At 33.3% G+C, this 144,179-nt stretch overlaps 1 protein-coding gene across 1 annotated transcript; it reads left to right on the top strand.

Annotated features, from left to right (window-relative positions):
- The first annotated feature begins 34,415 nt into the window (after positions 1 to 34,415).
- Positions 34,416 to 134,813, top strand: SI (sucrase-isomaltase). The gene is made up of 48 exons (XM_004283436.3): positions 34,416 to 34,537; positions 37,306 to 37,423; positions 38,280 to 38,416; positions 40,022 to 40,139; positions 40,433 to 40,542; positions 47,291 to 47,442; positions 48,635 to 48,806; positions 50,235 to 50,334; positions 51,277 to 51,389; positions 54,382 to 54,507; positions 55,379 to 55,510; positions 55,598 to 55,717; positions 61,824 to 61,937; positions 66,531 to 66,615; positions 67,519 to 67,636; positions 73,817 to 73,988; positions 77,176 to 77,292; positions 79,196 to 79,350; positions 80,204 to 80,288; positions 81,065 to 81,121; positions 82,246 to 82,370; positions 84,314 to 84,402; positions 86,826 to 86,875; positions 87,838 to 88,008; positions 89,748 to 89,903; positions 94,752 to 94,958; positions 96,296 to 96,450; positions 97,833 to 98,001; positions 99,635 to 99,731; positions 99,821 to 99,933; positions 100,020 to 100,145; positions 101,641 to 101,769; positions 102,882 to 102,992; positions 104,663 to 104,722; positions 108,160 to 108,276; positions 109,555 to 109,642; positions 110,546 to 110,684; positions 117,272 to 117,405; positions 118,715 to 118,749; positions 118,838 to 118,954; positions 121,427 to 121,575; positions 123,382 to 123,466; positions 123,550 to 123,606; positions 124,211 to 124,335; positions 127,027 to 127,115; positions 130,953 to 131,002; positions 131,240 to 131,404; positions 134,411 to 134,813. The coding sequence occupies exons 2-48, from the start codon at positions 37,306 to 37,308 to the stop codon at positions 134,477 to 134,479; spliced, it is 5,478 nt and encodes a 1,825-aa protein (XP_004283484.1). The 5' UTR covers positions 34,416 to 34,537; the 3' UTR covers positions 134,480 to 134,813.
- Positions 134,814 to 144,179: the final 9,366 nt, after the last annotated feature.

Below are 144,179 nucleotides of genomic sequence, written 5' to 3'. Positions count from 1 at the left end.
ACACACACACACACACACACATACATACACGCACCACCCTATAATCTTTATATGGCTACTATACATATATACATACCTATATAATTACTTTATCTAGTTACATATACCTGTATACCTATTACATATAACACACATACATACCTACTAATATTGTACATACGTATATATTTTCTGAAACTTAAGAGAATATCAAAATTAAAACTGGAGACTAAAACCATTGTGGATGAGAAAGTAATTTTATAATTTTAATAACAAATGAATAAACATGGAACTAAAAGTCATTATCTAAGATTTAAAAATAAATAAAATGAGCATAAGAAAAAGTTTGTAATTTTATGAAATGACATTGTCTAAGCAATAACAGCTTGTAAATTTGTTTTCAAAATTGTATCTTAGAAGCATTCATACTGGAATATGTGCTCAATTGTTAATTAGTGCTTTGTCATAATTTTAATTGCATCTCTTCAAGTTTTTTCTGTTATCTCTGAAGGATTCACCTTGCTAAAATGATTATTCAATTTTAAGAGCATTCTGTTTTTAAAATGTTGTTAAAGAAAAGCCATGTTAACCAATTATTTAGCCTATTTTAAAATGGCACTGCATAAATATTCTGCTAGACCCACTCCGTGCTTCCTGGAAACCTCTCTGTATAAGATGCATTGACTCAGGCAATCAAGGTGCTGTTTAGTAAATGGCTTCACAGAGCATCAATTTCTATGTAAACCAGTGCTAGTTGCTCTTCTTTATCAGCCATTGTCAAAAGTATTTATTTTTAAAAGACAAGAATAAATGAAATGAATGAAATATTTCTCTTTCCCTTGCTAAGTTTGACAGATAGATTTATAGGCCAAATGTAGTTTGTTTGTTTGTTTGTTTGTTTGTTTTTGTGGCATGCGGGCCTCCCACTGCCATGGCCCCTCCCGCCGCGGAGCACAGGCCCCGGACGCGCAGGCCCAGCGGCCACGGCCCACGGACCCAGCCGCTCCGCGGCACGCGGGACCCTCCCAGACCGGGGCACGAACCCGTGCCCCCCCGCATCGGCAGGCGTACTCCCAACCACCGCGCCACCAGGGAAGTCCCTGTGTTTGTATTCTGAGTTTTGTGTTTTAATTAACGCATGTGCCTCGTAAAATCACGTGTTTCCAGCCATGTGCAGAAAAGCTGACCCCTAATTATGTGTCTTATCTAATCATTTTTATGGCTGATTATCATAGGATTTGTGTACTGGAGAAAGATCAATTTAAAACAAGCAGAGGTAAATGCTGTTATAATATGGCTTGTTATTAAGTGGAATCAGTTTTATGTCAAATCTTGTCCTCCAAAATACTTAAAGTACCTACTGTAAAAATTTGATAAACTGTTCACCTGAAGATAAAATGATCATACTACATATGGATTAATAAATGCAAAAACGAGAAAAGTGTGTACAGTAGAATGAAAAGTCAGGATTCAGGAAGAGAGAAGAAAGAGAGCAATGGTAGGCAGGAAACAGAATATTATGTATAGACAGATAAAGAACAAAAAGATCTCAACAAAATGGTGTATTGTTACTTCTTACTTATCTGGTCCCTTTTTCCCAGTTTCCTCAATATTTGTGGTGATGTTAAAATTGAAAAACTTTGCATCACTGTTCTTACATATGTAAGACCCCTCCTCTTCCTTACTACCAACTCAGTTTTGCCAGCCAGGAAATACTTTTGAAAAACTGCTTCTGTGTGTGGACAGATGGAGAGGACGAAGGGAGAGAAGGAGGAATATATATATATACACACACAATATATATATATTTAACAGTTGACTAACAAGTGAGTGACGATGCCTTAGCAATTGTGTCATTCAAGGAAAAATTTATCGCTTCTTTCAGTTTGTGGTGTTAATGAGTAGCCACAAAGTTGTAGCCAAAAATCAATGTCAGATGGTGCTGAGGAAGGTTTTCTGATGATTCTCTTATTATTTGTTTACTTTGGAAGAAATGATTTTATAGAAAATCAACATAACACTCAGATCCATCTGTGCTTCTGTGTCATAACATAGTCGTTGTGACTTCAGTGATAGCAGAATAATCCTGTCTTGAACAGCTTTAGAGTTCTTAAAATGTAAAGAGATTCCCCAAACTGTTTCAGCATGTGAATTGCCTAGTTGAAATACAGATTCTTGGGCCACTGCCTTTAAGATTTGGATCCATTATTTCTGGGGCAGGTTCCAGGGGTCTGTTTTTTGTGGGTATTCCAAGTGATTCTTATGTGCCTTCTTTACCACTATTTTAGTAAAACATAAATAAGCCTTGCTGATAACAAACCAGGAGGCTGCTTCTCTGGTCATTCCTATTCTGAGTTCAGAAATTTCAGGCATTTGTCAGCATCTGTACTCAGTTTGGACAACTTTCTGTAACCATAATTGAAATGATTCAGTAATTTGGAATTAGGGAAGATGACAAAAATAGTTAAAATTAGTGAGGCCACATTATTCAATGAGAGCTGTATTCACTGTACATTTAACCTGAATAAGTGTTTATAACCAAAACAAGTGGGTATTATAATGCATTCCTTTGGACTCAACATCAGTAGTTGCTTGACATCCTACAGTTCCCTTTTTAAATTAGTAAATTAAATCGCTTTCAAAATGCTTGAAGCTTTTTCTTTGTTTTTGAGCAAAGTACGTAGCTTTATTGCTGTTATACTTAGGAAGGTGACATTGGGAGCCGATGCCATATTCTTCTTTTCTTTCACTTCATTACCTGATGTAATGAACCAAAGTAGGAGATCTTTAGTCTTTTATTGAATTTGTTCTTTTTTGAATTCCTGATTAGGATGTTGTCAGTGCATACCGTAATATCTGGAATTCTGGAAAGCAGAGGTCCATAAAACTTCGGACAGTTCACAGAGTAATAGAAATTTGAGCTGGAAGAATTTCACTTGAAAAACTGAGTAGAAAAATGATTATTAAGAAGGACTGGAGAAACAAAAGACCTGTTTCTCAAATGTGCAAATTCTAGGAATCATGTGGTATAGATGTTAAACATGCAGATTTGATAGGTCTTAAAATCTATGTGTGGACCCTGAAATCTATGTGTTTAACAATTACACAGGCCTTTTTATGACCACTCAAGTTTGGTATATACTGAAACAGAATTAATGATGGGTTAGCTTGATGAAGGCATGTTTGTGAAAGTCTTCACAGCTGAATTTGGGAGGAGTTCATGACCCTGGCCACCAAATATGGGTGAGTCTTAGATTCTTATTCACAGTGCTTCTCTAATCCCTATAAACCTTTTAAATGCAACTTTATTTTGAGGAAATTTATATACAATAAAAAGTACCCATTTTAAGTGAACCTTTGAATGAGTTTTGTCTCTATACAGTTATAGTGATGCAATACTTGGTACATATTAATGTTTTAAGGAAATATCTATTACTCTTTAAAAACTGAAAATAATTCTCCCTTTGATTTTTTTTTTAAACCTTGATAACAAGGTTATCAAGGATATAACAAGGCTATAACAGATAGCCTCAGAGAATGGCTTGGGACATCTGTTAATAGCTTCTGGTAGTTTGCCTATTGTGATAATATGAATGCCTTCAAATCTGATTGCTTAAGTCTTTGTGTAAACAAATTATTTTCCATGGGACTCTTACATGCCCTTCTTTAAGTCTTCATTTGAAGTTCCACATTTGAAGACATTATCCTGGAAGGCGTAACATCCAATAATTACATTTAAGTTTATTCTATTGATAATATTAAAAAACACATGACAGTGGCAACAATTTTGACAAAGGAAGTAAAGAATGCTGTGGAAAGCATCTTTATAAATCACAATCAAAATGCTTTTTATCTACTTTTGGAGAAATTTATGAGTATGTATGCTGAAACCACATAATGCCATGTATATTGCCTTGTTATTTCTTAAAATTATGTAACTCCTTCACTTCACAATCATTTAGGATATTCAAGACATGTTTATTCTAGGAGTTGTGAACTGAATAGGTGATAGAGGGTAAACAGTACCATCAAGCATCATCAAATTTGGATCTTTACCCAGCAAGCCTATTAAAAACCAAAACCACTGCTAACAACCCTTTAATGTGTGGCTTTATTTCATTTATATTTGCTTAACAAATAAAAGTAAACTTGATATGTCTTTGATTCAATAAATAGATATTCTTGATCTACATCTTATCATTAATTATTGCATAGGTTCAGTAGTTAAGAACATGTTGTAACTCAGTGACCCAAGAATGCTCACTAGATCTTGAAATGTTTTCTCAAATATAAGTTTCTAAATTCTGGGTAGAGCTTGGAAGTAAGGAATGTATTATGGTTATTTACTTGGGCCTTAAATAAATGTCTACGGTCCATCCTGTAGTGCTGTTTATTTCATTTTTTAGTCTTTTACTTAAAACATCTTTCACCTGAATGGAAAGAATTCCTTTTATAGTTCACTACATTGTACTAAGACATTTTTCTACTCTGATCTTTAATAATCCTATTGAATTATGTTTTTCTATCAATTAGGCTTTCAAAATTTATTTTTTAGTAATTATGGGCATATGGTACTGTCATCTATTCCCTTTAGTTTTCTGTCTTTGTTCAAAGGACTTTCCATAATCTAACTTTGATTTCTGACTGATGTTTATGTTTGTGAAAATGTATCTTTTAGATAGTAAGGATGAGGTGTAAGTTCATCCTGATAAAATAAACTTACTAAATGAATGTGATGGTAGTGGGACAAAGGGAAAATTTAAACAACAAAACTATTTGGTAGCCTTCAATTTGGGTTTGGCACTGGATGTATTTTACATTCATGCTCTAAATATGACTTCTTCAAGATAACCATTTGTATGAATTAGTGTACAGTTTCTTAGCCAGATTGACTGTGAATTGCTGATGTTCTCCAGCCACAGTCATGTTTATTATATAGTGTTTGTTGTACTGTTTTAATTTGAGGAAAGCAAATATTAGTTATTTCAAATATTCCAGAACAAATTGAAATTAAAGAATGCATGGAAAGGGATATATGCTCTTGACCAAAGCTAAAATATTTCAAGTTACTAATTTCCAGTCCATGTTGTGCTATTTATCTTTAGTTATCCTGAGGGTTATCTCCAAAACCCTATCTCCCACAAGAATCCAATACAAAATTAAATCCTATGTAAAGTATGTAAGATTCTTTTAAGTTATATAATTATAACTACAATATTCATGTTAATCAAGAGCAATTTAAGAAAATTTATGTGTGTGCTTATCTTATTATATTTCTATCAAGGAAATTCTGTTTGAAAATATACTCGTGAATAGGTTATTAAAATTAAGCAGACAACAGCTTTAGTCTTTTCTGTCTGTAACAATCTTATGTCTCTAAACAAATCATTTAAACTTTCTGAACCTCAGTGTCTTCATTGGCACTGCTAGGAGATAGACATTATCCTCATATTATAAATTATGAAAATTAAGTGTAAATGGCTTGTCACTTGTCAAGGACACAAAACCAAGAACTAACAGAGCCAAAACCTTAGACTTAGGTTTGTAGCCTCAAATCCCATGACTTGACTGACTAGGACACACTGTCTTTCATTAAAATAAGGTTTTATCTTTGTGAGGTAAACTGAGACAAAGAGAGGTTAGAGTACTTATCCAAGATTATATGGTCAATAAATGTCAAAGCTGAGACTTGCATACAGAGCTTCTAATTCTGATTCTAGTTCTTCTGCACCAAGCTGTGTACCACAGTGAATGTCTCATGAAGTTCAGCGGGAATTAGAAGCAAAAGACTCTAAAAACAATGCCTGGTGTGTGTGTGTGTGTGTGTGTGTGTGTGTGTGTGTGTGTGTGTGTGTGTGTGTGTGTGTGTGTGTGTGTGTATTGTACATATATGTACCATATATATATTATAAATGTACATCCAGTAGATCCAGCTTTTTTTCAAATTGTAATATATGTTCACGATGCATATTATACACACTATTTTGCTTCTTGCTTTTATTCTCTTGGAAGTCCTGACATAGAAGTCACTGTATATCTGTCTTTCTTTTAAATGGTTGTATAATATTCTGTTTCATATGTGTACCGTAAGTTATTTAACTAGCCCACAATTTTTTCCCATTCAAGAATGTCTGCAATATCAAAAAAAAAAAAAAAGAATGCCTGTGATAAAATGTTCTAGGCCAATATATTTCAGAATGCAGGACTGGTTCTAATTTAGAACAGACTACAGACCTGGAGTTAAGGGAAAGAAGTGCTGACAGTCATGCCCAAGGTTTTACTTGCCTTCTGCTATAACTATGCTTGGGAGAACACAAAAATCATTAATGAAAATGAATTATTAAGGCAAAAAGCTATTAAGGAAAAGAAAAATGGTAAGAATATGAGTAAGAAGAAAGGACTGGAAAAGATGCACAATTCTTTTAAAACAAAGATTGCTTGGAAGGAAAAGGGATAGAGGAATTAGATCATCAAAATGTTATAGGAAAGAAACATGCTTTGGGTTTTCCTGATGAATGGAATAAAATAATGAACTTAAAAATTCCAGTTTTTTGGTATTATAAACAAAACTGCAGGGAATATACATCATTTTAATGTATGCAATTATATATGTATTAATAAAAAGACCTATGGGTGTAATTGCTGGGTGAACAAACATATACATTAAAATTTTAATACATATTCCCAAAATTGCTGTTCACCAAGCTGGGACCAATTTCCTACCCAGCTGCACATATGAGAATGACTGTTTCCTACACATACTCCATCACAGTGTTTTCCAGTTATTTTATTGCTCAGGGGTGAAACATGATCTGGCAGCTTTAATTTTTATACCTCCTATCATGAGTGATTTTGAGCATGTTTATTTTCTAAGAGCCATTTTTTTTTCTTGGTAATGTCAATTCATATCTTTTGCCATTTTTCAATTTGTCCATTGGTCTATTTCTTATTTATTTATAGGAACTTTTCATTCCAGAAAGTAAACTTTGGCATTTTATATGAATTCCCCAAATTTTCTCAATCTGTCTTTTAATCTTTTCTTTGTTTAGGGTGTTTTGAGCAAAGAAGATTGTTTATATTTTTAAGTAGTTGATTTATCAATGTGTTTTCTTTATAGCTTCTGCGTTTTGAAATATACTTAGATGCATTTTCTACTCAGTTTCTATTTTTAAAAAGTAGAGGAGAATGATTAAGTAAACTTATTTTCTTCTAGTAATTTTATGTTTATGTTAAAAAATCAATTTATTTGAGACTTATTTTAGAGTAAAGGTGAGGTAAAAATCCCACATTTTGTTTTTCTCCAGGTTACTGCCCTCTTTTTCTAACACCATTTATGGAATAATCTTTTATTTCCCCACAGATCTGAAACAAAAATTTTAAGGTTCATAAATGCTTTTTTTTTTAAAATATTTTATAAACTATTTAAAGAGCTATCTGCCCTCTGTTAACCAAGTTTAGCACATGTCAGGAAGACATTGTAATACTTTCTAAGCCCTTGAGTTACCTTGGAAGCAGTAATGGACTGATTTGACCATATTCAGTTGTTGACTTAAATGTTTATCTAGTGCAACTTCTATAAACAAGATTTAGGTAATAATTCAGGGTAAAGAGAAAGGGTAGTCAGCAAAGGGAAGCGCTATCTATGAAAAATCTTGAATGTCACAGTCTTGAGTGTCACATGTTTTGCCAAAAGCCTTACTTTTGGTTTCAAGGTTCATAGGACTCACTGGCAAAATAACCACTCTACACTCAGTTAAATAAGAATTTAGAGAGAGTTTATTGAATTAACAAAGTTTGCAGTATACTAATTAAGAAAAGGGTAGTATAACTAACTAAGAAAGAATAGTAAAGGCAGGTTTATACATCACCAAATTGGGGAAGCAGCTACATCCAGATCCAAGCAGCGCTGGGAAGTCCCTTGAACAGCAATCTGGAGTCCCATTTGGGAAGGTCCCAGGCGGTGCATCCACCCCACACGTGAGACTTCATTTTGCCACTCGAAGGACCCCAGCTTTTAGCACCAGGCCACAGGCTGATGACAATCAACCTACGTGCAAGTTTGCAGCTCTGGTTATTGTCATAAATGGCTTGGTCTTAACTCATAAGTGGTGGCATTTTCTTGATCCCAGGGAGCTGGCCAAACCCTCAAGGTGCAAGAAGTCCCATGACTTACTCCCTGTCTTATCTAATGGTTTACAATGTGTGCTGGTGCCACCCTTGCTGGCCTGGGTGTAGCTCAGCAGTTTGGCATGCAGCCAGCTTTAGCATCATTGTCTGGTCAGAGAGAGGCCTAGTGCCACCTCTGAAGCCTGAACAAAACTACTTTACTAGCTTCCCCAACATCACAGTAGTACACATTTAGTAATTTATTTCCTGGCAAGAATCAATCATTAAAGTAAACATTATAGCTGGTATTTGGTATTTGTTATCACAGGCTTATCTAAATATGGATTAGTTTAGAATTTCTGGAGATGGTTGGGGAGTCTTAGATATATTTACAACTGTACAGACACTCCTGATCTGAAACAATATTTGTCTTTTTTTTTTTTTTTTTTTTGCGGTACGTGGGCCTCTCACTGTTGTGGCCTCTCCTGTTGCGGAGCACAGGCTCTGGATGCGCAGGCTCAGCGGCCATGGCTCATGGGCCCAGCCGCTCCGCGGCATGTGGGATCTTCCCAGACCGGGTTATGAACCCATGTTCCCTGCATCGGCAGGTGGACTCTCAACCACTGCGCCACCAGGGAAGCCCAATATTTGTCTTTTACATGCATTTTTAATTATCTACTTAATTCAGAAAATTGTAGTGCCCTGCCACATCTCCAGGCACCACAGTTGAGAGAGAAATAAAACATGCCTTAACAAAGTGCCTCATTGGAAACTAGTCCCTACTGTAACATGTGATTCCTGCATATACACTCTCTCTATCAAGCTGATATCCTTATAAATAAAAATGACCTGATGAACTCTGAGACTTTACCCAGGTAATTCAGATAGTTCTACGGAGCTTATTCGTGCCCATATTGTGCATGAACATATTATTTACTGCTTAAAATATATGATAGGCTAAATTCCAATTATTCATGCTTTCATGCTCTTCCACTGACTGTGTACATTGAACTGTGCCTTCCCCACCTTTAACTCTGGAGCAGTTGTTCATTTAATGTTCTTTTTTTTTTTTTGATAAATTAATAATAAAATAATAAAATAATGAGAAAGGAATAGCACAGTGTTTTACACAACTAGGGAGTATATGTGAACTCCCTTTCTTTTCTATCCTCTTCTAGAAACTTTTTATTTCATAATAACAGATGTTTTACCTTACTTCAACAATTTGCTGTAATAACTCTCCTAATATGTTATTATCATTTTAAAATATTTTTATTACTTGAAGTCATTTTTTGTGGAAACTAGTTTTTAAATACAAATTCCTTTTTCCTTAAGAGCAAGGTAACTATAACACGACCTGAAATATCCAAAATATTTCAAGTAATTAATTATATTTCAAACAATATATTAATTTTTAATAAAAAGCAACCTAGAATCTCATAACATTGTACATTTTGAGTGATTAAATGATGATTTATGATATTTCTTTATGTTTTGAATGGTATTTTGTCTATGTTACATGACTTTCAGTCCTTTTCCTGTGCAGGGTTACCTCCTTTTAATGGTTTTTCTTAAAATTCTTTTGCTGTTAGTGGCCTTGAAAGAGAAAATGTAGGCTCATGACATTTTTTTTTAACATCTTTATTGGAATATAATTGCTTTACAATAGTGTGTTAGTTTCTGCTTTATAACAAAGTGAATCAGTTATACATATACATATATCCCCATATCTCTTCCCTTTTGTATCTCCCTCCCTCCCACCCCCCCATCACACCTCTAGGTGGTCACAAAGCACCAGCTGATCACCCTGTGCTATGCGGCTGCTTCCCACTAGCTATCTATTTTACATTTGGTACTGTATATATGTCCATGCCACTCTCTCACTTTGTCCCAGCTTACCCTTCCCCCTCCCCGTATCCTCAAGTCCATTCTCTAGTAGGTCTGTGTCTTTATTCCTGTCTTGCCCCTAGGTTCTTCATGACCATTTTTTTGGTTTGTTTTTTAGATTCCATATACGTGTGTTAGCACACGGTATTTGTTTTTCTCTTTCTGACTTACTTCACTCTGTATGACAGACTCTAGGTCCATCCACCTCACCACAAATAAATCAATTTCGTTTCTTTTTATGGCTGAGTAATATTCCATTGTATATATGTGCCACATCTTCTTTATCTATTCATGTGTTGATGGACACTTAGGTTGCTTCCATGTCTTGGCTACTGAAAATAGAGCTGCAATGAACATTGTGGTACATGACTCTTTTTGAATTATGGTTTTCTCAGGGTATATGCCCAGTAGTCCAATTGTTTGGTCGTATGGTAGTTCTATCTTTAGTTTTTTAAGGAACCTCCATACTGTTCTCCATATTGGCTGTATCCCTTTTCTCCACACCCTCTCCAGCATTTATTGTTTGTAGATTATTTGATAATGGCCATTCTGACCAGTGTGAGATGATATCTCATTGTAGTTTTGATTTGCATTTCTCTAATGATAAGTGATGTTGAGCATCCTTTCATGTGTTTGTTGGCAATATGTATATCTTCTTTGGAGAAATGTCTATTTAGGTCTTCTGCCCATTTTTGGATTGGGTTGTTTGTTTTTTTGATATTGAGCTGCATGAGCTGCTTGTAAATTTTGGAGATTAATCCTTTGTCATTTGCTTCATTTGCAAATATTTTCTCCCATTCTGAGGGTTGTCTTTTCATCTTGTTTATGGTTTCCTTTGCTGTGCAAAAGCTTTTAAGTTTCATTAGGTCCCATTTGTTTACTTTTGTTTTTATTTCCATTTCTCTAGGAGGTGGGTCAAAAAGAATCTTGTTGTGATTTATGTCATAGAGTGTTCTGCCTATATTTTCCTCTAAGAGTTTGATAGTGTCTGGCCTTACATTTAGGTCTTTAGTCCATTTTGAGTTTATTTTGTGTATGGTGTTAGGGAGTGTTCTAATTTCATTCTTTTACATGTAGCTGTCCAGTTTTCCCAGCACCACTTATTGAAGAGGCTGTCTCTTCTTCACAGTATATTCTTGCCTCCTTTATCAAAGATAAGGTGACCATGTACGTGGGTTTATCTCTGGGCTTTCTATTCCATTGATCTATATTGCTGCTGTATGTGTCCTTAGATCTGAAGTGTGTCTCTTGTAGACAACATATATACGGGTCTTGTTTTTGTATCCATTCAGCAAGTCTATGTCTTTTGGTTGGAGCATTTAATCAATTTACATTTAAGATAATTATCAATATGTATTTTCCTATTACCATTTTCTTAATTGTTTTGGGTTTTTTATTGTAGGTCTTTTCCTTCTCCTGTTTTTCCTGTCTAGAGAAGTTCGTTTAGATTTGTTGTAAAGCTGGTTTGGTGGTGCTGAATTCTCTTACCTTTTGCTTGTCTGTAAAGGTTTTATTTTCTCTGTCGAATCTGAATGAGGTCCTTTCTGTGTAGAGCAATCTTAGTTGTAGGTTTTTCCCTTTCATCACTTTAAATATGTCCTGCCACTCCCTTCTGGCTTGCAGAGTTTCTGCTGAAAGATCAGCTCTTAACCTTATGGGGATTCCCTTGTGTGCTATTTTTTGTTTTTCCTTTGCTGCTTCTGATTTTTTTTCTTCGTATTTAATTTTGATAGTTTGATTAATATGTGTCTTGGCATGTTTTCTCCTTGGATTTATCCTGTATGGGACTCTCTGTGCTTCCTGGACATGATTAACTATTTCCTTTCCCATATTAGGGAAGTTTTCAACTATAATCTCTTCATATATTTTCTCAGTCCCTTTTGCTCTTCTTCTTCTGGGACCCCTATAATTCGAATGTTGGTGTGTTTAATGTTGTCCCAGAGGTCTCTGAGACTGTCCTCAATTCTTTTCATTCTGTTTTATTTATTCTGCTGTGCAGTAGTTATTTCTACTATTTTATCTTCCAGGTCACTTATTCGTTCTTTGCCTCAGTTAATCTGCTATTGATCCCTTCTAGAGAATTTTTAATTTCATTTATTGTGGTGTTCATCATTATTTGTTTGTTCTTTAGTTCTTCTAGGTCCTTGTTAAATGTTTCTTGTATTTTCTCCATTTTATTTCCAAGATTATGGATCGTCTTTACTATCATTATTCTGAATTCTTTTTCAGGTAGACTGCCTATTTCCTCTTCATTTGCTAGGTCTGGTGGGTCTTTACCTTGCTCCTTCACCTGCTGTATGTTTCTGTGTCTTCTCATTTTGCTTAACTTACTGTGTTTGGGGTCTCCTTTTCGCAGGCTGCTGGTTCGTAGTTCACATTGTTTTTGGTGTCTGCCTGCAGTGGCTCAGGTTGTTTCAGTGGGTTGTGTAGGCTTCCTCATGGAGGGGACTAGTGCCTGTGTTCTGGTGGATTAGGATGGATCTTGTCTTTCTAGTGGGCAGGTCCACGTCTGGTGGTGTGTTTTGGGGTGTCTGTGGCCCTATTATGATTTTAGGCAGCCTCTCTGCTAATGGGTGGGGTTGTGTTCCTGTCTTGCTAGTTGTTTGGCATAGGGTGTCCAGCACTGTTGCTTGCTGGTCATTGAGGAGCTGGGTCTTGGCATTGAGATGGAGATCTCTGGGAGACTTTTGCCGTTTGATATTATGTGGAGCTGGGAGGTCTCTTGTGGACCAATGTCCTGAACTTAGCTCTCCCACATCAGAGGCACAGCCCTGATGCCTGGCTGGAGCACCAAGAGCCTGTCATCCACTCGGCTCAGAATAAAAGGGAGGGAAAAAAAAGAAAGAGGAAGATAAATAAAATAAAATAAAATGAAGTTATTAAAATAAAAACTAAAAAAAAAAAATTATTAAATTTTTTTAAGTAAGAAATAAAAGAAGAGAGCAACCAACCAAAAAAACAAATCCACCAATGATAACAAACCCTAAAAACTATACTTAAAAACAAAAAAACAAAAAAAACGAACAGACGGAACCCTAGGACAAATGGTAAAAGCAAAGCTATACAGACAAATCCACACACAGAAGCATACACATACACACTCACAAAAAGAGAAAAAGGGGGAAATATATATATATCATTGCTCTCAAAGTCCACCTCCTCAATTTGGGATGATTCGTAGTCTATTCAGGTATTCCACAGATGCAGGGTACATCAAGATGATTGTGGAGCTTTAATCCGCTTCTTCTGAGGCTGCTGGGAGAGATTTCCCTTTCTCTTCTTTGATTGCACACCTCCCAGGGTTCAGCTTTGGATTTGGCCACGCCTCTGCGTGTAGGTTGCCTGAGGGCGTCTGTTCTTCGCTCAGACAGGACGGGGTTAAAGGAGCCGCTGATTCGGGGGCTCTGGCTCACCCAGGCCGGGGGAGAGGGAGGGGCACGGAGTGCGGGGCGAGCCTGTGACAGCAGAGGCCAGCATGACGTTGCACCAGTCTGGGGCGCGCTGTGCGTTCTCCCGGGGAAGTTGTCCTTGGATCACGTGACCCTGGCAGTGGCGGGCTGCACAGACTGCCGGGAGGGGGTGGATAGTGACCTGTGCTTGCACACAGGCCTCTTGGTGGCTGTAGCAGCAGCCTTAGCGTCTCATGCCCGTCTCTGGGGTCTGCGCTTTTAGCCGCGGCTCGTGCTCGTCTCTGGAACTCCTTTAAGCAGCGCTCTTAATCCCCTCTCCTCGCGCACCAGGAAACAAAGAGGGAAGAAAAAGTCTCTTGTCTCTTCGGCAGGTCCAGACTTTTCCCGGATTCCCTCCCGGCTAGCCGTGGTGCACTAACCCCTTCAGGCTGTATTCACGCCGCCAGTCCTCTCCCTGCGATCCGACCGAAGCCTGAGCCTCAGCTTCCAGCCGCGCCTGCCCCGGCAGGTGAATAGACAAGCCTCACGGGCTGGTGAGTGCCGGTCGGCACCAATCCTCTGTGCGGGAATCTCTCCGCTTTGCCCTCTGCACCCCTGCCCTACCCAGGTACGTGGGGACTTTCTTGACTTTCAGGAGGTCTGAGGTCTTCTGCCAGTGTTCAGTAGGTGTTCTGTAGGGGTTGTTCCACACGTAGATGTATTTCTGATGTATTTGTGGGGAGGAAGGTGATCTCCGTGTCTTACTCCTCCGCCATCTTGAAACTCCTCTGGCTCATGACATTTTAAAAGCAATTCATTTGGTCTTGTTGGCATTAACTTGAGTGTTGATGTTGTTGCAATAGTAGGACAGATTTTCTCCAAAGAAATAGCATGTACTCCCCCCCTTTATTGCACAAAGTGACCAACAGAATACTCAAAATGAATTTAATCTGATTTAATTGCACACTCTTATTTCTTGCTTAATGTAGGAAATAAATTTAGATGTTAGGTACCACAACAAAATGCATGTTGACTGAGGTTTATTTAAATTTATACCTCCCTACATCCAGCTTTATTGTTTTGCTTCTTTTCTTGCATTTATTTGTGTCCTACAGCTGATCTTGAAACCAAGAAAATGATGATTTAATAAATGAATATAGTATTTTTTGAAATAGGTTTCCATTCTTGATTTCTGGAGTTATACTTTAAGGACAAGAGGTTGTTCTGTATGATTACAATTCTCTTATTATTTGGTCCATATCAAGAGATTTGACTGTTGATGTCTCTACTCATTATAATCTGAATGTACAACCCTTGTTTCTGATATTATCCCAGTCACATCTGACTGATATCTGTGGTGTTTCTAATCTATAAAGTGCTCAAACAATAGTAATCATCTTATTCAATGTCTGCTCCCTTTTGTACACCCCAGTCACCATAACTGCAAAACTTAACATAATTGTTAGTAGACATCAGTGGGCATACTATCAGTGGGGTGATAGGATTGAGGGAAAGGAAAGGGGTTAGTGAGCCAGAACTGATATTAGCATCCTTATAAAGGACAGATATATAGAAACAAGAATCTAGGAAAACAGGAAGAGAAGTTCAAGTATCTGAAATTATTTTATCTACTTCAGACAGGTAGATGCAAAAACATTATTTTTATGACTATTCAAGAAATGTATGCAAATAGAAATACATACAAATAAGAATTTCCTAATTTTAGTCCTGGTATTTTATTCTGGAAGCAAGGACAGGAAGGGTTGAAAAACAGTTTGTCTGAGATGAAAAAATTAAATCTGATAGATCTTTAATTAAAATGAAACTTATTTTATAGATGAGAAAATTGAAGGGAATGTGAAATGACTTGCTTAGTCTCAAATTTAAGTATTCCATAGTTCAGCAAGAGATATCTCCCAGTCCAACATTCAGTCAGCTGTACAGGAGAGCAAGTTGCCATGAGTATGAGGTAGGGTGATATTAATTATCCCACCTTTATGCCAGTTTTAGAAGTAAACACGTGGAAAAGCAACAACAACAACAAAATGAACCTCACTATTCTTGAAATGTTATGACATGAAGAAAGCATTTAATATCCCGTTAATTAACCAATAATTTGTTCTCATTCAAGAGACATTTATTGAGTGCCTACTATGACAAAACTCTTACATAACCTGGAATAAATATCAAAGGCTTACAAAAACTTACATACTTTCTTCTATTGCCTGTCCTTTATCTTTGGCCAAAGATGAAAGTTATTTCCTCTTTTATAAATGTTTCTGTCTTAAACGTGTTTTTCAAAATCTACATTCACGGAAAGTTTGGAAATATAAGGAAAATAATTATTGTCTATGCTTTTTTCGTTGGTTTTTTTTTTCCTTTCTTCCAATTGATTGATCCTATTTCTAGGAAAGTTTGAGGGGTTTGATTTGTACTTCCCTATTTCAGTTGAACTATTAGATATTCTCATGGACACTACTAATCACTTACTTCCTAAAACTAAGTGGAAACTGGCAGAAGGACTCCTGTACAACCATAGCTGTAAGAAAGATACATACATAATCAGGTAAGAAGGGGAGAAAAATGATCGGGTCAGGATCTGTGCCCCTGGGAGGGGACTCAGAGGAAAAGGGAGATTACACAGGTTGACACCCACCTTGGGGAGTGAGCAGCTCGAGCCACAGATTGGGCACCCCAGTCCTGGGGTCCTAAGTGGAGGAGACAAGCACTCTTCTCTGGTTGGAGGACCATTGAGACTAACAGAAGGCCAGTGAGAATCCTGGACTCCACTCATGAAGAGCATATGCACACTCGCACCTGAGGCAGGGTGGAGAGAGGTCTGCACTAGCAGCTGTCTGGTTTCCCATGACTGCCCAATCACACACCTTAGCCAAAGCCAAGCGAATGCTCAGGCCCTGCTCACTCCACATCACAGCATAGCACTAGATATGGGATGGCCATGACTGGGGAAAAGACTCAACAGTGGGACGCAGAGATGACCCAGTCCTGGAACAAAGACTGGGTGGAGCAGCAGAGGTCATTGTTGATACTTACTCAAGCAACATATCAGAAGCAGCCCAGAGCTCTCACAGTGACCACTTCACCACAGCTTATCTCTGATACATGGCCAGAGGCCATGTGGGCCCCATCTGGCCTGTGGAAAAATTCCACAACAGGCTGAGGGAAGCAGAGGTTGGGGGCAGTGATTGACTGTGAGAAACAAAGGGGACTTGCACCCAAGACTGCGAGCAGAGCAATGGGTGGCTGCATAGGCAGCTCATTGGACCTCTGTGCCTACACAAGCAGAGAGCCCACACAGGTCTCACTTGTTTCTTCACTCACCCACTGTGGGGCAAAGTTCTGGTACAGGGAGAGTAAAAAACACATAGTTAAAGGGAACAGAACCAGCTTGGGTCCAATCCTCAGGGCTTCTGCTGCAGCAACTTGGGATAAGACCCCACCCCTGATAGAGTGGTAATGGCCACTGAGCAGAGGGGGAGTCCCACCTCATACCCAGCTCCAGCTCTATCCCTTTCATCTCCTGCTCCACCTCCTATCAAGTTGATAGCTGCCAGCACACCCTGAGGAAGGATTTTACTTGCATCCAAATCATACCCAGCTCCCCCAGCAAAGGCGTTGGGCACACTCAGTCTGCATAGGGAGGCCCCCACATAAAATCAACTTTTTAAGACCACAATAGGTAAGTGTTTCACCTAAATTCGTAGAGGCAGAGAAAGGTAAGCAAAATGGAAAAGCAGAAGAACTACTCTCAATTGAAGGAACAGAAGAAAAGCCCTGAAAAAATAAATCATGAAACAGAAGTAAACAATTTACCAGATAAAATATTGAAAGCATAGGTAATAAAAGTGTTAAATGAATTAAGGGGGGAAAATTGATTTACACAGTGAATACTTTAACAAGGAACTAGAGAATATAAAAAGACCCAATCAGAAATGAGGAATGCAATAGCCGAAATAAAAAAGCACACTAGAAGGAATGAATAGCAGACTAAATGATACAGAAAAATGCATAAGTGGCCTGGAAGATAGAATAATCAAAATGACCCAATCAGAACAGCAAAAAGAAACACAAATTTTAAAAAATGAAAACAATTTAAGAGGTCTCTGTGATAACATTAAGTGTACAAACACTTGCATATTTTCTGTAGAAGGAGAAGAGAGAGGTGATCAAAAATGTGTTCGAGGGGGCTTCCCTGGTGGCACAGTGTTTGAGAGTTCGCCTGCTGATGCAGGGGACATGGGTTCGTGCCCTGGTCCGGGAAGATCCCACATGCCACGGAGCGGCTAGGCCCATAAGCCATGGCCGCTGAGCCTGTGCATCTGGAACCTGTGCTCCACAACGGGAGAGGCCACAACAGTGAGAGGCCCACGTACCGCAAAAAAAAAAAAAAAAAAATGGGTTCGAGGAAATTATGGCTGAAAATTTCCCAAACCTGAAGAAAGAAACAAATATCAAGGTAAATGAAGCACAGAGGGTTCTGTGATGAACAGGATGAACCCAAATAGACCCCCACTCCAAGGCATATAATTAGAACAACAAAAGTTAAAGATAAAGAGATTATTCTAAAGGCAGCACAAGAAAAACAATTAATTACAAGGGAATCCCCATAAGGCTATCAGCTGATTTCTCTGCAGAAACGGTGAAGACCAGAAGGGAGTAGCATGACATAGTCAAAGGGCTGAAAGGGAAAAACCTGTAACCTAGAATAACCTATCCAGCAAGATTATCATTTAGAATAAAAGAGATAAAGACATTCTCTGACAAGCAAAAACTAAAAGAATTCATCAACTCTAAACCTATTCTAAAAGAAATGGTAAAATGTCCTAAGTGGAAAGAAGTAAGAATCTATAGGAAAGGGAAAATCCCACTTGGAAAGACAAATATATAGTAAGGACTGAAGATCAAACACCTAAGCCAGTACAAAGATTAAAAACACACACACACAAATTGTAAAAGCAACTATAACTAAAATAAGGGATAAGGGATAAGCATGAAGTTGTAAAATATGGCATGAAAAACACAAAATCTAGGGGAACAGAGTAAAAAATATAGAACGTTTAGAAAGTGTGTGACCTTAAATGACTACCAATTTAAAATAAGTAGATATATAGTTATAGGTCAACATGTATGAACCTCAAGGTAACCACAAGTGAAAACCTACAATAGTTACACAAAAACTAAAAAGAAAGGAACACAAGCATGCTACTAAAGAAAATCATCAAACCAAAAGGGAAGAGATAAAAAGCAAAAGTAATGATCAGAAAAGAACTACCAAAACAATAAGAAAACAAGTAACAAAATTGCAATAAGTACATATTATCAATAATTACTTTAGGGGAGGAATCAACATGGCAGAATAGAAGAATGTATAACTCACCTCTTCCCACAAATACATCAAAAATACATCTACATGTGGAACAATTCTCACAGGAGAACTTACTGAATGCTGGCAAAAGATATCAGACACTCAGAAGTGCAAGAAAGATCTCCACGTAACCAGGTAGGACAAAAGAAAAAAAGAAAACAAGAATTGGGCCAGGACCTGTACCCCTGGGAGGGGGCTGAAAAAGAGGAAAGGTTCCTGCACCCCGGGAAGCCTGTTCACTGGTGGGGAGATCAGCTGGGACAGAAAGGGAGCTTCAAAGGCTTGGAGGAGAGTGCAATGGCCAGTTGGTGTCAGGCAGAACAGAGAGAGACTGGCACAGAGGATTCTTGCTACCTTGCTGCAATCCCCAGACCAAGACACACATCTGCTGGTACATGCAGGGGCTGGGTGTGGAACCTTGGGCTTTAGAGGACAGACCTCAGGAGAAGACTGGGGTTGGCTACACAGAGACAGCCTGATGGGGCTGGAGTGTGGTACAGTCCACAACCAGGGGTGTACATGGAGGAAGCCTGGCCCTGCCATAGAAGTGAACCATCACTAAGGAGCACAAGATGGGAGGGTCAGGGCCTACCATAGCAGCCTCACTTTCGGAGTGCTTATGGCAGACGTGCATGGCCATTGAAATCCCACTGTTAATGCACAAGTGAGGGAAGGGCTGGACCTGCCATGGCAGCCTCTTTCTCAGTGCTGCCTCTGTGAGCTCTGGGAGTAGGAAAATACATACTCCCATGGCTGGGAGAGGTCCAGCCTTAGCATCTGTGGGCTTTGTGGGAGTGTACACACAGAGGAAGGGCAAGGGTCTAGGCTGCTTCCATAGCTCCCACAGCAGGTCCAGGTACTGTGCTCCTTTTACCTGACTTCTTCAGTGGATCAGTGCCTAAGGACCTCTGCTGGAAGCTTTGTGAACACAGCACCTGAGGGAAACCAGGGCAGATTACCTGCATTCCAACAGTGGAGGCGGAGACAGTGGCAGTGCCAACAGTAGTGTACTTTGTGAGCACACACAGGCAACACCATGGAGCACACTCCCCAGTGGACAACTCTGGCAAAGGAATACTCAGAGGCTCCTCTCCCAGTGGGAGCGATCAGTCCTACCTATCTCACACTGTAGCCCAGAAACAGATCTAAGGGCTTCTACTCTAACAACTAGGGAGCAGACCTTGCCCCTGACAGGGTAGTGACAACCACAGAACAAAGAAGAGACCCCACTCAATAGCCAGTGCAGGCTCTGGTCACCACGACACCAGTCACACCCCCTATCAAGGGGATAATAGCCAGCACACACTGAGGAAAGAGATGGTAGGCATCCATGCTAAAAACAGCCCTTGCACCAAAAATATTAAACCCACACAGGCCACACAAGGACATTCCCACATAAAAATAGCCCTCCAAGACTGCAGTAAATAACTGTTTATCCTAAACTCATGAAGTAAGACAAATATAAATCAAATGAAAAAGCAAAGGGACCACTCCCAATTAAAAGATCAAAATAATTCCCCTGAAAGAACAATGAAACAGACCTCTTTAGTCTAGTAGACACCGAGTTTGAAAAGGAGATAATGAAAATACTGAAGGAATTAAGAAGGGCTATTGATAGAAATGAAGGTTACTGTAAAAAGGAACTAGAAACTATAAAGAGGAACCAAGAAGTATTAAAAATCACATTTGCCAATGTGAAAGATGAGCTAAAGGCAATGAATAGCAGAATGAATAATGCAGAAGAACAAATAAGTCATCTGGAAGACAGAATAATGGAAATCACCCAATTGGGACAGCAGACAGAAAACCAAATTAAAAAAAAAAAGAAAGCAACATAAGAGACCTATGGTGTAATATAAAGTATGCTAATCTATACATAATAGGGATCCCAGAAGGAGAAGAAAGAGAAAAGGTGATTGAAAATGTATTTGAAGAAATTATGGATGAAAACTTCCTAAACCTAAAGAAAGAAACATATCCAGGTACAGGAAGCACAGAGGGTTCCAAATAAGATGAATCCAAACAGACCTACACCAAAACAAAATGGCAAAAGTTAAAGAGAGGATTCTAAAGGCAGCAGGAGAAAAACAAAGAGTTAATTAAAAGGGAACCCCCATAAGGCGATTTCTTTGCAGAAACATAGCAGGCCAGAAGGGAGTGGCAAGATTTATTAAAGTCCTGAAAGGGAAAATACTGCAACCTAGAATACTCTACCCAGCAAGATTATTATTTAGAATAGAAGGAGAGATAAAGAATTTCTCAGACAAGCAAAAACTAAAAAGATTACAGCAATACTAAATCTATCCTAAAGGAAATATTAAAGGTCTTCTCTAAATAAGAAAAAAGCAGGAATCTATAGGAAAGAGGAAATCACAATTGGAAAGTAAATCACTTAAATAAACCAGTACACAGATTAAAAAAGAATCAAAAAAATTTCTATGAAAGTGATGATAACCACAATGAACAGCAAAAGGATGAATGTGAAGATGTAAAAGAAGACATCAAAATCATAAAATATTGGAGATAAGAGTAACAAAATATAGATTTTTTTCCCACAATGTGTTTGAGTCTATATGATTACCAGTCTAAAGCAGATATAGATATAGGAAGGGGTTAACATAGTTGAAAAACAGGGTAACCACAAATCAAAAACATACAATAGATTCACAAAAACCAAAAAGAAGAGAACACAAGAATAATACAAAAGAAAATGATCGAACCACAAAAGGAAAAAGAAAAAGAAAGGGACAAATGAGAAATATAAAATCAATGGGAAAAAAAGGTTTAAAATGGCAACAAATACATATCCATCAATAATTACCTTAAATGTCAGTGGTCTAAATGCTCCAATCAAAAGACACGGAGTGGCATATTGGATTTAAGAAAAAAAAAAAATCCTACAATATGCTCCCTATAAGAGACTCACTTCAGGGCTAAAGACACACACAGACTGAAAGTAAGGGGATGTAAAAAGATATTTCATGCAAACAGAAAAAGCAAGAAAGCGGAGGTCAAAATACTCATATCAGACAAAATAGTCTTCAAAACAAAAGGTAGAAAGAAAGATAAAGAAGGACACAATGTAATGATAAAAGGATCAATACAAGAAGAGGATATTACATTTGTCAACATATATGCACCCAATATAGGAGCACCCAAATGCATAAAACAAATATTAACAGACAAAAAGGGAGAAAATTATGGGAATACAATAATAGCAGGAGACTTTAACACCCTACTCACATCAATGGGCATTGCTTCAAGACAGAAAATAAATAAGGCAACAGAGATCCTAAATGATACAATAGAATAATTAGACTTAATTGATATTTTCAGGACATTGCATCCAAAAAACAGAATACACATTCTTTTCAAGTGCACATGGAACATTCTCTAGGACTGACCACATACTAGGGCATTAAATAAGCCTCAACAAATGTAAGAGAATAGAAATTATTTCAAGCACCTTTTCTGACCATAATGGCATGAAACTAGAAAAAAAAAAAAAAGAAATGAGAGAAAAACAAATCCATGGAGACTAAACAACATGCTACTAAAAAATCCAATGGGTAAACAATGAACTCAAAGAAGAAATTAAAAAATATGTTGAAGCAAATGACAATGAAAACACACCATACAAAATCTATGAGATGCAGCAAAAGCAGTTCTTAGAGGGAAGTTCATAATGATACAGGCCTTCTTCAAGAAACAAGAAAAATCTCAAATAAGCAACCTAACCCACCACCAGAAGAATTAGAAAAAGAAGAATAAATAAAACCTAAAGTCAGCAGAAGGAAGGAAATAATAAAGATCAGAGAGGAAATAAATGAAATAGAGATTAAAAAAACAATAGAAAAAATCAATAAAACCAAGAGCCGGTTCTTTGAAAGGGTAAAAAAAACTGACAAATCTCTGGCCAGGCTCACCAAGGAGAAAAGAGAGGACCCAAGTAAACAAAATAAGAAATGAAAGGGAAGAAATCACAACTGATGCTACAGAAATACAAAAAACTGTAAGAGAATACTATGAACAATTATACATCAGCAATTCGACAACGTAGAAGAAATAGACAAGTTTCTAGAAATATACAGCTCAGCAAAACTGGATTAAGAAGAAATAGATAACTTGAACAGACTGATCACTAGAAGTGAAATAGAATCTGTAAAAAAAAAAAAAAAAAATTCCCTACAAACAAAAGTCCAGGACCAGATGGCTTCACAGGTGAATTCAACCAAACATACAAAGAAGAACTCATACCGATCCTTCTCAAATTCTTACAAAAGATTGAAGAGGAAGGAACACTTCCAAAGACATTTTATGAAGCCACCATCTCCCTGATACCAAACGAAAAAACAGAAAAGAAACTACCAAAAAAGAACATTACAATCCAAAACCTTTGATGAATATAGATGCAAAAATTCTCAATAAAATACTAGCAAACCGAATCCAACAACACATAAAAAACATACACCACGACCAAGTTGGATTCATCCCAGGATCACAAGGATGGTTCAACATATGCAAATCAATCAATGTGATACACCATGTCAACAAAAGAAAAGACAAAAACCACATGATCATCTCAAGAGATGCAGAAAAAGTGTTTGATGAAATTCAACCCTTATGATAGAAACCCTTATGAAAGTGTGTATAAAGAGAACGTATCTCAACATAAGAAAGTCCATTTATGACAAACCCACAGCTAACATCATACTCAATGGTGAAAAGCTGAAAGCCTTTCCTCTAAATTTAGGAACAGGGCAAGGATGCCCACTCTCACCACTTCTACTTAACATATTATTGGAAGTCCTAGCCACAGCAGTCAGATAAGAAAATGAATAAAAGTTCATTGGAAGGAAAGAAGTAAAACTGTCACTATTTTCAGGTGACATTATACTTTATATAGAAAACCCTAAAATCTCCACCCCCAAAATATTAGAACTAATAAATGAATTCAGCAAAGTAGCAGGATACAATATTAATATACAAAAATGTGTTGCTTTTCTGTACACTAATTGTAAACTATCAGAAAGAGAAACTAAAAAATAATCCGATTTGAAATTGCATCAAAAATAATTAAGTACTTAGGAATATAATTAACCAAGGAGGTGAAATACCTGTACTCTGAATACTATAAAACATTGATAAAGGAAATTGAAGATGATACAAAGAAATGGAATGATATCCCATGCTCTTGAATTGGAAGAATTAATATTGTTAAAATGTCCATACTACCCAAAGCAATCTACAGATTTAATGAAATCTCTGTAAAAATACCCATGACATTTCTCAAAGAACTAGAACAAATAATCCTAAAATTCATATGGAACCACAAAAGACCCCAAATTTACAAAGTAATCTTGAGAAAAATGAACAAAGCTTCAGGTATCACCCTCCCAGACTTCAGCCTACAAAGCTACAGTAATCAAAATAGCATAGTACTGGAACAAAAACAGACACATAGATCAATGGAACAGAATAGAGAGCCCAGAATTAAAACCGCATACTTATGGTCAATTAACATATGGCAAAGTAGGTAAGCATGTACAATGTAGAATAGACAGTTTCTTCATTAAGTGGTGTTGTGAAAACTGAACAGCTGCATGTTAAACAATGAGATTAGAACATTTCCTCACACCATACAAAAATAAACTCAAAATAGATTAAAGACCAAATGTAAGACCTGAACCCAGTAAAAACCCTAGAAGAGAACATAGGCAGAACACTCTTTGATATAAATTGTAGCAATAATCCTTGGATCTGTCTTCTAAGTTAAAAGAAACAAAAGCAAATATTTTAAAAGTTAAATACAGGCCAGTGTGTGGGGAAAAAAAGAAACAAAAGCAAAAATAAACAAATGGAACCTAATTAAACATAAAAAGCTTTTGCACAGCAAAGGAAATCATCAACAAAAGGAAAAAACAACTTACAGAAAGTACAAAAATGTTTGCAAATGATGTGACTTACAAGGGGTTAATATCCAAAATATATAAACAGCTCATACAACTAAATATCAAAAAGCAAGTAACTTAGTCATAAAATGGTCAGAAGACATGAATAGACATTTTTCCAAAGAAGACATACAGATAGCTAACAGACGCATGAAAAGAGATTAACATCACTAACTACTAGAGAAATGCAAATCAAAACAACGAGATATCACATCACACCTGTCAGAATGGCCATCATCAAAATACCTACAAATAATAAATGCTGGAGAGGGTGTGGAGAAAAGGGAACCCTCCTACACTGTCGGTGGGAATGTAAATTTGTTCAGCCACTATGGAAAACTGTATGGAAATTCCTTAAAAAAATAAAAATAGAGCTACCATGTGATCCAGTAATCCCACTCCTGGATATATCCAGAACAAAAACTCTATTTAGAAAAGATACATGCACTGCAATGTTCATAGCAGCAGTATTTACAATAGCCAAGTCATGGAAGCAATGTAAATGTCTACTGACAGATGAATGGATAAAAAACATGTGGAATATATATATATATATATATATATATATATATATATATATATATATTTGTGTATATAAACAAACACAATGGAATATACACAAGCACAATGGAATAATGCACAAACACAATGGAATAATACTCAGCCATAAAAAAAGAATGAAATAATGCCATTTGCTGCAACATGGGTGGACCTATGTTATATCAAATATTATATCAAATGAAGAAAGTTGTTTCTCAAGACAATTTGGCCTTATATAACCTGAATCCTGATAATAATTTAGGTTAAGTTCTTAATATCGTTGGGTGGGAATACTTATCCTTTTTCTTAATGTTTTAAAAAATGTTTTAGTCAGAAATTAGTCAAGACAAATATTAGGTCTCCACTGAAGGCAATCTTTATGATTGGCTCATGTTATATAAAGGTTTTATTTTTCCAACAGGCTTCTTATGAATCATATTGCTTCAGTTTTAATTTTTCTTTTAGATAAACGTTCACTTTTTCCTCATTATCTTGATTAAAAATAATTTATGCAAAATTTTAATTCCTTCAATACATATAGGCATGAGTTAACATTTTTCCTGTAAAATACATCTTGGAATTCAAACTTAGTAGAATGTACATATCTCTAATTGCATCACTAAAATTTTTTCTTCACTATAAAATTTTAATTAGTAAATATTTTATTAACAATAAATTTATTAAATAAGGTAATTAAAAGAGATAATGCACTATACATGATCTAACAGAAGTATATTATTAAGCATTATTTGGACAATTAAATGTAAATCTAATACTAAGGTAAACTGGGATATTTGTTGTATAGTAGAGACCAAGGTAAACAATATTTCAGCCTGAAAATGGGCATCTTGACCCTTGCTTGGCTTTTATTGTGGAATGTTGTGTCAATCAAGTCAGGAGCTAAAGTGAGTTTGGATTTTGTTGTTCTAAGGGCACCCTAATTGTATCACAAGCTTCACATTTCTTTAGAGTCACCTTACTTTTGAATTGTCCTTACTTCAAAAGAAGGGAGGGGAAGTATTGGATTACAGTGTATGTTCTCAGTGCTTGCTCCACCCTCAGCTTTAGGTCTTGCCTTTTCCTCTGTGCCTGAGAGAAGGTAAGCTGTCTCCATGCTCTTGATATCTTCAACTAACTGCAGAATTCTGTTTCCTGTATCTCAGTGGCCTTTAGCTAGGTTGGTGGCAGGGAATATTCTCTGTTGTTCTTGTTCACCCTCTATTTTGGGCAGTTACTGTGTCCCTGAGTCTCAGGCCTGGCTTTCTCAGTGATTCTGCCCCATTCTCAGATTTAGGAAGACATTTCTAATGGTCTGGGTCCAAGACATATTCTTGCCTCTTTCCCCAGATTCAACAGGTCTTCTTTACCTGTGCTCCAAAGATGTCAGGGTTTATTGCCTTTTTCTAGCATCTTAAGGCCTTTGCACTTAAGGGGAGTTATGGAAGAAGGTGGAATATTATGCCTTTCTTGCTGTGGCAGCCATCCCCTTCCACTATGCCTGCCTCACCAGGGAGGATTTCCCAAGACTCTCCATCTAGTCCCCAGTCCTATGTTCGAAAAGAGCCTGTGAATAGGTACAAATTTCCCTTGTGTCTTTGGCTCCCAGGGTTATTCTCATGATAGCCACATGCAGCATCTAGCAATTCATTACAAATTTTAGCTGAATTCTCCTTACTGGTTTGTATGGCATTGGTGTCCATGTAATCTAGGTAAGCAAAAGTTGGGTCCTGTGTCTCCTTGCATTCCTCTAACTTAGATTCAAGTTACTAAACTTACCTGTAACCAACAACTGTCCAGCGAATTCAAGAAAAGTTGTGGTTTTTCAGAGTAGTCAACTTTTTTGTTGTTTAAAAAGTGCTAGCATTATGATCTTTCCAGATTTCCTTATTCCAGGCAGAAGTAAGAATCTCCACATTTTGAAGTGTAAGCAAAACAAACTTCTTTTTAAGAAATTGTGTTGCTAAAATTGACCTATCATAAAGTAGAAATTCTTAGCAACTCAGTGTTAATGGACGAAGCTGATGAAATATGTCTTGGTGCAAGGAGTTTTCAGTTTCGTGCTAGCAAGCTTGTGGCTATCAAAAGCATTACATGTTTTCTGAGTTGTTTTCCTCTGTTACTTGGGAAAGGGCAGAGCAGTTAATTGGATATGTGTATTATAGGTGATATGCAACACATGGACTTTTCCTGGATTAGAATTTCTTTTAATGTAATTCAAATAATGTAGTCCAAACCTAAAATTAACCCCAACTATTAGTTTTACTTTATATTGTAGGTATAGAGTCTCAGACATTCTGGCAGAAATAATTACAATATTAGTATTGTAAACTTTGTTTTGTATATTCTGAAAACATCAGAGAAGTTTGCTAATAATATAAAATGTTATCTCTTTGGTCTGTTTTCTCATTTTAATTTGACAATTTTCCTATTGTGTCATAAAGAGTTTCATAACTTAAGCCTTTTGTACCCAGTGCAAAGTCTCACATACTTTATGAGGCAGTGATTGTAGAATGGGAGTACCATTCATCACTTTATCCTCCTTAATGCAAAGTTGGCATTTAGTAACATATCAATTGGTTAGAATGGTCATAGGGAGGGTGAGAGGGAGGGAGACACAAGAGGAAAGAGATATGGGGATATATGTATATGTATAGCTGATTCACTTTGTTATAAAGCAGAAACTAACACACTATTGTAAAGCAATTATACTCCAATAAAGATGTTTAAAAAAAAGAACGTCATAAAATTCTCAAAATGTAGTGAATATGAATATTAGAGTTGGGCAGAATTTCTTAGTTTAATGGTTGCTCATTAGCTTGGAAAACTTATGAGTTAAATGAGCTTTGAGTCTCTATTTTCCTCCTAAAAACTTATATTTCATGAAACTATTTCTGATAGGGGTGAAAAATAAAATGAATATTGGAAAATACCTGATATAATTTTAATTGAAAATTTAGAAAGATTACATCTTGGAGATGCTCACTCATTGGGGTACTTCATTACCTTCAAATAATTTGTATTTAAATTGATTTAAAATTCACTTTTAGTAATTGCCAACTAATAAATATTTTTTGAATTACATTATGAGTGAAGAAATGAGAAACTGAAATGCTTAGTCCATGTTTCACTGAGAAACTACTGTCATTGTAGAAGCCTTTATAGAATTAGAATTGGAAATTTGTTGAACACAGAGTTCTATGCAATTTTTACTAATTATTCTTAACAGTATAGTAATTACCTCAGAAGGATTTAGAAAGTTAAGTTTCTAATCTGGCTTCAGTGTTCTTATTTTATTTGCCAAAGAAAAATGGCTTTAATTCTCTAGTAAATATTTATTTAAAGTAGGTAAATCTCACAGTGCTAAGGGAATCAGATTAATTTTAGGGCATCCTCTAGTCACTTTAATTCTATTTTTCTTTATTGTTACTCATGGAACTACTATTGAAGGAATATATACTTTAAGTAGCCATTCAAAAGAAATCATGGTCTGTTTACTTTGAATTCATTACTTAGTCTTTTTTATTATTAGCTATTTCCAATATGTGAATGAATATTCCATCATCAAAAAGTGGTTTTTCCTACAATAAATTCCCTAGAATCAAAATATGGAAATAGGGTCAAGAAAATTGTTAATAAGTTGGAAATTTTAGGACTGTTTTCATAAACTAAATATCATTTTGATATTTATATCATTTCAATGATATTTGCAATACAAACAATAATAATCAGAAGGATTATTTTCAGGCATTCATTTTTATTGTTCCATTTTATGTGAACTGCATAGACTGATATTACACAGACAAAATATTTTTTTACTATCATATGATTGAAATTTAATAATAGCAGTCTATCTTGTTGACTTTTTCCAGTGATGATTAAATGACAGATTTTGAAAATTAACTTACTAGGAGTTCTTTGAGAACTTATATTTGAAATGAACCAGCCCTTCCCATCCAAGTCACTGTTCACATTTCAAGAATGCAAATTTGACAAAAACAAAACCTTTCCCCCCAAAATAGCAAAGCATGAATAATAAAGTAACAATGAATTTTATTTCCTTTGGCAATCAATTTATAGTGATTCTATTAGTCCTTTTAAGATTTTATTATTTTTATTAGTCCTAGATGTTTATGCAGGGTATGTATGCATATCGTTTCCTGATTTGTAAAAATACTTGGCAATCTACACAACTGAAAGCCAGAGGAGGTAATAGGTAATACATATAGTCCAACTAGCAACCTCTTGATTTATAGTGGACACTCCTAACATTTTATCATTAGAATTCATAATTCAATAGCCAATTTCTATTCTTACCATCTGTATTGGATGTGTATTAAGTGCTCTAATAAAGACGGTCAAACCTTCACTGGTTCAAAGCAGATAGATTACTTCTCTCTCATTTAACATTTCAGAGGAAAGTTAATGATAGGGTGGATAGGTTCCTCTGGTTCACAAGATGATCCAGGAATTTAAATCTCTTCTAACTTTGTACTCCACTGGGGATAGATGGTCAAAGCTGGCTTACAGAACCACATGCTCATAGAAAGAATTAAATAGAGGATGTGGAGGGCAAGCAGTTTCTTCTTGAAAATGTAAGGTGGAAGTTGCATGCATGAATTCTGGTTTCATCTCACTGACTAGAATTTACTTACATCATCAAAATCAACATCTGAGAGATTGGAAAATGTAGTCTGTAGATATGCATGTACCTTAATAAATTTAGGGGATTCTCTGCCACTAAAAGAAGAAAAGAGAGAACACAGAGAAAATGAAAAATTGGCTCTGTTGCTGGTGATACTGATAAACAATGTTTTTAAGTAAACCATATTGTTGTTGCAAAAACTGACTTTTGAGTGTATTACCAGTGATGTTCCCCAGCTCCATTTTGTTCTTCCCACCTCCTGAACAAGGATTAGGATATTTAATTGTTGAATTGCCCTCACTTCTGGACATTATCCAATCTAGACCTAGTCCCTCCCCTGTCTCTAATTTCTCTTTGTAGTCACTTAGCATAAGTCCAAATCCTATAATAAACCCCTCCCAACTTTGTCTGAGACACCTTTCCCTTCCTTGTTTGAATTCAGTCATGTTCCTGGTGGTCTTTGGCTGGTTGGCTTTGACAAGGGAGAATCGATATAGGTATACAATTGGTAATCACTGCTATATCTTGCTTCATAAAATGTTGTGTGTACTATTGTGAATTAAGTAAAGGGGAGGAAGACATTGTCCTTGCTCTCTAAATGTTCTCAGTCTCATGTGGGCAATATAAGCAAGCATGGATACCTGTAATATGAGATAAACTAAGACAGTACTGTAACACAAGTATAAAATACACTGTTATGGAGGGGAATGGGGAGATATTAATTAATGCTCTTAAGGGCAAGTAGAAAAATTTGAATAGTCCCTTTGGAAGAAGAGTGATGTCAACTGACACTAGAAAGATAGGTTAAATTTATATTGAAGAAGGGCAATCTAGCTTCTGGACCAAATAAGCACAGATGTGAGTAAGAAAATAGAAGAGCGTAGTAGATAGATATGGCAGGAGTGTGGGTTGATTGAGGATGTAAGATGAAATGGTAGACACCAAATTTAGAGTTTTAAATATAAGATTAAGAAGTTTAGATCTTTATCTCCAGGCAATATGTGATACTGGAATACTGCCTTGAGATTAAAACAAGTTGCATTATTTTGTTGGGAAGAGGTAGGTGGATACTTTAGGGAAAAGAGAGAGAATTAGAATATCTGGAGTCTGGAAGACAAGTTAAGAAAGAATTATAGTAATGTAGGTTTGAAGTTATAAATTACAGCAGCAGCAGTAAAGAAAGGATTGCATATAAGATGTTGAGAGAGAAGCACTTGCAGAATTAAATGTCTACATATGATGCCAAACAAAAAGGAGCTGAAATTTTGAGCTTTCATGACTTGGAGAAAAGTGGAGATATTAAGACAGAGAGATAAACAATGCTCTTGATGGAAACAGTAATGAGTTCTGATTTAGATCTGCTGAAGATGAGTTATCTGGAAACTTGGGTCTAAAAATTAGAGGAATAGCCATATCTAGAGCTAAAAAAACTGGAGAGTCAGCTGTACAATTTATCAGTGAGTGATTATACTGGGATACCAGCACTGATCATGGTCTCTCTAATGGTGCTGGCCTCTAGCTCCTTACATTGTCCTCTAAATTCCTTTGCATTCAATGTTTCATATGTGTCTTAAAGCAGGAACCTTGGCTTCTCTCTTTGTATTTGTATCTAGTCTACCTACTTCCGGCTTCTAGAGGTAACAACTCAAACAAATTTAACAGTTCCTAGAACCTGCTTACATTCCTTCTCCTCTCCCCATGTGGCCATTTTCCTTCTAGAGTTTTCATAGGCCTCTGAAAGAAATAGGACATTTTTGGTAATTCAGGTTTTTTTAGTACCTCTGCATCATCACTGTGAAAATCAGATTTTTCTCTTCTGTTGCATTCTGCTGGCCAGCAATACATGAAACTAGCATGTTAAATTATATAACTTTTAACCTAAAGTGTATGTTTGATATACATAAGTTATACGGAAATACATACAGCAAAGTCCATGAAGAGAGTACTTAAATGTTCTGATTACTAAAAGTGTCAATCACCAGGAATGGTTTAATTTCACTCTTGGTTTTTACAACTTTTTTTGCCTATTGCTTACCCAACTCAATTTTTCTGTTATTTTACTTCATTAAGTTTTAACTCTTTGTACAATTTGTATATTAAAAAGTAAAATTTTAAAACTTATAATTGCTTTTAAAGAAAAACAATATATTTTAAGTTAAAATGCCTTCTTTCATTGCTGTATATAATTTCCCTATATCTATAATTGAGTACCCTTATACTGGGGTTTTGTCTAAATTTTCCTTCTAAGCAATTATGAACACATTGCTTCCCTATTGGTGAGGCTAATGAATAGAACCAGATCTAGGGTGGGGGGATGTATGGAACAGAGGGAGTAAAAGGAACTAATCAAAGCAAAGCCCAGCTCATAGCACCAGAGAGGGAAATCTGGACACAAAATTGAAGATATAAAAATTTTAAATCACATGAAGCTTTTTAAATAGCACAAAAACTGTTACTTAAAATATGTCTACACATAAAAGAAAATCTAAAAGATGACTAATTAAAACTTGACACAGATTTAGTTTCAATTCAGAGATGTCGGAAACTGGAAAGAGTGTTTGCTCTTACTCCTAAAAAAGGGGAAAAAAGGTGGACAAACTGCTAATTAATTACTTTGTTTTGAAACAGTCAGAAAACTGAAATTGCAGGGAAAACAACTAACTTGAATTTTAAGGTTGATCCATGTTGTTGCATGACTCAATATTCATAACTCTTTACTGCTAATTAGTATGTCATTGTATACATATGCCAGGTGTTGACAGATACCTGAGGTATTTCCAGTTTGGGAAAATTATAAAGTTGCTATAAACACAGATGCCAAAAATTTACAGTCAACTTGTTTATATCTATTTGCTGGGATTTTTACTGAAATTATATTGAATATATAGATCTAATTGTTAAGAATAAGAACTTAACAATATTGAGTTTTCTAATCCATAAATATGGTTTATCTCTCCATTTATTTAGATCTTCGACTTCTTTCATCAACATTTTGCTGTTTTCAGAATAGAGATTCTACATATATTTTGTTAGATTTATACCCAAGTACTTATTTTTCATACTATCATAAATTATCTATTTACTTATATCTCTCTAAATATTGGGCTGGCCAAAAAGTTTGCTCTGGTTTTTCCATAACATGAAAAACCCGAACGCACTTTTTGGCCAACCAATATTTATAGCTATATCTATTCTTTCTATCTACCTATCTGTCTATCTATATTTTAGTTTCAGTTTCCAGTCATTCTTTGCTTTTATGTAGGAAGATGATTGACTCTTGTACATTGACTTTATATGCTGTGACTTGGCTACATTCACATCTTTGTTCTAGAAGATTTGGATAGATTTAATGAGATTTTCCACTTGTATAATTATGTGCTTTGTGAATAGAGAGGAAATCACTTAAAATTTCTATTACATTGGATTTAGTTCTGCCTGTTGAGACTATTCTAGAATGATTCTTATCTTATTTCCATATCACTGCTCTTTCTATACTGGAAGTTCTCCTTTATATCTCCCCAGCGCTTAACAGTACTCCATACATCTGCTTCTTTTACTGTTTGTCTTTAAACTCATATTCGGGATACCTCAAAAAACGAGTCAATCTACTCTATGTGACCACATTATTTTAATATATATTCCTTTGAAAAGGTAGTGCCCAGATTATATGCAGCATTCAAGTACTAACTGTTTCAGAGTCAAATTGTACTCTTTGTGGTAGCAGAGCTGTAATAATGGTAATAGACTATGTAAGCACATATAATTCTCACAGTGAACCTATGAATAAGTATTTTTATTTCTAGTTTGTAGATAAAGAGACTGAGGCTTGAAAAAATTAGCAAATGTGCGCAGAGTTTCTCAGGTATATGTGGTACAGCTGGCATTTGTACCCGTCTCTTATATCAAACCCTTTGCTCTTAAACATTATTCTAGCTTAAACCAGCAGTATAATTGATAGCACATTTTTTGTGTGTATGAAATTGTATTTACACTATAATTTTTGATAATAAAATTAGTGCTATAACTAATAAATAGATAAATAAAATGTTGATTTTATTTCTGTATTACTTATTTATATAGCTCTACTTTTACCTTTCATTCTTACGGATTTTGTCAGTTCTTCAGCCTTAAGATTAATAATAAGACACAGGAGATAACTTATTTAATAATTGCCTTTTATGAAATATTATCTGCTAATTGTTAGTTTCTGCAAATGTTTTTCAAACCCTAGCTTACAAATATGTTTCCACTTTCCAGTGAGAGTTTAAATTTCACACAATGAGATAAAATAGTAATTAAAGCAACATCCAAATAGTAGAAGAAATACAATTTTGAAAAGAGAAAAAAACAATATAAATAAGTACTTTTATGTTCTTAAGCTAGCTCATAGCTTCCAGAAATCAAAGAGCATCTGAGAGCACAATTATTAATTAACTAGATTCCCAGAGAGAGATATTTACACAAGCTGTTTTCAGGGTTAAGGTTTTTTTAGATTGCACGTTAGCAGAAGTTTATTAAATACTGATAGGCTGGTGAGAGTGCAATAAAACATTATGAGTAGCTCAATTTATAGCTGAGCAGTTTTCCCTGATCATTACTTTGGCAGCCTTGCCCAACTCTGGTACAGCAGAGCAAAAAGACCAGACTAGGAAATAAGGTAAGTTTACCAATCATATGTCTTCGTTACTTTCGTGTTTCCAAGTAATTGTGTGTTCCTTTAATTCATGTTAGCAATATTCCTATCTGCACTTGTTTAAAATAGCAACTATAACATATTTTCATTTGCCATTTTAAATATATAGCCCCTTGTACTAAAACAGGAAAAAACATTTCTAAATTTCTTTAAAGAGAATATTTTCTTTGCCCAGCTCTTCATTAAAATTTTTGTCAGACTCAAGTAGAATCATAGCAAGTTTAGTTGAATTGCTCTATATAGATGAAAATAAAGATCAAAAATATTTTGAAATGTAAAGAAATACTCTATGATTAAATATATTTTATTTAAGAAAAATATATATGCAGAATAGAATGCTACATTTATAAAGCATTTAATCTTTTGTATCTGATCTTTTTTTTTTTTTTTTTTTTTTGCGGTACGCGGGCCTCTCACTGTTGTGGCCTCTCCCATTGCGGAGCACAGGCTCCGGATGCGCAGGCCCAGGGGCCATGGCCCACGGGCCCAGCCACTCCGTGGCATGTGGGATCCTCCCAGACTGGGGCACGAACCCGTGTCCCCTGCATGGGCAGGCAGACTCTCAACCACTGCGCCACCAGGGAAGCCCTGTATCTGATCTTTTAAAGATCAGTCAAGTTAGCATCTAATAAAGTATTACTCATTTTGAAAATAAATACACAGAGAAAGGACATCAGTATATAATTTCCCCAAAAATATTTTGCTTAAAATTACTGTGATCCAAAATATGATCACTGTAATTACCACCTACAGCATATGAACAGCTTTAGTACTGATCATTTATAAGTACTCATATGAATAATTTAATTTTGGTACATTAATTTTATTCTGATTATTTTAGCTTAAAAAGGGTTAGCTTCAGGACAATGTGCACTTTTTCTTAGATTTCCCTTAAAAGAAATGCATAATCCTTTTTATTGGCTTTTTGATCTCAAAGTGAAATTACTTTGAGTGATAGTTAAACTTATTTAAAGTGAAACATTAAATGCAACTGTGTTCTTTCTCACATAACATTGAGCAACTGGGTTTCATTTTCTAAACAGCTGCTTAGATCATGTAGCTTTATTTAAATTTAGCTTACATTCATTCAGGTTCTCTGAAGATTCCTGATGTAATAAACAGTTTACATATCTATAACAGGAAATCATATGCTAAAATTGAATGCTAATCTTTAAACATTCAATCATAAGGTATATTTTAAAAATTGAGCTTGTACTTATTCGATGTCAGACTCTGAACTACTTTCATGATTCTTGCTATTAGGAATATAACAATCCAGTGGAGGAAATTAACACATGTTTAAATAATTGCAATAGATATACTATGTGCTATTGTAAAATGGGAAGAGGATAGATAAACTCTGCTTCTGAAAGTAGGAAAACATTCACAGATGACATGGCACTTGAACTGGGCATAAATTGGAACTAACCCAGAAGAGCAAATGTGGAAGAATTGAAGAAAGATTAAACAGTGTTTACTAAGAAGACATGTTATTCAAAAAAAAAGATATTTCATTGGTGGGGATAAGATAAGGGTATAATTCTGAAAATATTCTAGAGGTAGAATCAACAGGACTTGTTGAATAATTTAATGAGGTAGAAAGATATGAAAGAGGGAAAAGAAGTTTTTAGGTTGGAACAACTGAGTATGTGAGCTGACATAGATAGCTACAGGAGGAGGGACTGGTATGAGAGGGCAAAAAATTTTATTTTAAAACCAGCAATCCAATCTATAAGAGCAATTACTGTGAAAATTCTGAATTTCTATCTAGGTATATGCCATTGAATTAAAACATATAAAAACATAAAATACAGAAAAGCCATGGAAACTTAAAGACTAGGAGAGATAAGAGATGTATGGTCAAAACTAAGTTAAACAAATAAGTTTTAAGATAATTACTAGAGAATAGCTCTTCCCTACCTACATTTAGGCACCTCTGGATGCTAACTTAGATGCATAATGTTATCTGAAATGAATATATATTTTTGATATGAGAGTTTGGTATATTTTATTTGCTATTTAAGGGTGGAACTTGGAGAGCATGTAGTTTAATTTTTTTATTTTTTTAAGAAACAACTTCTAAATATATACCATATGTATGTGTGTATATATATATCTGTGTGTGTGGTGTATATATATTTTACAACATTTTGTATTGTATTCTTTTATATAATTATATTTATTTTCTTTACCACATATTTATATTTATATTCTTTTCCACAATATCCTTATAAGAAAGCACTGTTGGAATTGGAGCGCAATAGTTATAGTACGAAGAACTGGATTTCTTGACTTTGAAAAATATAATATTTTCTCTAAGCCTGAAGTTCCTAATGAGTAAAATATGAATAACAGCATCTCCTTCATACAATTGTTGTGGAATTAAGGAACATAAGGCAAGCATAAGCTTTCTTTGACTTGAAAAAATGTTCTAAAATGAGAGAGCAAGATGCACCTACCTGGAGACCTTTTTCCTTTTGTATTTTCATTTTAGTGTACTACTATAATGTGCATCACTAATTCATTCTTTTTACTTAAAACTGCATGTTTTGTTTACACTTTTGCCAATGTGTATTATTTTAGATTATAAACTGATAGAGCTGTCTGTGGCTCCGCTTGTGTTATGCTTAGTAGACAAAAAAGCCAAATATGTATAATTTTATATTAATAATGGTCACTTATTGTAGTTGTATATTCTACATTTCAAACATATATTCCTTTTCTTTCTTTAGATGGCAAGGAAGAAATTTACTGGATTAGAAATCTCTCTGATTGTCCTCTTTGCTATAGTTACAATAATAGCTATTGCCCTAATTGCTGTTTTAGCAACTAAGACACCTGCTGTTGAAGGTAAATAATATTGAAAATACTTATTATAGTGAGGTTGAGATAAAGTTTACTACATAATAATTATGGATTTTGAAAAGTAATCTATATGAGATGAAATGCATGAAGAAAGGTCTCAGGTACGTTACACAATTACTCCAACTTTTTCTATCCATTATATTGCAGGTTTTTCAATGAAGCATCATTTAATTAAGGAATCTATGTGCTTTGATATTAATGGCCTTCCCCATATTGTGTTCCTTAAGAAATAGCAAAGAGGCAAAAGGATCAGGATGTTAATGAACAGTGGAATAATCATCTATAGTTACCAGTGAGGTTCTTCTAACTAGTAGGAAATCTCATTAGTGGGGTTTTGCTCTGGGTTTCAGACACCTGCAGGGAGGCGGGGGGGGGGAAATTTAGGGGGATAATCTCTTTGTCATAGGCTTAATTTTTTTTTTAAGAAGAGAGACGTTGTATGAGAAAAACAGGTAGCAGGAATGAAACAGGCTTGAAACGTTTATCTTTTTTTTTCTGAATATTTCTATCCATGTTTCTCCACCTTCTTTCTTCATCTCTAAAACACAATTTTTAAGCACAGTGGGAATATACATTTTGTTTCCTTTTGAATCTACCTCAAGACCTCCTGTGAATGTATTTTGATTCTCTGAAGGAACAGTCAACAGGGCTTTGACAGTTTTAAATATCATTTGGATCTTTCCCTTTTGGTGACTAGGACTTGAATTTGTGGGGTTTATTTAAATGCAAAGTTTATGTTAATTTTCATTATATATACATTTATGAATACTTTCAATGGATTTGTTACTTGAAAAATTAATTTAAAATGATGTTTTCTTTTATTGACCTTTTTCTTTCCCAGAAGTCAGTGGTTCTACTTCAACCCCTGCTACCATTCACACAACCACGGTGTATCCTGGTTCAGGAAAATGTCCAAGTGTGCTAAATGATCTCATCAATGAGAGAATAAACTGCATTCCAGAACAATTTCCAACACAGGTCTGCAACAAAAGTCTTTAATATTTTTATGAATAGATGTATAGTATGATAATTATATCAAGATAATTATTTAATATTGGATCAATTCCATATTTTTAAAACTCTAGCCATTAATTAGGCTGCATTTCTTTTTATTGTATTTATGTATGAACAGATGAGAGATAATGGAAATTACTGAGCTTGCTTTTCTGTACTTCCTTTCAATTCAAATTAACAAGTTAATATTTTCCCATGCTTAACAAGCTATTGTTAAAATATAAATCTTCATGAAATTCTATCCTCTCCAATCTACTTCTTAAAAAAAATGTATAACCTTTGACAATATAGAACATTTGAGAAGGATATCTACATTCTATTAAAGTATTTGTGATGATAACATTAAGAATAGTCTGTGGAAAACAAAGTAACGTTGATTCTTCTAATTTTTAAAAATTATTTATTTTTATTATTTGGTAATTAGGGAGAAGGAGCTCAAATGGAGAAAATTAAGTGTAACTGAATGGATTCATATAACCTTGACTCTCCCTTGGTCTTCATAACTTGTGTGGGATTAAAATGTCAATGAGTGAATTTGTGTGTGTGTGTGTGTGTGTGTGTGTGTGTGTATTCCCATTTTGCAATGTCTATATCAAAAGTCACACATACTTTAGATTCTATTAGGTAATGACCCTCCAAAATGCTCAGCTCCTATTTGCTCTCATTTGCAATATACATATTTGCATGTGTATGGGTGAACGCATGTGTGTATGTGTACCTGATGCCATTTTAATTTGATGTTAAAAATAGGAGAGAAGTTAACATGTATACTGTCAGCTGGTGAAAGTGGAGGCTTTTAACATTTTTTTCAAGACAAATAGCCAAGAAGAAAAAGCTCACAAGCATTCAAATTATGAAAACATGTCACACTAATAAATTTAAATATTAAATAGATTTTTGATTATACCAATGTTAACACACAGCAGCACCATGTGACTCAACTTTTACTATAAACATATATAATTTTTCTTCCACTTCATATAAACTTTCCATATAGATCATAAAATTACTGAGAATTTAGTATTTTACTTTATTCATTGGATGTTGCAACAACTGGCACAAACTAGTTTAAATCATATTGAACTACTAATTTTCTGGAAATAACTACCTTAAACATTTTATGTAGACTTAAGTTTAGGGCCATATCTTCATCTTTATAGCCTCACTTGCAACTTGATACATCATTGGTACACAATAAATATTTTAGTTCTTCTGCATTGACTACATGACAACAGAATAGACTGTAATTATCCAGAGGGCAGGAACCTTTAAAATAACATGAGCTTACAATAATGTGTATTGCTATGTAAATTTGATAAATCACAACTCAGAACATCAGTCTCTGATAGGGGGTAATTAATTCAATTCATCAAATATTTATATTTCTTCCAAGTGAAAGGAACAAAAGGATAAATGATATTTTAGCACATTATATATTTGAAGAAATAAGATTTTTTTTTAAACATTCACTCAGACATTTATTGGAATGAGTGTATGTTTAAAAAGTAGAGATTGACCCATATGATATCAATACTAACCCCATGATTCCTTTAATAAATGTTTTATCAGACACTTTGTGCAGCTCGAGGTTGCTGCTGGAGGCCATGGAATAATTCTGTTATTCCTTGGTGCTTCTTCGTAGATAACCATGGCTATAATGCTGAAGGAACAACATCAACAAATACTGGTGAGAAGTGTTCTATCATGATGATCCAACATATTTTAAGTTGAATGAAAAAAGTACATTTAAAAATTTTCTTTGGAGAGATATCTTAAATAAAATCAAATGGGAAATACGTATACAAAAATGTTCAATTTGTTATATTAAGGACATTTTTTGCATGATTGTATCTTCCAAATGAAAAAACAAAGTCATTATATGTGACAGGAAAGAAAATTAGAAAATGTGAAAATATTTAATACTTCTTAATCTTTGTAAATAAAGTCATAATTCATGCAAACATTTTTTCTTTCTTTAAGGACTTGAAGCCAAATTAAACAGGATACCTTCACCAACCCTATATGGAAATGACATTAACAATGTTCTTCTCACAACTCAAAGTCAGACACCCAAGCGTTTCCGGTTCAAGGTTTGGTCTTTGAGATTTCTAAAGAAAAGTTATTAATAAAACACATTATGAATAGACTTTTCACCCCAACAAGACATTTCCCTCTTAATAAATATTTATTCCAAAGCAAAGAACTAGTTTAGGCTCTTTACTCCACTTCTCTGAGACTGTCTACTCATATATAACATAAGAAATTTTTCTCTGGAAGTAGTTTTTGGAGAATTTAAAAATATAGTCAATGTAAAATATTTGGTACAGTGTCCTGAGAATAAACACTCAAAAAACTTTAGTAATTTTTGTTATTCAACTAAACACTGTGATAAAACATTAGTTTAAAATTTAATTTGAGAAAGATGTTAATTGTTCTATATCAATGTGACACACTCTCTAGTTCTTTTTACTGATATCACTTCTAGTCATGATTTCTTTTTGAATTTTATTTTTTTTATACATCAGGTTCTTATTAGTTATCTATTTTATACATATTAGGGCATATATGTCAATCCAAATCTCCCAATTCATCCCACCACAACAACCCTCCACCCCCACTTTCCCCCCTTGGTGTCCATACATTTGTTCTCTACATCTGTGTCTCTATTTCTGACTTGCACACCGGTTCATCTGTACCGTTTTGCTAGATTACACATATATGCGTTCATATACAGTATTTCTTTTTCTCTTTCTGACTTATTTTACTCTGTATGACAGTCTCTAGGTCCATCCACATCTCTACAAATGACCCTATTTCATTCCTTTTTATGAGAGTAATATTCCATTGTATATATGTACCACATCTTCTTTATCCATTTGTCTGTCGATGGGCATTTAGGTTACTTCCATGACCTGGCTATTGTAAATAGTGCTTCAATGAATATTGGGGTGCATGTGTCTTTTTGAATTATGGTTTTCTCTGGGTATATGCCCAGTAATGGGATTGCTGCGTCATATGGTAGTTCTATTTTTAGTTCTTTAAGGAACCTCCATACTGTTCTTCATAGTGGCTGTATCAATTTACATTCCCACCAACAGTGCAAGAGGGTTCCCCTTTCTCCACACTCTCTCCAGCATTTGTTGTTTGTAGATTTTCTGATGATGCCCATTCTAACTGGTGAGAGGTGATACCTCATTGTAGTTTTGATTTGCATTTCTCTAATAATTGGTGATGTTGAGCAGCTTTCATGTGCCTCTTGGCCGTCTGTATGTCTTCTGTGGAGAAATGTCTGTTTAGATCTTCTGCCCATTTTTTGATTAGATTGTTTTTTATTTTTATTGAGCTGAATGAGCTGTCTATGTATTTTGGAGATTAATCCTTTTTTTGTTGATTCGTTTGCAAAAGTTATCTCCCATTCTGAGGGTTGTTATTATATTTTGTTTATAGTTTCCTTTGCTGTGCAATAGCTTTTAAGTTTCATGAGGTCCCATTTGTTTATTTTTGTTTTTTTTATTTCCACTACTCTAAGAGTTGGGTCGAAAAGGATCTTGCTGTGATTTATGTCAAAGAGTGTTCTTCCTATGTTTCCCTCTAAGAGTTTTATAGTGTCCGGTGTTATATTTAGGTCTTTAATCCATTAGGAGTTTATTTTTGTGTATGGTGTTAGGGAGTGTTCTAATTTCATTATTTTACATGTAGCTGTCCAGTCTTCTCAGCACCACTTATTGAAGAGACTGTCTTTTTGCCATTGTATATCCTTGCCTCCGTTGTCATAGATTAGTTGACAATAGGTGTGTGGGTTTATCTCTGGGCTTTCTATCCTTTTCCATTGATCTGTTTTTGTGCCAGTACCATATTGTCTTGATTACCATAGATTTGTGGTATAGTCTGAAGTCAGCAAGTCTGATTCCTCTAGGTCTGTTTTTCCCCTCAAGATTGCTTTGGCTATTCAGGGTCTTTTGTGTCCATACAAATTTTAAAATTTTCTTTTTCTAGATCTGTAAAAAATGCTTTTGGTAATTTGATAGGGATTGCACTGAATCTGTAGATTGCTTTAGGTAGAATAGTCATTTTCACAATATTGATTCTTCCTATCCAAGAACATGGTATATCGCTCCATCTGTTTGTGTCATCTTTGATTTCTTTCATCAGTGTCTAATAGTTTTCTGAGTTCAGGTCTTTTACTTCCTTAGGTAGGTTTATTCCTAGGTATTTTACTCATTTTGTTGCAATGATAAATGGAAGTGTTTCCTTAATTTCTCTTTCAGATTTTGCATCATTAGTGTAGAGGAATGCAAGAGATTTCTGTGAATTAATTTTGTATCTTGCAACTTTATAAAATTCATTGATTAGCTCTAGCAGTTTTCTGGTGGCATCTTTAGGATTATCTATGTATAGTATCATGTCATCTGCAAACAGTGACAGTTTTACTTCTTTTCCAATTTTTATTCCTTTTGTTTCTTTTTCTTCTCTGATTGCCATGGCTAGGACTTCCAAAACTATGTTGAATAATAGTGGTGAAAATGGACATCCTTGTCTTGTTCCTGATCTTAGGGGAAATGCTTTCAGTTTTTCACCATTGAGAATGATGTTTGCTGTGGGTTTGTCGTATATGGCCTTTATTATGTTGAGTTAGATTCCCTCTATGCCCACTTTCTGGAGGGTTTTTATCATAAATGGGTATTGAATTTTGTCGAAAGCTTTTTCTGCATCTACTGAGATGATCATATGTTTTTTATTCTTCAGTTTGTTAATATGGTGTATCACATTGATTGATTTGTGTATATTAAAGAATCCTTTCATCCTTGGGAAAAATCCCACTTGATGTGGTGTATGACACTTTTAAGGAGTTGTATTCTGTTTGCTAGTATTTTGCTGAGTATTTTTGCATTTATATTCATCAGTGATATTGGCGTGTCATTTTCTTTCTGTGTAGTATCTTTGTCTGGTTTTGGTATCAGGGTGATGATGGCCTCGTAGAATGAGTTTGGGAGTGTTCCTTCCTCTGCAATTTTTTGGAAGAGCTTGAGAAAGATGGGTGTTAGCTCTTCTCTAAATGTTTGATAGAATTCACTTTAACCATCTGGTTCTGGACTTTTGTTTGTTGGAAGATTTTAATCACAGTTCAAATTTCAGTGCTTGTGATTGGTCTGCTCGTATTTTCTATTTCTTCATGGTTCAGTCTTGGAAGCTTATAGCTGTCTAAGAATTTGTCCTTTTCTTCCAGGTTGTCCATTTTATTGGCATAAATTTGCTTGTAGTCGTCTCTTATGATGTTTGTATTTCTGTGGTGTCCATTGTAACTTTTCCTTTTCATTTCTAATTTTATTGATTTGGGTCCTCTCCCTGTTTTTCTTGATGAGTCTGGCTAAAGGTTTATCAATTTCGTTTATCATCTCAAAGAACAAGCTTTTAGTTGTATTGATTTTTGCTATTGTTTTCTTTGTTTCTATTTCATTTATTTCTGCTCTGATATTTATGATTTCTTTCCTTCTACTAACTTTGGGTATTGTTTGGTCTTCCTTCTCTAGTCCCTTTAGGTTTAGGTTAGACTGTTTGAGATTTTTCTTGTTTTTTGAGGTAGGATTGTATTGCTATATACTTCCCTCTTAGAACTGCTTTTGCTGCATCCCATGGGTTTTGGATCATCGTTTTTTCATTGTCATTTGTCTCTAGATATATTTTGATTTCCTCTTTGGTTTCTCCAGTGATCTCTTGGTTATTTGGCCACATGTTGTTTAGCCTCCATGTGTTTGTGTTTTTTACGTTTTAGTCCCTGTAATTGATTTCTAATCCCATAGTGTTGTTGTCAGAAAACATGCTTGATATAATTTCAATTTTCTTAAATTTACTGAGGCTTGATTTGTGACCCAAGATGTGATCTATCCTGGAGAATGTTCCATGTGCACTTGAGAAGAAAGTGCAATCTTCTGATTTTGGATGGAATGTCCTATAAATATCAATTAAATCTATCTGGTCTATTGTGTCATTTAAAGCTTGTGTTTCCTTATTAATTTTCTGTCTGGATGATCTGTCCATTGGTGTAAGTGAGGTGTTAAAGTCCCCCACTATTTTTGTGTTACTGCCAATTCCCTCTTTTATAGCTGTTATTTATTGAGGTGCTGCTATGTTGGGTGCATATGTATTTATAATTGTTACGTCTTCTTCTTGGATTGATCCCTTGATGATTATGTAGTGTCCTTCCTTGTCTCTTCTAACATTCTCTATTTTAAAGTCTATTTTATCTGATATAAGTATTTCTACTCCTTTTGATTTCCGTTTGCATGGAATATTTTTCCAACCCCTCACTTTCAGTCTGTATGTGTCCCTAGGTCTGAAGTGGGTCTCTTGTAGACAGCATATATATTTGTCTTCTTTTTGTATCCTTTCAGTGAATCTGTGTCTTTTGGTTAGAGCATTTAATCCATATCTTTTAAGGTAATTATCAATATGTATGTTCCTGTTACCATTTTCTTAATTGTTTTGGGTTTGTTTTGTAGGTCCTTTTCTTCTCTTGTGTTTCCCAGTTAGAAAAGTTCCTTTAACATTTGTTGTAGAGCTGGTTTGGTGGTGCTGAATTCTCTTAGTTTTTGCTTGTCTGTAAAGCTTTGATATCTCCATCGAATCTGAATGAGATCCTTGCTGGGTAGAGTAATCTTGGTTGCAGGTTCTTTCCTTTAGAAAGAAAATAGTTTTTCTTTCCTTTCATCATTAAAATATATCATGCCACTCCCTTCTGGCTTGTAGAGTTTCTGCTAAGAAATTAGCTGTTAACCTTATGGGATTTCCCTTGTATCTTGTCATTTTTCCCTTGTTGCTTTTAATAGTTTTTCTTTTCCTTTAATTTTTGTCAATTTGACTACCATGTGTCTCGGCTGGTTTCTCCTTGGCTTTATCCTGCCTGGGACACTCTGCACTTCCTGGACTTGGGTGGCCATTTCCTTTCCCATGTTAGTGAAGTTTTTGACAATAATCTCTTCAAATCTTTTCTCGGGTCCTTTCTCTCTTCTCCTTCTGGGACCCCTATATTGCAAGTGTTGGTGCATTTTATATTGTCCCAGATGTCTCTTAGGCTCTCTTCATTTCTTTTCATTCTTTTATCTCTATTCTGTTCCATGGCAGTGAAACCTACCATTCTGCCTTCCAGGTAATTTATCCGTTCTTCTGCCTCAGTTATTCTGCTATTGATTCCTTCTAGTGTATTTTTCATTTCAGTTATTGTATTGTTCATCTATGTCTGTTTGTTCTTTAATTCCTCTAGGTCTTAAACATTTCTTGCACCTTCTCAATCTTTGCCTCCATTCTTTTTCCAAGGTCCTGGATCATCTTCCCTATCACTATTCTGAATTCTTTTTCTGGAAGGTTGCTTATCTCCACTTTATTTAGCGTTTTTCTGGTTTTTATCTTGTTCCTTCATCTGGTACATAGTCCTCTGCCTTTTCATTTTGTTTCTCTTTCTGTGAATGTGGTTTTCCTTCCACAGGTGGCAGGATTGTAGTTCTTTTTGTTTCTTCTGTCTGCCTTCTGGTGGATGAGGTCATCTAAGAGGCTTGTGCAAGCTTCCTGATGGGAGGGACTGGTGGTGGGTAGAGCTAGGTTTTACTCTGGTCAGCAGAGATTAAAACTTTAATCCACTTGTCTGCTGGTAGGTGGGGCTGAGTTACCTCCCTGTTGGTTGTTTGGCCTGAGGTGACTGAGCACTGGAGGCTACAGGCTCTTTGGTGGGGCTAATGGCGGACTCTGGGAGGGCTCATGCCAAGGAGTACTTCCCAGAACTTCTGCTGCCAGTGTCCTTGTCCCCATGGTGAGCTACAGCCACCCCCCGCCTCTGCAGGAGACCCTCCAAAACAGCAGGTAGGTCTGGATCAGTCTCCTATGGGGTCACTGCCCCTTTCTCCTGGGTCCTTATGTGCACACTACTTTGTTTGTGCCCTCCAAGAGTAGAGTCTCTGTTTCCCTCAGTCCTGTTGAAGTTCTGCAATCAAATCCCACTAGCCTTCAAAGTCTGATTCTCTGGGAATTCCTCATCACATTGCCAGACCCCTAGGCTCAGGAGCCTGATGTGGGGCTCAGAACCTTCACTCTAGTGGGTAAACTTCTGTGGTATAATTGTTCTCCAGTTTGTGAGTCACCCACCCAGTGCTTATGGGATATGATTTTTATTGTAATTGTACCCCTCCTTCCATCTCACTAAGGCTTCTCCTTTGTCTTTGGATGTCGGGTATTTTTTTGGTGAGTTCCAATGTCTTCCTGCTGATGACTGTTCATTAATTAGTTGTGATTCCAGCGTTCTCACAAGAGGGAGTGCTGTAGTCATGATTGTAAAGAAATTAATTTCTGCTATTATTTTACCAAGTAGTTTATTAGTATCATCTTTTGGATTTGGCAGTGAAAACACTATATCCTTTGTACATTACCTTTTAGCCACAATTTCCCCAAAATTAAGATTTTATTTTAAACAAAATTCAAAATTCTTGCAGGAGTTTTAAGCAGGTGATCACTGAAATGTAACAAGGACAACTAAATTACAAAATCCCAGTATTCAAGAATCAATATGTAGTAATACTATCATTATTTTTTTATATTGGTCAATAAAAATTTTTATTTGATTTAGTACCATTATGACCAACTAATTCTATTAATTCTTTTACAATTTATTCTGTACATATCCATTCAGCAATATTAAAGTTAAGTTTATGACTAGATTAATAGCTCATCTATAAAATTATTAAATTTATTATTTCGTGTTTAGAACTCACATTTAATACTTAGTTCAGAATTGAAAAATTAAATAACAGTTTTGAATCAAATAATGCTAATTTTTCGAAATCTTTGCAGATTACTGATCCAAATAATAGAAGATATGAAGTTCCTCATCAGTTTGTAAAAGAATTTAGTGGAACTGCAGCTTCTGACACATTGTATGATGTGAAGGTTTTAGACAATCCATTTAGCATTAAAGTTTATAGAAAAAGCAATGATAGACTTTTGTAAGTAATTATTTTATATTAATAAAAGATTAAATAATTGGTCACTTTTATTATATTATCATAGAATTATGAAAGTCTTAATTTTAGGGCATTTTCAGAAAGATTAAATTTCCCTCCAAAAGAGGGTGGGTGTACATGTTTTAAAGATTATAATGTTAAAGGGATTTTAATTTCTCATGGAAGGAAGGAACAAGAACATGAATGAAAGTATAGAAATGGGGCCAACCAAAGTTGAAGGTGAAGAGCATCACTGATACAATCTAAGCCTTGTTTATATTTTTGCATACTTAAAACTCCTATTGTGTCTTTTCCCCAGTATTTATCATATTCTGTTGTCAATTTGTAGCGTCAAATAGTTACTAAGCAGAGAGTGATGAACTTCCATAGTACAATTAGAGGATTTTTCATATATATGTATGAAATTAAATTGAGTATATATTAACATATAATAAATTTAAATTACTCTACATATATTAATTTAAATATTACCTGAATGCCTTCATTATAAATGTATTTTGAGGGATACTTGTTGCAAAGAATTTAATAACTTTCAAGATTATAGCTCTTGAATCTCCAAGAAAGGTTAATTAAACAATTGTCAAGACTGAATCTCAGCAATTATTTTCTGTAAATATATTTTAATAACTTGTGATTGAGTTTATGTTAAATCACAAAAGAAATGCTGTTTAACATTTCTCATAGTATATATTTGATATGCATAAAACATATAACCTTTCTGTTTTTGGAAAAATAATTTTGAACTTAATTTTAATATATATATTAGAGGTGCAGGAACCAGTATAGTACTGTATTTTAAAACTCTGTCTCTATAGCAAAGCAGAACTATGTCTGAAATTTGGCTCTGCTGCCTAACCTTGAAAACATGAATAAATTTGTCCAATTTGTGTCGTTTGTGAAATGAAATTTATAATGGTAGTTATGCTTTAGGATTTTGGTGAAGATAAAAGGAGAGAATGCATGTGAAGAATCATATTGATGATGATGAAACAAATTGTGTTGATGGAATTAACAAGTTCTGGTTATGGTATAAAATTCATGTGTTACTAAGAATTGATCACAGCTAAAGACTGACATATTTAAAATGAAATATTCTGGATGATAATATAGACCTGTATTTAGTAGAACATTTTATATGTTTCTAGCTCATTTATTTATTTATTTCATACTACAGGTTTGACACCAGCATTGGTCCACTGGTATACTCTGACCAATATTTACAGATCTCAGCCAGACTTTCCAGTGAATATATTTATGGTATTGGGGAACATATTCATAAGAGATTTCGTCATGATTTATATTGGAAAACATGGCCAATTTTTACTCGGGATCAACTTCCTGGTGATGTAAGCTACTCTCTTTCTTGTTATAGATAAAATAGGTATATTTGAGGATAATTTTAGCCTATTTGAAACCATCATTTATTTGATGTCAGTGATACACATTCCAGAAGCTTGTTTACTTTAGGGGTGAGGATTGATATCAAAGTCCTAAAATAAATAAGTGACCAACTGATTTTATGAATATTTAAAAAGATATTTCCAATTCATTAATGTTTTCTTTTGATTTTCACTTTTATACTTTATCATTCCACTCTTGTACTTAAACCTATCCAGGGTTAGTTATTGCACTAGAATAATTCCAGACACCTTGTTCTACATGGCTTCGTATGATATAGTGTCTGCCTGTCTATTGAACATCATGTCCTGCATCTATACCCACTTTTTCCTTTACCATAACATATGATCATCTTTCTTAAGTTCACATATTTTCACAAGAGGTTGGTTCTCTTTGTACGTGCTAAACCTTGAAGTTCTTTATCATTTATACAATTCATTGATAGTTCAGTTGGTTTCACCTCATAATAACTTTTCCCAAACTCCTCCATGCAGAATTAATCTTTACTTTCTAACCCTTTATTCATATTTTAATATGATAACCATCACAGTGTATTATTTGTATATACATTTGTCTGTACTTCTAGAATATGTGACTCTTCGGGACAAAGACCATACCATTAAAAAAAACTCTTTTTTCATTCATTCATGATTGCTTTGAGTCAAATGTTAATGATTTTTAAAATGCTGATGCTCTTTCATTCCTCAAAATGAATGTGAGTTATTGTTTTAAAGACCCTCATTTCATACAAAAATATTAATAAATTTTGCCAATCTTTGTTTACAGCATCACTGTCTATAATAAACACCAGGCTAATAAATACCTCATAGCTATTTTCATACATCTTTCCTTTGAACTTCCATACCCAATCAGTCAAGAAGCCTTTCTTCTTTCACTTTTTAAGTTCATTTCCAATTTTCCTCCACCACTTCATCTACTCATCAGCTCTCAACCACTGTACTGCAAAAGTTCTATGAGGGTGGACATCATTTTGGAATTCCCTGCAATACCTTGGGCATACATGAGACATAATGGATAAGCATGCTATTACCCTATCACAGACAGCTTTATTTTTAAATTGAAGTATAGATGATTAATATCTTATTAAAACTCATTTAATCATAATAAAACATAAAGGAAAGTAAACTATTAATAGTATAATATATAGTTATATATTTATATCTTTATTAATAATTAAAATATGTTCAATGTTTTTTGTGCTACAATATTTCATATGGCACTTATATAGAGAAAATTGTTATAGGAGTATGGGAGTAAGTTAAATATGAAGAGTAAATTATAAGAATAAATTGGAATCCATAAAGTCCATTTTCAGTGTATAATCTTTTTATTTTAAATAAATTTATGCCTTATAGAATAATAATAATTTATATGGCCATCAAACATTCTTCATGTGCATTGAAGATACTTCTGGAAAGTCATTTGGTGTTTTCTTAATGAACAGCAATGCAATGGGTAAGAGTAATTTATCTGATAATATATTTAAATGAGACTTGAAATGTTTTAATTGCTTTCTTTATTCCAATCATAGGTATTGTATACCAGAGTAAACTTTGTTGTTACTGATTTAGAAGGTGAAATTATTATAAGCATGTTTTGTAGTTAGTGAGACATGGATTTTTGCATATCTGTGCTTCTGTCTGGGGGAAAGTATGCTGTATTGTGATATTCGGGCACTTCATTTTCCCTGCAGAGGAACACTGAACACATCTATACAAATGAATATTCCCATTCACATAGCCTCATTTGTTAAGATAAGTTAATATGTCACTCCAGATAAAAAAGAGAAAGGTCTATATGGGTATAAAAAGAAGGAAGAATGATTTTTTTTTAAGTTTATCATAATTCAAGTAGTGTAGAACCTTTTGTTTTTTAATGTTGTGAATAATGCAATACCTCAATTGGATAGGTGAATCAGTGATAGTAAAAACTACAAAAATTCAAGCAAGAGCTGTATACCATATGGTTATACAGACAATTACTATGTCTTGCATATAGACAAATTAAAAACCTATGTAGTTTTTTTCTTAGAAATCAACATGTGATAATATGATCTTTCACAGAATCTTCAATTAAAATAACTAATTGAAATGCAATTTTGAAAAGAAATCTTTTTGTTGTAAAAAGATGGATCCTCTATCCCCTGCTAAGCAGTTTCTAGAGGAGCTTTTGCCAACATCTGTAAAAGGCAGCTCTGGAATATCCTATCTTAAACCTCATGTATGGTGGCATTCCACTTTTCTCCTATATTCTTATCTTCAATACCTTATCTTAATCATTTAAAAAAACTGTAAAACTATGTGATTAATACAAAGTACTTTAAATAGACATTGCAATTATTTTATCATATGTACATGTTTACTATTTACATATGCTTCTCCAATTTTTGTTTTGTAGAGATTTTCATCCAGCCTACTCCAATAGTAACTTACAGAGTTACAGGTGGCATTTTGGACTTTTACATTTTTCTAGGAGATACTCCAGAACAAGTAGTTCAACAGTATCAAGAGGTGCATTTCAGGTTTATTTTATAAATTTTTTTCTACCATACTTTCAAACATGTCTACATATTAAAATGATTTTAGCTAAGATATTTGAGGCCTCTTAGCTAAATATATTTTTAAACCGTACCATTTTTCAGATATGAGAAAGTGGTTTTTATTTTTGTTATACAGTGAGACACCTAGGTATATTTAGATGTCTACATTTCAGATATCAAGTTTTTTCTTGCTTCTAGGTAGGTGAGTTCAGTAGTTGGATTCCTTTGAGATGTTGCATATTAAATCTTTACTTATTCATGACCTTCTTTGGTGGGATAAAACAAAAGGAAGTATCTTATCTTCAAGTCTGAGGATACATAATGGACATATAGGTCATACATCCCTTTGATAAGAATCTTAGAGGCAAGTGAGTTATGAGGAAGCCTAGTGAAACTTGCTGTTAATGTACCGTAGGTAAATTCCAGGAAAATTGGCTCTGACACTCAGGCTTAGAAGGACAGATATTGAAACATAGTCTGAAGTCTTAACTTCTTGAGGTTATGTCTAAACAACTCTCATTTACCTGTTAAATAGCATCTTAGTGTACCTGAGCCCAAGATGGACCTTAGAAAGTTGAGGAATCCAAGGCTTATTTTGAGCCTAATTCTAGACGTTTTTCCCATGTAAATTGTTCTCCTGTGACTGTTAGTGTATATAATTTCTGGTGTTATGAAAAATCATTTTTATAGATACAAGATTTAAGAATAGTGCCTATTTATAACATCTTGTTTTATTGATAAATCTCTTGATATATAAGTCCCATTTTCAAAATGATCTCAAAAGAGAAGCAATTACTATCAAAAACTTTAGTTAGAATCTAAAAACCTGAAATAAGTGTAGGTAGAGTTTTACACAATTGAGTAATTTACAATGTCTAATAATTCCCAAATTGCTGTTCATAAATGTGAATTTCAGAAAGGCAACAAGATTTACAGTCTCTATAATATGAAATCATGGTTATTATATACAGTTATCACACCATCAAAAGAGGGGACAGCACATTTTTGTAAGAATTTGATATTTTATTTGTGAAGTATTAGTTGGGATAGTTGTCTATTACATACTGGGTAAAGTCTGTGGTCAGCAGTAGTTGAGTTTGAGTCATGTTTGACATGAGAATGCAGCATTCATGTGATATAGCAGTCCACTTGCATACATCATTTTATGGGCAGACTTGTAGAAGCTTGAATTTAAAGAATAAGATAAATGACTTGTATAGAATATAGCACTATTAATCACTGCTGCATTTCAATGGGGCTCAAATTATGTAGAGAGAAGCAAAAGAAACTACTTCTTGTTTGAAGAAAAACAAATTATCCTCTCTGTATAAATTAATACATTAGTGGTCCCAGTATGTCAACATTTAAAACATAATGCATTTGAATGACTAGATCGTTTCATAAGGTTTAAAGATAATATATACATATGAGGTATAAGATGAATAGTACATAAATTAATATAATATATAATAAAATATGTTTTATACACTTCTATGAAAATAAATTATGTGATACATATAATACACACACACACACACAGAAATTTTAATCACATATCCAAATCTTTAAAGAAGTTCAATGGAACATAAGGTGTTTATGAATAGAGTTTAAACATACTGAGTTTTGGGGGATTTTTATTTGATACCAAGTTTTTAAAAATTAATTTAATGCTTAAATTGAATAGAATACAATAACCTGAGTATTTTTTTTTATTTTTACATAGCACTTTTTTTTAACATCTTTATTGGAGTATAATTGCTTTACAATAGTGTGTTAGTTTCTGCTTTATAACAAAGTGAATCAGTTATACATACACATATATCCCCATATCTCTTCCCTCTTGCGTCTCCCTCCCTCCCACCGTCACTATCCCACCTCTCTAGGTGGTCACAAAGCACCAAGCTGATCTCCCTGTGCTATGCGGTTGCTTCCGCCTAGCTATCTATTTTACATTTGGTAGTGTATATATGTCCATGCCACTCTCTCACTTTGTCCCAGCTTACCCTTCCCCCTCCCCATATCTTCAAGTTCATTCCCTAGTAAGTCTGCGTCTTTACTCCCGTCTTGCCCATAGCACTTTTTAGACATATATGATGAAGAAATCATGGATCCAAAAAAAATGTATATTACATAAAGATACATATATATAAACATATATATATATAAATACCTAAACCAAAGAAAACCCATCATGCCAAATAAGATATTTGTCTTAATGTAACCTAATACTTAGTTTTTGGTGAAAAAACTTAATATCAATTGCACTCATCTTTCCATGTGCAAAATCCTGTGCTCTATTGTGATGAGACACTGGTGCTCTGTTGTGAGTTTGCAGTGAGCCTGCTTGGGCCACCAGAAAGTGGGAGGAGAAGGGCCCATTTGGTCCTTGGTGGAGGGAAGAAACCAATGTCCTACATGGGAATATAAGTACCTTATGAAATAACTGCCTGGGATCCTTGTAGAAATATATTTTATTAATATTTTTGTAAACTCAGAGAGAAATAAGTGCCAAAATGCAAGGGAATAGAAATTGTATACTTTTAAATGTCATTTTTTTCTTATGTGATGATCATTCATTCATTTTGTTGCTACAAGAAGTGGGAGTATGGTGGGACAATTTTCTTTTTCTCCAATCTCTTTAATGCTATTATTTTATTCTCTTTTTTAACTTTCCACGCAGGGCAAAATATACTTTTGTAGATGCTACTTTTTTAAGTGCTACCTTTCTGATTTTTTAACACAAAATTAACAAAAGATGAGTGACAGAACATAAACTTGCTAAGTGTTTCATAACAAAATTCTAAGAGAATATCCAGGACACATTTAGAATGCAGACACAAAATCTTTGTTTAAAATATATAGTTAAACTCAAATCAATATTAGAGATGTAACAATAAGAAGCATATTAATATTTGTTTCTAATATTCGTTATTGAGACTAATTAAATATCCATTTACTTCAAGCTCATTGGACGACCAACAATGCCAGCATATTGGAGTCTTGGATTCCAACTTAGTCGCTGGAATTATAAGTCACTTGATGTAGTGAAAGAAGTGGTACGAAGAAATCGGGAAGCTGGCATACCATTTGTAAGTAGGATGAAGGGTTTGTGGGAATATATTTCAAGTTAAATGTTGTCATATAATAATAAGTGTAGGAAATTGTTAGGATTATCATATATACCATATAGATATAGATATAAATATAAATTATTAAGCTGCTTTTTTAATGATAAAGTACACATTATGTCCATATGCAATGTATAGGCCTACCTGAATTTTGAGAACTGATTATGAGTTATACTACACTAGAACACATGTTGAAGTGTGAACAAAATTATAGTCAGTTTTTTAAATATACTTTATTTTTAGAGCTTATGTACTTTTTAATGTAATAAAATTTTAATGTATTTTATGTAATGTGCAGTTTTGTTTTTTATACAAAGAACCCATATATGTACATATACATATATATATATGTATATATATTGACCTAATACATACCCAGTGATCATAACTGAAACAAATGTGAATAATCATTTAATGCTTTTGTACTTTAGAATTAGAAAAACTAGTTTTATAAGCAATATCATTGTGTCTTTAGTGAAATAAAAGATATCTAAGTTCATTTACTTTTTTTTTTTTTTTTTGCGGTATGCGGGCCTCTCGCTGTTGTGGCCTCTCCCGTTGTGGAGCACAGGCTCCGGACGTGCAGGCTCAGTGGCCATGGCTCACGGGCCTAGCTGCTTCACGGCATGTGGGGTCTTCCCAGACCGGGGCATGAACCCGTGTCCCCTGCATCGGCAGGCAGACTCTCAACCACTGCTCCACCAGGGAAGCCCTAAGTTCATTTACTTTTTAATCATTATATTTATAATATAAATTCTTTGGACTTAAAGGTTGAGGTGATTAGAGGCTTCTTTCAGTACTGTTTATTGAAATATACTCTGCTAATTTTCAGGATACACAGGTCACTGATATTGACTATATGGAAGACAAGAAAGACTTTACTTATGATCAAGTTGCATTTAATGGCCTCCCTGAATTTGTTCAAGATTTGCATGACCATGGGCAGAAATATGTCATCATCTTGGTAATAACTGATTATATATATTAATTTTTACTATTTACACGTTTGTAAATTAATTGATTTTCTATAGTTTCTTTTCTCAATTATTAGGACCCTGCAATTTCCATAGAGAAACATGCCAATGGAGCAGCATATGAAACCTATGAAAGGGGAACTGCACAAAATGTGTGGGTAAATGAGTCAGATGGGACTACAGCAATTATTGGAGAGGTAAAGCATGATATTCATTAAGTTTGTGTTGCTCAGATTTTCTGTTGTGCAACATCAAAGTGTTTCTGAGTGTGTGTGTGTGTGTGTGTGGTTTTATTTCCTTTCAAATCTGGATTTGATATTTAACTGCATAGAGAAATTTTAGAGGAAATATTTCAATTATCTCTAAAACAGTTTTTGTAGAAAGATAATTTTCAGTGACATAAACAAAACTAATGGTAAAAAATATGATAAATTATTTGGATTATTGTAAAATTCTGATCATTTGATGTAGAATAATTGTATGTATAAACTGAGTACTTAAATGCTGGGTAATAAGATTTATAGTGTACATCTTCACAATGAAATCATAAGATAGCTATGATTAAAATTATTACTTTACATGTGGAAAAAAGTGAATTTGAGAGAGGTAAGGTAACTTTCCTCATGTCAGAGAATTAATAAGGAGCAGTGTCAGGAAACAGCCTAGCTCCAAAAGGCATAATTTTTAACCAGGACAAATATTCTTTTGGAGACAACTTTATAAGACATATCAAAAACTCATATCAGATAAAATAAACTTTAAAATAAAGAATGTTACAAGAGACAAGGAAGGACACTACATAATGATCAAGGGATCAATCCAAGAAGAAGATACAACAATTATAAATATATATGCACCCAACATAGGAGCACCTCAATACATAAGGCAACTGCTAACAGCTATAAAACAGGAAATCGACAGTAACACAATAATAGTGGGGGACTTTAACACCTCACTTACACTAATGGACAGATCATCCAAAATGAAAATAAACAAGGAAACAGAAGCTTTAAATGACACAATAGACCAGATAGATTTAATTGATATTTATAGGACATTCCATCACAAAGCAGCAGATTACACTTTCTTCTCAAGGGCACATGGAACATTCTCCAGGATAGATCACATCTTGGGTCACAAATCAAGCCTAAGTAAATTTAAGAAAATTGAAATCAAACCAAGGATCTTTTCTGACCACAACGCTGATTTCCCTGAAATCAATTACAGGGAAAAAAACGTAAAAAACACAAACACATGGAGGCTAAACAGTACGTTACTAAATAAGCAAGAGATTACTGGAGAAATCAAAAAATACCTAGAGACAAATGACAGTGAAAACACGATGATCCAAAACCCATGAGATGCAGCAAAAGCAGTTCTAAGAGGGAAGTTTATAGCTATACAAGCCTACCTCAAGAAACAAGAAAAATCTCAAATAAACAATCTAAGCTTACACAAAAGGAACTAGAGAAAAAAGAACGAACAAAACCCAAAGTTAGCAGAAGGAAAGAAATCATAAAGATCAGAACAAAAATAAATGAAAGAGAAACTAAGAAAACAATAGCAAAGATCAATAAAACGAAAAGCTGGTTCTTTGAGAAGAAAAACAAAATTGATAAACCATTAGCCAGAATCATCAAGAAAAAGAGGGAGGGGACTCAAATCAATATAATTAAAAATGAAAAAGGTGAAGTAACAACAGACACCACAGAAATACAAAGCATCCTAAGAGAACACTACAAGCAACTCTATGCCAACAAAATGGACAACCAGGAAGAAATGGACAAGTTCTTAGAAAGGTATAACCTTCTAAGACTGAACCAGGAAGAAATAAAAAATGTGAACAGACCAATCACAAGTAATGAAATTGAAACTGTGATTAAAAATCTTCCAACAAACAAAAGTCCAGGACTAGATGGCTTCACAGGTGAATTCTATCAAACATTTAGAGAAGAGCTAACACCCATCTTTCTCAAACTCTTCCAAAAAATTATGGAGGAAGGAACTCTTCCAAACTCATTCTGTGAGGTTACCATCACCCTGATACCAAAACCAGACAAAGATACTAGAAAAAAAGAAAATTACAGACCAATATCACTGATGAATATAGATACAAAAATCCTCAACAGAATACTAGCAAACTGAATCCAACAACACATTAAAAGGATCATACACCATGATCAAGTGGGATTTATCCTAGGGATGCAAGGATTCTTCAATATATGCAAATCAATCAATGTGATACACCACATTAACAAATTGAAGAATAAAAACCATATGATCATCTCAATAGATGCAGAAGAAGCTTTTGACAGAACTCAACACCAATTTATGACAAAAACTCTCCAGAAAGTGGTCATAGAGGGAACCTACCACAACATAATAAAGGCAATATATGACAAACCCACAGCAAATATTATTCTCAATGGTGAAAAACTGAAAGCATTTCCTCTAAGATCAGGAACAAGACAAGGTTGCCCACTCTCACCACTATTATTCAACATGGTTTTGGAAGTCCTACCACGGCAACAGAGAAGAAAAAGAAATAAAAGGAATAAAAATTGGAAAAGAAGTAAAACTGTCACTGTTTGCAGATGACATGATATTATACATAAAGAATCCTAAAATTGCCACCAGAAAACTACTAGAGCTGATCAATGAATTTGGTAAAGTTGCAGGATACAAAATTATTGCACAGAAATTTCTTGCATTCCTCTACACTATTCATGCAAAATCTGAAAGAGAAATTAAGGAAACACTCCCATTTACCATTGCAACAAAAGGAAAATAATACCTAGGAATAAAGCTACCTAGGGAGACAAAAGACCTGTATGCAGAAAACTATAAGACACTGATGAAAGAAATTAAAGATGATACAAACAGATGGAGAGATATACCATGTTCTTGGATTGGAAGAATCAATATTTTGAAAATAACTATACTACCCAAAACAATCTACAGATTCAATACAATCCCTATCAAATTACCAATGGCATGTTTTACAGAACTAGAACAAAAAATCTTAAAATGTGTGTGGAGACACAAAAGACCCCGAATAGCCAGAGCGGTCTTGAGGGAAAAAAATGGAGCTGGAGGAATCAGACTCCGTGAATTCAGACTACACTGCAAAACTACAGTAATCAAGACAATATGGTACTGGCACAAAAACAGAAACATAGATCAATGGAACAAGATAGGAAGCCCAGAGATAAACCCACACACCTATGGTCAACTAATCTATGACAAGGAGGCAAGGATATACAATGGAGAAAAGACAGTCTCTTCAATATCAATAAGTGGTGCTGGGAAAACTGGACAGCTACATAAAAGACAGCTACAGTAAAATAATGAAATTAGAACAGTCCCTGACACCATATACAAAAATAAACTCAAAATGGATTTGAGACCTAAATGTAAGACCAGACACTATAAAACTCTTAGAGGAAAACGTAGGAAGAACACTCTTTGACATAAATCACAGCAAGATCTTTTTTGACCCACCTCCTAGAGTAATGGAAATAAAAACAAAAATATACAAATTGGACCTAAGGAAACTAAACTTAAAAGTTTTGCACAGCAAAGGAAACCATAAACAAGATGAAAAGACAACCCTCAGAATGGGAGAAAATATTTGCAAATGAATCAACAGACAGAGGATTAATCTCCAAAATATATAAACAGCTCATGCAGCTCAATATTAAAAAAACAAACAACCCAATCCAAAAATGGGCAGAAGACCTAAATGGACTTTTCTCCAAAGAAGACATACAGATGGCCAAGAAGCACATGAAAACCTGCTCAACATCACTAATTATTAGAGAAATGCAAATCAAAACTACAATGAGGTATCACCTCACACCAGTTAGAATGGGCATCATCAGAAAATCCACAAACAACAAATGCTGGAGAGGATGTGGAGAAAATGGAACCCTCTTGCACTGTTGGTGGGAATGTAAATTGATACAGCCACTATGGAGAACAGTATGGAGGTTCCTTAAAAAACTAAAAATAGAATTACCATATGACTCAGCAATCCCACTACTGGGCATATACCCAGAGAAAACCATGATTCAAAAAGACACATGCACCCCAATGTTCATTGCAGCACTATTTACAATAGCCAGGTCATGGAAGCAACCTAAATGCTCATCAACAGATGAATGGATAAAGAAGATGTGGTACCTATATACAATGGAATATTACTCAGCCATAAAAAGGAACAAAATTGAGTCATTTGTTGAGATGTGGTTGGATCTACAGACTGTCAGACAGAGTGAAGTAAGTCAGAAAGAGAAAAACAAATATTGTATATTAACGCATGTATGTGGAACCTAGAAAAATGATGCAGATGAACTGGTTTGCAGGGCAGAAGTTGAGACACAGATGTAGAGAACAAACGTATGGATGCCAAGGGGGGAAAGCCGCAGGAGTGTGGGGATGGTGGTGTGCTGAATTGGGCGCTTGGGATTGACATGTATACACTGATGTGTATAAAATTGACGACTAATAAGAACCTGCTGTATAAAAAAATAAATAAAATAAAACTAAAAAAAGAACTAAACTTTCTTTGGTTTATTTGTATGGAAATATGTTAATATAAATGTTTCAGATATTACATGAAATTCCTAAAAATCTTATATGTTCTGGTATAATGTTATAAATCATAATTCTAGTTATTACCTTAAAATGTATATCTCAGAAATAACTAAATTTCCTTGTCAATTGCATTATTATGAACTTTCTTCAAATTTTTAACTGTGGTCATTTTTAAGTCTTTTGTCATTTAGAGATAGTTCTGGGTGTACTCTGTTGCTTTTGCAAAAGTGTTCCTATGAAAGGGTTTCATCTTCAAGGAATTCATGGATAAGACTCTGACAAGTACAGGTTTCTGGTAACTGACTATACTGCTGAACTGAATGAATAAGCATTTTCAGAACTCTAATGGAAAACTGATGAATTCATAAAAGTGCGAACAAAAGATCAAGATAAAAAAATTAATTACATGGGACTGAGTGAACTGATGAGGATGATTATAATTTTTGTGACTTTCTGCTTGAATAATAAAACAAAGGAACAAAAAAAAACCCGTGATTCTGGATACATTGACTTGATAATTCCACTTCTGTTATTTAATCAAAGGAAATAAAACAGGAGAAAAATATCAATTTATAAAAACATTTTATTATTTACAATAATAATAATATTATTATTATATTATTTACAATAATTATTTACAATAATAAAGAATATCCTGACCATCACATTCATCAAAGTTAAAATTACTACTGAAAGTTTTCTTCAAATAATTATGAGCTCCATCAGGAAACAAAACACAATATTCCTCCCCATAATGCCCATTAATATCTCACAGAATACATTTTGTTATGACCTGTTCTATTGAATATGGACAGATCAGATAGCCAATATGCATAATTTGGATATAAAACAATATTATTTATCCCAATATATCTGAAATTGAATTCCTCTTGTTGAATGTCATTATTTTAAATAGTAAGTAAAATAATTTGAAGAAGCATAAATCATAAAGAGGTAACATAGTACATGTAGTGTTTAATAGCGTGGAATCAGATATGAGATTGCCTAGATTTGAATTCCTTCTGTACCACTTAGTAGCGGTGTGACCTTGAAAAACATCTCTGTTCATCACTTCTCCCATCTGTAAAATGGGTTTAATTATACTACTTACCTCAGCTGTAAAGTGATGATAAAATTAGTACCTATCTCCTAAAGTTCTAATGAAGATTTAATGAATTAATAACTAAAAGCACTTGAAACAGTCCCCAGCACACAATAAAAGTTATATTCACACTTGTTAACTAAAAATAAATACACAAGGAATACTTTTGCTTGAATTTCTTGGAAACAAATGTCTTTGGAAATTAACTAATGTAATTTCTTTTATCAGACAATGAATATATTATACAGTTTTTGTTTATTTGTTTTTTAACTTAACCCACTAGATGCTAAAAACTAAATTAGTGAAGTCAAAATAGCAGCTGCATCCCATATTCTTATATTTTTCCCAACTTAAATGCTTCATGTTCTCGCTCTCTCTTTATTTTAACTATCAATACTTTCCCTTAAATGAACTTTAAAGTAGACCTGAGATTATTGTAAATATAGATGGTGCATGGATCACATATACATAAAGAAGTACAATGTCATAACTTCAATAATTTTTTACTCTTCTTCACTCAATTTGATTTTTCATTAATTTTTGAATTTTCATTTATTTATGTTTCCTTTTATTTATGTATATATGTGAATGATCTATTCTTCCAGGTATGGCCAGGATTAACAGTATACCCTGATTTCACTAATCCAAACTGCATAGAATGGTGGGCAAATGAATGCAGTATTTTCCATCAACAAGTGAATTATGATGGACTTTGGATTGTAAGTGGTTACTTTAGACTTGTGATTTTGGACAATGAGCACAGAATTATTTTTCCATAAAAATGATTATTAAGTTGACAAAAATATTTTATAACATATTGAACATAAAAATAATGTTCTTATATTTTTCTAGAATGTATAAATATCATACCTGTCATGTTCATGGGTCAGAAAAAGAATACAAACCAAAAACTGTAAATTGAGATTTTTCTTATCCAGTAATATACTTTATAGGATAAAGTTCATTTCTGTCACTAAGGTGTTGTACCTTTATGACTAATAATTTATGTTGAAAAGAGTTAACAAAATTTGGAGATTAGCCTATAGTAGTGCAACTTCAAAAACTTTTACTAAAGTCTGCAGTAGTCAAGCAATTGCAGCAACATGAACTTAAATAAGCTCTCAGCCTTTAGAAACTTTCTTTTTAGTAAGTTATTAAGTGGAACAAATCAAAATTGGCAATAGGTTAAGTGTTTTATCTCAAGGTAAACAACAACAACAAACAAATAATATCCTAGATTACTGGTAAAGTTATTAAAGGAAAACACTATTTTTTTTTTTTTTTTTTTTTTTTTGCGGTATGCGGGCCTCTCACTGTTGTGGCCTCTCCCGTTCTGGAGCACAGGCTCCAGACGCACAGGCTCAGCAGCCATGGCTCATGGGCCCAGCTGCTCCGTGGCATGTGGGATCTTCCCGGACCAGGACACGAACCCGTGTCCCTTGCATCGTCAGGCGGACTCTCAACCACTGCACCACCAGGGAAGCCCAACACACTAATTGTTAAAAGTTTCTTTGGATGAAGTTTTATATCTGTAGCTATTGATGCCTGCTGATAGGTTTATAATTTAGGGCTTCCTTACAGTTAAGGAAACTGTAACAATATTTGGGGAATGAAACTACTTGGTGATCCCAGAGTTCTATATTTCAGAAAAAAATATGTAATAATCTTGAGCACAGAGAGAACATGAGGGATGTTTTTCAAAGGTATTACAACTGTACGGAATTTTGGAAGGAGAGATAATGGATATCTGGGAATAGTTAAATTTTTTGATTGTTTAGATCACAGTATCTCTACTTTCCTAAAGTTCTCATTATTAATTCAATCATTATTTAAATTATTTATTTATTTATTCAATCAATTACAAGTGTTTATTTTGCATCATCATGAAAACGTGGAGTTGAGTAGAAGGTTAGCATAGCCGTCAGAATTCCTATGAAGGTAATAGAATGAAGATGGAGAGGCTTTGTTATTTGACACAAAATCAGTGAGATTGCAGTGATGATACCTAGCTGCTGGTAGAAATAACAAAAAAAATTGCAATCTGCTCTTGCGTTTTGTTTTTAATTCTAGCTCCAATTTCAATTATATTATTTAATTTAAATTAAAAGTACATTCTTTCCTTTATTTTTCTTTCATTTCTTTCTTTCTTTTTCTTGTATAGGAAAAATTTGAATCCATTAGAGCAGAGTTACAAGTATAAATTACATTTAGGGATAGTGACAAAGAATCTGATTATGCTACATATAGAGAATATACTTCATTTCCTACATCCACTGAAGACTGAAATACACGATTCATCTCCAAAGAGAGGGAGGGATGGGAAGAGGAGCATCTGAGAAAAACAGAGTAGTTATGATACTAATACAGAAGCATTTTGACTAATGCTTATGATAACCAGTATGATCTCAAAGCTCACTAAATATCACTGAATTAATATATGCTATGTATAAGCAGTGAATATTCTGCTTCTAGCTCTTACCTGAATAATTGCCAAACCCTACTGCTAGGTTGTTTCTCAAATTCTTTTTCTTTCTTCAGATTATTTTTTCTGACAGAATGAATATATAGTAAAGCAGCGTTATTTAACTGATGAAATTTTATTTTCATGCTAAATTTTTAGTTTTATAATTTTCTAGATTTTTAATTTAGATTCAATGCTAATGCTTTTAATTTTAAGTTTAAATATTACAATAATTTTGGGAAATGATATGAGCTTAATTGTAATTGAAAAAATAGATTTTTGCTTATAAACACACATTATGGTTGAATTCTCTTTTTTTGTATCATTCTTAAGATAATCTCCTAATATTTGAAAAATAAGAGCCTACTTTATTTGGTATAATTAAGACTAATGCTGTGATTTCAAAATAAGAACACTAGTATTTTTAAAATTCAAAGAATATTTTCATTTTTCTGAAAAAGTAAGCATATTTTTGTGATCATGTTGTTACTATGATTTTATTCTTTAAAATCTAACAAGCAGAATTCTTCCATAAAGAAGTCGAATAATTTAACATATAGTTTTGGGAAACTTAAAATTCATTGAGACGATATATCCAAACACATTCATATATCCAAATAACTGGGGGCTTAATTGGATATATTATCTGTACATTTTAAAGGATTCTTAGAAAAAAATCAGTTATTTAAAAATTTCTTTGAAAATAGGGTTATTTTTATTTAGATTTAGTTTAAAAGTGAAGTTATGAAATGCCACCAGATTTTTATACAGTTTTCAATAGATTTTAAAGAAATATTCCTAAAAATGGTATTGACAATTCCTAGAAATGGTCATTACTAGACTTGAGATGATTTTAATGATACTGTAGGAGTACTTATTACTATCAATCCACTGAGTCCTTTGTCTCATGACTTACAATGCTTGAATCTACTGGCTGTAATATTGACAATACTAATCAAATTCACTTTCACATGACATTAAATAAACATAACATCACTTAAATCCTTGAATAGGTTAGAGAAAAATATTTTCAGAATTTTGAAAGAAGCAAAAATACAAAATACATTAAAAGAGATACAAATAAATTCTATTAAATTATGAGTAGTAAGTTTAACCTATTAATAATATAATCTTGTCAAATAGACATTTTAATAAAAAATAATCAAATATTAAACGCTTTATTTGTTTTAAATGTGGTTAAAATCATGTAAAAGTGATTAAATTTTATTTTAAGTTATTTTATTATATTACATTTATTAAATTCTTTTATTTATTCTTAAATTACATAAAATAAAGCCTATTTTGAGTGAGTGCTATAAGAGCTTGTGAATTTTATTTCAAGTTTGCAAATACTTAGTTCAAATAAAATAACATTAATTTTAGAGTTAAATGTTTTGCCCTTGCACTTCCTTGGTGAATATTATATACAAGAGGTAATAAAATGGTTTAGAAAAAGACTCTTAAAACTTAAGATAATGCAACTCAGTTCCATTTATGAGTTTCAGTAGTTGAAGCTGTTTTTGAATTTAATTCAGTTGGTACATTCATGAAGAAAAAATACTTAGGTTCATCTAAAATTATTGGCTGTAAAACTGTAGTATCTCTTTGTATTAATTTTACTGAACATAGGACAACAAAATTGAATATATCAGGTCATTTTAGTAAAATAACCCCAATATATACTTTAGAATAACTACATAATTGTCCTTTGTGGCTATTAAGAAAACAAAAATCTGTTTCACAATGAGAAATTTATTCTTTTCTCCCTTGAGCAGCCTTCATTTCTCACATTAATTCCATCTGGGCATCATTTTGATGGGAGAAGGGAAGAGTGATAAAGAGAATATACTTCTGAGGAAAACAAAATTAACAAGGGACTTGAATGAGTGTGATGCCTTTGTGAGAGCAGAGAGAACGTATTATAGAGATGTGGGAAATAAGGCTCAAAAATTCTTTGATGCCATTAACAGAGTTGGAGAAAGACATACACATTTCTTGAGCATGTGTAGTATAATATATGATTTTATATGAATAATCTTTTTTAGTCCAAAGATTTTTACTTAACTGGTTATGGACTAGAACTAGTAAACAGCAAGACAATACGGGGGCCTCAGTTTACAAGGCAAGAAAATCCATAAACACAATACCCCACAACTCTGACTCCAAGAGATGTTTAGGTCACTGGTTCTCATAATGTGGCCCAGGAGTGCTAGGATTCCCTGAGAGTCTTCAAGGATTCAATAAGCTCATAACCATTTTCATTAGAATACTAAAATGCTCTTTGACTTTTTTCACTTTCATTCTCTCATGAAAGTGTAGGAGCTGTGTGCTAGGCAAAAAGTGTTGTGCCTAGCTGCTAGCAAGGCACATCATAGAAAATAGATAAATGCCAGCTGAAATTAATAAACTATGTTGAATAAATGAATGTGCTGGAAATATGTACAATGATAGGCTCACAGTGAGAAGACTGATACAACTATTTAGAAAAGACAGTTGCTTAATACTTTTAATGTAATGTAATATAATTAATGCTTTATATCTATAATTAAAACTAGGTAAATCACATACATTTTGGTTGTAAAAATCCTTTAATCCCACCTAAGATACCCTCTGTTATCTGGTATATACATTTATGAAAAAACAAATAATATTACTTTTCTCACTATAATGACTTGTTCATGCTGGAAGTATTTTGGAATCAAGTAGTGAGAACAGTTAAGCAAGTTTGTTTGTAGGTTGGTAGCTTATATATGTCTTCTAAGATAAAATATTTACAAACAAGTAGAGAGTTTCTGCTTATATGATTTAGAATTACTTAAAGTCTTCTGTTCTTTATCTTATATCCATTCAGGACATGAATGAAGTTTCCAGCTTTATTCATGGTTCAAAGAAAGGATGCAGTGACAACAAACTGAATTACCCAGCTTTTACCCCTGGTAAATTTCATTTAACTATCTCCTTACCATTAATTGAGAACAATTATCTTTATTTACTGCTAAATTGTAGCATATATTTTTAAATCACAAACTTTGATATAATTTTGAGACCCTGAAATAACTGTGGTATTTATGTCTAAGAGAAGGAGCATGTTTTTAAATTTTGGTGTAGATATTGATTTGTCTTTACCTCTGATGAACTGCCCATGATTAAATGATTAATGAAAAGAAACAAAATTTGTTTGAAATCATAATTTAAGTGATCAAAATTTTTCCTTGAGCACTTTGCTTTAAGTCTCTGCAGTTATTAGATGTACCTGATGTGAATAGTTACATCTCACTTATTCCAAAAAGCATGTTTTCATCATTAAAATCGGTAAAAAAAATTTCACCAAAGAAAAAGAAGTGCTCTGAGGGGAGTAGATTATTATAAGGACATCTGAATAAAGATAACAATAATTATCACAGTACAATATAAGCCTGCAAATTAAAGCACAATAAAAACTGAAAAACAGAGATTTAAATGATTTGTTATTGTGTTAACAGGTCTACATGTGTGGAATTATGTTATATTTAAATAAATTATAAAGCTTTCAAATGGGTCTATAGTTATATGATTTATAATAAATATATATATATTTATATATACATATTAAAGTCTATTTTCTCCATGTATTTATTTATTACTGAAGTTAGGAAACAGGGTATTCATAATTGTAAGTGCAAATGTAATTGTTAATCAGTAAGAGTAAAGGGTGAAGACCCAACTGGAACTTAGCATAAGTTGTGTCTTTCATTACTTTTTAACTAAATATGGTATTACATAGCACATCACGTAAGGATTATAAAGTTTAAAATGGCAAAATATTCCTTAAGAAATTATTTCTTATATTTTTTTCTAAGATATTCTTGACAAAATCCTGTATTCCAAAACAATTTGCATGGATGCTGTGCAACACTGGGGGAAACAGTATGATGTTCACAGCCTCTATGGATACAGTATGGCTATAGCCACAGAGAAGTAAGTGCAATTTCACTCAGAAAGCCCTTTAATATTTATTGTCTAGAAACATATTTGGTAATTTACATATAGTGGAAAATAACAAGAGTAGGAAAGCAACAAATTATATTTTCATGGTGAAAAATTAAGGCATTAAAAGCATCGCCTCTTTTACTAACCTTCATAAATTTGAAACTTAGTTATCAAGAGCTACATGATATATGAATAAAACTGATTCTTTTTTAATTCATAAATTGAAATTTTCCTTCCAAATTTTGATTCAGTTTGGTATCTCTGAATATGTGCTCTAAGCATGAAATCCACAATTGGCCTGAGAGAATGATGCTTCTAAAACAAGTCTTTATTTTTAAAAAACAAGAGTTTCAGGCTTCTGCACATGGGACCCTAAGCTGAGGTGTCAACACAGTTGTTTCATAGGAGGAACTCTGGTCTGAAGGGCCAGGTGTGAGGCCTCAGCATTGAGCCCCCTGTGAACAACTGAAACTAGGCTTAAGCACAAAGGAAAAGAAAAAGTTCTTGAGACCAGGAAATCCAAGATCAAGGTGCCTGCTGATCCAGTGTCTGAACTTGGTTCACACAGTTATGGAGGCTGGCAAGTCCAAAATCTCTAGGATGGCTCAGCAAGTTGAAGACCAGGGTCTTGGTGCTCCAGCCTGGTGTCAGGCTTGAGCCTCTGAGGTGAGAGAGCTGAGCTCAGGACACAGGACCACCAGAGACCTCCCAGCCCCACATAATATCAAATGGTGAGAGCTCTCCCAGAGATCTCCATCTCAAAACGAAGACCAAGCTCCACCCAATGGCCAGCAAGTTTCAGTGCTAGACAGCCCATGCCAAACAACTAGCAAGACAGGAACACAACCCCAGCCATTAGCAGAGAGGCTGCCTAAAATCATAATAAGGTCACAGACACCCCAAAACACACAACTGGACGTGGTACTGCCCACCAGAAAGACAAGTACCAGCCTAACCCAGCAGAACACAGGCACTAGTGCCCTCCAGCAGGAAGCATACACAACCCAATGAACCAAACTTAGCTACTGGAAGCAGACACCAAAAAAAATGGGAACTATGAACCTGCAGCCTACGAAAAGGAGACTGCAAGCATAGTAAGTTAAGCAAATTGAGAAGACAGAGAAACACACAGCAGATGAAGGAGCAAGGCAAAAACCCACCAGACCAAACAAATGAAGAGGAAATAGGCAGTCTACCTGAAAAAGAATTAAGAGTAATCATAGTAAAGATGATCCAAAATCCTGGAAATAGAATGGAGAAAGAAGAAAAAAAGTTTAACAAGGACCTAGAAGAACAGAAGAGCAAACAAACAATGATGAACAACACAATAAATGAAATTAAAAATTCTCTGGAAGGAATGAAGAGCAGAATAATTGAGGAAGAAGAACGGATAAGTGACCTGGAAGATAAAATAGTAGAAATAACTACCTCAGAAAAGTATAAAGAAAAAAGAATGAAAATAATTGAAGACAGTCTCAGAGACCTCTGGGACAACATTAAACACACCAACATTCGAATTATAGGGGTTCCAGAAGAAGAAGAGCAAAAGGGACTGAGAAAATATATGAAGAGATTATAGTTGAAAACTTCCCTAATATGGGAAAGGAAATAGTCAATCAAGTGCAGGAAGCACAGAGAGTCCCATACAGTATATATCCAAGGAGAAATACATCAAGACACATAATAATCAAACTATCAAAAATTAAATAGAAAAGAAAAAATGCTAAAAGCAGCAAGGGAAAAACAACAAATAACATACAAAGGAATCCCCATAAGGTTAACAGCTGATCTTTCAGCAGAAACTATGAAAGCCAGAAGGGAGTGGCAGGACATATTTAAAGTGATGAAAAGGAAAAACCTACAACCAAGGTTACTCTACCCAGCAAGGATCGCATTCAGATTCGACAGAAATTAAAACCTTTACAGGGAAGCAAAACTTAAGAGAATTCAGTACCACTAAACCAGCTTTACAAAAAATGCTAAAAGCACTTCTCTAGACAGGAAACACAGAGAAGGAAAATACTTACAATAACAAAACCAAAACAATTGAGAAAATGGTAATAGCAACATATGTATAAATAACTACCATAAAAGTAAATGGATTAAATGTTCCACCCAAAAGATATAGACCAGCTGAATGGATACAAAAAACAAGACCTGTATATATGCTTTCTACAAGGACACTGTTCAGACACATAAAGACTGAAAGTGAGGAGATGGAAAAAGATATACCATGCAAAAGGAAATCAAAAGAAATCTGGAGTAGCAATTCTCATATCAGACAAAATAGATGTAAAAATAAAGACTATTACAAGGGGCAGAGAAGGTCACAACATAATAGTCAAGGGATCTATCCAAGTAGAAGATATAACAATTGTAAATATTTATGCCCCCAACATAGGAGCACCTTTATACATAAGGCAAATACTAACAGCCATGAAAAGGGAAATCGACAGTAACACAATCATAATTGGGGACTTTAAAACTCCATTTTCATCAATGGACAGATCATCCAAAATGAAAATAAATAAGGAAACACAAGCTTTAAATGATACATTAAACATCATGGACTTAATTGATATTTATAGGACATTCCATCCAAAAAACAACAGAATACACTTTCCTCTCAAGTACTCATGGAACATTCTCCAGGATAGATCATATCCTGGATCACAGATCAAGCCTTGGTCAATTTAAGAAAATTGAAATCATATTAAGTATCTTTTCCGACCACAGTGCTACAAGACTAGATATCAGTTAGACAACAAAAACTGTAAAAACAACAAAACAAAACAAAACAAAAAACCACATGGAAGTGAAACAATACGCTACTAAATATCCAAAAGATCACTGAAGAAATCAAAGACGAAATCAAAAAATACCGAGAAACACATGACAATGAAAACACGATGATCCAAAACCTATGGGATGTAGCAAAAGTGTTCTAACAGGGAAATTTATAGCAAGAGAAATCTACCTCAAAAAAGAAGAAATATCTCAAATAAACAATCTAACCTTACACCTAAAGCAATTAGGGAAAGAAGAACAACAACAAAAAAAACCTACAAAGTTGGAAGAAGGAAAGAAATCATAAAGATTAGATCAGAAATAAATGAAAAAGAAATAAGGAAAGATAGCAAAGATCAACAGAACTAAAAGGTGGTTCTTTGAGAAGATAAACAAAATTGATAAACCATTAGCCAGAGTCATCAAGAAAAGGAAAAAACTCAAATCAATAGAATTAGAAATGAAAAAGGAGAAGTAACACTGACACGGCAGAAATATGAAGGATCATGAGAGATTACTACAAGAAACTATATGCCAATAAACTGGACAACCTGGAAGAAATGGACAAATTCTTAGAAAAGCACAACCTTCGAAGATTGAACCAGGAAGAAATAAAAAATATAAAGAGACGAATCACAAGCACTGAAATTGAGACTGTGATTAAAAATCTTCCAACAAACAAAAGCCCAGAACAAGATGGCTTCACAGGCAAATTCCATAAAAACTATAGAGAAGAGCTAACACCTATCCTTCACAAACTCTTCCAAAATATAGCAGAGGGAGGAACACTCCCAAACTCATTCTATTAGGCCACCATCACCCTGAAACCAAAAGTAGACAAAGATGTCACGGAGAAAGAAAACTACAGACCAACATCACTGATGAACATAGATGCAAAAATCCTCAAAAAATACTGGCAAACAGAATCCAAGAACACATTAAAAGGATCATACACCATGATCAAGTGGGGATTATCCCAGGAAAGCAAGGATTCTTCAATATACGCAAATTAATCAATGTGATAAATTGAAAGAGAAAAAACCATATGATCATCTCAATAGATGCAGAAAAACTTTTGACAAAATTCAAAACCCACTTATGATAAAAACCCTCCAGAAAGTAGGCATAGAGGGAACCTACCTCAACATAATAAAGGCCATATATGACAAACCCACAGCCAACATCGTTCTCAGTGGTGAAAAATTGAAACCATTGCCTCTAAGATCAGGAACAAGGCAAGGTTTTCCACTCTCACCACTATTATTCAACACAGTTTTGGAAGTTTTACCTACAGCAAACAGAGAAGAAAAAGAAATAAAAGGAATCCAAATCGGAAAAGAAGAAGTAAAGCTGTCACTGTTTGCAGAACACATGATATTATACATAGAGAATGCTAAGGATGCTGCCAGAAAACTAATACAGCTAATCAATGAATTCAGTAAAGTAGCAGGATACAAAATTAATGCACAAAAATCTCTTGCATTTCTATACATTAATGATGAAAAATCTTAAAGAGAAATTAAGAAAACACTCCCATTTACCATTGCAAAAAAAAGAATAAAATATCTAGGAATAAACCTACCTAGGGAGACAAAAGACCTGTACGCAGAAAACTATAGGACACTGATGAAAGATACTAAAGATGATACAAACAGATGGAGAGATATACCATGTTCTTGGGTTGGAAGAATCAATATTGTGAAAATGACTATACTACCCAAGGCAATCTATGGATTCACTACAATTCTTATCAAACTACCAATGGCATTTTTCACAGAACTACAACAAAAAAATTCACAATTTGTATGGAAAAACAAAAGACCCTGAAGAGCCAAAGAAATCTTGAGAAAGAAAAAGGAAGCTGGAGGAATCAGGCTCCCGGACTTCAGACTATATTACAAAGGTACAGTAATCAAGAGAGTATGGTACTGGCACAAAAACAGAAATATAAGTCAATGGAACAGGATGGAAAGCCCAGAGATAAACCCACGCACATTTGGTTACCTTATTTTTGATAAAGGAGGCAAGAATATATGTTGGAGAAAAGACAGCCTCTTCAATAAGTGGTGCTGGGAAAACTGGAGACCTACAGGTAAAAGAATGAAATTAGAACACTCCCTAACACCATATACAAAAGTAAACTCAAAATAGATTAAAGACCTAAATGTAAGGTCAGACACTATAAAACTCTTAGAGGAAAACATAGGCAGAAGACTCTGTGACGTAAATCATAGCGAGATCCTTTTTGACCCACCTGGAGAAATGGAAATATAAACAAGTGGGACCTAATGAAACTTAAAACTTTTGCACAGCAAAGGAAACCATAAACAAGACCAAAAGACAACACTCAGAATGGGAGAAAATATTTGCAAATGAAGCAACTGACAAAGGATTAATCTCCAAAATATACAAGCAGCTCATGCAACTCAATATTAAGCAAACCACCCAATCCAAAAATGGGCAGAAGACCTAAATAGACATTTCTCCCAAAAAAGATACACAGATTGCCAACAAACACATAAAGGATGCTCAACATCACTAATCATTAGAGAAATGCAAATCAAAACTACAATGAGGTATCACCTTACACCAGTCAGAATGTCCATCATCAAAAAATCTACAAACAATAAATGCTGGAAAGCGTGTGGAGAAAAGGGAACCCTCTCACACTGTTGGTGGGAATGTAAATTTATACAGTCACTATGGAGAACAGCATGGAGGTTCCTTAAAAAACTAGAAATAGAACTACCATACGACCCAGCAATCCCTCTACTCTGCATATATCCTGAGAAAATGAGAATTCAAAAAGAGTCATGTACCATAATGTTCATTGCAGCTCTATGTACAATAGCCAGGACATGGAAGCAACCTGAGTGTCCATCGACAGATGAATGGATAAATAAGATGTGGCACATATATACAATGGAATATTACTCAGCCATAAAAAGAAATGAACTTGAGTTATTTGTTATAATTAACATCATTGAACCACAAAAATGTGTATTGTGTTCAAGTTCAGATTACTATATGTTGTATTGTAAAAATATTTTGTAGTGTAAAGAGATTTCAATGGGTTTAAATCATACATTTCAAAAACAAATATTGAGTGGATACAAAAAAGCACATGTTTAATTTGGTAAAGAATATTATTCAAAGTTTAAGTCTTTTCTAGATTTGTTTTCTCTGTGTTTGATCAGAATGCATTTAACTAAGTAAATATAACTAAATACAAAATTAATATAAAATATTGATAAAATAGTTGCAAATATTATGGCTTGGCTCTAGGAGCTGTAATACATGCATTGAAATTAAGATTTTAGAATTTATAAAATCAATATTATTTTAAAGTAAATGTTATTTATTAATTTGATTTTGTTTTAGAGCTCTACAAAAAGTTTTTCCTAATAAAAGAAGCTTTATTCTCTCCCGGTCAACTTTTGCTGGATCTGGAAGCTATGCTGCTCATTGGTTAGGAGACAATACTGCTTCTTGGGAACAAATGGAATGGTCTATTACAGGAATGCTGGAGTTTGGTTTGTTTGGAATACCTTTGGTAAGTGTTGTTATACCATGTTATTTATAAACACTGTAATTACAATTAATTTTGTTGTATTATCATCAATGATTTTCAGTAAAATGATTAAAGGTATGTGACAGAAAATTTAAGTCTTTATTCCTAGGGAATTTATGAGGAAAATAAGATTGTGGATGATGTCTATAACACTCAAGCCATTAGAATAGAAAAACAGAATGAAGAAAATTCAATCAAATCAAATTAATTCATGAAACAAATGTCAGTATAAACAAAGTATAGAAAAGCTTATATAATAAATATAAAGCATCAGAGAAAATGGTAGAGAAAAATCCAAATTTGGGATTGTAATAAAAGTAAATATCAAAAGTCTAGATATATTTAAAATACTAGACTGTCAGTTTAGGTTAAAAAAATAAAGCTCTTTCCTCTATTTAAAAGATAAAAAATAATGACAGAAAATTTTCAAATTTTTAAAGCAGAGAAAACTTATATATGCAATTCTAAACATAAGAAATTTGGTAAGTCTCTATATCAAGCAAAAACAAGAACTATGTAATGTTCATATTCAACACTAAAGAGTGTCATTACATAACAAAATAAATGTAAAACATTTAGAAAATTATAGTTGTTCATTTATTCTTTCATATTCATTGAACCAAATGAAAACCAAAAGCAAACCAACAAAAAAAAGCTAACACACACACACACACATAACATCTTGAATTTGGAAAGTAAAAAAACACATTACCAAATGATTCACCAAAATAAACTGAATGAAAATGAGAGGAAAACCTTAAAACTGAAAGCTAACAATTGTACTTCATATCAGAACTATGGGATACCAGCTAAATTGGTATTTAGAAGAAAAATTTTGACCTTAAATGTTTAGATTATAAACAAAGAGTTGAATATTAATTAATGAAGGGCATGAATTAAGAAAATGGAAAAAGAAAAGCAGAATAAACCTAAAGATGTAGGTAATGAAAATAAGAGAAGAAATGGATGCAATGAAAGCAATGTCTCTAGAGAAAAGTTAACAAAGTACAAAGGTGACTCTGAAAGTTTGAATAAAATAGACCAATACATGGCAAGTTTTGTGCAAAAAAAGGAGAAAAAAATAAGCAATGTTAAGATGTATTTCATCTTATACTATACAATATAGCAACTAATTAATATACAATAACCAGGAGTAAATATTCAAACTAAATGTAGGACTTTTTAAGAGAAATTGTAATAACTTAGTAAATTAAAGATATACCGTTTTCATGGAAAAGAAGTCTCAATATACTAGAAATATGCATTCTCCCCAAACTATTATCCAAATTCAGTGATATTCCAATTTAAGCTATACAGGGAATTTGAAGAATATAAAAGATTATTCTAAACTTCATATGGAAGACAATACAATTTAAAGAAGTAGAAAAGAGCACAAGTATTTGCCTTACCAGATAAAATAATAACACAATGATACTTAACTGTGAATATTCAAATAGATTAATACTGCAAAATAGGACATGGGCCCATACATTAATGGAAATTTGTTTAATGGTAGCACTATCCTGTAGATCAGTGAGGAAAGTATCAACCATTCATATGGACAATTGATTATCCATTTAAAAAATAAAGTAAAATGGCTTTCTGTCTCACCTCATACCCAATCGATGTATGAAAATTAAACTTTAAACATCTTAGAAGAAAATATAAGTGGATAACTTTATGACATTAGGTTAAGAGAAGAATTTCATAAACAGAACACAGAAGGCACAAATAATAAAGATACATTAATTTGGTTACAACAAAATGAAAACTTCTGTTCATCAAAAATCTGTTTTAAAAAGTTAGAAATAAAGCGTTTCTACTACTGGAAAATTATATTTTCAATTCGTATAACCAACAAATGATTAGTATTTAATTTGAAGAACCTACTATAAATCTGTAGAAGGTAAAAGCAGTAGAAAAATTAGCAAAGTATATACACAAGCAATTCTATAGAGTGAGAAATCCATATGGATTCAATAAAAATATGAAAAAAATTCTCAACTTTCCTAGTAATCAGAGAAATGCAAGTAAAAACTTTGGTAAGATACATTTAATATATATAGGTGATAAAAATTAAAAGTCTGAAAATATCAGAAATTGGCAAGAAAATGGAGCAATGGCAGCTTTTATGTACTGTGACTGTGCTTATAAATGGTAACAACCAGTTTTGATTAAACAATGTACATTTCCAATAAATCAGGAAAATAATCCTATATATATATATATATATATATATTACAGAATAAGACTACATTTTACATATTCACAAAGAAATCTATATAGACACTTCATAGAAGCATGTTTTATAGTGATGGGATCCCATACAATAGAGAACTACAGCCATATTAACATAATTGAATCTCACAAAAGTAACACTGAGAAAAAAGTGAAATACAGTGTAATGCATACAACATGCCATCTATACAAAGTTAATAAGCAATGCAAAACAATGTTATATATTGTTTATAGATACATATATACTATTTAGAAAAATAAAGAAATGCTTGTAAACAGTAAATATTGATAGTAAGTTAAGGATAATAGTTGTTTTTTTTGTTTTTTTTGTTTTTTTTCCCCCTCTGGAGGGTCCTTGAATGATAAGGAATGCAATTATATATGAGCATACATCTGGCAATTTTTTTATACTATTTTACTCCTACAGTAATATATTATAAATAGGAAAAGTCAAATCATAGGTGGTGAGTTTTCGATTAAGAAGCAACACATTGGGCTTCCCTGGTGGCGCAGTGGTTGAGAGTCCGCCTGCCGATGCAGGGGACACAGGTTCGTGCCCTTGTCCGGGAAGATCCCCCATGCCGTGGAGCAGCTGGGTCCGTGAGCCATGGACGCTGAGCCTGCGCGTTCGGAGCCTGTGCTCTGCAACGGGAGAGGCCGCAACAGTGAGAGGCCCATGTACCACAAAAAAAAAAAAAAAAAAAAAAATAGAAGCAACACATTTTAATAATACAATTTTAGCTTTATACATTCAATTAGCGGCAAGTAATGTGGCAAAAATGGAAAATAAACTTGGCCAAGGAAGAGTATATGAAGACAGTAAAACAAAAAGATTGTTAGTGCAAATTAATCAGCTGAGGCATAAAATGTGATGCTCTGGGCAAATCTGAGAATCCTTACACTGTAAATAATAGATATATATGTTATTTAGGTTGGAGCAGATATCTGTGGATTTGTGGCTGAGACCACAGAAGAGCTTTGCAGAAGGTGGATGCAACTTGGGGCTTTTTATCCATTTTCCAGAAACCATAATGCTGATGGATATGAGGTAAATGCCTCTTGTTCTCCATGTTTCAAAATAAAACATAATTTTAAACTTAAATTTATATCTATAGAAGATCTGGTCTGAAAGTTTGTAGTATAATTCATAAAGAAGAGTTGGAAGTCCTCTTCTCAAGGTCTATAAATATTTTGTATATATAAATATGATCAAATAAGGAAATCATGAGACATAGTCATAGCATAAATATTTTATATAAGCCTAAAGCATATACACATGTGTGAAATCACAATATTTTAAGTTAAGGACAAAGCTTTTTGAGTCTGGATTCTTACATTCTAACAATATAAGTTCAGGTAACTTTCATAAAAATATAATATACTATTAAGGATTTCCAGTTTTTCTTTCATTAAAGATACACAAGAAATTAAAGATACTTGCAAAGCAGTTTGAGGCCATAGTCTTTCTGTAATAGGTAAAACTGTAATGACAGGTGGGGGAAAAATAAAACTAACGCTTTTAAAACATGCATCTGAACTGAGCATTCAGTATGCAGTGAGCTCTCATAGGTATATTTCTCAAAGGGAATGAGGAAATTAGGTGAAAGCATTAAGTCAATTAAGTACATGTTGGTTAAAAATTATTCACTGTGCGCACACTGGGGCTTAATTCTCTTTGAGAAGAGGGACAACTACTCAGAGCTCAGCCCGGAAGGAAGTGTGATAGTACAGAAGTAAAAGATATAAATTGGATATTCGTCACTTCCTAATCTACCTAAGTGATGCTTCAAGAAATTTGCGTTCATGGGAGATCCTGATATGAATTACATTATAATTTGTGTTTATCTCTGTCCTCCAAAAAGCAGATGCCAAGAGACGATTAGAGATGTTAGAGATTTATTGGTGAAGCACTTGTGGTAGATAAAGGAGAGGAAGCAGGAGAAAGTGGAGAGAGCCTTCAGATCACAATTCAGGTCTGAACCAGGTGAAGATGAAGGCAAAGAAGGTTTGATAGGGAGAGTTATATACTACAGCCCAGTTCTAAGGAAATTACAGTCCAGTAGGGAGTCCTCAAGGTAAAGTTGACCACTGGGAGACCCCTGTATCTCCCTGGAATGGGCCTGAATAGTAGTCCCACCTTGCTCATTGATTTCCTGGGAGCAGCAAAAGGGAAATGAGACTTTGCGGTAAATATGATGATGAATCTAGGGAAGCAGTAGCTGGTTCGCTCAGTTAATTTTGTTACCCATAGCAGGAAATCTAAGCAGGTTTGCTCACATCATTAAACCTTGGCTGAGAGAGTCAGCTAATCTAGCTTGGGCTCAGCAAGGAGGCTGTCCTTCAAGTTGCAAGCCTATAGGCTGGCCAGGCAGCTCTGTTCCCTGTATCCCTTGGCTAGCAGACCATTTGGGCTTATTGTTCTAATAGCAATGGCAAGGCACAAGGCAGCAAGACCTCAGGCAAGCACATTTCCAGCCCTTGAAGGTGTCACATGTAGTAAGACTCCATTGGCCAGAGTATGTCATATAGCTGAGCACAAAGCCAAGTGGTGGGGAAGTACAATCCACTGCTAGAGGTAGGTGCAAAGTCACATAGCAAAAGTTGAGGGTACAAGGAGGCATGAAAATGGAGACCAATAATTCAATCTACCACAAATAATAGAAGAGAAGAATGCTTTGTTAAAATAGTTTCCATCTTCTCTAAGTATGTATATTTAAAAGGGAAATGTCCACTTTAAAATAAAATTTAATTTTTATATATATATATATCCAAATGAAAACATAAAAGTTAGAAATTCATATCCTTTGATAATGAAATAGGAGTAATCTCAACTTTTTACAAACAAGGTAAAATGTATACATTTTGGTTTTCAAAAATACATTTAATGCTTCTATTTTAATTTTCATTCATGTTTTAACTTTCTTATTTCAATTCCTCTATTTATGCCACAGCATCAGGATCCAGCATTTTTTGGACCGAATTCTCTTTTGGTTAATTCATCAAGGCACTATTTGAATATTCGCTATACCTTGTTACCTTTCCTCTATACTCTATTTTATAAAGCCCATATGTTTGGAGAAACAGTAGCAAGGCCAGTTCTTCATGAGTGAGTACTGTGTTCAAGAATTTCAGTGTCTTTCAAATTATATTCAGACATATGAAAAATTAATAGGGGTAAATCAAGATGTCAAGTAGATTCTACTGCTTTTTCTTACACTTATGTAAATAAGTTGATTAACTGTGGAATGATAGTAGTAAATATAATTAATTTGGTGAATTGGACAAGATTAATCTAGAAATGTGAGAACTGCATAGAACTTAAAAGGAAAAAGATATGTGGAATAATTTGAGAAATTATATCAATAAGCAATATTAAATATAGAATACTGAAAACATATTCATGTATATATTGTGAAAATCAACTAATTATAGATAGTGTATAGTATAGTTACAAAACAATGAATTGTGCTTGTCTTTGTACTTCTTGACCAAGGCAGGGACTTTCCTCAAGAAATGACTAAAGATCCTTTCAAATCCAAGTCAAAATGGGAGTTTATAAAGAAAAAAGTGTAAAAGGAGGAAAGTAGAATATGAAATATTTCTGGTACTTTATGGACCTATCTTACAGGAGAAAAATGAATTAAACAGAATAGTTGTTTATTACAGATAAAAAGGAGCCTTATCATATATGATGGATTTTTTTGAGTCCCAAATGAACGAATTTCCTCTCTCCCTCTCTCCCTCTTTTCTCCCCTCTCTCCCTTCCTTTCTACCTTCTTTTTTTGAGTGTCAGATGAACCATAAGGATGTAATAACTATAGATTCAAAATGACATATCAAATAAGTAAAATTAAAGACAATAATTATTCCCAGGGAGAAACTTAAAACATAAACCAAATGAAGAATTTGGATAAACTTATTTTTTATCTTTGTATTGTAAATATTGTCATTGTTCTTAGGTTTTATGAGGATACTAATAGCTGGATTGAGGACACTCAATTCTTATGGGGCCCCTCATTACTTATTACCCCTGTCTTGAAACAGGTAGGATACAATTTTAATAAATTTATATTTTAATGGAAACTTTGTGTAATCAAATCCACACTAAATTACAAAACATCTGGGTAATAAATGTTACTCAATAGACTGCTTCAACCTGATAAGTGTTAAATTGAATTCTAAAATGCAGAAGAAATTGTGAAAAATTATAAATATATTAAGTAGATTTATGCTGTTCAAATAGATAATATGTACTGTGGAGAAAAAATTGTATAAAATTAGTATTCTTCTGAAAAGGAAAGCTTTATTTATGACATCAAATCAAATCTTATAGTAATAACAAGGAATTCTCATTCAAGTAGACATAGACATTGAAATTTTGCTATATTGTAAATAAAGATGAACTTGAAAACCAGTGGATCATATGAAAATGCTGAAAAATAGTTGAATGAGTTATATGTTTTTTATCTGTTATTTAAAAGTGGAAATATACGGAAATGAATGTGTTCATACTCACAATTACCATGTAGATTACAGCAATACAAATACAAATGCATGTATCCATTATTTTAGTTGCCACTTAAATTCATTTCATCTTTGCTTTAGGAATATTTTACATTATAATATCTAAAGCTAGTAAAATAGCCTTTTGATTACTATATATAGAAAATATTGGAGTATACCAATACAAAGGAAGTTTCTTTTCGCTTTACTATGAAAATCCAACTTAACATTTGATGTGATTCTCTTCCATTACATATTGAAGTAATATATATATATCTATCTATATATATATATAAAAATTATTTTGTTTATTTTAGGGAGCAGATACAGTGAGTGCATACATCCCTAATGCTACTTGGTATGATTTTGAAACTGTAAGTAACCTTAATATAATAATAGATCACAAGTACATATTGTTCAACATCTGTACATGGAAACAACTCCAAACACACAGCATATCTTTTTTCAGTAGTTCTGTTATTGTTACAAAAAATAATAATTCCAAATTTTAATAATGTGGAAGTCTGTGCGGGTGTACATTTTGTTGCATGTGAGAAAGTATATGTTTTGTTGCACGTGATTAATACGAAGTTATATTCTTTAGTGTAGAGTTATCCATTTTAAATTGTGGAAATAAAAGGTCAAGAGTAATTTTAAGGAGTAGTAACTTATTTTAATAATTTCCCTATTTTACATATTCATCTTATGGCCAGAAGAACTGAGTATTAAGCTAATCTTAAACATTTGTTTTTATAATGTATATTGTAATGTTTGGGAAAGATTTTCATCTCAATCTTGAAAAGGCAGCGTAGCAGGATTCATACACACGACCTATTTTTTTTAATTGACCAAGACCTTCTGAGAATATTTATTTTAAAGGAAAGTATTTTGTAATGCACTTATATTTGCTAAGCAGACCTTTTATTTTTATTTTTTTATTTTTTTGTGGTACGCGGGCCTCTCACCGTTGTGGCCTCTCCCGTTGCGGAGCACAGGCTCCGGATGCGCAGGCTCAGCGGCCATGGCTCACGGGCCCAGCCACTCCGCGGCATGTGGGATCTTCCCGGACCAGGGCACTAACCTGTGTCCCCTGCATCGGCAGGCGGACTCTCAACCACTGCACCACCAGGGAAGCCCAAACCCTTTATTTTTATAAGAAATGATTTTTTAAAAATTCTTTCTAGAGGCATGGTTAACTTTAAACCAAAACAAAGAATAAAAAATAGTGCTAATTAAGAATATTGTTAATTATTGTAGAAGGGAAATGGACTTCTCTATGTTGATTTTGTGTGTGTGTGAAACCAAACTTATTTTTACCCAGCTTTCATCAGTAAACTGAAAAAGAGTTTTCTTTAAAAGTTAGAAAATGACATGTTAATATTCACTAAGATGACACGAATTTCTCATAGTAAGAATTATTTCTATGTGTAATTCTTGTAAAATGGGGTTTAACTTCTTTACAATAATGAAAAAAATATTTTTATCTTCCAAATATTAGGGTGCAAAAAGACCATGGAAAGGACAACGTGTTGATATGTATCTTCCAGCAGACAAAATAGGATTACATCTTAGAGGAGGTTACATTATCCCCATTCAACAACCTGCTGTAACTACAACAGCAAGGTAAAATGAAAAGGCATTAACTGAAATCTGAAATATAATTCAAGATTTAATGTTTCACATTTTTATTAAGAATCAAATATTGATATTTAGCTTTTTCACCAGAAGATATTTGATATACGTAAGGACATCTTACATATAACCATCATGGTTATAAAAAGAAGAATCAAATTATGTATATTACTACAAACTTCTTGATTTAAAAAATAAGCATAGATTAGAAATTTATTTCCTATGCCAAAATGTACTGACATTCTCTAAAGAATATATATAATTAAAGTTAATTGCTGATTCTTAATAAAAAATGAAGTATTAAGTAAGTTATATAATTGATTAAAGTGTCAGTTGTTACATATTTGGATTTTCAATACATAAATGTCACAATGTTTTTCTTTCAGCTAAAACGTTTTAAGTTAATAAATGAGGTAGATATTTTTGTTAAGTAAAGAACAAGATAGAAACTAAGTTGTTCAGTAAGAATAAATTTGAGAACTATTTAGAAAAAAAGCAGAAACTTGAAAATTCTGGTGCTTTATCTTGCAACATTCATTCTGGGTACATGGACAGAATGTGTCATATTGAATCTATGCATTTCCCCATATTCTACAACACCCCAATAGATATCTATTCCTTACTCTGCTGTATTTTCTTCATAACATTAAGAATATCTGGAATTATATTTTTACTTTTTCTTGTATGTAGTGTGTCTACTCCCCCAGACTATAAACTCCATGAAGGCAGAGACTTGACTTTTCACTGCTTTAGTCCCCAAACCAATAATAGTGTCAGCCTATTATGGAATAGGCTCCTGATTTTCTCTAAATATTTGTTGAAGGAACAAATTAATAAGTGAATGGATGTGTGTTAGTAACTTAATTATTTTTGTTTTCTAGAATTGATCACTTTCATATTGTAACTGTTTCATGACGATGTTCTCAAAATAATTGGTTATACTCTAGAGCTGTATTGAACAAGAGAAACATACACTTTGATGAGTGCATGTTGGAAGAAATGTATTCTGTATAGAGCAGTTACCTGGACTGTATAGCCTCATTTTAAATTTAAAAACCTATAGCAATATATAACTAAAAAAATATTCATCATGTTTCATTTCACATGATAGAATTAGCTTCATTTGTAAGACTATTAGAGATTCCACTTAGCATTTAAAATTTTATTTTATAGTGCTTTTCATTGTTTTGTAACCTTGGTACACTGCAATTTAGGGTTAATGTGTATGTGGCAAATACATGTTGAATTGAGCAATCATAAGATATATTTAATTTTGTTGTTTGAATTGAAATATTTTTATACCATTTCAATTTTGATGGTGTCTTGGCCCCCAAGAAATTCCATATTGTATATTTTTAAATTAATTTAATTAAGTAATTTATTTTTGGCTGCGTTTGGTCTTCAGTTGCTGTGCGTGGGCTTTCTCTAGTTGCAGCGAGCGTGGGTGGGGGCTACTCTTCATTGTGGTGCATGGGCTTCTCATTGCAGTGGCTTCTCTTGTTTTGGAGCACAGGCTCTATGCACATATGCTTCAGTAGTTGTGGCACGTGGGCTCAGTAGTTGTGGCTCACAGGCTCTAGAGAGCAGACTCAGTATTTGTGGTGCACGGGCTTTGTTGCCTCCCGGAATGTGGGATCTTCCCAGACCAGGGCTCGAAACTGTGTCCTCTGCATTGGCAAGCAGATTCTTAACCACTGTGCCACCAGGGAAGCCCTTCGTATTGTATTTATTCCTTTCATTTATTTTCTAAGCATATGAATTATTTTTCTCATTGATAAATTACTAATAAGTATAGACATGAATTTTATTAATATCAGTGTTCTCATGTGAATGCAGAACTCCTACAAGTCCCTTATGTTGAAATGGATTTATTTATAAGATATTTCACTATACATTTATTTTTAATCATATATGCACCCAAACTTACTTAACAGCCGAAATAACCCTCTAGGACTTATAGTTGCTTTAGATGAAGATAACAAAGCAAAAGGAGACTTTTTCTGGGATGATGGAGAAACTAAAGGTAAGTTTCAAAGTGATATGCTTTTAAATGTTCATTTTAATGATGGGAAGTTTTGCCTTTATTATAAAATTAAACAAAAATATCACAAGTTTTAATTTTTAGTTGCTGTTTTATATCTATCTTAAGATTTTAGGTTACTTTATGAAATTTAACATTGGTATTTAAATTATATATATTTAATTACAATATTTGTTTTTATCTTTTGGTTTATCATAAAAAGTCTTTGACAAATATAAATATCTTATTAGATTACTGTATAAAAATTAAAATAGTTAATAAATTCACAGACGTATAACTTGCATCCTATTTTCAACTATCTTATATGATTATAGTGGTTAAAACTAAAGTTTTATTACTGTAAAAGAAAACCAGTATTAAGGCTTTAGTTAATTAATGTAGCTGGGGAGGGATAAATTGGGAGTTTGGGGTTAACAAATACACAATACTGTATATATAAATAGATAAACAACAAGGACCTAATATATAACACAGGGAACTATATTCAATATCTTTTAATGAACTATAATGGACAAGAATCTGAAAAAGTATATATATATATTTTTTAGGTATGTGTTTTATATATGTACGTATAAAAAATTATTAGTTTACCTTCTATTATAGCTCACTACTTTTCAGATATATTAAAGAATGCCCTATATGCCTTTGTCTATAGTATATGAAACATCCAAATATCTCTAAATTAACTCCAAGAAATAGCCTATGTATTGGTGTGCTCTCTTACAATTTTGAAAATATGGAATCTATGAAAAAAATTCTGTTCTTTTTTAAGTCTTATCTCCTATGAATATGTAGATTACCACAATATATCTGCTCCACCAGATATATTGTCTTCCCCTTCTCGGTTGATGGTAATTTCATCTCTGCAAGATGCCAAAAACTTTAGAGTTCACTCTTGTCTGTCACAACCTAGGAATTTCTCTTGGTTCCACCTTGATCTTGGTTCTCTCATAAACTCCACCATTATCATCACTACTTTTCATTTTAATTACTGCAATAGCTCCCTAACTGGTCTCTAAGTCAATAGCTCTTGTCAATCCCCCTTTTTTACATTCTATTTACCAACCAGCAGATAGAGTGATCCCTTTAAAAGATGATTCAAATCATTACACTTCTGCTCAAAACCCTCTATCAATTCTCCATTTTACTCAATTAAGAGCCACAGTCTTTACCAAGACCTAGAGCATTCACTATGTCCTGCACATTTTACACACACACGCATGCACACACACTGTACCCTACCATTCTCCATTTCTCATTCTACGCCAGCACACCAGCCTTCTCCCGCTTTCTCAAATACCTTAGAGTCAAACACACTAGGGTGAGCTCTGCCCTGAGAATAGATTCAAAGCATTTACTACATAGAAATTCTGTAAGAGAGGATTGCAGCAGAAGTAAATTGTTTCGTAATCATCAGGTAAAGAATGTTGTTGAGATAATACCTCTATTGGTAGCATGTGGAACCTGATTTTAAGGTTATCCTCATTTCTCAGATTATATAAATATTTCCAAATTCATTCCTTTTTTCTACTTGCAAAAAATTATATTGATAATTTACTTCATATAAAATGGTTAAAAATATGGAGTTATGATTTAATCAGACATTTAATATGATATCTATATACTGAAGTGTGTTAAAAAGTTAAAATTAAAATTTTCTGAGTAATCAATCAAACACAAGACAATAAAATGACCTTCAGTTTGGGTTCTGACTCTATTTTTATTTCCTAGGATTAAAATTTTAAGTAAATTAATGTTATTCAAAGTATTATATATAAATCCTAGTATTCCCTTTATATTTTCCACTCTTTCTTCCTAATTATTTTAGTTATAATCTTTAGTTCCCTGTTAAAGAAACATGTTGATAAAAAGTTATGTTACATTGTTACATATATCATGCAGAAAATAATTGCTTTCTTCAATTTTTCTCATTAAAGTTTATTTGAAACTTTAATGTCTCCACATTCACTCATTCTTCAAATAATGAAAAAACACACTGAAAGATGTGAACCAAAATTGTGGTGTGCCATGGCTTCCCAAAATAAACTGAATGTTCCACAGTTTACTAAAAAGAGATAAAATATCATTCAAAAAATAGTTATAATTATATATATTTTACTACAAGTTTTGTGCTCTCTGAATTTCCAGAACTATTTTAGCAGTCCTTGAAAAATCAAACTGGGCAAAGATGCATTCACTACCTTTACTTCCTGGGAAAATAAACTACCAAAATAGTTTCATTTAAAGATAATTAAGAAGCTTGATTTAAAAGAATAATCTATTTAATTTGCTTCATTAATAAATAATATCTATTTTAAAAAATTCCCTGTGTTGTCTAACTGTAAAAATAAAACAGAATTTAACATTACACTTTGATCTGATACTTTTTTTTTTCACCATTTCAGATACCATCCAAAATGGCAACTACATTTTATATACATTTTCAGTTTCTAATGTAAGCATTCTCCTTGAACACATAGCTAAATATAATACCTTGTTAATGTCTAGATTGTGCCTTTTGGAATGATGTTACATTCCTCTCCAGAAATCAGTGGAAAGAAACAAAATAAATTGTTCAATTTAAATTATTAAACTATATATGAATTACCTTAAATTTTTATATTTCAATGTACTAGATGAGTTTCTGTTGATGAAATTGATGCACAGAAATCTTCAGACTTCTTGTAGCACTATGTCTGGTTTAAGCAATATGTCCTGGGAAAATAATCTCAACATATTTGAAAATGTTTTAATATACCAATCACAGCAGTGACTGTCATGGATTTAGGGTGAAAATGAAAAAGCTATGCACAAGATTAAATTTTGAATAATTAGTAGCAATGCTTTTTGTAGAAGTTAGATTTCTTCATATATTCTTTTTTGCCAAAGATAATTTATTCTTCACCAATGAAGAGAATGAGAAGGAATATACATGATTTGCGTCATGCATAATTTATCTGTGAAAATAATTTTAGAGCATGTATAAAAGACAATTTTAAAGAGTTACTAATAAGTGTATTTATATAGGGTGCTTTGATGTGAAGAGCTGTTGGGAATGGAGGGATAGATGATTGGTTCTTTTCTTATTATACTATATTATTAAATACCAAATAATGCTATAATTTAATACTAAATAATACTAATTTATTAGTATTATCAGCATCAATAAATTCTAAATTATGTGAGATGTAGAACATTTTCTTAGAATTTTGGCTAATTCCTAAGCTCTCTTGTCTAGAGTTTTTCACTTAGCAATTTTCATTAAAGTATGTATTGGTTAATTATTTTTATTTAGTAAAAACTATAGTTTATACATTTTTAGAACTGTAAGATTTAATCAGTATAAATACACTTGTTATTTCTAATTTGTATCCAATGACCTTCTACTTGATATATAATATTATATACATTTTTCAGAACAAATTAGATGTTATATGCACACATTCGTCATACCAGGAAGGAACCACTTTAGCATTTGAGACTATAAAAATCCTTGGGTTGATAGACACTGTTACAGAAGTTTCAGTGATGGAAGATAATCAACCAATGAGAGCTCACTACAATTTCACTTATGATACTTCCAACCAGGTAAATACAATCTTAAAATATTTTAGTTATCACATACTCTCATATTTAACATTATATAACCATTCAGGCTCTTGGTTTTGTGATTTTTTTTTTTTCTTCATTACATATCTTTCTTTTCTTTTCCTTTTGCTGGCAATATTCCATTTTAGGTTATCTCAATTTATGTTGAGATATCAACCTTAAGGTGAACTGATACTACTTCTCCCTCTCTATTTAATTTTATCTTGTGTATCACTTATGTATGCCTTTCTAATATTTTTTTTGATACCATTCTCCTACCCTGAACTCTTACCTACTGCATACGATAAAGAATCTAAAAGTTTTACCTTCTCATTTAAGACTTCTTAAGGTAATGATTGAATCCATTTCTTCAATTCTCTCTACTTCTCCTTTCATGAACTCCCTTTGTCCTCAATATATCTTGTACTTCTCTTTCAAATTTTTGTTTACAGTCTCCCCTTCAAGTAGTCCCTTTCTTATCCTCGTTCTTGCCTTGTTTAACAAGTGTACTAGAGAGGGAAAAGGAGTAATAGAATTGGGCTCAAATTGCAGCCCTGCAGTCTGTGCATTTAAACACAATAAATTAATCTCTCATTATCTCAGCTTCCTCATATGTAAAATGTCATATTTAATCATAATGTTGCTTCAGGTAAAAAATTAATTATTTAAAATGTTAGACAAAAATAATTTAAAACATGGAAGTGATATTTATTGGCATTTACTTTTCTACCATTCCTATATTCCTAAATATTAGTAATGTTAGCATAAATTCTAAATTGAGATGTAGGACATTTTCTTAGAGTATTTTTATCTAGCTTCTAAGTCCTCTGGCCCAGGTTTTCACTTAGGAATTTCCATAAAGATATGTATTGGTTAATTATTTTTTATTAGTAAGTATACTATAATGTATATATTCCTAGGACTATAAGAACTAATCAATAAATAATACAGGCTTATTGAGAACTTTATGACTCTAACAAAGATTATCAAGTGGGCATAATACAAAATTGTTTTATTATATGTTTTTACAATCCCAGTTTATATCTGTTTCTATTTTTATGCTAATGTAAAGATTTACAAAGACATTTATAGATACATCTTTCTAATTCTCCTGTTCTTGGACACTATCCTTTCACTTTTTTTTCTTTTTGCATAATACCATGTTATCTCCTCTCTAACTTGTCCCTCAAATATTATAAGCAGTGGATAAAATTAGGAAAATAAATAAATAATATTCCCCTCCTCTGACTCTGGGAGCCTCCAAATCAATCAAAGTGGTCAACAATTTCTTCCCTTTTTCTTCATTGAGGGGACTACTATTTATTTCATACCTGGTATGCCCCAAGCATAATGCCAGGTGTTTTAAATTTCACAGATCATTTATTCATTATCCCCATTTTACAGGAGGAGGAAATTGAAGATAAAACAGAGTAGATAATTTCCCCAGATTCATGAGCATTAAGTATCAGAACTGAGAATTGAACACATCTGGATTTAAAGATAATGTTTTTTATTAGTATTCTATAATTTCTCATAGTTTTGAGAACTGTCTTGAGATTCTAGCTATTTCAGTGGCATGCCATGTTTTTTCTTTTCTATTCTTTCTTTTAGTATTATATTAAAATTATTAATGATTTGATTTGAAGAATTGCTGTGGGGTTGCTGCATTTTAAAAATGTTAAGTATTTTTAAATTGTCCAGTGGTCAGAAATATTTTAATGTTTTCTTTCTCTTCAAAGAATCTACTAATTTACAATCTCATGTTTAACCTTGGAAGAAACTTTACTGTTCAATGGGATCAAACTTTCCTGGAAGCTGAAAAGTTTACTTGTTATCCAGATGCAGACATTGCAACTAAACAACGCTGTGAAGAACGTGGCTGCTTATGGGAAACGGTAATAAGAATTTTAATTATTCAAGATAAGGCTTTCACATAAACGTTTCAAAGTAAACCGTATATATTATAATTTTAATTCTACAGCATATAAACTAAATTCAGCTAGAGAAGCATTTGGAATTTGAAATTAGGACTTCTAATAGATAATTTATCTTTATCTTAATTCTCCAAAGACACAATTTAGTAAAAGCCAGACTAAATGGATGTGTAAGTTGCTTTCCAGGCATTTTGGATAGTATTACTTTATTTAATAAACTAGAACTCTATTTGTTACACTTTGTTAGATGTTAGTTGTGGCTGACTAGCTTAATTGAGCAAGGTATTATGCCAGTAGGGAGTAGTGTTTCAAAAGCATTGTCTCAAGTTATTAAAATTTCTGAAATTGATTGATGGGCTGTATCTGTTCCACTAAGAGGTGACAATTTCTGCCAGTAATTTTGGTCAAACTTTCAAGAACAGGGCTTCCCTGGTGGTGCAGTGGTTAGGAATCCGCCTGCCAATGCAGGGCACACAGGTTCAAGCTCTGGCCCGGGAAGATCCCACGTGCCGTGGAGTAGCTAGGCCCGTGTGCCACAACTGCTGATCCTGCGCTCTAGAGTCTGTGAGCCACAACTACTGAGCCTGCATGCCACAACTACTGGGGCCTGTGAACCTAGATCCTGTGCTCTCAACAAGAGAGGCCACCACAATTAGAAGCCTGTGCACCACAAGGAAGAGTAGCCCCCGCTCACTGCAACTAGAGAAAGCCCACACACAGCAACAAAGATCCAATGCAGCCAAAAATAAATAAATAAAATAAATTAATTAAAAGAAAAACATTTTCAACAACAATGATGGTCATTGATAGTAGACATTTTTACAGAAAGGGATATGGGAAAAGTCCCCTCTTGCTACACTCATTTTATTTTTTAAATTCTGAACTTTTGGTTACATCATTGGGTTTTGTCAGCAAAAAAAGAAATTATTTCATATAATCAATAAATTAAATGCATGTGTTATAACACTGAGAAGAGTCTAGACTCATCTGCCAGCAACTTCCCAGAAATGTCTGCACTTATATGAGGGAATATATAGAATCTCTGCCACCAGAGAAATGGCCCTCATTCCTCTCCATTGCTTGATGAAGTAGCATAATCTTTACCATTAGGAAAGTTTATGGAAGAATCGAAGAAAAGAAGTGAGGAGGAGAAATGATAATGAAATCAATAAAAGCCAAATAGTAAAGTATCTTTCCAATATGCCTCCAAAATCTTCTTTTTAAATTCCAACTCTTCATTCAAATCCATACCCATTCTCCATTGCATTCAGTGCGTGGTCACTTACTCTCATTATCAACTGAAACTAACACAACCTTGTTAATCAACTATACTCCAATATAAAAGTTAAAAAAATGAATATAAATGATGGGTACTAAAGCTCCAATAACGTCTAATAAGAAAATGTGAAAATTTTATTTTTCCCATTACTATTACTATTCAACACCTTGTAGATTTTTAAGTCAAACAAGTGAAGCTTTAACATTAGAAGTCCATTAAATATGATGATTTAGAAAATTTATGTTTCTTTAGACCATCCTGTTTATTCATTGATCCATTTAACAAATTCTTGAGAACTACTTTGTTCTAGGCACTGTTCTAGATGAAGAAAATAAACAAAACCCTCTTCCCTGATAGAGTTTATATTCTAGTGTGGGAAAACAAATAGATAACCTAAAAAATTATGTTTTATGTTAGATAAGTATAATGGAGAACAATAAAGCAGAAAAGGAGAAGGGGGGGTGGAGAATGACAGTGGTGTTACTTTAATGATTGTACACAGAAGGTTTCTTTGAGAAGGTGGCATTTGTTAAAAGAGTTGAAAGAAAGAAAGGAAGGAATAATATTCCATAAAGAAAATACATCAACCTGAAGTACATCTGAAGTAAGAATGTACCTGGTATAGTCCACAAACAGCAAGGAGGCCATCGTGTCTGAAACAGAATGAGTGAATGGAAGAACAGCAGAAGATGAAATTATAGACATATGGGAACAAATAATGTAGATCAATTACTTAGACCATTTTTAGGATTAAGATTTTTACTCTGAGATAGAATACTTCTGGAGAGTTTTGAAAAGATGAATGAGAAAATTAAATTTCCATCTTAATAGGAATATAATGGCTTCTGTGTTGAGAACAGACTGTTAGAAGAATAAGGCAGGGAGACCAGGAAAGAGGCTGTTACAGTAATCAAAATAAAATATTGGTAGATTGAGCCACAGTGGTAATGGTAGAATTAGTAATAAGTGTTTGACTTTTCTGCATATTTTTAAGATAAAGCCAAAATGTGTTGTTCCTTGATTGGATATAGAATATGAGAGAAGAGTAAAAATGACTTCAAGTTTTTGGTTTAAACAGCTGGAAAAAAGAAAGTTGATAGTAACAAAGATTGACAAAACTGTGCAGAAACGAACATGGAGGGAAAGAGTTAAGATTTAGACAAATTAAGGTTGAGGTACTCAGTACAAATCCAAGTGCAGTTTTCCAACTGTGAGATGTAAACTAATGAAACTGAAAATTTTATATCATTGGTAAGATCTAAAATTTAGAGTCAGCATATATACAGTGTTTAAAATCATGTGATGAGAGGACATCATCAAAGGAATGAGCTTGAATAGAAAAGGGAAAAGTCAAAAACTAAACCCTGAATCATCCAACATTTAGACTCAGGGAAGTGATAAGGAACCAGAAAAGAGACTGAGAACAAATTGTAAAAGAAGTAGGTTGAAAACAAAGAAAATGTTGCTTCCTGTCAGCCAAGTGAACAAGGCATTTCAAGACAGAGAAGATTATCAACTGTGCAAATTATACTTATAAATCAGTAAAATAAGAACTAGAAACTGAAGTATGGATTTGGCAGCATGGAAGTCTTTGGTAACTATTACAAGAGAAATACTGATGGAGTGCTGGGAGTTAAAGCCTGGTCAGAGTGAGAATGAGATTCCAGTAAGAATGAAGAGACAAATTAGAGATAGTGAATATGGCGAACCTTTTATATTTTGCTCTAAGGAAAGCATAAAAAAATAGAGCAGTAATTAGAGAAATGAGTGAGGTGACAGTTTCTTTTAAGATGGGAGAAATCAAATTGGTTTATGCCATTGAGAATAACCAATAATAAGTAGAATATTAGTGATGCAGGACAGAGAATTGAGAATTGCAGGAGAAATGTCTTCATTGGCAAGGAGGCGTGGGATTGGGTACACGAATGAAATGGTTCACCTTAGATAGAGGTGTAGACCATACATATTTTGTAACAGGAGGTAAAGAGGTGGGTGGGTAGTTGTGGTGTTTCGTTCTGATTTTTCTCCCAATTGCTTTCCTTTCCATACTAAAATACTAACGAAAATCATTAGGAGATGATGAGAATAGGGAGGGTTTTTGTGATGGGAGAAAAAAGGAAAATGTTTTTCAGGGCAGTGTGATAGTGAACTAGGCAAATATAGTATGATTGATCTTTTGGACCCACTCTAACTTTTATGATTATATAAAGGGAGAGCAGTCTACATGATTGTGTGCATTTTTCAAGCCATTCAGCCACACAGTTGTAGGCACTGAGAATGTAGAGGATAGGTTTTTTTCCCAGCATTGTTGTTTTGCAACTGAGTGTAAGAAAGCAAGTGAGGGACATAGGGATTGAGATTATATGAAAAGGGGTGGTTTAGATGGGATTTATACAGTTTCCATAAATTAAATCACAAGATTATTTTCATCCTAACTACAAAAAATAACAATGCTGATAAACTACCAAGAAAGATAAATGAGAAAACATAAAATGATAAAGGGAAAGTGATACTGGGCAGAAAGATAGCTATGAAGCAGACATATACAGACTTTCTAAAGTTGATCATTTTCCTGGTTCCATTGGCACTCGATTCCATGCCTTTGGAATGAATACTGAAGTATTCCTATCAGTTAAGGATTGCCTGAAGCTGAAAGTATCAGAGACCTAAAATCTGATTTGGTTAAACAAGACAGGATTTATTTTTCTATTACAGAAAAAATCCCAGGCCTAATATTCTGGTATCTAAATGTTGTCAATGTTCCCTATTTATCATTTGTCTTTCATCCACAAAGTTTTATTATACAATTACATATGCAGCATTCCAGGCCTGGAAGGTGGAAGAGCAAAGGCTATCCTAATTTAATCAGCTTATATCCTTTTCTTTTAAGGAGATTTGGCAGGGGGGTGTCACATACAACTTCCTCAAAAGAGACTGGGAAATATAGATGGGCACATTGCTTCTTCCAACAATATATTAATTTAATAAGAAAGACCAATTAGCCCTGATCTTTGGCTGCAGTTCCTATTATAATACTGGTAAGGATGTAATTAACCAATAGAAAGACCAGTCATGAAATAAAGAATAATATACTTTGATTATAAGTAAAAGAAAAGAACTTTATATTCATGCCACTCTGAGGATTATTGTAGAGTCATTTTACACACAAAAAAAGGCAGTAATCAATAAGAAGTGTAAAAACAAGCTTGGGATCAAAAGTTATGAGTAATATACTTAATTATGTTCAGAGACAATACAATCATCTATATTCTGAATTGAAAAACTATGACATTTGATTGTTCTGCTCTACCTGTCTATCTTTAGAGTCAAAATATAAATATTCTAAACATTTTAGTACATGGTGTGTCATGTTGCCTAATAGATATTTTGTGCTATGACTGCAATTTCATTCTAGTATTAAACAATAACATTTGTAAATCATACAACATGTGATTAACATGTCTACCTTATTATTTTTTTAAATATTACAATGCTTACAATTTCTGACAATGAACTTGTCTTGTTTTTAGGCTCCTTTAGGATCCAAAGCACCTGAGTGTTACTTTCCTAAAGAAGACAACTCTTACTTAGTCCAGTCAACTCATTACTCATCAGTGGGTATAACAGCTGACCTCCAGCTGAATACTGTAAAAGCTCGAATAAAGCTACCTTCTGATCCCATCCCAACTCTTCATGTGGAGGTGAAATATCATAAAGATGATATGCTGCAGTTTAAGGTATGTTTAATATAAACTATCTCAATGCATGATTCATCTCTCAAGACAGATTTTAAATAGATTTGGTGCTTGGATTTTTCATGTAATACTAAGGATTATTAACTGGGTTGATGACATTTTAATTCTATAAAGTAAAACTTTTTTTTTCCTACAGAGCTCATAGCTAGATGAGCAGTAAATAAAATTTTTTGTTTTTGCTAGCTTTGTGAATAATTAAACATATAGTCGTGATTTTTTAGTTATTTAAATTCTTGATAAATTGATAAATCACTTAGAATTGGACTATGTTGGTTGTCCCATTAAAATAAACAAAACAGAAAAAAATAAACACAATAAGATGCTTACTGTTTCCATTATTTCTTTTTAAACAGTGATCTGAATTTTCTGGCCAATGCAATAAGAAATACAAAAGAGATAATTTCTTTCAATAGTTACACTTAGCAATTATTTTTTACTTAAGAGCTCCAAGGGAATCCATTAAGAAAACTATTAGAAATAGTACGGACTCATATATGACAAATGGAAAGCAATTTCAACTCATACAATCAAGAAAAATATTAAGACCTCACAAGCAGACACTTAACAGAAGAAGAAATAAAATTTGGACTAAAATATTAAAGTAATTATACTCATTAAAAATAAAAGGAACTAAAGGCAAATACAAAGAATCGGAAAGCTAAATTTGAATAATTGTGTAGAAAATGGTTTATCCTCATCAGCAAGGAAATAAATGACGGTTTGAGAAATAAATGCTTTTTAGTTTAACATATAACAGTATTAGAGTACACCTCTTAGTGAGAATATTAATTAGTACACTAATTCTGGAAAACCAATACCAATAGTTACCAATAGTTTATCAAGGATCCTACAAATGTTAGAATACTCTGACCTAATATTATCACTTATAAGTAATGTACTGAGGAAATAAAGACATGAATGAAGATAAATTAGCATTAATATTCATTGTAAGATCATATATAAGGCAAAAATATTGAAACAACTTTGTCTAACCATGAAGTGATAAATAATTTTGTGTATGCATATAAATGAATATTTAGCTTTAAAGTTCTCTTTCTGAAGATTTCTCATTGTATGGAAAATGAATTATAAAACATTAAAACAGGTAAAATACAGTACATAATTTGAGTCCATTACATATCTATATATGTGTATGGAATTCTATATAGATATATGGGCCATGGATACAAAATTAGGAATTATGATAAGAATTCTAAATATTCTTGTTTGAACCATTATTTAAATTAGTTAATTATATGTACCTAATATGTTGGCAATAAGAACTAAACATATCTGTTTTCATTATCTCTCTGTAATAGATTTATGACCCCCAAAATAAGAGATATGAAGTTCCAGTACCATTAAACATTCCAGCTACACCGACAAGTACTTATGAAAATAGACTTTATGATGTTGAAATCAAGGAAAATCCTTTTGGCGTCCAGATTCGAAGGAGAAGCACAGGAAGAATTATGTAAGTGATTCAATTATTTGATATGAAGGGTATTTTCACTGTGCTAGCATGTCATCACACCAAAAGTGGTTTTAGGTGTATGTATTAAATAATTTGGCTTATATTAACATTTAAAAACTAAAGTCAGCAAATCATTAACAGTTGGTGTAAAATTTTATTTACACTTTGGATGTGATGAATTTCATTATTAAATATCAGACCCACTCTTCTAATCAAGTTGAGAACCAAGACTCCTATTGAAAAGCATGATGAGTGTTGTCAAAATAAGTAGTTGGAAATGTGTTATGTAAATATTTTATTAGAACTATTGAAATTGGAGTTTTTTGGTCCTGGAATCTGATAAAGTTAATACTATGTTTGTCAGTAATTGATGAAAGGAAATTAAGATATACACATATAGATATGTTTTTATGTCTAATGAATAAATATGAATTTTAAAATATTATCTTTTTTTGGTAAAAAGCTCTACAAACTACAGTGTATTAAAAGATACTTCTATGTAATTTAAGCTTGCCCTGCTATCCTTTACAAGATACTGTCACGATGTGTTCAGGTATTGTCAGTATGGATACAAATAATGAAGAAAATTATGTTTATATTGTTTTAAAATTTTGTTGTTATGATAATAGTTTTGTTCCAAAGGATAAGAAGCAAAATGATTTTGTAGAAAATTCCTGATGCAGAGGCATTATTTATTGTTTTTCAGGAAGCATTATTCTTTAGTAAATACTTTTCCAAAATCATTAATATAAAAATTTGAATATGTCTCAAATTCTTTTTAATACTTATGTTTCCTTTCTCTGCCAACTTTCTTTTCTTCTTCTTTTATCTTCTTCTTGCAAATGACATTCTCTGTAACACATTTCTTCTGGATTTCTTCATAAACACATGGTTTTATAAATACAAAACGAAGAAGAAAATGATTGGAAATAATAATAGAGTTTAGAATTAAAATATCCATTATACCTTATAGTTTATTTTGATATTGATTTCTTTTTATTCTATACGTAGTAAAAATTTACTGATTATCTCAAGGGAACGGGACAATAAAGGACTCTCAATTCCTAGGACATATATTATTTCTAGGTCATATATTACTGATAACTTTATATTAATTTTATTTTAAAAAGCAATATATGTCTAAAGACAAACATGTAGCCATAATATGATTATGAATATATGAAACATATTTTAGATATTCCTTAACTTAGCCAAAAAAATGTATTGGAAAAATTATCTATTTCCATTTGTATCTGGGTATGATAGGCCTATAGAGAAAAATACAATTGATTTTTATAACACCTAAGAAAGAATTACCATTATTATTTGTGATACTATTTGTATGTGTATACAGGAATAAAATTGTTTTCTTTTGTTTTCAGTTGGGATTCTCGCCTTCCTGGATTTGCTTTTAACAACCAGTTCATTCAAATATCTACACGCCTACCATCAGAATATATATATGGTTTTGGGGAAACAGAGCACACAGCATTTAAGCGAGATCTGAACTGGCATACTTGGGGAATGTTCACAAGAGACCAACCACCTGGTGTAGGTACCAATATTTGACCACCCCAAGTGGCAACTAAGACCATGATTCAGATCCCAGCCACTTCTTTGTAGGCCTGTACTTAAATATTGAAGCAATGAAAGGGGGCTAGAGATCCCAAGAGCTGCTAGAGTGATTTTCTGAAAAACAAATGAAAAGTCACCATAAATTACAGGTGAAAGTAGAGGATCGAATGGATAACATCATTGACTACAGTGAGAAGTGAGGTTGTGACCCAATTCCTTACCCTCTCAACTGCATAGAAAGAACATTCAGATTCAGAATTCCCTGTCAAATACATGTTTACTTTCAGCTTTTAGAAAATAACTGGCTTCTCCTTGAAATTTTTTTCTACTCCTTAGATAAAGATTTGATGCTTTTTCCTTTGTTACCCTAAGCTGCAGTTGTGCATTTTTATGAGGTTATATTGCAAGTTACAGTTTTAGAAAATGTTTTTATATGTTCATATCACTTTTCCAATGTTTTGTCTTATTAATGGTGTACATTTCATGACTATTTAATACATTGCACAATTGATATAAACTATAATTATTCTAAACATATAATGGAAAATACATTTTAATAAAAATACTAGCTCATTTCCATTTTCACATGTGATGTGAACTTAAAGGATATATTCAGTATGAGATTATAAATGTGTATAATGTCATAACTGCTTTTTATTGTTAGGTGCTCATACAACTTTTATTTGTATCACAATAGTTCAGACTTATAAAGGCTGTTTTTCATTTATTCCACTTGAAAGAATATGTTCTTCCAAAATTTACCTCTTTAAAATCCTTCAGGGACTTCCCTGGCAGCCCAGTGGTTAAGACTCCACGCTCCTACTGCAGGACATGGGTTCAATCCCTGGTCTGGGAAGTAAGATCCCACATGCCCTGTGGTGGGGCCAAAAAAAAAAACCAAAAAAAACCCTTCAACATTAGTATTGGCATTATTAAGTTAATATAACCTTGATTCTCAATATATAAATTTTCTTTCACATAGTAATCAGTTACTGAGATTCAGTGTGTGTCAATGATATCAATTTGATTAGGGATCATCAACTTGTAAGCTTTGTAACCTTGACAAGATATTTCATGACCCTGAGTATAGATTTTCTATTCTGAAAAATGAAAAGATCTAGCTGAAAATGAAATTAAATGCTTTGTATATAAACAACATATTATTGTTTAAAATGTTATCAAAATATTATATAAACTTAAATATTATCACATTAAGTACTTAAGGAGTTTGAGTACTTTGATCAGTTTAATCATTTATAGAACATTCTATTATTAAAAAAGAAGTACAAATTTATAAATAAATTAAGACACATAACCTGTGAAAAGAAACCCAACTAGTCTAAAACCAATGGTTTTTTACATAAGTTAATGTGGCAGTATTTGTGAGTGTTACACATTTGTATATTCATTCACATTCTCTAATGCAGTAATGCTTCAAATAATAAATTATTTTCTAAAAAAATGTGTTTAATTCAATCATAGTTTGTGTGTGCAATGAAGGAACATTTAAATTCCTAGGTTCAATCGTAGAGTGAATTTAAATATTACATTTACAAAATTCACATTCTATTATTATTTAAATATATATTATGTTTTTTTTTAATTTTAGTATAAACTTAATTCCTATGGATTTCATCCCTATTACATGGCTCTGGAAGATGAGAGCCATGCTCATGGAGTTCTCTTACTTAACAGCAATGCAATGGGTAAAACAATTTTTTTTAGTTTAACATATTTTATGTGACTTTAATAAAATAATAACAGATTAAAATGTAATCATATTTTGGACTTCCAGATGTTACATTTCAACCAACTCCTGCTCTAACATATCGCATAATTGGAGGAATCTTGGACTTTTATATGTTTTTGGGCCCATCTCCAGAAGTCGCAACAAAGCAATACCATAGAGTATGATTCCACATTTTAAAAAATATAAAGTTTTTTAATAATATAAAGTCATTCTCTTTGTTCACAAATAATTTTTTTTTTCAAAGGTAATCGGCCAACCAGTCATGCCACCTTATTGGGCTTTGGGATTCCAGTTATGTCTTTATGGGTACAGAAATACTTCACAAGTTGAAGAAGTATATAATGACATGGTGGCTGCTCAGATCCCCTATGTATGTATATCAATTTTTAAAACGGTGTTAAATATGTCATCTATAAAATCAGAATGAAATAAGCACATATACTTTAAAATTATTTTAAGCATTTGGCAAAAATCAGTGCTTGTTAGTAGCACCAAATGAATTGGATATGAGATTTTATTAGTAGTCTTTATCAGATGGATAACATAAAGGGATAATACCATTCCTTTTCCTTCTTTCTCACCTGTTGCATGACTGTGTGTTGTACTAAACAAGTCACTGTGCACTTGCTTTTCTCTCAGAAGCTTTGGGTCTCGTACGTAGTCAAACACATTTCTTCTCTTCTCATTAAATGAGAGTAAGAGTCCATAGGAACCTATTTCATCAACTAATGTGACAAATTACAGAAAAAGAATTCAAGATGAAACAATTATTTTTGCCATGGAATAGACAATAGTTGTCATATTAGAATACAGAATTAGTGGGCTTGCAGAATATCTTCTTCCCTCAGTGTTTGGGAAACTAAATATTCTTAAGTATCCAGAAATAATCACTTCCTGTGATTTTTACTTTTTAGGAAGAGTAAGGAATCTCAGGGATCCTCCTGGTAACATCTAAACATTGAAATCTAGAATGCTTTGTATATAAGAACTCATTCTAAGAAGAGTAAGAAGGACCTTATTTATAAGACATCAGTACCTATAGTAGAATCCAATATATGGTTCCTGAATACATTATTATAGGGAAACTAATTGTTTAGGTTGATGATGTAGCAATACGCAAGTGAAAAAAATCTTTTAAAAAAGGAGATTTTTTCATTATTAGGTCTACTATGCTAGCCATATTTTTATAACACCTAGAAGAAGAAATTGTCTATTAATAGAAAATAATGTTTTAAAATGTTATTTAGGCCTAAATTAAATATTTCATAAAGCATTTATTACTTTAAATATATTTGTAAATACCTACTTGTAAACAATATTTTGCTTATTTAAGCTTGGGCTGTTATTTCAAAAGTGACTTTGGTGGATAATAAAAGAATAATTTTATAATTATTGATGGATTTACTAATAATTCTTTCTTCCCCTTTGGCAATATTAGAATTATTTGAAATTATCCCATATTTGCTTTGTGTTTCCAGAAATAGAGCAATACCTATTTCTATATATTGTACAAAATTCCAAATTGCCATTTAATATAATTTCATAGCCTCATAAGTCCTTTACTCCTGTGTCTTCCTATTTCCTTTGGAAATTATATAACAAAAGATACTGATTTGAAAGAATTTGTACTTCTAAATCAAAATTACTATTTAATGAACTGTTAACAAAACAGAGCACTAACACGAACTTGCTCTTAGAATATTTTGCATCTATACATGCTACTTTTATTTCTTGAACATTACATTACTTGATTAATTCTCTTAGGAATTGAAACTTTCATATTGCTATTATTTTCATAAGTATAACAGAATGTGACAAACTCCCTCTACTGAATCTTACGCCACTAAAATTCTTATACCTTTCAGGATGTTCAATACACAGACATTGATTACATGGAAAGGCAACTAGACTTTACGATTGATGAAGAATTCCGTGACCTTCCTCAGTTTGTTGACAAAATAAGAAGTGAGGGGATGAGATACATTATTGTCCTGGTCAGTGTTTATATTTTATATTCTATCTGAGCCTTATTATCTTAGTTTTGTTAAGATTTCTCTCCTGAACGAGGAAGGAAAAGGTGTTTCAAAATATGAAGTATATAATTTTGGATTGTACTACCAAATCTAAATCTTTCTTCCTTTAACACTTCATTTCATTTACATGGCTGCCGCAGGCTACCTTCATACTTAGGTGTATCCTTAGAGATTTAAGACTAAATAAAGCTGGGAATCAAAGGCAGTTTGTTTTCTAGTAATCACCCAAGCTACAGACTGGTCTCAATTTACAGACACTATCACAAAGTGATGATGGATTTTCTATTCCTATACAATTCTCAACTTATTCTCTGGGACTGCTTCTTATGCTTGTCATGTTTAAAAATTTTCCTTCAAATTAGTGATTCAGGGGCTTCCCTGGTGGCACAGTGGTTAAGAATCCTCCTGCTAATGCAGGGGACACGGATTTGAGCCCTGGTCCGGGAAGACCCCGCATGCCACGGAGCAACTAAGCCTGTGCGCCACAACTACTGAGCCTGTGCTCTAGAGCCCGCGAGCCACAACTACACTGAGCGTATGTGCCACAACTACTGAAGCCCGCATGACTAGAGCCTGTGCTCCGCAACAATAGAAGCCATCACACTGAGAAGCCCATGCACCGCAACAAAGAGTAGCCCCTGCTTGCCACAAGTAGGGAAAGCCTGTGTGCAGCAATGAAGACCCAACACAGCCATAAATAAATAAATAAATAAATTTATTTTTAAAAGTTAGTGATTCAGTGGGAAGAATATTTCATCAATATGTTACAGAAAGCAAGGTAGGTAGCCAGAAATCCCATGGATATATAAAACCAAAGCAAAAAACACCTGTAATCTTGCTTGAAATCATAGCTAATACATTTTCAAAAGTTCTTAAATTTTCCTTCTAGGGAATTTAGATGACAATCTAACTAGAACAAAAAAGTTTATGCCATCAGTCCCTTTGTCAGTCCATGTAAGAATACAATATAATGATAATCTAATAATGGAAAATTGTAACATTTTATTACAGCTACTCAAGTGGCTATACTTTTATACCATAGTTACCTGGATTGTATTTCATTTTAATTTTAGGATCCAGCAATCTCAGGAAATGAAACGAAGCCTTACCCTGCCTTTGAAAGAGGACAAGAGAAAGATGTCTTTGTCAAATGGCCTAACACCAATGATATTTGTTGGGCAAAGGTACTGAATTGATATCTTGAAAGGAAATAAGTGTAAAAATACTATTTGAAAGTTTCTATTTAATTAAGCCACAGTTAAAAACATATTCAGAGGGAGAGATGTAATGACTTAATAGGTAATAAAATAATACTCTTTGAGTTCAATCCAAATTATTAGAAACAAAGAAATAGTTTATATGTCCTATGTCCAAATACTATTTGTTTCATCTTTAAATTGTCTTTTATTGTATTTCTTGGTACCTCTTGTGTTTTATTATAAAACTGACATTAATAATATGGTTATTCACTATTCTATACTACATGGGTCATTTAAATGTTTGTACTTCTCTTAAAAACATCTCATTGATAAAAGAAACAATGTTTGTAAAAGCTATACTTATAGTATTCCTGACTTGAACAGGGAATATAATTCATTGTATTTCATTTAAGCAATAATATCCCAACCTGTGTATATTAACACATTATAGAAAGCATCCTGATTTGGCTTATATATAAAGAGTAAAGAAAAAATCCACTAGTCATAACTAGAATGAAAAAAATCCCATAATGGGAGATGTAATTAAATGAAATATGGGAGCCTTTTTGGATCTTGGACCAAAAATAGAATGTTAGTGATAAAAGTGGTGAAATTCGAACATGGACTGTAGATTAGTTAATAATATTCTACTAATGTTAATTTCTTGGTTTTGATAATTGTACAGTGGTTATAAATATGTTAATATTAGGGGAAGAACAGTGAAGTGTATAGAAAAACACTAGGTATAATGTTTGTGATGTTTATATAAGTCTGAAAATATTTCAGAATAAAAAGGTAAAAGTAAAATAGAAAAACTTATGTGATAAACAGTGAAAAATCATGTTTTAAGAAACATTACAGGTATACAGTACTGACTACAGAAAGGGATTTTTTTTCTTCTTACTTTCTCCTCATTTTATATTTTCTCATTCTATACATTTTCTCAGATTTCTACCTTTCAAGCACTATTCTCTATCAGCAACTAATTCCTTGTATGTAATTACAACTCTGTGGATTATTTACATTTTTATATTTTAATTTCTACAACATAGATTTAAATCCCAGAGCTTTTGGCCTGATTGAATTTGGGCTCTGTTCTGTGTTTGTGGTTGCGGTAGAAGAAAACATTGGTAGGCAGGGGGCAGGGGCTGGAGTAGGTGTGTGGGAAAGAGGAGGATTTAGTACTAACTGCAAAAACCAAGAAGATATTTGCCTCAGCATGGCATCATCCAACTCAGATCTTCAATTCCTTTCATATAAAAATATATTTTTGTTTTTAGATTTTAATCCTGGAGTAATTATAGAAAGAGTTTTAATATACCACATTAAATTAAATTTAGAATATGCTTTTCATATTAATTCTTGACCAGACCTTTTGGTTACATGCATTGCTTGCAAAATCGCTACTGACGACAAAGGATGGTATTCTTTTCCTTATTTGCCCTACTAAAGAGGAGATTAATATGGAAAATGGGAATAGTTTGCAAATGATACATATACCAGAACACAAACTGAAAAAAATAATTGAAGGAATTACTGATCTGGGGATCTTGAGTCTGTAATATGCTTCTAAAACTCTATTACACTTTGTTTACAACAGTCATACCACACTGAATTTATTTTGAACTGGTTTCCCATTTCTTCTCTCTTTGTAGGTTTGGCCAGGTTTGCCAAATGTAACAAAAGATGAAAGTCTAATAGATGAAGCTGTTAATGTAAGTTTCATATTGATTAACTATTTAACTGAAAGAAATTCAGCACTGGGATTTAATGACGACTTTGACCAATAATTCAATTTTAATACTTTCCTTAAAAAAGTGATGGCTGGGGCTTCCCTGGTGGCGCAGTGGTTGAGAGTCCGCCTGCCGATGCAGGGGACACAGGTTCGTGCCCCGGTCTGGGAGGATCCCACATGCCGCAGAGCGGCTGGGCCCGTGAGCCATGGCCGCTGAGCATGCGCGTCTGGAGCCTGTGCTCCGCAGCGGGAAAGGCCACAACAGTGAGAGGCCCACGTACTGCAAAAAAAAAAAAATGTGATGGCTTATTTTCTAATTCTCTATATCAGACCATATTAAATCAGATTTATTTATTTTTTTAAATACCAACATGTTTCAGTCACTCTATGAAGCAATTTTACATTTTATTGTATTTAATCCAAGGAACAATTCTTTTTTTTATTTAATTTTTTTTGTAGTAAGAATGCTTAACATGATACTTACTCTTAAAATTTTAAGTTTAAGATATAGCATCCTTCACCCTAAGTCAGTGTTGTACAGCAGATCACTAGAACTTATTCAGCTCGTGTAATTGACACTTTATGACTATTGAATAGCAACTCCCAATTACCCCTGGAACCCCAGACCCTGGCAACTACCATTCAACTCTCAGATTCTATGAGTTTGACTATTTTAGATACCTCATATAAGTGGAATTGTGCAGTATTTGTCTTTCTATAAATGGATGATTTTACTCAGCATAGTGTCCTTAAGGTTTATTCATGTTGCCCTGTATTGGAGAATCTCCTTCTTTTTGAAGACTGAATAGAATTCCATTGTATATACCACATTTTCTTTATCAATTCATCCATCAACGGACATTTAATTTATTTCAATATCTTCACTCTTGTAAATAATGTAGCAATAAATATAGGAGTTCAGATACCTCTTCGAGATCCTGATTTTAGGTCTTTTTGGATAAATGTCCCCAAATGGGAGTGCTGGATCATATGGTAGTTCTATTTTTAAATTTTGGAAGAATTTTAATACTGTTTTTCTCAGTGGCTGCACCATTTTTCATTCCCACAAACAGTGTACAGGCATCCAGTTTCTCCACATCTTCACCAACACTTGTTTTCCCTGTTTTTTGGATAATACACATCCCAACAGGTGTGACGTGACATCTCACTGTGGTTTTGATTTGCATTTCCCTGATGACTAGTGATGTTGAACATCTTTTCATCTATCTGTTGGCCATTTGTACGTGTACTTTAGAGAAAAGTCTATTCAAATCTTTGCCCATTTTCTAAGTGGGTTATAGTGTTTTCTCTATTGGGTTGTAGGTTACCTTTTCACTTTGTTGATTGTTTCTTATTCTGTGCAAAAACTTTTTAGTTTGATGTAGTCTCACTGGTCTATTTTTGGTTTTTTGCCTGTGCTTTTGGTGTCATATCCATAAAATCTTTCCCAAGACCATTGTCATGAAGCTTTTCCCTTATGTTTTTTCCTAGAAGTTTCGCAGTTTCAGGTGTTATGTTTAGGTCTTTAGTCCATTGTGGTTTGATTTTTGTCTACGGTGTAAGATAAGGGTCTGATTTCATTCTTCCACATGTGAATATCCAGTTTTTCCAGCACCATTCGTTAAATAGACTATACTTTCCTCATTGTATATTCTTGGCACCCTTGTCAAAGGTCAGTTGACTATACACGTGTGGATTGATTTCTGGGCTCTTTATTCTGTACCATTGGCCTATGTGTTTATTTTTATGCCAAGACCATACTTTTAATTACTGTAGCTTTGGAATATATTTTGAAATCAGGAAATGTGATGCCTTCAGCTTTGTTCTACTTACTCAAGATTATTTTGCCTATTCAAGGACTTTATGGTTCCAAATACATTGTAGGATTGTTTTTTATATTTCTGTAAAAGATGCCATTGGGATTTTGACAGGGGTTGCATTGAATCTACAGATTGCTTTCAATACTATGGACATTTTAACAATATTAATTATTTCAGTTCATGAGCATGGATTATCTATTTTTCTGTTTCTTCAATATCTTTCAGTAATGTTTTGTAGTTTTCAGTGTACAAATATTTCAACTCCTTAGTCAAGTTTATTCCTAAGTATTTTATCGTTGTTTGTTGCTACTGTAAATGAGATTATTTTCCTTTCAAACAGTTTATTTTAGTCTATAGAGATGTAACTGATTTTTGCATGTTGATTTTGTATCCTGCAACTTTCCTGAATGTATTTGTTAGTTCTAATAGTTGTGTGTGTGTGTGTGTGTGTGTGTGTGTGTGTGTGTGTATTCTTTAGAGATTTCTACATATAAGATTACATCATCTATAAACAGGGACACTTTCACTTCTTCCTTTCTGATTAGGATGCTTTTTTTTTTCCCCCTTATTCATATCTAGTTATTTGGATTAGGATTGCCAGGACTATGTTAAATAGAAGTGGCAAGAGTGAGCATCCTTGCCTTGTTTCTGATATGAACTAAAACTCTGAAAGTTTTTTTCTAAATGAGTATATTAGCTGTGGGCATTTATTATAGAGCCTTTATCATGTTGAGGTAATTTCTTTCTATTCCTAGTTTGTTGAGAGTTTTTATCATGAAAGAGTGTTGAATTTTATCAAATAGAGTTTCTGCATTGCTTATTGGTATGACCGTGTGATTTTTTTTTTTTTTTTTGCGGTACACGGGCCTCTCACTGTTTTGGCCTCTCCCGTTGCGGAGCACAGGCTCCAGACGCGCAGGCTCAGCGGCCATGGCTGACGGGCCTAGCCGCTCTGCGCCATGTGGGATCTTCCCAGACCGGGGCACGAACCCGTGTCCCCTGCATTGACAGGTGGACTCTCAACCACTGCGCCACCAGGGAAGCCCTGACCATGTGATTTTTATCATTCATTCTGTTGATGTGCTGAATCACAATGATTGATTTTTGTATGTTAAATAATCCTTGCCTCACAGGGAAAAATCCCACTTATTCATGGTTTATGAGCCTTTTAATGTGCTGTTGAATGTGATTGCTAATATTTTGGTTGACGATGTTTGCATTTCTACTCATCAGATATTGTTAGGTTGTCTGAAACTAGAAATGCGTCCATTTCTTCTAGGTTATCCAGTCTGTTGTATAATTATTTATCATGGCCTCTTATGATCCTTTCTATTTCTGTGACATCAGCTGTAATTCTCATCTCTTTTTTTCTTAGTCTAGCTAACAGTTTGTAAATTTTGTATATGCTGTCTATAAGAAACTCAGTTTAGATTTAAGGACACACATAGGCTTGAGTGGCTGGAGGAAAATCATACACATTCATTAAAGTTGAGATCAAGCTGCCTTCACTATCACTTGTGAATCTGACAGATAAATGTGTGACTGACTGGTCTCTCTTATGACTTTCTATATGTGGGTCTAAATTTTGTTTTTACAGGGTTCCAGAGCTCATGTAGCTTTTCCAGATTTCTTCAGGAACTCCACAGCAGAGTGGTGGACAAGGGAAATTATAGATTTCTACAATAACCAGATGAAGTTTGATGGCTTGTGGATTGTAAGTAAACTTCAAGAAATTTATATTTTAAGTTATTTATTGTGTATTGATTATGCAAAATTCTTACTAGATTTTAATAATGTTAACAAAGTATTCTTTATGAAATTAGCTCACTCATTTTTTCCATAGAACTTTCTTATGCAAAAGACTGTTAAAATGCAGTTTTAACAATTCAGTTTAAGTATTTAGTTGCTTTTTCCTGAATATTAAAGTTGAATATATTCAACTTGACCAAGAGACCAAAATAGTCTCTTTATATAATGATATATAAATGCTTATAAATATTTATTTTATTTTCATTCAATATAGATATGTCTCACACTCGGCTGTCAGTCTTTGGTATAAGAAGTCATAAACTCTTACAGATGTAGCAAAATCATCTTCTAAATAATATCCTAATTTTAACTTTAAAATGCTGGCAATAAGATTTTTAATATAATTTTGAGATAACATAAAAAGAATTTACTTTATCACAAGTAAATATTTAATACAGGAGTTATTTACATAATAATTATCTAGATTTTTGGAGGTGACATTTCTACTCTGCTGATTTTTCAATACGTATGCATTAATTTACTTACTTTTTTAATTAAAGAAACTTATAGGGGTGCTGTTATGTACAAGCCTTGAGGATGTAAAGTTGTATAAAGATAGTTTTTTTTAATTATATAAAGTTATGTACTATAAGGGATTCCATTAAATATATCCCCAATAATTATATCTTGATCCAGAAAAGATAACCTTTTTATGATGGAGGAATCACCTTTAAATGACAACTAATTTATATATTTATATGATGGTCCGTTTATATATGGTACTAAAATTCTGAAATGTGTACTCAATAGAGATACTCTTTGAAATTTTCTGTATTTGGAAACTATTATCTTGTGGTTTTAAAAACCACAAACCATTGTTTTAAAAAAATTGATACAAGGCTCCAGGGCAGAAATGGAGGGAAAGACATGGGGGAATATACACTATTATAATTTAATGTCTAGAAACATAGAAAACAATTCACTTTTATATAGATTTTATCTACAGAGAAAAATAGGACATTTTATGGTTTTCAAAAGGAGATGTGAATTGTAAAATGTTAAGAAAGGCTGAGCTAAACTAAATGCTTTAGTATTGTTGAGATGCCTTATACTTTTGCTTTTTAGAATAGTAAAGTACTATTATTCAAATATCCTACTTTAATTTACTGGGTCTCTGAATTAGTTCTTTTAAGAAGATATGCCCTAAATTTGTTTCTTGTTTACTTTTCTTTCTCTTTTTAAGGATATGAATGAACCATCAAGCTTTGTAAATGGAACAACTACTAATCAATGCAGAAATACAGAGCTAAATTATCCACCTTATTTCCCAGGTACAATATTGCTGCTGTCCCTTGGCTGTTATCATGCTATTATTATTTATTAATCAGGTTTATATACCTTATGACATAGAGAACAGGATGCACATTTCCAATACTCACTACCCATCTACACACTGGACCACATCTCAACCCATTACCAATATCATCTAAATCATCTAACATTACTTCGAGAAGAAAACTCAAGAAACATGTTTTATCTATATGAATAGATTTCTAAATTTGAAGTTGTTACTTTGATTTTCTTAAGAATCTTCCCAGATGTGAGAATTCTAAATATTCTTTAAGATAAAAAATTAAAATCTTTTATAAAGATTTTTTAAAGTTTTTCTTTATTAGGAAAAAAGTGAAACAATGCTAACACTTCTTTGGTTGTCCCTGACCTAGGAGGGAAAAGTACGGTCTTTCAACATTCATCCTCATGCTCTTACGTAGGCAGTAAACTGCATAAACAGTTACATCTAAAGTGATGGCAAAGCTCTGAAAATTTGCATCTGAAACTGAGAAAATATGCCAGGGCTTTATGTTAGCAAATGGATTTTTTTTTAAAATCTATTTAATCAGTATTTCTCATCTAAATGCATAAAATATAGTAGACTTTTCGGAGTACACTTACTTTTCAGGTTTTTATGAGCTCATGTTAATTAGTAACATTTTTATTATTGAATATAGTAAAATTGTGCACATATTTTCCAGTCACAACTGTAATTGCAATCACATTGCAGACCATTTTTTCATTTATAATTAGCATAAACAAAGTGCACAAATGGTTGAAAAATCAGTAATATTTTCAAACAATGATTAATATTTTGCCAAAATAATTTATAGTTACAATTTACATATTTCAATATAAGTTACTTTATAACATATTAATTTTTTTTTATTAATTCTCCCCAGAACTCACAAAAAGAACTGATGGATTACATTTCAGAACCATGTGTATGGAAACTGAGCAGATTCTTAGTGATGGATCATCCGTTTTGCATTACGATGTTCACAATCTATATGGATGGTCACAAGCGAAACTTACTTATGAGTAAGCAATCTTCATAATCATCGTTTCTGACTCTTATTTTTTAGATATTAAATTTACTGTTACCTCTTTTGAGTCCTTCCCTGCTGACCTTATCTTACTTGGTCCTTCATGGCACTTAGAATAATTGTCTCTCTCTCTGTATCTTTGTTTTAAATTTTTATCCAATTCCCAAAAGAACCCTGAACCATTTTATTTTGTTCCCCAGTATGCACCCAGCTTATAGTAGCAAAATGCCTAACAAATAGTCGGTGCTCAAAGAATAATTTTTAATGAATAATTGAGTAAATAATATATAGTTTGATGTCACTAATTAAAACATGAAATCTGACTAAATCTACTATTTAAATCCATTATTAGCAAATAACAATAAATGTCAATGACCTTAAGCTTCTTAAACGTTAATATCCATATCAAACAAAATCTTATATGAGGCTAATGATGATGGAATACAGGCCATTCTTTGAGTATCAAGTCTTTATTAACACTGTGCAATAAAATGTTCTGCAATGATAGAAATGTTCTATAATTCTATTGTCCAATATGGTAGCCACTAGCCATATATGGTTGTTGAGCAATGTGGCTAGTGTGACTCAGGAATAGAATTTAAAATTTTATTTAATTTTCATAAATGTAAATTAAATAGCCCCACATGGCTAGTGGTCACTATATTACACAGTGCAGCTCTAGATTACTGGTTCTTAACTACACACTGTAATCAACTGGAGATTATTTTTTTTAATTTTTATTTTATATTGGAGTATATTTGATTTACAATGTTGTGTTAGTTTCAGGTGTAGAGCAAAGTGATTCAGTTATATGTATACATATATATATTCTTTTTCCATTTAGCTTGTTACAGAATATTGAGTAGAGTTACCTGTGCTATACAGCAGGTCCTTGTTGGTTATCTATTTTAAATATAGTTCAAACTGAAGATTTTTTAATAAATGCTGATTTAATTAATCTGAACTATAGCATAAGCATCTGAATTTTTAAAAATCCCCCAGGTGGTTCTAATGGGTATCCAGGGTTGAAAACCATGGTTCTAATATATGACGGAAGTTGGAAAAAGAATGAAAAGCATTTTGGAGTAAAGGGTATGGGTAATATTTCCTCACTTAGTGAAACATGCTTATCTTATTTCTAGCACCAAATTCTTTTTCAACCTAGAATATGTGAATTATTTAAGATATTATTACATGAATGAATGACTACAGATTTGTTGACCAAATCCCAATGTAAGGGCACTAAGAACATACAGAAAGACTAAGGAATGTCAGCAGGACAGGAACAAAGATGCAGAGAATGGACTAGAGGACACAGGGAAAGGGAAGGGCAAGCTGGAACAAAGTGAGAGAGTAGCATTGACATATATGCACTACCAAATGTACAATAGATAGCTAGTTGGAAGCAGCTGCATAGCACAGGGAGATCAGCTTGGTTCTTTGTGACTGCCTAAAGGGGTGGGATACAGAGGGTGGGAAGGAGACACAAGAGGGAGGGGATATGGGGATATATGTATGCATATAGCTGATTCACTTTGTTATACAGCAGAAACTAACACAACATTGTAAAGCAATTTTACTCCAAAAAAGATGTTAAAAAAAAAAAGAGTAAACAAACTGACAAAAAAACAAAATCTGTGTAATGTGATAGATACTACAATAGTGTTATGAGAAACAAGGAGAGTGCTCAGCTAACTCTATCAGGAAAATAGAAGTGACATCAAAAGAAAAGTTATCATTTGAACTGATCTTGAAGAAAAAAAAGAAATATGCTAGGGAGTAAAGGAAGGAAACTACATTTCACCAAGGCAAAGAAAGTAAATGAAATTTGTCATAAGCTATTTCTAGGATATCTATGGCCACCTAAACCATAATAAGTGCATTATAGCTTCTACAATTGGGATCTCTGGATAAGAATCATAGATTTGCTCTTTGTCGATCTGTGACAAGGATATGGTTGGCACACTTCTAGGATTTAATGAATGTGTCAGTATGTTACTAGACAATGCCAATGAATTTAAAATCTCCATGGAGAGAAGAATAATAATCAATTAAAATATATTTGGCTAAGTGGAAATAAAACAATGCTGGTTCCTGGGAAATAAGGATCTGAGGTGAGGATGAATTCCCTTGTCTTGTGCTAGAATTTTGTGTTGTTTGACAATAACATCAAAATAGAGGCTCTTCAAGATTATAAATTCTATTATGCAGTAATTCAAAGTTGTGTATAAAGAGAAACTACTTTGGAGAAACACTGACAATGTCAACTTGAAAAAATTCGTAATAAATATATTGTAATATAAAAAAAAGAGTAAACAAACTGGTCTTCAATAATGCCTTTTTATTGGGACAAATGCTTCTTTAGTTAACCCTACTGGAGCATAATATTGGAGCACAATTATCCTCAGCTAACCTCACTTTACCATAAAGCTATAGATATTAAACATAACAAAAATATTGAGAAGTGAGTGATGAACTCTTTGGCAAAACTTATGCATCTTGAGATGAAAGTATGTACTTTAAGGAAAATTGGAAGAAAATATTGTTTTCATAGAGGGCAGTAAATTGAACTTCTGGAGCACATTACAGAATCTAGCATGGTTCCTGACACACTGTAGGATGTTTAGTAAATGTAAGTGAATCAATTTTTATCTCACCACAACTATCAAAATTATATAAATAAGTTCAAGGCAAAAGTAGGTAAATTTCTAAATAGTTGATATACAAAGGTGTTTAGAGATGTTTAAGACCCATTTTTAACTCTTAAATAACATTATGAAGAAGATATCAGTACAATCTTCCAAAGAACATCCCTTTAATAATGTTAATTTTGCTCCTGTCCATAAAATTTTTCAGTAAAATTTAACCACATTTGTTGTTTAAGTTAAACAGATTAATAAATTTTAAATGTTGAGTTAAAAAGCCCAATTTATGCATAGCTATAGACTTTTTATATCTTTTAAATACTTTCTTACTATTTATTTTTTTCAGTTATATGAGAAAAAAAATTGTTGAACTCTCCTTCAGATATTTTAGAGATTAAATATAGTCATTATACGTTTAAGACCTTGACAAATGTAAAAGGATGCTATAAATAAATTATGTTTAAGCAAATAATGGAGAGTAAAGACTTTTTATCATTTGAGAAAACTGAAAGGATTAAGAGTGTAATTTACTTCTTAAGTTACTCAGACTGTACCATTTTATTGTTCCTTTCTGTGACTCATTTTCTGTTTTCAAAATTGGCACACATTTGACATTCACCTAGTTCTTGTTATTGTGCTCTTCACTTAACATGAAACAAACAACTGAAACAAGGAAAGAACAGAATGAGTGGATGCAGAAATAGGAGGTAAATAATCAGCTTGAAAGACTGCAAACAGTTTCATAGAAAAAACCTTGGAGATCAGTGGCAAATGAAGAAGTTTCATGTATAAATCCCATACAAAAAGTTTTCAGTCTTCAATTGATCTTTGTCTTATTTAAAATTCAATATTGTACTGAAATAAAGCCTATGCTTCAGATATAGGGAGAAATATATTTTTAAAATTTCAAATTGTGTGTTTAAATCTCAGATAATTATCCAAGGATTATACAGCTATATATTCCATATTTTTATCTTCAACAATACCTTGAATGACTTTTAAGAGTACTACATATTTTTCATTAGAGAGAAAATAGAAAAATCAAAATCTTTGACTCCCTTTGGAAGTTCAGGTTGTGTTAAGTATACAATTTTTAAGTAAATGCCCAAGATTTTTGTAATCTTAATTTAGAATGAAATAAAAATGTTAATAAATATAAGTTCTTTTCTCAGATATTCCTAGAGACTGGGTTATTTAGCAACTTGGAAAATTATGTTGCTTTTCGATGTTTAGTGAATCTAACCTGAAAAATAAGAGGGGCTTTTTTTTTGGGAGAATTGTGTACTATAGGAAGTGACCTCTTCTTGCAATTTTTTTAACAAAAAATAAGACCGGTATAGATTAAAAAAAGAAAAACACTATACAGGTCATATATAATTTGGAAGTTTTCTTGGTTATAGCTGTAACTTTCTCTTAATTAACTGTTAGTAACTTGAAAAAATATGGAATACGTGTCTCTTAGATATTACTTTCTGATTAATATGGCTGAGTTGAACATTGATATAGCTGGTATCAATGTTTAAAAAAGATTGAGATCTGAATCCATAAAACCATTTCCATGGTTTAGACTTTCACATTCTTCTCACTAAAGAAATCTCAAATTTAAGTTTTACTTATACACTCAGAAACAATGGAAATATTTCAGCTTACAAAAACTTGTTATCCAACTCTAAAACTAAAACTGAAATTACATTTTCTGATCTAATGGTGAGTCTCTTTGAGTTGTGAAACTGGCAAGTTACTATTTCTAATGGATAGTAAGTATATAATACTAAATTTTTTGCTTTCTAAAAATATAATTCAAAAAAAGTCTTTAGTTTTCAAAGAGATTTTTTAAATAAACATTGAGAGAAACAATCCTGTATAACTTTCTCTTTTCTGAGCATTACGGTCAGTATTCTAAAATAATTTAATATCACCCAGTCAGAGACAGCAGTATTGGGGGTATATTTACCAATTGATTTCATCAGTAATTAAAAACAGTAGTCAACTTAATCATTTTGAAATTATTATCTTTAGAAACCATGACAAAAATAAAGATATTTATTTATTGTTAGGGCTTTAAACTATTTAATTTTTTTTCAGTTCAATATTCTCCTTTCACATAACTCACATTTGTAATCTACATGTACAGTTTTCTAAAAATCATTGTTTTCCTTTAGAAGGACTTTTTTTCCCAATAACGTAAGATATTTTTATAACTTTTCTAATACTTTTCAAAAACTGCTCATGTAGACAATTATAAACATGTAATAAAAATGTTTCTGTAACACAATATTGAAATTCTTTTTATAAGCTAAATTTTCCAAATCAACTTGTAACAGAGAACAAACTGTATTATGGTTGAAAAGTGTTTCTTAAAATTAAATTAAGTTCATTGTGATTAACCATCTGTAAAGTTGAAGCATGATGGAAATGTCTACAAAATATTTATAGCTATGTAATTTTAAATTATAGTTTTAGTGGTGGCAAGTGATTTCCCAAATAAGAACTATTCTGTGAAGGGTTACAAAGGAGATTTTTCTAATGCAAGAGGTTAGATTTCCCTTAAGAGAAAATTGTTATGAAAATATTTTATGCAGAATTCTTCTCAATCAGAAATCTAAAAAGGCATATATTTGGTTATTAACTTAAAGCCTCAGTAAAGACTTTTTGCAAAAGTAAGACATAAGGCAGAAGAAAAGAACCTTCAAGAATATGTATTTCTTCTATGTGGAAACATTAAAGATTTGGGACAACTCTATCCTTGTAAATAATTTTTATATCAATTAAATAAAATGAATTTTCTTTACCAATTAACTAAACTTAAGATACAAGTTTCCATGAAGATTTCTAAACTGATCATCAGTTCTTCCATTCCCTATATAAATATACATTCATTTCTTGTTAAATGTCTGCAAATACATGTGACATATGTTAAATATATTACTGATTCTCAATTGACTAGATCCTTTATATTTGTTATAAAAAATGAAGCAGTGAAGATCGTTTTCTTATATGATTTTTTTAAAGAGAGACATACAAGTAGGAAATTTTAAGTTAGCAAATACAATATTGTTTCTATTATCAACAGATGGTTCAATATATCATCATATATCTGTTTAAAATATTTTCGGTTTCCTGTAATTTTGAGATATTCATGAATTCAAAAGTTTCTTAAGCTACTATTATACGTCTTAGGTGTAGGGAATATAAAGAAGATTAAGTCAGTCCTTAACCTCAAGAATCTCAAAGGTGTCATTTAAGAAGCTTTATGTATAAACAAATCAGTACAATTACTGTGGTCCATCTTTAACAAGGAAATGATTAGATACAGTTTATAACATGGTAATGGGTTACAAATCTGCCTAATTAAGTATTTGAAATATTTCCTCCTGATATAGTTCTCTAGTCCTTGTTCATATACAAATTATTTTAAGTAATATAAAAATAAACATTTTCTTTCCAATTAATATATATATATATATGAATACTCCCTAAAACAGGGAGTATTATAGCAAATATTCTCTGCAGAGTAATATGAAGATTAAATGTTGACAAATTATAAATAAGAAGGGTTGGAGCAATTAATGGAGCCTAAATCTTTATAAGAGAACACATTTAAGTAGAATAAAATGTGTTCATTCAAAAACTTTCAATATAATTAGTTGATTTGATAATATCAATAGTTGACTTGTATTCACTGAACCAATAAAGAAAGGGCCACTTAGACATGTCACTCTGGAAAATGTTGGAAGGAAAAAAGATGTCCTTCATGCTTGTAAGGATTTTATAGTATAATGAGCAAAGATTCACTTATAAAGAGCTAGTCGTAATAAGAGACAGCATAGACACCATAAATTGGATAGTTTTTTTCTTTAATGAAGTGGTCCTAAGTAGAAATATCCAAAGAAAATACCTCATATAAAAACTCATAGATCCTCTCCATCTATATTAGTGCATTGCAGAAGGCAACTGGCAAAAGAGGAATTGTTATTTCTCGTTCCACATATCCTACGGCTGGAAGATGGGTAGGACACTGGCTTGGAGACAGCTATGCAAAATGGGACAATTTGGACAAATCTATCATTGGTATGTGAGAGTCACCATCTTTATCATTATTCTTTTAAATCTTCTATTAGGTATTCACTTTTGCTAGTTCATATACTTTGTAAGTCCTTCTCTGAAATGTGCTTTTGGCATCATATTTTATGACAAGCAGCATAATGAAAAGGCAATGGGCCAGAAAGCAGGATCTAGTTTATTTTGAGAAAATAATTTCATCCCTTTTGGTCTCAGTTTCCTTTTATGAAAGGGCAAGATATGGGAAGGATAACATATAGAGCTAAGAATAGAAATGCCTAGAAATTCTAGATTCTAGGGAATAAGAATCACTCATAGATGCTAAAGTATGAAACATCTCAAACCAAATTTTGAAAGTTTTCTGACAACAGTTGGATAAAGAGTAAATGAAATATTATTTTAAAGAGAATATTTTTCTGTTTCATATCTAAACATAAAAATTCTTTACTATTTATATTAGGATTCAAGGAAAACAATCAATGTTTAGAAATATTCCTTTAAAAGAAGAGCTGGGAATTCACATGCTTTCTATTTTATTGAAATGATCATTCCTCAGGAGATTTTTAGCTAATAAGGATAATTCAATTTGTTTCATATAATGAGACCTATGGTTAAATAATTACAGAGACAGCATTTTATTTTAAAAATAAAACCAAGGAAGACTTCCCTGGTGGTGCAGTGGTTAAGAATCCGTCTGCCAATGCAGGGGACACGGGTTTGAGCCCTGGCCCGGGAAGATCCCAGATGACACGGAGCAACTAAGCCTGTGCTCCATAACTACTGAGCCTGCACTCTAGAGCCTACGAGCCTCAACTACTGAAGCCCGAGTGCCTAGAACCCATGCTCCGCAACAAGAGAAGCCACTGCAATGAGAAGCCCACGCACCACAAGGAACAGTAGCCCCTGCTCGCCGCAGCTAGAGAAAGCCTGCACGCAGCAACGAAGACCCAATGCAGCCATAAATAAAAAATAAATAAATAAATAAATTTATTTTTTAAAAAAAGGAACCACTAACGCTTTCTTCTCATACTATAATGTGTTCGTTAACAGTTTTATGATCTAAATGTGTCATCTTGAAAGTGTCAAGGAGGCATTATTAGAGTGTCTTATTTTTATAAATGTCATTTACATTATAAAGTAAAAAATACATAAATTTCATGGGAAGAAATGATAGAAAAATATATCAATAACCTGAAAAATGTTTCATTGAATTAGAGGTCAGTATTAGAAATAGAACATCTTCATAAATAGAAAAAAAACAAATGTCAAAATATATGAAATAGTGGCCTTCTATAATTTTTTTTCCTAATTTTTTTAGGTATGATGGAATTTAGTTTGTTTGGAATGTCATATGTAAGTAGCTCTATTCCTTTTATCTTCATCACTTGTTAATATTAAGAAACAAACTATTAAAAATTAATTAAATATAACTGTATTTTAGACTGGAGCAGATATCTGTGGTTTCTTCAACAATTCGGAATATCAGCTCTGTGCCCGCTGGATGCAACTTGGAGCATTTTATCCAAATGCAAGAAATCACAACACTGCATTTACTGGAGTATGTAATTACTGCATTTACTCTCATTCCTTTGCCCCACTAACCTTAAACGTTTTTGAATAGAATTCACCCTTCCTGGCTGATTTCCAGATGAATGTTTTGAATCTCTTTACATTTACTGACGGCATCTGAGCCCATCACTCTGAGAAGTTTCTGACTTGGGTTTTCTTTATACTTTGGGGTTCAGGACTTGGTTAGCTGGCATACTTACTGCTGTTCTATATAATTTTGAATTAGCCAGAAAAAAAAATTCCTTCTGGAAATTATTCCAAACCTGGACAGAACGATAAAAAAAAAATCAGTTTCAAACTAAATAATTAGAAAAGCCATTTAAAATCAATGCCCGAAATGGGCAGATTTAAAAAGCAAATGTTTTAAAAATGAGTTGAGAAACAGAAAAAAATAAAAGGAAAAGGGAATCATGGAAACTAATTTCTGAGTGGTGACACTGTTTACTTTACTATATACTTTACTAAACTGGAAGAACTTTTGGAGACAATAATAAAAATTATGAAAAAGTATAAACAATTGCAAGCAATATATAAGTAAGTGCTAAATTTTGTTATACTTTCAGTGAAGACATATAGAAGAAAGATAAATTATCAAAATGCACCTCATGGAAGAATTGTAGACAGAGCTGGTCTTTTAAGGATGGGTTCCAGCCATAGTAACCGAATGGTAGAGCTCATCATGAGTTTTGAATTCTTCATGTCACCCTGAGAAATTTTTTGTCAGAATAGAAGGGAAAATTTATATTAGAAAATGAAAAATAAAAATGAAAATCTATACAAAGTTAGAAGGCAGTATGGGACCACATTTTGGAAAAATTTGAAAGTTGGGCAATAGAGACAACTTGATGGCATAGGAATATTTTAGCAGGAAAACTTTATGTCAGTAATGAAATTCAGAAAGCTGTATTGTTGGGAGAGTAAGGCATGAATCAATAAAATCCTGAACAGGGATTCATTCAACAAGAATTCATTGAAAATCTATTATTTAATATTTACAAAATCCCTGCCCTAATACTTTATATAATGCAGGAATGATAGAGATAACAGATAATAGACAATTATTTTTATATATATATATATATATGTATATATATATATAAAACAGCAGGTACAAATAAATCGTATGAGGGAAAACTAGAGTAAGCTAAAATGATAGAGATTTGTGGGTGTTCTGGTTTAGAAGGGATTCTCAAGGTAGTCCTCTTGGATGAAGTGACATTAGCATTAGAGCAGAGACTTGAGTTGAGGAAAGCAACAAATTTACATATATGTGGGAGAATTCCAGTTCTGGGGAACAAGTGAAAGACTCCAAGATGTGAATGTGGCTGGAGCTTTTGAGAAGATGAAATGGGAGAGGGAAAGACTGACGAAGTACTTCTGAATAAAAATCTACAGAACTCAACTTAAGTTTAATTATGAGGTAATATAATTGAATTTAGGAATGTATGGTTTAGAATTAAATGCTTGTGTTTCATCATGTTAAAACTGAAATAACATCAACAAAGTCAGTATGCAATAGATATGATCTTTGCCTTTTCTAACTTGACTTTGAATCTAGTAACAGTAGGATCATATTGATATATTGCTTAATATTTCTTGGACCATTGCACTTTCAAGGTTTTGCCTATTCTAACACTACATGTACCAGTGATAGCAATGGGTCATCATTCAAACATTCTTACTACTTAAATCTAGAAAAGTTGGAATCTTCATAGATACGATACCACTCTTAAGGGCTCTGCTCCTATTGATAACAACAAGAAAACATTGCAAGTGTTGCCCCCTGGAGTTATGTAGCAGCCTTGTTTTTTCCCTTGGTATAAATTAAAATGTAAAATACTAATCACTCTCCTTATTATTTTTTTTAGCCACTAAGTGCAATAACATTTTTTAGAAGCTTTTATCTTTCCAGTGTCAATTTTAGTCTTTTTACCTGGAGAGTATATTCCAGAGCAGACATGGGCATGTTCTTTTTTCTTATCCAACATTAATTAGATCCCCTCTTCCTCCTATACTATTAATTCTTTAGTACCATAACTTACTCATTTCTCATGAGAACACACAATGTGCAGGGTCACCATGATGGGCTCTGCATGTCTGTTTATTTCAATGCACTTATATATAGCATTCTGTTTCTCTCCTAGACTTTTCACCCTACACTGAGCATCACCACAGTTGACAATGTGTTTGTCACCTATTCAAATGTGAACTGCTCTTTACATATGTTCACCTAAATGAAATCAAGCCATGGACTTAATTTGCATTTTCTTATTAAAATATTAGTTATGCTTTCTCTTTCCACTGTATGAGATAGAAATAACTATTCCATAAGGTTTTTGTGATGTAGCACATGACAATGAATTAAATTATGCCTTATTTTTTATTCTTCAAATATGTATTTGAAAATTATGATTTAAACAAGGACAACACCTTATGACACTTTCATTTTGCTTTGTTTCAGAGACAAGATCCTGCTTCCTGGAATGCAACTTTTTCTGAAATGTCAAGGAATATTCTAAATATTAGATACACTTTATTGCCCTATTTCTATACACAGATGCATGAAATTCATGCTCATGGTGGCACTGTTATCAGACCCCTTTTGCATGAGTAAGCACAATTTTCTTTTCCTATCACAGAGAGAGATAGCTTTCATTTAATTTACTTAGTAATCAGTTATACTGCCATATAAAACATTTTAAATTGAAAACTTTTTCATTGTTATTTAAGTGTACATTTTGGGTTAATAAGCATTTACATAAATAAATCTACTAATAAACATACTAATATATGCCATTAAAAATGAAACACAGTTTTTAAAAAGTAATAATTCTTAGGAATAACTATTGTATACCAGGTATTTTTTGAGAGAATTTACATACCTTATTACATTGAGTGTTTACAAAAGGTCTTGGAAATAAGTAATATCTCTAAATTATCGTTGACTTAATTGAAGTTTACAGCAGTTAAGTAAATCCACCATATACAAATGCCTGACTAAGAAGACCATCCAACTCCTCCTAGAGGTGTTCTAATTGGGTACCCTAGAACAGTTCTACCATTCTCTGTGACAATTGTTTTGGATTTACTCCTTGAAGCTCAAACTGATATATGACCAAATATTGAAATTCTATTCTATGGAGTATAGTTGCAAAAATTTTAGCCTGTTCTATTTTTAAGGCAAATACAAGCAATTTCTTACGGATGTTACAAAAAAAACCCCACACACATTCAACCATAAATACAAAAAAACCGTTGAAATAATCATGATATACTTAGCTTCTTGTGTGCCCTATATTACCAGAGTAATTGATTGGGGTGATTTGTTAGATTTCACTATTGATAAATCAGTAAAAAATAAACAGCGAATATTTACTCAAATTAAACAGTAGTAGCCAAGATAAAATTACCAAAATAATAAGTAGATCAATATGCCTTCTGTTCTAATAATAAAATATCCAACTTTCCAAAAACAAGGGAAAAAAAATACTTCCTAGATTCAAATTATCCTCTAGTAATTTATTACCGTAATCCCTTCTTTATTTCTGGTAACATTTTATTAAACTCTTTCCTCTTTTATTTCTAGAATTTTCCTCTTTGTCTTCTCCCTATTAACTTTCCAGAAGAGCTGGAGTATCAGCACTGGTCTGAGTCCCCAGCCAGAAACATTATTATTAACTATGCAGACTCTTGTCCTGCTGAGAACTTCTGGGTTTTTGTTCCCATAGGAAGTACATAGAGGAAGAACCCAGCAGTCCAATTTAGCATTAATCTCAGTTTAGAGTAAAACAAAACACAAACAAAAGAACAAAAATTAAAAATGTATACTTCCATTTCAATTAAAGAAAAAATGTGGACATTTAATAGTTGCAATTCTCAAACTATAAAAAGCAGATTTTGTTTTTTCAGCCATTTATATCTCAAACTCAGAAAAATATTAACAAATGGAAGAACCTTTAAGGATTTATAAATTCACTATTCAGTGAGCTTAATTTACATAGGATGTGCAAACTCTTTTTAAAGTTACCAAATTAAGATTCTTAAAACACACTTGTCTCACACTTTTCTTCCAGAGTGTTTATAATTCTTGCTTCCTGGTTTGTTGATCTTCTACTAGACAAAGTTAATATTTGAATTTATGTGAGTTCTCTTCAAAGGAGATTTCTCACTCGGTCTTACACATCCATGGCAACTCTGTGCTTTGTTGGAAGGTTTAGTCATGGTCTAGATTTTCTTATAAAGTATTGTACACTGCACACTGAATTCCAAGTGATAAAATTGTTTTTGATTTTTTATGTTTTGATTTTCATTTCAATCCACAAAAGTCCATACTGCAAAATGTGATTTTAATAATTATTTTATGGTATTCAGAAGAGATAAATTTCTTTGATTTAATTTTGTAAATATTTTGTCCAGGTTCTTTAATGAAAAGCCAACCTGGGATATATTCAAACAGTTCCTGTGGGGTCCAGCATTTATGGTTACCCCTGTATTGGAAGCTGTAAGTCCTACAACATATTTTTGTTCACAAAATAATTTTTCCATGGTTTATATGTTTTTGATGACTATATCTTTAAATTCCAGTACGCTGACACTGTAGAAGGCTATGTCCCTAATGCTCGGTGGTTTGATTACCATACAGTAAGTAGTTAAGGAATTCTGGGGGATTGACTAAACAGAAATGGGTAACAACTTAGTTATAGCCTTTTTATTAACAACGTACTTGTTTTCCTTTCCACTTAAAAAGAGCAAGATATTTCTTGCTAATTATATCAGAATCAAATTAACAAACAGTGAAAGAGTTAATTTATTCTGCCATAGTTTTTTATGTAGTCATTGATTTATTTTATCAAATAAACGTGGAAATTATACAGTATACACAAAAAGGTCATTGCCCTTTATTAGGTATGCAGAAAGATCATTAAAAGTAATACAGTCCTTTAAAGAATAATGTATATGACAAATCAGGAATAACTTTTGTGACCCATCAAAAACCCATATATTTTCTTCATGTGAGCACCACAAAAACAAGCGGTGGTAAATTACTTTCAAAGCTATCAATAAACTAAGGAATAAGTACATGCTTTAACAACATGAGTTCCTGAATAAATGTTTGTGGTTTTATTATTTTTTAAATTAAAAAGTATATTATTTGATTCTATAAATGTGCCCCCTCAAGTACCAATATTGCTGGTGATTCTGCTTCTTATTGGTTTGTTCTTTTGTCCAACGCTGTCATTTCCAGGGCAAAGATATTGGTGTCAGAGAAAAATTTCATACATTTGCAGCTCCTTTATATGAAATAAATCTACATGTCCGTGGTGGTTATATTCTACCTTGTCAAGAGGCTGCTCAAAACACATTTTACAGGTAAGTGAAGTGTTCACAGAACTCAGATTAGATTTTGAGAGAGAGCATGCTAGAATTGTCAAGAACCGGGAAAGGTCTGAGATTTTATCCTACTTCCAAGCTTACAGGTTAGCCTGCCACAGTTTCATGGATTCTGGGTCTGAGACAAAGGTCTTTCTTACTCTTGGCATAGCAAGAAATATGAGTTTCATGTTTGCTTCAGTTGCCCCTGTCCCCCAAGTCTCATATGGGTGACATCAAGTGGCCCAGGTGGATACTGCCCACCCAGGAGGCTTATGTCACAGCTAAGGAAGGCAACACTTTGGAAACTCAATCTTTTATAATAGGCTGTAAGCAAAAGCATCCATTCTTTGCTTTGAAGGCAGAAAAACTGTCATTGCTTCTGTATGCAAAATATGTAGAAACTTGAGAAACTCATGGAAAATTGTCCTCCAACATGATAGAATGTTTCCCCAACCAAAATACCAGTGGAAACTTAATGTCCTCTGTGTAAACATGCAAAGGTATTGATAAACGGATGTCTTGTATTTTAAATGCCAGTCTCACGTGAGACCTCATCATTTTTTTCTGAGTCTATTTGGAAAGAAATATTATTTACTTTATGAAAATATGTTTTTTAAGTGAACTTTTCTGTGAGCTTTAAGCAAACATGGCTCAGAGGGCTTCTCTTTCCTTCCATCTTTTCCGCTCCCCCTTTTCTACCTCCATCAGTCCTGTGACACATACCCAGACCCACTTTAGTCTATGAAATGTAGATATCCATTGACAAGATCACTACTCCTTCACTCTATTTACGTCCTCTGCTGTCTGCAGAAGAACCAGACCTATTTGTAGCAACCTTGTCCCATTTAACAATGAAAGGTAACTCAGATTTTCTATCCATTACCATTTATAACTGATCATCTGCTAAGACCCCTTATGTGATACTCTCTCCTTCACAGTCAACAACATGTCCTATTTCCACGGATCATGGGTCCATTCTGTCTCCTGTGACTGATGTAAGAGCAAATTTCTGAGACCAGTCATAGAGTCTATTTCCCCTGACTAAATTCCTGGCTTAAACATTCAGATTCTAGGGGACTCAGTTCTGTTCCTCTTCTCATCTCAGGCTGTACCCACTCTTGTGGTGATCTACATGCTGACGGCCCCAGTTGGCATGAGTAGACTCTTTCTAGCTTCTGGAGCTACCCAGATCCATTTCTATCAATATTTTACCCTGATGTCAGTTGAAGAGGAGAAAAATGATTATACCTGAGAAATGAGAGTTTCATGGAGGAGACCATTCATAAGTTGTGCCTTGAGGAATCCTTATGAGAGACAAGTAGAGAGGCCATTCTGGGTGTTCTGGGTGTGTGTGTGTGTGTGTGTGTGTGTGTGTGTGTGTGTAGGTGGGTAAAGTAAATAAGATATTGGGTTTAGGTATACCATGGACCTTTGAACAGCATGAGTTTGAATCACATGGGTCCACTTTTACATGGATCTTTTTCAATAGTAAATAGTACAGTACTACTCAGTCCATGGTTGGTTGAATCTGTGGATGCAGAGGAACTGTGGATACTTGGATACACATTGTTCATTGGTCAACTGTATATACAAGGTAGAATGAAATTTGTGAAACTCTTTTAATCTTATTTTAAGTACGTTAGGAAATTGTGCATTAAACCAGATTTTAATATTTCTAATAAGATCTACTTATCTTTTACCTCAGTGACTATGAATTGAAATGCATATATACATGCATGTTAAGACATGCCAATATCTGTACATGGAAAATATAAAGTTGCTGTGGAGATTTGAACTCTAGATATTTTAGAAGACTTCCATAGCAGTATAACCTTCAACACTTGTGATTGGAAAAGGCAGATAGCTAAGCATAATTTGTCTGAGAAATCCTTCCATAGCAATATGAGGCTGTCAAACCAAGTTTGCATACTGAGCATGGAAGCAGATATTTAGTTCATAGATAGGCCTATTGTAGGCACAAGCTTCGGAAGCACTGTCCAATCCAAGGAAAAGACTTGCAATTCTGGCTACTCTTCACATTCTTATTAACAATTGCCAATGATAATCAAGTGATTTATATATGTAAATGTGAGGAAAGCTTAAGTCATATGAGATTAAAACATGCTATTGAAACAGCTTTATGTTTAATGGTCAATGACAGTATTATCAGAGAGAAGAATAAATAAATATATCAATAAACTTAATATGGTTTTAACTATAAATGAGGCCACTTCTGATTTGTTACAGTAGGTGAATCCTTGATGTCAAAGAAATGCATGATACGGGCTTCCCTGGTGGCGCAGTGGTTGAGGGTCCGCCTGCCGATGCAGGGGACGTGGGTTCATGCCCCAGTCTGGGAAGATCCCACATGCCACAGAGCGGCTGGGCCCATGAGCCATGGCCACTGGGCCTGCGCGTCCAGAGCCTGTGCTCTGCGACAGGAGAGGCCGCAGCAGTGGGAGGCCCACGTACCGCAAAAAAAAAAAAAGAAATGCATGATATTTTCTATTAAATATGAAGGATTTTATGGTTTATATAATTTCCATTAACTCATTAAAAAAGGAAAATCCTTTTATTTTCTTTGCCTAAAACAGTCTGTGTTCCTTTGGGCACTTACGTGGATGTCATATCATAACAAGAAATATGCTACTCTATAAACCTTGGTAAAATTGTATTTCTTTCTTATAGTCGAAAAAATTACATGAAGCTTATTGTTGCTGCAGATGATAATCAGATGGCACAAGGATCTCTCTTTTGGGATGATGGAGAGACTATAGGTAAGTGTTCCATTTAGGAGATAAATATAACTGGTAACATACATATTATCTCACATTACTTTTTTGTTACCTATTATTGTACTTTGGAAGCCGAATAAAAAGCCAATAATATTATTCAAAGCTAAAATAGTTTAATAAATAGTTGAATCAACTTAAAAAATAGACTTCTACATATTTAAAGACTTTCTTCTTATCCTAAATATATTTAATCCCTGTGATCAGTGTCTAGATGACTAAGAGTTTTGTGCGGGCAGGGCTGATATATTGATCATCTTTGTAGTCCCAGAAGTTAGCCCAGTGCTGTTCACATAATAGGCACTCAGTATGTGTGAGGTCAACTGAGCTGAAAATCCATGTTCCCATGTGCACATATTGATGCACAAAGGATGCCTCTAAAACATGAGAGTTCAGAAACAAAACTCAAACTTGTTCTCTGTGCTTTATGGCTATAGCTTTTGTTTTGTTTTTGTTTTAATATTCAGCAGTTTTTTACATGAAAAGCTTAAAGATTTAAACTTAAATCTTTGTTTACTCCATGGCTACTCCTCAAAATCAGACTGAACTACTAAACTTTTAGCAGTGCGTGCTCTGCTACCTGGGATAGTTTGTAAAGAATGCATATTCTGGGACCCATCTAAATTCCATTAATCGGGGAGAGGCCCAGGAATCTGCCTTTGAGTAAAATGCCCCCAGGTCATTATTATGCTGTTAAATAAACACTGTTAGAGGATTAGGTTTACTGACTGCCATTAGTAGTGCCAGCTCTGCTAGATGGGACTTCTGAGCATTCTCTTGACACAAATCTTTGTCTTAAAAACTAACATCTGTGTGGAGCTATAGGGCAGTTCACTGCAATTTAAATAAATTATCCATAGATGAGAGATTTTTCATTAATAGCAAAGACATCTTTCATCTTTTCAGGTAAATCATAGTTAATATTCTGCAAACATAATAAATAGGAATTTATTAGTGAGTAAAGCATATCAGAAAGTGATATAAGAATCATATGATAATAAGCAAGACTCAAAAATAAAATTACCTCTTCCTAGTATTTTGTGATTTAGAAGGTGAAGAACTCAACTGCTATTAGTTAAAATCATAAGTTTTCAGAGCCCTGAACTTCATTAATACATTAAGGGAGGTTCTAAAAAGTTTGCAACCTTTCTGCCTCACTGGGCCCGGCAAGAGGCACTTTGAATTTGCCTACAATTTCCCAGGGATGCAAAGTTGAGTTATACATAATTTGCATGCTTGTCTTGGGATATTTGAATCTTACTCTCTAACAAATTAGTTAATCCGTTTTAACAGTAATGGGGACAAAGCTTCTCTTAGAATTTTTTTTTTCCAGCTCTTTCTATCAAACTAAGATAGCAGATGAAAGAACTTGGTATAACCTTTACCCTATGGAAGTTTCATGGCAGATTTTTTGTTTTATCACTGGAAAGTAACTGAACATAATTCATATATTTCTCTCTGTTCTCTTCATGAAAGCATACAAAATTGTTCTGGCCCATTACATCTACTTTTTTGGTTCTATTTCACAATCTCAGTATATTTGTTATAATTAAGTATAAAGATCTCAACTAATCCCCTGAAATTCCTTGAGTGAACAGCAAAAACAATACATAACAAATGCTCGGAGTCTCTGGATTTATTAGATCAGAATCTCCAAAGAAGTCTTCTCTCACAGCAAGCTTGCCAATCTACTCGATAAACTAGATGATATCTAAACGATTTCCTCTTTTAAGTACTTTTAAAATTTACGGAATACTATTGAAATCTTAGAAATACGTCTTGGTGGGCTCCAAGGAGCTCCAGTTCTTTATGTCTCAGCACAGAAAGTATTAAACGAGAGGCAAAGTGATAGATAAGAAATGATTCATTAGAATAGGATGCTTGTGAGGTTTACAAGCAGGCAGGCAAGAGGGTGCCACGCAGAGAACTTAGTGGGCTACAGTTTTATAATCAAAGGAAAAATGGGGAGGGGGAGAAGACCACCTTCTTCCTCATTCTTGAATAGATGTCAAGCTTCCTTCATGGGGCTGGGAAGTTTTCTGGTCCCTACATGGTCAAACCGGGACTGTCATGGCACAATGGAAATGAGCAAAAAGGCGGTAACATATACTAAAATATGGTAAATCATCTCAGGTTTCAGTATAATGTCACCTTTTCCTTATATTTTTGTTTTAGTGTGGTCAGAAAAGCATGTCCTAGGAATCATTAACTTACTGACCTCACTGGGCAGGATGTGGGTCTCATTCCACCATTGTTTTATTGTTTTGGGGCATGTCTCATGCTTATGCTGTATGGTTTTGTTGCTAAGCAAGCCTGCTTGATTTTGTGGTTAAGCAAACCTACTCTCTTGAGTGATCACTAACTTACAGGTTTTTTTCCTTTACTTACAATCACCTACTGGAATTAACTATTTAATCACCTACTTGCTCCCTTTACTCTGTCCCAATCACTATTATTTGTAGACATATTTTTTCTCAAAAAAAAATAAAGCAAAATAAACATTTTGAAATGTGTATACATTAAGTAAATTTTGACTGTTCTAGCTAATGAAATTGTAGCTTAGTAAAATATTAATTTGTCCTACTCATCTTAGTGAAATAGACATATGTCCACTCTGGACTAAGTTCATATGTGGTATCTTTCTCTTATTCATTGAAAACAGCAAAACAGCAAAACCGTTCATATCCTCTTAATAGCTTCACTTTTGTTTTCTCTCATTGATTTGTACTTTTAAAATTGCTCTTAAAAACTTAAGCTATAATTATATATTTAAAATTAAGACTAAAAATTTTGCCTCAAAATGTATATTAAATAAGCGATGTATACATTAATATACACAGAGAAAGTTTGGGGCAGAATATCATTTAATTTTAATATAGGCACAATTAGTCTCAAATTAAGCAATTTTTTTCCGAGAATTAATGAATATAATGCTGGCATGCATAAGTGGAAAAGAGAATTAAAATTTGTTGCTTTTTCAGTGTTATCCTAATACTTGTTTTAGTGATGCATTTGACTCTACTTTTGCCTTTTTGTCTTACACGTTTGTTTGGTTTTACATATGACACAATCATATAAGTCAGAGAAAACTGGACATAAGTCTAGACTTGATAATAATTAGTTGTTTCACTTTTGGCCATGTATTTTTTTCTTTTCCTCTTTTATACAGTGAGAGTAATAATAATACATGTCTCTTACAGCATTGTGATAAAGTACTTAGAATAACAAATACTAAATAATAAATTTTAGTTCTAAGATTATTTTTTAAACTGATTTTAAATTTGGCAAGATTACATCTTATTTAAAGAGCTGGGTATAAAGCCTGTGTTTTATCAGTTTGATTTCAGCTGACCTGAAATAATCTCTCACAATTGAATATTTTTCTCAAATGACACTAGGATGTTACCATCATGTTCTCTTTTCTTTATAATATTATTTTATTGTCAGTCACTGAGGTGGCCAGTAGGTGTCCACGACTCTCACACCCAATTCTCTTTATTCTTACACTTCTTCAACCCTCCCAGAGCTGTGTGAAGGTGATTTTACATGTGCCACTGCTTTAGTGTTACTCTCCTACATACAAACAGGCACACACCAACTTACCCATCCATCTAGTACCCTCTCTGGTGACTCATCCTTCATATTTCAGTGCTCCTTGGACTGTGTTCAAATAAGATATATAAACTTAGAGAAGATTAAATATACATTGATGGTATTTGGTACCCTTTTACTGCGAAAGAAAAGCAAAATATACAGTACTAGTATTTACTATTGCTCTTCTTTGGAAATATAAATACATCACTCTTTTTTTTTTCTCTATAGACACCTATGAAAGAGACCTATATTTCTTTGTACAATTTAATTTAAACAAGGTATGTAGTCACTACAGATCATTTATTTGCAATTGTGTTAAATAATATTTGAAGTTGTATGCTGTATTTTATATTTACGTATTTTGTGTATATTATATAACATACCTCTTTTCAAATACATGAATAAACAATTTGCAATACTATGAGATACATTTTGGTTAACAGATATATGCTTTTTAAAGATTTAATTGCTTTTGCTAGATGAAGGGTTTAATTTCTTTTTCTTTGTCTTTATAGACCATCTTAACAAGCACTATACTGAAAAATAGTTACATAAGCAAAAATGAAATGCGGCTTGGATACATCCATATATGGGGGAAAGAAAAGACTCCTGTTAGTGAGGTTAATCTCATATATAATGGAAATAAAGAGTCTGTTAACTTTGAAAACGCAGACCTGGAGGTAAGTGATGTAAGAAGACGTTTCCTTTTTAAATGGAGCTATTCAAAACGTCTACATGAATGTCTTGTATTTCTTAGCCCTAAAGAAACATAATTATGGGTCAACTATTGCTTCCTTGTTTATTTATTTTCATTAAACATCCATATCTATTTCCATATTATCATCCTTGGTAACATATAAATCAACCTAAGGGCATCTATTTTATAATTGTTCTGATGTAATCAAAGCGAAGTTAAATTTGCATTAAATCTTTAAATCATTTTCATCCCTCAAAACCTAATACTTGGGGCTTCCCTGGTGGCGTGGTGGTTGAGAGTCCGCCTGCTGATGCAGGGGACACGGGTTCGTGCCCCGGTCCTGGAGGATCCCACATGCTGCGGAGCGGCTGGGCCCGTGAGCCATGGCCGCTGAGCCTGCGTGTCCGGAGCCTGTGCTCCGCAACGGGAGAGGCCACAACAGTAAGAGGCCAGTGTACTGCAAAAAAAAAAAAAAAAGCTAATACCTTTCAAAACCAAAATGTTCACATTTGAACATTTAATATATCTTAGATAAAATATACTTGAAAATCCTTGCAAAATTAATAGAACTGTCTATTAGCATCTATGAATAATTTGACATAGAGCTGTGTGAGCATATGATTTACACAAAGGAGTCAGGATTCTTATATTAAAATCCCTTTGCTGCTAGTAACGAGCTTTTTATGTTGAATAAATAATTTCAGGACTTCTTTTTCCTTACAGTTAAGTAAGAATATGCAAGTAAACAACCTCTTAAACTCCTTCCAGTCTTAAATTCTGTGAAAGTAGATTTCAAAGAACATATATTCTAGAAGCCAGCTAACTGTTTAAAGTCTTTGATCCAAGTTTAAGGCTACATCTGCACTGCTAAAACTTTGACTGTGTGTACACATACCTGTTTGTGTTTAAAGTTGAATAAAAACAACTAGCTTTTTATCAACTAAACACTTTGGATGAATTTAACTTACAAAATAGCTAGTTGTTTGTCTGACTACAACTTAAAAATATAGTAACTGTATCTTGGGCATAATTTTAGGTTTTCATAAATTGTACAAGATGTAAGAGTTGAACAGCACCTGAGAAGCCATTTCTTCCAATTGAAATTTAGCATCTATCCTATTCTTATTGCTGTTCTGTAGGCAATCAGAATTTCACCTTTAATATGCAACTATTTCTTAATTACTACTTTGGCATTAAAATACTTCTATTTCTTTAAATTCTATCAAGGTTGGAAAATTAGAGTTTTATATATTTAATGACCCTCCATGGTAAAATTAAAGTTGATAACCCACCACCTCACCCCCATTTTTCTTCTTTTAAAATTTCACCTGTTTATAAAATTCCAAAGTAAGGGAATCAATGATTTAGTCCAGTGGTCTTATATGGCAAACTAAGAAACGGAATCTTTAAAAAGGAAAATTAATTCCTCAGGAATAAATAGTCAATGATTATCAATCATAATTAGAAATCAGTTTTTCTGAACAGCCCAATGTTCAATGAGATAAAGAACACTGGTTTTCCTTACATTTTTTCTTGTTCTTATTTACTACAACAATGGTGAAAAATAAAGCTCACAATTTTTACTATAAAAGTAAACTAAATACAGTCAGCTGAACAAGGTCAAATAAGATATTTTAACATATCAAGTATTATTTCAAGATAATTTCGACCAAATACTTGGCATAAAAAACACCACTTATAAAGAACAGTTCATTCCACTGCTTTCAAACACATTCACAAAGAATTTTAAATATTAAGAATAAATTTTTACATAGTTCATTATCTCAATGATTCCAAAAGAAGATATTAACTTTACTAACAAAGGAGTAGTCCCTTCTAAGTATATTTAAATAAAACAAATATTTATGAGCATCTACTGTTTTCTGAGTTTTTATAGATATAAGGGAAAAGGAGGGAGTAGTCAAATTCTTTCTCTATTTTGGTTGTGCTTTCCATGAGTGTAGAAATTATATGCAAAGAACATTTAATTGCTCTATCAATACAATTTTTAAAACACTTTCCTAGCAGCAATTATGGCTAGTTGCCATCTGTACAGGTATTAAAATCTATGTGAGGTACTGCTTGTTTTTCACTTTTGATATAAAGGAACTAAGTTAGGTTTTGGTGTAAGATGGATCAGTTTCAAACCTAACAGATACTAAAAAAAATTATTTACCTTTCAAACTCTTCTATTATGAAGCATGGGAAATAAATCCTAATACGCTGTGCTTTAGTGAAGAATAAATTTTATAAATTCCCCAGTGAGTGTTTGGTATTTGTTTAGCAGTAAAGAAATGTTGGTTTTCTTCTTCTCTTGCATATTTGATGACTGAATTCAACTTTCTGAGCTAAGGCACTGAGAGTCATGTGAGTCTATTGGAGCAATGGAAAAATCTAATGAAATCGACATATTATAAAAAGATTACAGATGATTGAGTACAGTGGCTTAATTGGTCACCTCCATACTTAGTCCCTATATGGTCTGACAGAGATTCTCTCCAGTGAAAGAAAGTAACATGCACAATGAAATCATTGGCAATAAATTCAGCATGTTAAAGCCCTTTAAGATTGATGTAAAGGAAAACATATTTCTAAAATCTAAGTTTTGTCTCTAGATGACTGGATAATATTTGAGGGCAGAATGCATAGAGATCTATGTAGTGCAGTTAAGAATAACTGCATATTTAGGAGTCATGGAGAAAGAGTAAAGTAGTAGAAATAAGATAATTGGTTAATAGTCTCAGTTTTTAGTTGTATTTTGACAACCATTCTCCCCCTCTGAGACTTATTTTCATCATCTGTATAATGGGTGGGTTGGGTGAGACTATTACTGAAATGGTTGTGAACTCTCTGGAAAAAAAATTAATCAAAATGGAAAAGAAAAACAAGCTATACCTGTTTACTAATAGAGCATTTATTTATGGAATTAGTTTTTGTTAAAAAAATGGTTCTGGTTAAGCAATTAATTACCATTTTATTTTTTTTTTAGATATTAAACATTGATCTAAGACAGAATAACGTTACTCTAGATGAGCCAATAGAAATCAACTGGTCATGAAGATCACCATCAGTCCCAGCTGTCAAAGAGAAATTAACATCTGGATTTAAGTTTCACCATATTTACTTATTCACCCTAATTATTTACCCTCTTCATTTATTTCTTATATTGTGTAAAATGTGATTTTCATAACATCTATCTAAAGTTATTGCACAGTGTACAATATTAATACTGATTTTATAATATTAATGTGGCTTTGATTCAATGTTTTAACTATTTAGAAGAATTTAATTGTTCTAGTTACTCTTGCTAAGTATCAGCTAAAACTGTAGACTAGTTACTAAATATATATGTGTGTGTAATTAAGATATAATTAAAATAGGTGATTTTTAAATTAAGCAAAAGTTTTATGTAATTTTATATATTTTCTTCAGTGTTTAGTAGATTTGAGTTATGTACCAATAATTGTCATCAGATTTAATTATTTCTTAGTGTGTACATTTAATTAGAAAAGAGAAAATAAAATATATATAAGTACATACAGTGTACATTTTAAAAAATTTTCCAAAAGAAAATTGTCTTGGTTTGGGTTGCTATAACAATTTACCATAGAATGAATGGCTTAAACAATAAATATATATTTCTCACAGTTGTGGAGCCTGGGAAGTTTGAGATCAGGGTACCTGCAGATTTGGTGGCTGGTGAGGTCCCTCTTTCTGCTTTACGGACAGCCAAATTCTCCTTGTGTCCTCACATGGCACAAAACAAAGAGAAAGGATGCAAGCTCTCTGATGTCACTTCTTCTGACACTAATTCCATTAATGAGGGCTCCACATGCATGACTGTGTATGTACCAAAGGCACATCTCCAAATACCATCACACTGGTGATTAGATATTCAACATATGAATTTGGGATAGGGGGACACAAACTTCAGTCCATAACAAAGTCCAAATTTCTTCTTCTAACTTTGCTTTATGGATAGGAGAAAAAAATATTACTATCTATTCTATTTAGTTAGTTGAATAAATCATCTTAGCTCATTCATTAAGGTTGGAGGACTAAGTCATGGCCTAAAATAGTAATTGTTGATATTTTTTTAACACTTAGGTTGCTTTGAATTTACTTAATCAACTAATATCTGTAACTTGATATAATTCTTTCCTAATTAGAATATTAGAATATTGTTATAATGAAATATTTAAGACAATTCATAACTCAGAATACAAGGACCAGGGAAAAATAAAATGATAATGATGGCTATAATCAAAAACACAAGAAACGAGTGTTGGTGAGGTTGTGGATAAAAGGGAACCCTTGAGGACTGTTGGTGGCAATGTACATTGATGCCACCACTATAGAAAACAGTTTTGAGTTTCCTCAAAAAATTAAAAATAAAACTACCATATGATCCAGCAATTCCATTTCTGCGGATTTGACTGAAGAAAATGAAAACACTAACTCAGAAAAATATATGTGTCACCAATATTTATTGCAGCACTATTTACAATAGGCAAGATATGGAAACAACCTAAGTGTTCATCAATGGGTGAATGGATAAAGAAGGTGTGATACATATATACAATGGATATTATTCAGCTATAAAAAATAATGAAATGTTGCCATTTTTGACAACATGGATGGAGTTTGAAAGCATTATGCTAAGGGAAATAAGTCAGAAAGAGAAAGACAATACCATATGATATCTCTTATATGTGGAATCCAAAACAAAAACAAGCAAAAAGCAAACAAGCAAACAAAAAACTCATTGATATAGAGAACAGATTGGTAGTTGCCAGAAGCAGGGCTGGGGAATGGGAGAAATGGGTAAAGAGAGTCAAAAGATTAAAAATAAATAAATAAATAAAATTAGAATATCGCTATGGTAACTCAGAATACAAAGACCAGGAAAAACAATAACGATAATGACAATAGTAATAATAATGAAGTTTACTTCCAAGAAATATTATAACAATTAAGGGGAATTGACAAGCAAATTATAAATTAAAAAACCAGATGCTGAGAAGGAATCCAGTCATTACAGATGAGATTATAAATGAGTGCAGCCATTTTTGGAGGGCGATAATGTCATTCGTATTCAGTAAAGTTGTTTGTATTTTCCCTTTGACCCAGGGTTCCACCTTGAGATATTCTCACAGATGTGCAAACAGACGTATGTACAAGCATACTCAATTCTTATTGATGAAAAAGAAAAAAAAAAATCATTGACTGCTGTCAGTTTAGAGTTAGCTTGGTCCTAAAGATTATGCTGTGGTGTTTTTCTGTGAAAATAAGTATTTTTCACAGAACACTTACATCAGACAAGTTCGTCTGTAACCACAATGGAACAAGACAATAAAAAGACCACTCCATAAACATTTTGAGAACAGAAAACAATAGAAAGACTCTCCAAACCACAAAATACCAAACGAACACCTGCTTCTCTAAGGTAATATGAGTGACTTGCTTTTTTTAATCAATTGCAGCTTTAGTTAGTCCTACTCCATTCCTTCCACCTCCAGAAAAATAAATTAATTTAAAAAATAATTAACACAAAAGCATCAATTTTGACTATGATATCAAAGAAGTGGAGATAGTGTCTATCCTGGTAATTCTCCTAATGACAATATCCTATATGAGACCTAAGTCACTTTGCAAAAAGAAATTTTGGTCCTCATAATGAAATATTAGTTAAAAACATATCAGCTTTCAATATACACCTAACTGGTTCAATGTGATTATTACTAAAGCAATTGTTATTTTGTTTTCAATGTCATACTTTATATATGAGTGTGAAGGCTTCTAGGTATACATTTTAAAAGGGAATGATAAGTTACTTGCAGCTATCCATATAAAAATGACATTTCTATACTTTGTCTCCTAAACAACCTGAGGATGTCTATGCCTTTGTTCTATGCCACCACTATTTCTCTTTATAATATCTCTAATAGACCCACTAATTTTTCCTTGCCTTTTCCAGGCAAGGAAGAACTGACTTACCTTAGGGAACTTCAGGGTATCAAAACAACTTCCCCTATAATAGTATCCTATTGCTGTGTTAAAAAATTATTACAAATTTAGCAGCTTAAAACAACTCAGATTCATTATTTCACAGTTTCCAAGATTTATGAGGTGGGTCATGGCTTAGCAGGCTGCTCTGCTCAGGGTCTCAATGGCTGAAATCAAGAGTTGACTGGGTTGGGCTTCCCTGGTGGCACATTGGTTGAGAGTCTGCCCGCCGATGCAGGGGACACGGGTTCGTGCCCCGGTCTGGGAGGATCCCACATGCCGCGGAGCGGCTGTGCCCATGAGCCATGGCCGCTGAGCCTGTGCGTCCAGAGCCTGTGCTCCACAACGGGAGAGGCCACAACAGTGAGAGGCCCGCGTACCACAAAAAAAAAAAAAAAAAGTTGACTGAGTTATGTTATCATCTTGAGACTACACTGGGGAAGAATTTACTTCCAAACTTTCTTAGATTGTTGGTAGTCTTTATTTCCTTGCATTAGAAGGACTGAGGACCTGCCTTCTTGGTGGTTGTCAGCTACACATTGCACTCAACTTCTAGATATTGCCCTCATCTCCTAGAGGAGTTCCTTGCCATGTATGTTTCCTTAACATGGCACTTAGTCAAGGCAGCAAGAAGAATCTCTGAAGTGAGTCTGCTAACAAAATAGAGCAAGGGTCCCCAACACCCGAGCCGCAGATTGGTAGGAATCGGGCCGCACAGCAGGAGGTGAGCGGCAGGAGAGCCAGTGAAGCTTCATCTGCTGCTCCCCCCTGCCACTCCCCATTGCTCTTATTACCACCTGAACCATCCCCACCCCAGCCCCTCCACCCTGTGCATGGAAAAATTGCCTTCCATGAAACCAGTCCCTGGTGCCAAAAATTTGGGGACTGCTGAGATAGAGTATTGTATAACATAACATAATCATGGGAGTTACATCTCATCAAACTTGTCATATTCTATTTATTAAAGGAATTGAAAGGTTCTATTCACACTCAAGGGGAAGAAATTACACAAAGGCATGAACACCAGGAGGTGATGATAATGAAAGCCATCTTAAATTCTGTCTGTTCTATCCCCAAACTTACCCATGTGCCAAACAGAACACAGTCAGACAGATAAAATAACTCACTATTAGAAATAAGGCTCCACCAAGGATTCTAAAAACACTAGACCAAAGACAATTATGTCTGTACCTGACAAACCATGGCAAGCACTATAATAATCAATTAACAATATTTACTGAGTATTAACTACACACAAAGATGTATAAGACATCATATTGGCATTTGGAACCAAATTTCAGGTGAAGACAAAAGATTAGCATGAACTGACAATCAGTCCCTCATTCCATAAAAAGCCAACCTATATTAGCAATACTAAAAAAAAAAAAAGTTCAAAATGAGTATTAGGCAAATGTCTATCAACCAGATGACTGAATAAAAAAGATGTATATATATTTACAATGAAATATTACTCAGCCATAAAAAAGAATGAAATTTTGCCATTTACAACAACAGGGATGGACCTGGAGGGTATTATGCTTAGTGAAATAAGTCAGACAGAGAAAGGAAAATACTGGATGTTATCACTTATATGTGAAATCTAAAAAATAAAAATAAATAAATAAATATAACAAAACAGAAACAGATTCATAGGTACCACAGAACAAACTACTGGTTACCAGTGGGAGTAGGGATAGGGGGAGGGGCAAGATAGGGTTAGGGGATTAAGAGGTACAAACGGCTATGTATAAAATAGGTAAGATAACAAAGATATATTGTACACCACAGGGAATATAACCAATATTTAAATAACTCTAAAAGAAGTGCAATCTATAAAAATATTGAATCACTGTGTTGTAAAAATGAAACTAATATCACTTTGAACAATTACACTTTCATAAAAAAAAGTATTCTGCAATTAAAAACTATTACACTAAATATGTAATATGCTTAAATTATGATTCTTTATCTACCCAAAATAACTTTATGAGATTTATGTTCTTGCCAGTGATACAGTATGCTAGAGAATGGAGGTTCCTTAAAAACTAAAAATAGAACTACCATATGACCCAGCAATTCCACTACTGGGCATATACTCTGAGAAAACCATAATTCAAAAAGAGTCATGTACCACAATGTTCATTGCAGCTCTATTTACAATAGCCCGGAGATGGAAACAACCTAAGTGTCCATCATCGGATGAATGGATAAAGAAGATGTGGCACATATATACAATGGAATATTACTCAGCCATAAAAAGAAACGAAATTGAGCTATTTGTAATGAGGTGGATAGACCTAGAGTCTGTCATACAGAGTGAAGTAAGTCAGAAAGAGAGAAACAAATACCGTATGCTAACACATATATATGGAATCTAAAAAAAAAAATTGTACTGAGGAACCTAGTGTCAGGGCAGGAATAAAGATATAGACATAGAGAGTAGACTTGAGTACATGGGGTGGGAGGGGGAAGCTGGGGCGAAGTGAGAGCAGCATCAACATTTGTACACTACCAAATGTAAAATAGCTAGTGTGAAGCAGCAGCATAGCACAGGAGATCAACTTGGTGCTTTGTGATGACCTAGAGAGGTGGGATGGGGAGGGTGGGAGGGAGTTTTACGGCGGAGAGGGGATGTAGAGATGTATGTGTGCATGTGGCTGATTCACTTTGTTGTACGACAGAGACTAACACAGTATTGTGAAGCAATTATACTCCAATAAAGATCTATTAAAAAAACAATTTTTTTGTTTTATTTTTTTATTTTGTTTAATTTTTGAATTTTATTTTATTTATCGTTTTAGACAGCAGGCTCTTATGAGTTATCTATTTTATACATATTAGTTTATACATGTCAATCCCAACCTCCCAATTCATCCCACCACCTCCACCACCACCACCCCCGCCACTTTTCCCCCTTGGTGTCCATATATTTGTTTTCTACATCTGTTTCTCTAAAATAAATAAATAAATATTTTTTTTAAAAAAGAGAGAATATGGGGCTTCCCTGGTGGCGCAGTGGTTGAGGGTTCGCCTGCCGATGCAGGGGACGAGGGTTCGTGCCCCGGTCCGGGAAGATCCCACATGCCGCGGAGTGGCTGGGCCCGTGAGCCATGGCCGCTGAGCCTGCGCATCCGGAGCCTGTGCTCCGCAGCGTGAGAGACCACGACAGTGAGAGGCCCGCGTACGGCAAAAAAAAAAAAAAAAAAAAAGAGAGAGAATAGTATAGACTAGAGGTTTAGAAGTGTTGTCCCCTAAAGAACCCTAACATTTCTGTAGAGGTTTCTCCAAATAAACGAAAAGAAAGATTTAGCAGGCCAAGTCCCCTAGCCCATTCTCACATTACCCATGTTAGCTCGGGTATATGTGACTTATGCACTTGGCTACCCAATAAGCTAAAGTCGGGCATCAAACAGATTTGAGTTTGAATTCTAGTTCCAACATTTAATAGTGTGATGTAGAATGTGCTGCATAATTTTAGCTATCCTCATTATCCATACATAGTGATTAGTGGCTACATTTCAGATCACAAAGTTATATATATGATGTAGAAAATACATGGTATTCACGATCTTCCCTAGTGATTCACAAAATCAATGTTACAAATCTGATTTAAGGGCTAAGAAGAGTAACTCGGTGATGATTACATCAAGGAGAATTTGCAGTAATACAAAATAAAATAGCCCATATCTTTAAAAGTCATATATTTTATATTTTAAGCCCCTCTTCAGTCTATTATCTCCTCTCTACTTTTGCTCAGGTCACCGTTGTTTCTAACCTGGAAACACTTTTTAGACGCTCTTAAATATTTATTATTGCTTCCACTCTCATCTCCTCCAATCTTTCCCAGTTATAACATACTACAAAAAAAATCTAAGATACAAATCTTATCATTTTATTTTCTTTAATGATCCCCCTCAAATAAAATCCCAAACTCTTACTAGCAAATAAAAGGCTATAACTGAATGGGAAAAAAAAACTGTAAAGTCCTACTAAATATTTTAGACAGATATACCTTATTTTTGATAAAGAGGTTTAATTTTAACCTAATCTCCCACCCTCATTTTGTTTCTTCCCCACCTCATTACCTAGAATGTTGCTTCTTTCTGTCTTATTCTTTCAACAAACTCTTGTTATCATATTATAGCTATGCTTCACTGACAAATTAATGGGCAGATTTTCTAACTCCTCAAAGCAAAATTAGTTCTCTCTTCCTTCAAGTTTCCATAGTATCTCCTGTATTACATTACCTTGCAATGGAAATTGGCTATTTATACCATCCAACTAGATTATGACATTTTGATGACAAAATACAGGGATTGATTGCTGGCTTTTTTCCAATGACCAATACCTAACTCTGCACACAGTAGTAGGTGTTAATAAATGTGCTGAATAAGGAAGAAGAAGGAGAAGGAGAAGGAGAAGGAGGGAGAGGGAGGGGGAGGGGGAGGGGGAGGGGAGGAGGAGAGGGTGGCCTGGCAAATTGATGGCAGCATCTTTCTAGACAAGCTACCAGATCTGTGAGTTTTATATTCTTTTCTCCCTGCTTCTCCTTTCAGTTGCTTACCTCATTGCTGGTAATGAAAATCTTCATTGACTTCCCAGTGTTAATTTCACTGGGATTTATGTTTAAAGAAATTGTCTTATTATATATGTATTACACAAGTTTCCATTATTAAAAAAATAATCTGTACTCTATATTAAAAATTCCCTTAAATGATTTGACATTGAAAAGATTAGAACAACATAAAACAATAAAAGTAAAAATGATAATGATGTGGAAATTAAGTCTGAACTATGTAAATATCATGCACATTTCTGTTTTCCTCTAAATTTGTTCCCCATATGCAACATGAAATTAAATCATATCTAATGTAGTTTCCTCTGCATATTAGATCATTCAAATGGCAAGTCTGTATTTGACATAAATAGAAATAGTGGTTGGTGGGTGATAAATTAGAAAAAAGTACATAGGATTTTTAATAAGTTAAAAAAATGGCCTTTTTTTTGTATGGATTGAGAAAGTCATTCTAGGTGAGGAGAAATCCAAGAATAAGGGAGGGACAAGCTAACTGGTACCAAGCTCTCTGCAAAGAACAAAATATATTTAACTTAGTCTATCTGAAGTTAATATTTTTACTTACATCAAAGGTGTGAGAACAGCTGCACACTGCACACAGAGGACTCTCTCCCTGGGAGAGCTTCTGGTTTAACTAGGTGAAAAATGTTGAAACATCTTTTGAGCAGTTGAAAGACTGCAGAGGAGATTGTGGTGCTTTTATCTTTTGTCATTACAATTTTTTATGAATGCATGTTTCAAAATTAATACAATTTGCATAATATTAGGGGAAATGAAATATTATTTTATTAACCCATGTTTTACTTTTCAAGATACAACTCTTAGATTCCAGAGTTTGACCATAATGACAAACTACTCAATAAACAAATCATCTCATAATCTCTCTTGAGAGCATGTATAATATCAAACATACATAAACTGAGTACTATAGTTTGCAGTTGTTTGTTAATATGTTCTTAATTTTTATATCTTCCAAAACATATCTTTTTATCTTTTCTCAAAATTTAAATATTCTTCTCCTTATATTTTCTTTTAATGAAATTGTTGTATTTTCTATTCCAAGCTCAATTAAAGTTGGAGAAATTATTTGAAGTGTGTTCTTTTATAAAATTCTTTTTCTTCTGCTTCTTGTCTATTTTTATAGCTCCTTATTACATTCTTAGGTATTTCAGCTATTCTCTGAATAGCTGGATATAAGTTTGTTCCTTTTTAAATTTGACATATCATGTAGGACTTGAAATTATCAGCCATTTGATCAAATAATTATTTCCTTAATTACCCAGGTCTTTCACATTTTGTTCCTGATGTGTGTTACTGCCATAGCTGACTAAGCTTTTTCTCCTATGATATACGTTATTCATGTCTCTTAATGTCATTTTAGTAAATATTTTAAAGCTCTTTGATATAACTTTCTGTTTACTATGAATATGAATGTTGGTTCATTTTTTACATGAATATTAACTGTATGTAGTGACCACACATCATTTTACTTTAAAATGAGATTGCAATAAAATAGGTTAACTGGTAACAAAATACACATATTACTTTCAGTCCCTTTATCACTTCGGACTTTGTAACTTATTATCAACTAGTATTTCATTTCTCAGCAGTAAGTTTGGGAAAATATTGTAGCTCACTTAGGTGAAATCCATACTTGAAATATATGAATATGATGTAATATTCAAAAAAGTCACAATACATGATTTGGGAAAAATAATTATCTAGAAGTACAATAAGATTAAATAGCATTTACCATACATTTACTCTTAAACTTCATCTGATGTGGTAGTATAAGTGTGAAAGTTATTATCAATACACAGAAGTTATGGTAATGTAAATCTTAAGAATTTGGAAGTAAGATGTCTCTGAAATCAACATGCAATGGTTCAGAGCAGAGATATGTAAATTAACCTTAGAGGTATTCCACATTGCCCAAAGGCTCACTACATCCTTTTCCCTTCACAGGTCTTTACTTCTCTACCTCTTTCTCATTCTCTGAACCATTCCGCCTTCACAGTCAGTTAATGCCCAGATCTTCAACTTCTCCAAATATTCCCTCAGCACATTTTGTTGTCTTTAGCTGAAACTTGTCTGATTCCCCCATGGCACTGCTTTTCTAGCTATTTATTACTTCAAGCTTCAGCAATCTTAAACTCCAGGCCAGGTTTCTACCATG

The sequence above is a fragment of the Orcinus orca genome, chromosome 5 (genome assembly GCF_937001465.1).
Source record: "Orcinus orca chromosome 5, mOrcOrc1.1, whole genome shotgun sequence".
Lineage (NCBI taxonomy): Eukaryota > Metazoa > Chordata > Mammalia > Artiodactyla > Delphinidae > Orcinus > Orcinus orca.
The sequence above is the reverse complement of the archived record's forward strand: the minus strand, read 5'-3'. Positions and strand labels throughout refer to the sequence as shown.

What these genes read in the sequence shown, in the direction of transcription:
- SI (XM_004283436.3), top strand. Translation starts at nt 37,306, where the DNA reads ATGGCAAGGAAGAAATTTACTGGATTAGAAATCTCTCTGATTGTCCTC. An exon ending in AACAACATCAACAAATACTG is followed by an intron (nt 40,140 to 40,432) that starts GTGAGAAGTGTT and finishes TCTTTCTTTAAG; the next exon opens with GACTTGAAGCCAAATTAAAC. An exon ending in TGAGATACATTATTGTCCTG is followed by an intron (nt 101,770 to 102,881) that starts GTCAGTGTTTAT and finishes TTTTAATTTTAG; the next exon opens with GATCCAGCAATCTCAGGAAA.